Source organism: Furipterus horrens, unplaced genomic scaffold (genome assembly GCF_987537825.1).
Source record: "Furipterus horrens unplaced genomic scaffold, mFurHor1.1.pri manual_scaffold_17, whole genome shotgun sequence".
Taxonomy (NCBI): domain Eukaryota; kingdom Metazoa; phylum Chordata; class Mammalia; order Chiroptera; family Furipteridae; genus Furipterus; species Furipterus horrens.
In genome coordinates, this window is record NW_028327187.1 from 95,362,402 (window position 1) to 95,506,580 (window position 144,179).

Sequence of the window (144,179 nt, forward strand, 5' to 3'; positions counted from 1 at the left end):
GGGAGTGCTGGGTGGAGGGGGGCAAAGGAGGAAAAATCAGGACAACTGTTAATAGCATAATCAATAAAATATAATCTTTAAAGAAAATCCCAATGTTATTATTATAGAATTGCCGATTCTGTAAGTAAAATTATCAGGACAGGTCCTAGGCCTTGTATATCCTAGAAAGTCCAGGATTAATGTGGTGATTTCCAAACAGCAAAATGTTCAATAAAATATGGGGTACAAAAGAAAGAGTGAACACAGGATCTAATTTACTAAGATTTATTTCATATACATACATAAGTTAAGCAAACTCAAGCATATTATCATTTTATTTTATAAAACAAAAATAAAAGGTATAATAAATTGATATCTTTTTATTTGAACTCTATTTCTTAAACCCTAATATCTTAAAACTGATTTCTTCCACATTTCCAGTAAATGCCTATAGCAATGTAATGTTTTCTTATTCCAGGTGACAACATGAGATGGATGGCCACACAATTTGTTTTAGTAATAAAAACTTACTATGAAACCTCCTTAGAGCATTAAATGCATGGCCAATCTCATTCATAAACTCAGAAGTTTTGAAGCCAATTAAATCTATACTAAAAAACCAATAATTTGAATAATACATATATTACCAACTACAAGAACAGATTTTCAAGTTACACATATCAAAGAGGAACACAGGCATATATACTGTGTTCTTTTTCAGCACCATCGCTGACCTAAATTCTATGAACATGAACTGCCTCTTCAAATAATGCATGGACAAGCTATCCCTAACTTCCATAGGTGTGGGAGGAGCTGCCAGGCTTGGTCTTAGAACTGGCAAGGGCCATGGATATCCATAGCCACAGTGGCAATCCTCTCCCGTTCATCATTAACTGCATCCTCATACTGAGATGTGAAAAAGCTTGCATCAGTCCCATGAACCTTGGCCAGAAACTCTAGGACTTGCATCTTGGTGGTTTCAGCGTGGGCTCTCGGGCCCCACAGGAATTCAAATTGTGCAGGATCACTGTTGGCCACCTGCTGGTACTTCAGGTATTCCTCCTCCACAAAGTGTTTGGTGAGGAAACAGCTGGGATCACCAAAGACGGGGTGCTTCTTCCCAGAATATAACTCCAGCACACTCAGAAATTCCCAGACTTCCTCTTCAGTGGCACGGTTGTCCTTCATGAAGATTTCACCCAGGATAAGTATCAGGATGCCAGTCTTGGGCACGCCCATTTCACCGTGCGCCATCCCATCGTAGGTGAGGCCCAGTTTGATGAGAATTTCATAGCAGTGGTAAACAGGATCCACTTCCTTCACATCAAGACCAAAGATTAGCTCCAAGCGCATACAGGCTCCCAGGAAGATTTCAGTGAAGTTGTCTTCATACTCTTCGTTGACAATCCTCAACATTCCTTTCTTGGTTATTGGCTCTTTCATTTGATACTTGAGCAGCAGGAAATTCACCAACAAAGCCACCTTTGCATCTACAGCACCTATGGGCACATTCTTGGGGTCTGGAACTGCCTCTGAGGTGCTACCATCCTCCTCTTGGCTACTGGATCCCTCAGAAGATTTGCTTGATGCGGTGGCTGTGGAGACAGGTGAGGAGGAGCAGAAACTCTGAGGACTCTCAGGAGTACTGGGGATACCAGCATCAGGAGCCTCCTGCAAACTGCCAGGCGTTGGAGGGTAGGACAGACAGGCCTTTTCCAGAGCCTTGGATATCTGTGCAACCTCCAGGTCCTGGGCCTCACCGCTGGTCTGAAGGGGCTGATCAGGTGAGCACTGTGGATTCTGCTGACGGAAAACCATGATGACTCCCGTAGGCGGCAGTACTCAGGAGTGTGAACAGGAAGGCAATGGGGAATCACTTCCTGAGGAAAAGAAGAAAGCTGTGAGTGGCCTCAACTGCTAAGCTCAACTGTGGTGGCTCTAATTAAAGCCACCTCCAATGGACCTCTCCAGGCAGCAGTGCTACACCTGACCTCCTGGTTGCTGTGTCCCCCTAGGACAAGAAGGAGAAATGCTCAATCCTGAAGTTGCAGCCTGCCAAGCCAGGCTAGGAATTCTCAGGTTTGACAGTGAGCAGGTTAGGCAGGTGCAGCTGGGCTCTGTAGCCATTTGTGTTCTGAGGAGGGTGGTCCCTCCAGTTCTCATTCAGGTTCATTACCAAGGCATTCCATAGGGCCTGTGCCATCTTCCCCATGCTAAGAAAGGCTGTCCCCCTAAACCAAGTCACATCTCCTTTCAGTCTTTTCTAGACCAAAACTGCCATCTTCCTAGACCCGAGTGTATGAAGTGAGGTTCAGACCAGTAGACATCCACACAAACAAACAAATCAGAAACAGACTCATAGATACAGAGAACAGAGAGATGGTTGCCAGAGGAGAGCTAGGTTAGGGGACTGGGTGTAAAAGATGAATGGATTGAAAAATACAGATTGGTAGATACAAAACTGTCATGGGGATGTGAAGTATAGCATAGGAAAAATAGTAATAGTGTAATAACTATATATGGTGCCAGGTGGGTACTGGCAATATCAGGGGGATAACTTTGTAAAGTATATGATAGTCCAAGCACTATGAAGTACACCTGAAACTAATACAATACTGAATGTAAACTGTAATTGAAATAAATAAAATAAGTAAAAAACAAAGGATGCTGGAGGATTCAGAGTGAGAAGTGAGAGCAATGTGTCCATGGAAGCAGAGGTTATAATGATGCTGCCACAAGCCAGGGGATGCCAGGAGCCTTTGGAAGTTGGAAATGACAAGGAACAGATTTCTTCCTGGAGCCTCCAGAAGGAAGAAGCTCTGCAGAAATCTCAATTTGAGCCCATGAGACTCATTTAGGACTTGTGCTTTTGTGAGGCACTAAGTTTGTGTTAATTCATTACAGCAACAATAAGAAATTAATAACTGGTCATACTTTCTTACCATTGTTAAAATATACTTTCAAAAAACTAAAAAATCTTTACTGGTATACAGATATAAAAGTAAACACAAGCTAGAGATTTTTTAACTCATGAGAAAAACAGGCAGATGTTTTAACTGGTCAAAAAAAAGAAGTCAAATAGCACAAATGTATTCAAAATAAGTAATGTTCAAATGAAAGTTCAAATGGAGCCCAAACTTTATTTTTTCACTGAAAGAGTAAGGAAAGTCATTTCAGTTTCTACCAGATAGGACAGAATTTGCATGTCTGACACTTTCCATCCAGGGTGGCAGTGGTGAAAAATCTGCCAGAGGGCTCAGGACTGAGCTGTGTGTAGGGAGAGCTTGCTGGAGGATGTGGTCCTGCTGAAGCTGGTCCCAAGGGCTACCCTAACAGTAGCGAAGAATGTCACTGGAGAGTGCTGGTGGCCAGAGCTGGTCCACAGGAAGTGGCCCACTGAATGGCAAAGAAACTTCCTAGAGAATGATTACCTTGGGCCTCCTACATGCTGATCTGACAGTTGTACATTCGCCCAAATATAAGTAACAAAAATGAGCTAAAATGGTGAGGAAAATGCTTAAGCTTTGGAACGCTATGTATTGTTCTGCAACTTGCTTTTCTCACTTAGCAATATACTGTGGGCATATGTCACTGTCACTGGGTATAGATCTATCTCTTAGTAGCTGCAAGGTACTCCTCTGTACAGATACCTTATAATTTAATTTACCATTTGCTTACTGATTTCAAAGTTTTCACTACAATAAAAATATAGTGTCATATGTAAATTATGATTCAATAAGAGTTGCAACATGTATTCTTTTATTTAACAACAATGGATACACATAGAGGAAATTCGGGAAGGATAGGATATACATCAAAATATTTACTGTGGTTGTCTTTGAAGGTGGGGGGTTTTGGAGAATGTTCTCTTTCTACATTATTCATGACTGTATGTTTTAATTAGTTTCTTACAAGCATGTATTATTTTTTATAATCAGGAAATACAAACTGTGTTTTGATATTGAAAATAAGTATAATTTAATTAAAATTGTAAGCTTCAAAAAACAAAACAAAACCTACTTGCCACCACTGTCTGTTCCTGTGACTACTGAGGATGAATTAAGGGGATGTCACATTGACAATTCCTCCAGTGGGACAGCAGGACAGGGCTCTGTTGAAAATATTCTGTTCTAGAGTGGGTATTTCCATCAGTCTCCTTTGGGGTCCTTCCCATGACTAATTATAGGTACTAAGATTAGACATCACTTCCCCAGAACAACCATTTTTACCCATAGTTCAAGGAGCAGGCAGTGAAGGTGATATCTCTGCTTCACAGCTCTGCCCAGGGCCTCCCTCAGATGACAACAGAGCTCAGCAGGGTTATTTTGGCTCCTGGCTTATGGGACAGGTGTTTACTTAACCCTCACTCAAGGTCTTTACTTTGGGTACTGCTCAGACCTCAGTCCCCACCTTCTGACACATAAAGCCACCCCTGCCAGAAAAAGGTCCCTTTTCACTGAGACAGCTAAGAAAGACATGAGATGGTGTTGTCTTGGGATCATCACCTGGAAGCCTGGCATGGCCTGGGACTTCTCCTTTTGTCCTGAGTTTACCCATCACAATAAGGCCTCACTTCTCAGTGAACACCATGGGAGAATGACTGGTTGTCTCATCAGACTATGGTGGCTTGGGATCTGCCAAGGGTTCCCTGGGACCCTGAGACCACCCTTTATGTAGTGAGTTTGCCCTTCAGACATAACTCAATGACACCTGCCAGGGCGTAGGGCTCCTTCTGCTGAATAATCTATTCTGAACAAATTCTTCACCTCTGGGACTCAGAATAGCAAAGGAGGGGTGGCCTCTGGCTGCCATCCCTTCCCTGGACCATTCAGGGTTGACAGCAGGGAAAAGGCCTCTGTGGAGTGCCCTGTGCCATTGGTTGGTTAGTCCTACAGTCCTCGCATGCCTCTTCAAATTAATACAGGCTGGGCGTGTGCCCCGCTGCACTCTATTGCCTTAGGCCCCACCTTCCAATTGAGGCCCCATCTCTCTGAGACCCCAGAATAGAAGTGAGGAGACACCTCATACACAGGACTACCAGTGCTGAAAAATGTGGCTAGACACTGCACCACACCCTCTACCCCGGTTTTGGTGGAACCCTAAGTATTCCCCATGGTCGCCTCTGCCCCAACCCCAAATTGCGCAGGGCCTGAGACTCCTTGATTGATTGACATGACACCACCTACCTCAGCCTAAGGCCTCATGCTCCTCATACCCTGGAGGCTGAAATTAGTCAACGGTACTTCTAGGCACCCCTGCTAGGGGCCTCCCAAGGTTGAGGAAGAGGCCTAGTCTCAGGGAGGCTGCCATGTCCGGAGGTTCATCCCCTCTGTGTCCTCGCTCAAGGGCCTTTTCACGGCGACTGGTAGTCCAAGACTATTACCACCTCCACCAATCCCCAGCCTTTCACCGCCCCATGACAGCCGCACACATACCGCCCCGCCCCACCCCAACTTTGCGCCCGCAGACAGACCGTCCTCTCAGCTGCTTGATAAGGAGGAAATGTGGGGTAGGCCCTCTCAGAGCCCTGAAAGGGTCTTCCCAAGGAGGGGTTCAGGGCTCGTATCGCGCGGGGCTTCCCCTTTTCTCTGGTGGGTGCTGCCCTTAGTCCCTCTTTAAAGTCTCACCTTACACTTGGCAGCACTGGGCCCCTTCCGTCTGCCGTGGAGAAGAATATGTGCCTCGAATCGAAGCCCCCCCAGCCACCAGATTGAAGGAAGTCAGGGGGCGGGATATCCGGTTATCTCTGCCTGAGGCTTCTGGGTACAAACGCAGGGGTGGGGCCTTGCGCGCGCAGCTCCGTACTTTCTCCCCAGGTTCATAGCGGAGCAGGCGGTTGCTTTTCCGGCTCACAGTCTTCTGCGTGACATCTCTCGGTCCGTGGAATTCGTCCTGCCTGGGCCTTTTAGGGCTGAAACAGGTACTGGCCCATCTCTGACCACCCCACCCCACCCCCATTATTCTCTGGTTCTGCTTTCTTCTGTCCTCACTCGTGGGGCTTCTCTCTTTTGGTCGCCATTCTCATGACTAAGGCCTCCTAGGAAATGCCACATCCCAGCGAACTGTGGATGAGTTTCCTTATCACAAGCAAGCCTTGCAGAGCTTGGAGTAAGTCATGTCCCAGTCTTCATGTCAAAGGACAAAGTCGGAGCACAAGGTAGGCAGGGCCCAGGACAGCTGGTGGGCTGTTGAAGAAAAATCACGCGATGTATTCCTTCTCTTCAACAGTCAGGCTTAGTCTCATGTAAATTCTTTTCTAAAAACTTACTTTTTATAGGGAGGGACTGAGGTGAATATTTTGGAAGCTGCTGGGTTTTTGAGGTTATTCAACATTGCAATATGCAGAAATCATATACAGATGATGAATATTCTCTCTTTGTATGTCATCTCTTTGTTATCTCTTTTTGCTAGTTATTTTTTACATTGTTTTTATTATATTTTATCCATTACCATTTATCATTCTATTACCCTCTTCTACCTCCACCCTCCCGCCCCACAATCACTATACTGTTTCCGTGTCCGTGAGTTCTTTCTTTCTTTTTTCTTTTTGCTATATCCCTCCAACCCCACCCCACCAGAGCTGTCATCTTGCTGTATGAGTCTGTCTCTATTTTGCTTATTAGTGCAGTTTGTTCATTAGATTCCACATATAAGTGAAATCATATGATACTTGTCTCTCTCTGACTGACTTATTGTACTTACCATATTGTCTCCAGGTGCATCCATGCTGTCGCAAAGGGTAAAATTTTCTTCCTTTTTATGTGCAAGTGGTATTTCAATGTGTAAATGTACCATAGCTGTTTAGTTATTATACTTCTCTTTTATTTTGCTGTTCTTAACATCGGTCTGGCTATGTGTTCCTGTCCAGCTTTGAACAGTGGAGTGGGATTGGCTGAAATATTTTCTTTTGGTCTCCCCATCTATGAGGTCTATATCAAGGAGACTTAGCTTGTGAAGCATTGTGGGGTAATTTCATATCTTTTTGCCTGATTAGGAAAATCTTACCTAAGATGCTGATTAATTTTTGCCTGATTATAGTGTGCAACTGGTTTCTGTACCTGATCTGATCTGGGAGATTTTGGACTGGACTTTCACTTTCTAATCTTCAATTATAATTTTCTATTTCTAAGGGTCTGTCTTTGAGATTTATATTTTTCTAAAAATATAGCATTTCACTTGGGTATTCAAATTTAAAGTATGATATTTATAATCAATCATTTTCATTGACTTTCTAGGCATATACTATAATACACAAAACAATACAATGACACTCAGCAAAACAGTCATTAGTAGGCATAAGAAGAATCCTGGTCAGATCAGTATTTTTTGATCAATATATTTGCTCTTTGGCAAGATCACTTTAGAGGTAATATTTTATATTTCCATTAAGAGGTATATAATGTCTGTGTGTCACTCTTTTTGGCGATCTTGGCACTCTGATTATGATGACCATTATCAATCTCCACTGAGGGCTATAGAATGCTAATTCTCTCATTCTATCATATCTTTTCACTTTATTACCTGAAATTCTTCTATACGTGGATATCTTTTCTTGTCTTCCATTTGTTTATCCTGCAGTATTGTTGTAAACTATTTCTAATGTTCTCTTATAATAGTTAAATCTCTTATGCACCTATATATGTTTTAAAGTATATTTTATTGATTATGCTATTACAGTTGTCTCAATTTTTTTCCCTTTGCCCCCTCTTCTGCCCAGTACTCCCCTTCCCTCCAGCAATACCCACCCCCCTTAGTTCATGTCTATGGGTTGTGCATGTTAATTCTTTGGCTTCTTTTCCTTTACTATTCTTAACATTCCCCTGTCCATTTTGTACCTACCAATTATGCTTCTTAGTCCTTGTACCTTTTCCTCCATTCTCCCCCTCCCAGCTGATAACCCTCCATATGATCTCCATTTATGTGGTTCTGTTCCTGTTCTAGTTGTTTGCATAGTTTGTTTTTATTTTTAGGTTCAGTTATTGATAGTTGTGTATTTTTTGTCATTTTAATGTTCATAGTTTTGATCTTCTTTTTTTTCTTAAATAAGTCCCTTTAGCATTTTATATAATAAGGGCTTGGTGATGATGAATTCCTTTAGCTTACCTTGTCTGGGAAGCACTTCATCTGCCCTTCCATTCTAAATGACTGCTCTGCTGGATAGAGTAATCTTGGTTGTAGGTCCTTGCTTTTCATCACTTTGGATACTTTTTTTCCAGTCCCTTCTCACCTGCAAAGAGTCTTTTGAGAAATCAGTTGACAGTCTTATGGGAACTCCTTTGTAGGTAATTCTCTTCTTTTCTCTTGTTGCTTTTAATATTCTCTCTTTATTTTTACCCTTTGGCATTTTAATTATGTATCCTGGTGTGGTCCTCTTTGGGTCCAACTTATTTTGGACTCTCTGTGCTTATTGGACTTGTATGTCTATTTCTTTCACCAAATTAAGCAACTTTTCTTTCATTATTTTTTCAAATAAGTTTTCAGTTTCTTGCTCGTCCTCTTCTCCTTCTGGCACCCCTGTTATTCAGATGTTCGCACATTTGGAAATGTCCCAGAGTCTTCTTATTCTCTCATTTTTTTAAATTCTTGTTTCTTCATTATTTACTGGTTGACTGTTTATTTCTTCTTTACATTCCAAATCCTTGATTTGAACCCTGGCTTCGTTCCCTTCACTATTGGTTTCCTGTGGATTATTATTTATTTCACTTAGTATAGCCTTCATTTCTTCCCTTATGCGTATGCTATACTCAATGAGTTCTCTGAGCATTCTTATCACTAGTGTTTTGAACTCTCCATCTGATAGGTTGACTATCTCCATTTCCCTTAGTTCATTTTTCTGGAGTTTTGATCTGTTCTTCATTTGGGCCATATTTCTTTGTCTCTTCAATGTGGCAGCCTCCCCATGTTTGTTTCTGTGTATTAGGTAGAGCTGCTACTTTGGCTCCCTGTCTTGGGGCACTTGGTACATTGTAAGGGGTAAGCCTTAGTTATTTGCCAGGGCAACCCAGTTGACTTCTTTGTGGTGTTGTATGTGGGGGAGGGGTCAGAGAGGGAACAATGCTGCTTGCTCAGCACTCACCCCATTTCCAGTCACTTCACCCACTTCCCCTATGGGACTAACACCCCTCTAGCTGTTGCCCTCGTGATGGTTCCAACAATGAGTGAGTTTGCATGCATTCTAGGACTGTGGGGACCCTCTATACAGACTCCTCTGAGAGACAGGCAGTTTCTTCTGCTGTCCCAACCTGCACTGGTTTTCACAGCCAGAAGCTATGAGGCTTCATTTTCCCAGTGCTGGAACCTTAGGCTGCATGGTCTGGCCTGGGGCTGGGATCACTCCCCAGGTGTCTCTCCTGGCTTTTATCTGCAACATGTGAATGTGGGACCACCTGTTTTTCCTGCTGCCCCCACTGCCTTGGTGCTGCTGCCTCACTGCTCTCACACTGTGTCCTCTCCACTGCAGCTCCCCATCCCTGCCCCTCCTACCCATCTGTATGAATATTTCTTCTTTATATCCTTGGTTGTCAGACTTCCATATAGTTCAATTTTCTGGCAGTTTTGGTTGTTTTTTGTTTTGAGGTTAGTTGTGATCCTTCTTATGGGTGTGCAAGGAAGTGAAGCATGTCTGCCCATGCCTCCATCTTGCCCGGAAGTTACAGTTATATTTTATACAATATTATTTAACTAATATAATTTATTTTTTTCTTTTGTCATTGACAATACTTATAAATTATCAGTGATATAGATCTTACATAACAGAGAAACAGCATTAATAAGTCACAGCCCTGGCTGGTGTAGCTCAGTGGATTGAGTGCTAGCCAGTGAACTGAAAGGTTGCTGGGTCGATTCCATGTCTTGGCACATGCCTGGGTTGTGGGATGGGTCCCTAGTTGGGAGCCTGTGAGAGGCAACAAATTGATGTTTCTCTTCCTCTCTTTCTCCCTCCTTTCCCCTCTCTCTAAAAATAAATAAAATCTTTAGAAAAATCTTCACATATATTACTAATTAGAGAGCCAGGAGCATTAGTCATTAAAGCCATCAATCAATCTAGAGTGTAACAGGTGAAAGAGTCTGGGGATATCTATTATGTCAGTAATAGGACTTGGAAGCATACGATCAAGGAAGAAAAAGAAATGGCATATCTTTTCCTCCATGTCCTACAGATACTTTTCTTTCTTGTGCCTTCACTTTCAAAAAGTGGGAATTGAGGATTGTTGATGGATTGGGAGAATGCTATCTGAGCCAATGAGTTGTTCATTTTACTTCCCACTACATCATCCCCTATTGTGGCTGGGCACCTCCAAAGCTTATAACCTGGACTGTACTATTCCAAAGAGTCACTAGGAAATATTGTATTGATTGCAAATAAACTGAGAACCAAGAGGACATTATTGACTTAAGTGCATTTCCTACCTATTCTTCCACTTAGATATTCCTTCTGTGAGGGAGGAAATTGGAGGAGTGGGTTTCTCTCATTTTTTGACCAAGTTATAGTGTCCTGCATATCCTGCAGTTTAATTTAGAGTCCCTCCTATAGAGGCCCCTGATGAGAAGTTGGAGTATTTAACTGCAAAGGGACAGTTCTCTCTACTTGCTGAGAGGGCAAGAATCTGGAATCCTGAGCTGATTACACAGTGGGCAGGCAGTTTTTAGTGAATCTAGAGAGAGTACTTCATGCTCTAGAAAATAAATTATCACCAATCTTGGGAGGATGTGTTCTGGAGGTGTCTAAATGAGGGCCTTTCATGATCCAAATGGCACTTTGGGCACCTAGTTTGAAAGACATTAGGCTGACAATCATTGCTTACATGTCAAAGAGGACTCCACAAAATAAGTCCACAGGGTCATGAGCTGAGAGAGAACTTGAACAGGATCAGCACTATCTTGGTCATCTTGTCAGTCATGGATAATCACTAGTCCAGAGCAAGGTGCACACCTAACTCTGGCCCACATACACATACTTCATTCTAGCTGCCCTCACACTGGATAGTCAGGGAACAACTCCTGCTTATCGATTTCTGCTTGTCATGAGGTAATCATTTTAGGTTTCAAATATGAAATATAGGAATGAGTAAAAGGAACAAAAGAGTTAATTCCTGAGGAACTATACAAATGATTCTTATATTGCTGTGTAACAAATCACCAAAAACCTTACCAATTAAAAATAAACATGCAAATTTCTCATAGGTTTTTGTGTTTTAGGAGTCCAAGCAGAGCTCAACTGCATTCTCTGTTGCAGGGTCATCCCCACTGTAAATTAAGGTGTTTAAAGCTGTGTTAGAATCTGAGGGCTTGTCTGCAGAAAAATCCACCGCCAAGCTCAATCAGTTTTTTGGCAGAATTCACTTTTTATTGCCCATGGAACTGAGAGCTTAGTCCCTCCCCCCACCCGCCTTTTGCAAAATCAGTTTGAATGGTTCTTAAAAGTAAACTGCAATTTCCAGTTTTGTGGCCCTCTCCATTGGACGTTCTCAGCATAGCAGATTTCTACTTCAATGCCAACAGGAGAATGAAAGCAAGTCTTCTAGCAAAATGGAGTCATATGCAGTGTCTATAATCAAATGAATGATGCCCCATCTTTTTTGACACATAATATAAAATGTAATGTAATCATGGTGTGGCATATCATCAATTTTTCCCCATTGGTTGGTTCAAAACAAGTCACAGGCCTTTTTCACACTCAATAGGAAGATTATATATCAAAACATCAGGATCATGGTGTCTACTTAGATTCTGTCCACCACAAATTTTGTTCAAAACTCAGTGATTCAAGTCTCTTCTTCATTCAAAATACATTCACCTCCCAAGATCACTCAAAGTCTTGAATCCACTATACCAGCTATTTAAGATCTAAATCTCATCATTTGAATAAGACTCGTGTACAGTTGAGGCTTTTAGAGAGTATGTAGTGAAGTACACCAACTGGGGCACAATACTTCTCTATTTGTGGACCTCCAAAGTAAAACAAAAAAATTATTTGGACCAACACTCCCAAGATATAATATTGGGACAGGTATAGGACAATAATTATAGATATTGCTGTTTAATAACAGGAAAAATGAAAGGTACAAAACAGTCCCTGGACCACATTATTGTGAAATCTTATTGGGCAAATATTGTGAATTCCTGGATTACATTTCTAATGCTTTCAAAGAGTTTTCTGAAGGCCAGTCTCTGGTTTCTCAGTTCCTCTGTTGGAGTTATCATTGCTTTATCATGGAAAGTAGCATGTGTTTACAACTGAGTATGTCAAACAATTATTTTGCAACTTGTCATCAAATGCATTGAAAAGACCCAAAACACCTCCCTTACTTCTGTTAAATGTTCCTCTCTATTTTATCAATGATTCAAGAGTAACTATTAAGACCCATTTTGCATTCCAAGCTTTAGTCTCTCAACTATGAGAGTGATCTGGCCTCTGTTGAACACTCTATTGTAGAGAGCAGGACCAATAAAATGGCATTGGTCTGATCAAGATAGCATAAAATATATAAAACAAAGTGTAGTCACCCACATCATCCAAAATGGCTGTCAGTCAACCATGATACTTTGGTGCAAGAGGGAAACTACCTAAGAAGCTCTAGACACATTGGCAAGGAGACACACTTAATGTATCTGCCCATGTGCTCAGAGCAGACACATCTGGCAAGTAGACACACCTAAGATATCTGCACATGTGATCAGAATAGCCATGTTTGCAGAGCAGGGCCACCCATAGATAGGCTTCTGGGGAAATTCCACTCTTGATATGAGGGGTGTCAAGACATTTATCAAAAAGACCCAGCAGAGGGAATCATAGACTCTTGCTGGGTTATTAAAAAATTCTGATTTTATATCTTCTTCATTTTTCTTATTCTGACCTTTAGGTGAAGAGAGTCTAACAATCAAGTAAGAATTCAATAAATAATTCTAACTTTTTGAAAATTAATAATGGAATAACTGAAAACAAAAAAAAATCAGAATATAATGTTTGAGACCAAAGAAAACATCCAATTTCCACATTTGCTGTTTCTGCTGTTTGTATCATTTTTTAAAAAATTATGAGGCAATATTAGTTAATAACATTATATAAATTTCAGGTGTGTAACATTATAATTCAATATCTGCATACTCTATTGTGTGGCTCACTACCCTGAATCTAGTTTCTTTCTCTTACCATATATTTGACCCCTGTACTCAATTCACCCTCCCCCAACCCACTCTTTACTTTCTGATATGCAGTAATGCAATCTTATTTAGGGACCCTGGTAGCATAATATGAGTTTATGATATGCGCACTTGTGATGTCTCAGCCAAATTAGCTTCAAGATTCAAAATTTGCACAGAACAACTCTAGCCTAAAGACTTTTGAAATGCAGAAACCTTTACATGAATCCAAACTAGAAAAAATGAAGCAGATGATAACCCATTGCCATTTCCCTCAGTTTTCTTTTCCTAATGGTTAAAAGTTAGTTCAAACTCTTAAACATAGAAAAACAAACCCTGAAGTTTTATTTTAAAAAACTTTTTTAGATGTCTGCAATTGCATGGTATATCATGTATTTTCAAAACTTCATTCAATTAACACTTTGCAATGAACTGTTTTTTCATTTGAAAAGAGTGCCAATTAGATGAATCAAATAAAAGAAGAAGACACGTATGATTCAAGGATGAAAGGGGCAGGAAAAAAATCGCAACGTTTAGAGCAATATATTGAAAAGGTTGAAGGAGACTGGAATCAACAGCAGAAAGGATGTATTATTGATTCAAGTCCAGCTTCAGACAAATCTTTGGGGATTTGTTATAACTTCGAAGAAGATGCTCATGAAATCAAGCACCAGTACTCAATTGGTCCACAAAAAATCTGAGTTGACCCTGACTGGTGTGGCTCAGTAGATTGAACACTGGCATGTGGACCAAAAGGTCACCAGTTTGATTCCCAGTCAGGACACATGCCTCGGTTGCAGGCCAGGACTCCAGCCAGGTCCCCAGATGAGGACGCGAGAGAGGCAACCATGCACTGATGTCTCTCTCCCTCTCTTCCTCCCTCTCTTCCTCTCCCTCTAAAAAGAATAAGTAAATAAATATAAGAAAAAAAATTCTGAGTTGATTACTTGTTTGATTCCTTTTAAAAAATATTTTATTCATTTATTTTTAGAGAGGGGAAGACAGGAAGAAAGAGGAGAGAAACATCAATGTGTGAGAGAAATATCAGTAGGTTGTCTCTTGAATGCTCCCATCTGGGGACCTGGCCCACAACCCAGACATGTGCCCTGACAGAGAATTGAACAGGTAAACTTTCAGTTTGTGGGATGCCATCCAATCCACTGAGCCACACCAATCAGGGCTTGATTTTTTAAATTTTTTTGGTGAAGAATTTTACTTTCAACTTCTAAACTATTATTTTCTACAGCAATTAGATTCAGAACTGATCATCAGCATGCTGATCTAGCTCCCTGTGTAAAATAAATTTTCTTCTATATTTCCCCTTCCATATGAGGATTAGTATTTTGTTTTTATTTTCTTTTTACTTTTTGGACAGTAAAGAATATTTGATTCAGATCATGTATTAGTCAAATATCTGTTAGTCTCAGCAACAATTCTTCTAAAAGTAAATTAAACATTTTTGGAAAAGACAACGTGTCAGTCATCCATAGGCCTTGCACTGATTTCAAGACTCCTGTATTATATTTGATTCTACTGCCTCCAAGATGCCAAAATTTTTTGGACCTCTTTGGTGTTCTCCAAGATACAAAGTTCATTCCACTACTGAATTACTTCCCCATTAAGACAAAGTGAAAATGAATAACAGTAACCTCAAAATGCTATCTAAATTTTTCATGAGCATTAAGAGAGTTAAAATTACTAGGCAAACTATAGGTAGCTTTGAAATGTTATGAAGACAAGCAGAAGCCAAATATCTTGTGTTCAGGTCTCTACTCAACCTCTTACTACTTGCTTGATCTTGATTTCTCTGTGTCTCAGTTTCATGATCCATAAAATTAGGTTGAAAACAATACTTCCACTGTAGTATTGTGGTGAGAATGCATGGATAAAATTCATAGACTGGTGTGTGGCATACTCAGAAAATGAAAAACCAGAATTCTGGCCAAGATGGAAGCTTAGAATGACATGCTTCATCGCCCTCCACAACTAAGAAGGAATAAAACTACTGCAAAACCAGAAATAACCAGAAGTTCCAGAAAATTAAGCTACATGAAGTCCAACATATGAAGTTATAAAGAAGTGCTGCTTGTCCGGACAGGTAGGAGGGGCGAAGCCAGGGCAGAGAGGTCAAGCTGTGCTGGCGGTAGCACGTGCAGCGATGGCAGTGGGACGGCAGTGAGCACAGACACCCACATTTAAGGGGAAGCAAGAAGCTCCCGGGGAGCACCCCCAGCTGCAGTCCAGACCTGTCAGCTCATAATTCCAACTCTGGGGAAGGCAGACCCCCATTGCCTCAGACTGTGAGGGCCAGAGAGGGTGGGGACGGAGGAGGAGGCTCCCAGTTTCTCAGCAGAGAGTGAATGGCAGGAATCCATTTGCACCCCTGCCCTCACACAAAATGCTACAGTGTGGTAAGAAGGGTTGCCCAGTTGTGACGAGTGCACAGGGCTCCACCCCCTATAGCATAGGAGGTGTGACAGCCCCGCCCAGGAAGCAAAGGTAAACACAAAACTGTCAGGATCCACAGATCATGATAGAGATCCCAGTAATGCAGCTGAACAGTCAGCAAATATGCAATCTAAAGGCTCAGCAGATAGAAAATCTTTCTGAGGCACAGTTCAGAGCTTTGGTTATATGAATGCTTAAAGACCTAACAGCAGATCTTAAACAAGATGGGGAAGGAATGAAGGCTAGTCCTGCTGAAATGAACGAAAACACATACGAAACTAGTGGTGAGGGAAAGAAAACCAGGGATCAAATCAACAAATTGGAACATAGGGAAGGAACAAACAGTCAACCAATGCAGAAAGAAGAAACAAAAGTGAGGAAAATTAGGAGAAGCTCAGAAGCCTCTGGGACAGGTATAAGCGAATGGACATCCAAATTATAGGGTTGCCAGAAGGTGAAGAAGAAGAGCTAGAAATTGAAAAATTATGTGAAAAAATAATGAAGCAGAACTTCCCTAACTTGGGTAAGGAAGTAAACTTACAGGTCCAGGAAGCACAGAGAGTTCCAAAAAATATGACCCAGGGAGAACCACACCAAGATACATGCTAATCAAAATGTCAAAAATTAAGGATAAAGAGAGAATCTTAAAAGCAGCAAGAGAGAAGTAGAGAATTATGTACAAAGGGGTCCTGATTAGACTATCAGCTGATTTCTCAAAGGAGATCCGCAGGCAAGAAGAGACTGGCAAGAAATATTCAAAGTAATGGAAAGCAAAAACCTACAACCACGATTATTCTATCCAGCAAAGCTGTCATTCAGAATAGAAGGGCAGAGAAAGTGCTTCCAGGACAAAGTAAAACTGAAGGAGTTCATCAGATCCAAACCAGTGTTATATGAAATGTTAAAGGGACTTGTTTAGGGGAAAGAGGATCAAAACCATGAACATTAAAATGAAAACTGTATCACGACAATCAACAACAGAAGCCAGGGAATCAAAACAAAGGCATACTAAGTAGGCAATGAGAGTGGAAAAAGAATTTTAGGTATGGGGAACATTTTGGGGGGAGGTCAGCGGGGAGGGGGAAGGGGGGAACAGGAGGGAGATGGTACAGGAATTAAACATAGTAGGAAGGAATGGAGTAGACAGGAAGATGTTGAGAAGAACTATGTGCACAACCAATGGGCATGAACTAAGGAGGGGCGGACAAATTGAGGGAGGGGGGTCACTGGGTGGAGGAGAACAAAGGAAAGAGAAATTGGGACAACTGTAACAGCATAATCAATAAAGCATATTTAAAAAAAAATGAACAATTGTTGCTTTTAAAAATGATTATTCAAGCATACTGTACAGATGAAATGGAGTGAAAAATAACATTATGTGCAAAATCACACACTATAAATTTTTACATTTATGTTCATAAAAAGTAGAGTAATAAAAGTGAAGCCAGAAATTTAACATAAGTGCCAGCAAATTGGCATTGACATTATACCTATCTTTTAAATCTGGGTAGATTCTGCTTGATTCAAGTAATTTAGTTATTTAAATATTTATTGATTTTGAAGTTTAATTAATTTGACTTGTTCTAAGAATAAATTCATATGTTAGCATAGTGGAAGTTGGTTGAAACTTGATGAAAAACCTTTCTGAGTACAGTAGGAAGAAACTGAACAGATACCTCTAAGGTGAAGGGAGAAGATATGATCAGCTGTGCAAATGTGGAAAGAAGCAAAAGAGAGAAATCAATACTTTTTTTTGAGTCAGCATCTTTGTGTACTGGGTGTAGGCAGAGTTGATATTCATGTGACTAATGTCTTACCTTACACACATTTTTTTCATTCTCTGTGTGCCTGCTCATTAAGTATGGGTAGAGCAGCCCTTGATAAATGGTAATCAATGGTACTCACAGCACGTTAACTACATAGATTTACTGACTCTATAAAAGGATTAATATTTAAAGCTGTTTTAGAACCCTCAATATTAGGAATATACCATTTATTTGAAGGCTGTAGTGTATTGTCTATCCCATGGTACACATCAAAGCACTGGGAAGCTAAATTGTGGGCTGGATAAAGTCAGGTGAAATGAACTGATTCTATGCACAGATGTAAAACTTTTTAGTTGTGCAATGAAGTTTTACTTAGCCTCCTATTGTATACAGGGTGTGAATGTGATCATCTAAAATACCTTGAAACTGTATGATATTAGATTAAGGTACCAGGTTATCAGTAAGTGTACCATTTTTCAGCGGTGCACATTAATTTTACTATCAACCTTAGCATAAACATATTAGCAAATTAGAAAAAATTACATTCCATATACTCTTTCAACTTAGCAAATAATTTAAAAAAATTTTTAAAGTTCTCTCTCTCTGTCTTTCTCTCTGTGTCTTTATATTTCTATCCCACTGTCTGTCTGTCTGTCTTAACATATAGGGACCCATCTGCTTCATTGGAAAGAAGATAAATTACTGCATAAACTTGTATGTATTCTAGTTCTATCCCTTACTAACCACGTGGTTTAAGTATTTTTGCCTTTTTAGCTTCAAGTTCACCTCTATAACTATATATAAGAAGACTATGATGAAGATTAACTGAGGTAGTATATGACCATCAGTTGTCCAATTAAAAAATTATTTATTTTTCCCAAAATTTCACTGAAACTTACTGAAAATATATCTTCCATGGTTTCAATGAAAGAAATATAAATACCATGGTAAGAATTTAATAACACCAAACTACTGGATTAGTGAAATAAGATCTATTTAAGATGTTAAATGCAGGACATTTTTAATCTTTAAAAATATTTCATCAAAAATAGGTGTCTGGAGTACTACATAGCAGAAAGAAAGAAGGAACTCCTACCATTTGCAACAACATGGATGGAACTGGAGAGAATTATGCCTAGCAAAATAAGCCAGGCAATGAAAGAAAAATACCTTATGCTATCATTTATTACAGGACACTAATGAACAACACGAAAAAATGAGCAAAATTGACACAGGGGTATGTGAACAAGGTGTAGACTAACAATGGCAAGGGGGAAGGGGGGAGGGAGAGAAGGGGAAAAGAAGGGGAATGGTCTAGTCAAAGAACATGTATAAATGACCCACGGACATGGACAACTGGGTGGGGACTGACTGTAGGAGAAAGGGTGGGGAGGGAGCGGGGAAGCAATAGAAAAAAAATGTGGGACAAATGTAATAGAAAAACAATTTTTTTTCTTTTCCTCTTTAGTGGGAGGGAAAAAAGAGAAAATATAAAGAATGGAAATGCAATTCTTGTGAATACTAGAAGGACAAAGATTTTCCTTCACACTGTATATTTTTCTCCCTACCTGGTCCCTCCAGAAATTGGCACCCTGAAGAAGTAAGTAACGACATAAGGTTCTTTGCATGAAAATAATAAGACCAGTTGTTAATAGAGGTCTTGTCGACCAAGACTTTGACTGGAATGTCATGCCTAAAAGAGACATGCTTGGGCTCTGATTGTTACCAAAAGCCCTGAGGAACCAAGGGTGACCTTAGAAGGTAATAAAAGCCCACGAGATAAAAGGCCTGGTACCTTGGTTGGATGTGTGGTCCATAGCAATCTTTCCATGGAAGGAATGAAGGTTGCTTTCCTGAGAGATGGCTAAAAGGGACCTTAAAGCACAACAGAAAACCTGAAGGACATGGAAAAGACAGGTGTCTACAGATAAGGATGAATGGCAAATACATGGCTCAACTTCTGCGCCCTGAAGGGCAGACTGAAGGTCACCCTAAATGTTTCGTGTGTAAGTTCCAGCAAAGCGGACTTAAAGATCATAAGTGATCATTTGCTGCTCCTGTTGAGTTCATGCAAATGAACAGGATAAATTAAAAATGGACCTAATACAGTTCCTTTAATGACAAGGGGGGTAAGCTTAGGGAGAAAAATTGTGACCCAAGGAAAATCACAATGCCCATTGGTAGACTATAAAGTAATACAGCTAACCGTCATTAAAGTCTCTTTTCATTTGTACGATCTTTCCCCATGAGGGAAGGCCACCCTCCCCTCCACACCCCCACTCTTATTAGGGATTTCTGGACCCAAGGGTAGGTAGGACGATGACCATGTCCAGCTTGAAGCAGCTAGAGGAGCTTGAGACCTTCGCCCATTGTCCTTTATAAGATTATAAAGGGTCTTAATATCTGAGAGGGAGGGATAGTTATTTTTTATGAACCATGGGTATGGACTTGGGGGGGATTGCTGGGGGAGGGAGATGCTGAGTGGAGGGGAGTAAAGGGGAGAAAATTGGAACTATTGTAACAATATAATCAATAAAATACATTTAAAAAACAAAAAAAAAATAAAGTTTCTTTTCATTTGAAAGTTAAACTATGTGGTATTATCAAAGATGCTTAATTTACAGGCAAGAAGAATGTCAAGTGCCTTGCAACTGGATGTCTTCCCATTAAGACAGTCCTACAGATTTAGAGAATGGTTTGTGGTTTATATTACATGAATTAACATGTGTTTTCTGTTTTCAAAGGGCATAAGCCTAGGATCTCACTACCTGAGTGATTGTCTGTATGTACAGGCCACACTTAATCCTGTCTGTATCGCTGCCTCCTGAGACGGAACAGTTTGGCTGAACCAAGTGGCTGGGTTGGTGAAGAATGAGATGGTCTGTGGGCTTCACCTTAAAACAGGTTTTTCTTTTCTATTCCAATGGCTTGGACAGAAAAGACCCAGAGGTCTAAGAGGGGGGAAACCTAAAATATTTCCCTCAGCCCAAGCTAAATATAGTGGACAAAAGGGTTCTGGACAGATATGATTTGCCTTGCACACTTTCCTCCAAAGAAGCCCTTCTTTTTTCCCTAATTGGGGACATTGAAAAATTAATACCTGCCTTTTGTCCTCTAGTGGTTATGGATTGAATGATGCCTTCTAACCCTGTTGCCAAATCTGTTGCCCCCAGAATACAACAAGGATGCCAGCCAGTTAAATTAAGCACACCGTTGTCCAGGGACAGCCAACTGACCTGGAGTCTGCATGATCCTTCCCCATGTGGGAAGGCCACCCTCCCCCCAACACTCCCACTCTTATTAGGGAATTCTGGACCCGAGGGTAGGTAGGACGACGACCACGCCCAGCTTGAAGCAGCTAAAAGAACAGGAGACCATCACCCACTGTCCTCTATAAGATTATAAAGAGTCTAAAGTCTGAAGGGGGGGGATGTTACTTTTTTATTGTTATAAAAAGAAATCAATTAATGAATTCTAAAATAATAATAACATAGGAAAGGGAGAAACTGGAGAGATTGCATGCAAGACCCATGGACATGGACTGGGGAAGGGAGGGATTGCTGGGGAAGGGGGTGCTGGGAGGGGGGGGAGCAAAGGGGAAAAATGGAACTATTGTGACAATATAATCTATAAAATGTAATTTAAAAAAAACTAAGCAAACAACTAGAAAAAAAAGAGATGTCAAGAAATGATGACTGTCATTCTCAAAAACTCACCAAATCCGCAACAATTCATAAACAAACTCTCTTTGTGGGAAATCTATAAACTAATTAAAAGGCTCCTAAATCCCAGGTGAATGCAAAACCAGACTCAAAAGCCAGTGGTGAGTTTCAGGACACCCACTCACTGGAGTCCCTTTCTCTGGCTTATTACCATACAATCAGGAAGAGACTCCCAATCAGCTACGCCCAGGGGAGGAAAAGGCTTGGTTAACATGTATAGGGCTCCAACGTTTCATAGCAGGAACCCCAGAGGACTGGTTTCTGTCTTGCCCAGAGGCCACAGCAGGGCATGGAGGCCACAGCGGGGCATGGAGGCCACAGTGGGGCATCAAGGCCACTGCAGGGTACCACCCCATTTGCCCAGGTGTGACTGGCAGTGACACAGATCACAACATACCAGCAATGTCCCAACAGAGGGTTAAATTAAATCTCCAGAAACCAATCTTAAATAAACAGTTATATTATTTACCTGAGAAGGAATTCAGAATAACTGTCATAAAGATACTTACTGAGGTCAAGAAAAATATATGAACATATAGAAAATATAAAAATGTACCAAACAGAAATCACGGAGCTGAAGAACACATTAACTACTAAAAAATTCACTAGAGCGATTCAGTAGCAGACTATATCAAGCAGAAGAAAAGATTGGGGACATCAAAGATAGGTCATTGGAAATAATTCTGTCATTCATAGGGGCAAAAACAAAATGAAATAAAAAAGAGTGAAGAAAGATTAAGGGCCTTATGGGACTGAATCAAGCAGACCAATATATACATATGGAAGTCCCAGAGGGAGAAGAGAGAGAAAATGGACAAGAAAGCATACTTTTAAAAAATGGCTGAAAAGTCCTCAAGTTTGAGTAAATAAATGGACATCTAGATCCAAGAATCTCAAAAACACACCAAATAATATAAATCTAAAGAAATCCACATCATGATGCAGTATAATCAAATTTTCAAAAGCCAAAGACAAAATGGGAATTGTGAAAGTAGCAAAGAAAAAGAAACTTGTCACATATATGAGAACTCCCCTCATAAGATGATGAGCTGAATTTTCAAAAGAAACCTTGCAGGCCACCAGGGAGCGGGATCATATATTCAATGTGTTTGTAGAGAAAAAAAAAAAAACACTACCAAACAAGAATACTGTACCTGGCAAAAGTGTCCTTCAAAAATGAAAGTGAAATACGTTCTCATGCAAACAAAAGCTGTGGGTGTTCCATACCACTAGATCTGTCTTCAAGAAATGCTGAAGTGAATTCTTCAAGTTGAAGTGAAAGGACACTAAATGGCAACATGATAGCGTAAAAGAGTATGAAATTCACTGATAAAAGTATATAGACAAACACAGAATACCATATTACTATAATTTTAATGTGTAAATCACTTCTAGTATAAAAGTTAAAACACAAAAGTATTAAATGTCAGTATAACTAAAATATGTTGAAAGGTAAACATTACAGCCCTGGCCAATGTGGCCCAGTTGGTTGGAGCATCATCCCATAAACCAAAAAGTCGTGGGTTCAGTTCCCAGTCTGGGCCCGTGCCTAGGTTGCGGGTTCAGTCCCCAGTCAGTGTGTGTACAAGAGGCAACTGATCGATGTTTCTCTCTCCCATTGATATTTCTCTCTCTCCCCCTCCCTCCCCCTCTTTCTAAAATCAGTAAGCATGTCCTGGGATGAGTATTAAAAAAGATAAACACTATGAATAATTATAAACTGTGACAATGACATAAAGTGTCAATAGGGGAGAAGTTAAATGTAGAATTTTTATACATGATTGAACTTAAACTTAAGATTTTTCAGCTTAAATACACTGTTATAACTGTATGATCTGTTATGTGAGCCCCAAGGTGAAAATGCCTATAGAAGTTACAAAACAAACAAAAAATCAAAATACAACACAGCACAAAACCCAGAATGGTATCAAAGCGTATCAATACAAAAATGAACAAAACAGAAGACTAAACAGTAAGGCAGGAAAAGACAGACAGAAGAATTACAACACTAACAGAAAACAAGAAAATGGAAATAGTAAATCTTTTTTCTCTCTCAGCATTTATTTTATTCTTCTATTGCCATTTAACTCCCTTATGTAGTCCCCTCCCCCCTCAATCACCACACTGTTGTCAATGTCCATTAGTCCTTCTACCCCTCCACCACCTATGCTTACCCCCCCATAGTTGTCATTCTGCTCTCTATGCATCTGTTTCTATTTTGCTTGTTAGTTCAGATTGTTCATTAAATTTCACATATGAGTGAATTCATGTGGTATTTGTCTTTCTCTGACTCACTTGTTTCACTTAGCATAATGTTCTCCGGGTCTATCCAGACTTTTGTAAAGGGCAAACTTTTCTTCTTCTTTTTTTTTTTTTTTTTTTTTACAGCTGAGTAGTATTCCATTGTGTAAATGTCTCAGTTGTTTTATCCACTCATATATTGATGGACACTTGGGCTGTTTCCAAATATTGGTGATTGTAAATAACACTGCAATGAACATAGGGTTGCTTAAGTTTTTCCAGTTAGTGTTTTAGGTTTCTTCAGATAAATCCCAAAAGTGGGATCACTGGGTCAAAAGGCAAATCCATTTTAAATTTTTTGAGGTAGCTCCCTACTGCTTTTCACAGTGGTTGCACTAGACCACTTTCTTACACCACATACAAGAATAAATTCAAAATAGATCAAAGACTTAAATATTAGACCAGAGACCATAAAAATCCTATAAGAAAACATAGTAAAATCTTGGACATTACTTGTAGCAATATTTTTATTATATATCTCCTAAGGCAAGGGAAAAAATTAAAAATTGGGATTACATCAAACTAAAAAGCTTTTGCATAGCAAAAGAAACCACCAACAAAATAAAAATACAACCCATGGAATGGGAGAACATACTCACCAATACATCTGAAAAGGGCTTGATATCCCGAATTTATGAAGAACTTAGGAAACTCAACACCAGAAAAACAATCCAATTAAAAAATGGGCAAAGGACCTGAATAGACACTTCTCCAAAGAGGATGTACAGGTAGCTAATAGACATATGAAAAGATTCTCAATGTCACTAATCATCAGAGAAATAAAATTAAAACCACGATGAGATACCACCTAACACCTGTCAGAATGGCCATCATCAATAAATCAACAAACAATAAGTGCTGGTGAGGATGTGGAGAAAGGGGAACCCTTCTGCACTGTTGGTGGGAATGTAAATCTTTTCCTATGAATAAATTACTTTAAATGTAAATGAATTAAGTTCACAAATCAAAAGACAGAGAGGGGCTGAATGGATAAAAATGTAAGTCAACTATATGCTGTTTACAAGAAATTCACTTTAGATATAAGGACACACATAGCTGAAAGTGAAGGAATGGAAAAAATATTCCATGCAAATAGTAACCAAAGAGAGTAGAGTTGGTTATAATTGTATCAGACAATATAGACTTCAATTCAAAAATTGTCATGAGAGTTCCCTGGCCAATGTGACTCAGTTCATTGGAGCATCACCGGTAAACGGAAAGCTTGTGGGTTTGGTCCCAGTCAGGGCATGTGAGAGAGGCAACAGTCTCACATCCATGTTTCTCTCCATCTCTCTCCCTCCTTTCCTCTTTCCCTAAAATAAGCATGCCCTCAGGTGAGGATAAAAAAATTGTCACAAGAGACAAAGAGACAATATGTAATGATAAAAGGTTCAGGATGACATAACATTTACAAATATTTATGCAGACAATATCAGGGCACCTAAATATATAAAGCAAATATTGGCAGAACTGAAGAGAGGAATAGATAGCAACACAATAATAGTAGGATAATTCAATATCCCACTTTCAATAGTGGGTAGAATATGCATATATAAGATCAATAAGAAAACACATTTTGTCTACAAAGTTATGCAAGTCCAAGGTGATCTATAGATTCAATGCAATCCTTGTCAAAATTCCAGTGACATTGTTTTTACAGAAACAGAAAAAAAAAAGAAAAAAAAACAATTTTAAAATTCATATGGAACCACAGAAGACTAGGGATAACCAAACTGATTATGAGAATGAACAACAAAGCTGCAGGCATCACACTTCCTGATTCCAAAATATATTACAGAGCTACCATAATCAAAACATGGTACTGGCATAAAGGCAGATATAGAGACTAACTGAACAGAATACAGAGCTCAGAAAAAAATTCATGCATATAGAGTCAGCTCGTTTTGGACAAAGGTGTTAAGGGAAAGGATAGTCTCTTGAATAAATGGTCTGGAAAAAAACAATATTCATATGCAAAATAATGAAATTGGATCCTTATACTATACACAAAAATCAACTCAAATTAGATTGTAGACTTAGACATAAAACCTGAAATCATAAAACTCATAGACAAAAACATAGAAGCTTCATGGCATTGGTCTTGGCATTGACTTTGTGGAGATGACAGCAAAGGTACCAACAAAACAAAAAATAAACAAGTGGGATTATTATCAAATTAAAACCCTCTGTACAGCAAAGGAAACAACAAATGAAAAGACAGCTGATAGAATGAGAGAAAGTATCTGCAAACCATGTATCTGACAAGGAGTTAATCTCCAGAATATATATGGAACTCCTGTATCACAACATTAAAAAAACTCATAACAAAGTTAAAATTTTTTCATAATAAAAACCTGGAGGTAAACAAGTTATTTTTATGTCATATTTGCCTTGATAAGCAATCCATGTTTATTGGAAAAAAATGTTGGGTAATTTTTAGTATTTTTAAATTCTTATGTAAACACAAATACTATGCAATGAAAGCAAAAACTAGTTAAATATAACTATAACCATAACTATATATATTTTCTTTTATTATCATTGCCAGTAATGTCAATATCCCCATATTCTATAAAATAGAATAACATTTTTCCTCACATGTAACTTTATTTCCTAATACTGGAGTATACTGTATATATTAGGTGTTCAATGATGTTTGATTAATTTATTAAAAAATGAATGTATTAGAAAGTCATGTCTAGGAATGCTAAAATACAGTCCATATTCTTAATTATCTAGTATAAGGTGTCATCTGCTATATATTGCATTTGTTTTCCATTGGAACCCAGATTTGACTCTTCTAAAAGTAATAATATAAATGGTATGACAACATTGCCCTCTAATGATGAATTTCAGTTATAAATAAAGTTTGTCTACTGCACACTATTAAAGCTCAGGGTGGAGGCTGGCCCCGGCCCGTGAACTTCTGAGTGTCGGAAGTGTGCTACATGAACGGCAGGGTTTTCGCTGACACCAGGAGAGCGTGCCTCTGTGACTGGGGTTTGCTAGTGCACTCTGCCACATCACCCTGTAAAAGTAAAAAAAAAAATTAAAAAAATAAAAAAGTTTGTCTAAAAATATCATGGTCCATATAATTCAGGAAAATATAGTGTTGAGGTAGCTACATGTACAGTAAGTCCTAACTTAATATTGTTGATAGGTTCTTGGCTCGATGGCAAAGTGATATATAATGAAACGAATTTTACCATAGGTTAATTGATATAAACAAGAATTAAGTTCCTATGGCATCTCATCAACATTATAACAAAAGGATGCTGAATGAAATGAAGATATTCGAAGACCTACTATATGTAAATTTAACACAATTTTTATATTATAGAAATATATATACCAATTTTAGCAATATAATGTTTAGTGGTTTCTAATTTCATATTTTATAATAGTTGGGAACTAATATCATATCATGATATTATTTGTTGGTAACCAGACATTGACAAGAGTCAGATATTGAGAAAATACAAATAAATTAGGGTGTGGACTTGTTAAAATCATTAAATGAAAAATGGTAAAAGTTTTTAAGTGCCACATCTATTTAGTAGGACTTCAAAATTTACTGCAAGGACCTCCGATGAAAAGAATATATTGCAATTATCATTTTGATTTTTACACTAAAGTATGTGGTTTTGAATATTCACTGCAAATATTTGATATCTTACATTTGGAAGCATAGGTAGTCATGCTAAATCTTCAGAGCTTGTTTTCTTGAAGGTGGGGAGAAAAGCGAATAAGGTAGATTGACTGACTCTAGTCTCTGCCAAGGACCAAGGAATGAGAAAATGAGGCAGAGAAAAGAGGAGAGAGGGGCAGAACTCTCAGCACTACTTAGTAGGATGGAATGTGGGCAGGAACTCAAGAAAGGGTAGGGAAAACTAGTCTCTTTGGACCCTGGACTCAAGATAATGACTAGTCAAAATCAAATGACTTGGAAACTATTGCAGCAACTAATTACTAATATGGCCAGAAATAAAATACATCCGGTTTGTTTGAAGCTCAGCTATGATCATGACTAGCATATATATTTTCATTCATTTATATTTCATGTTTTATTGAAATATATTTGAAAGAAAAACTATATAACAAATACTTCAAATTATTGTTAAATTTTGTAAACTTGCAAACTTGTTAATAATTCAAATGATAATATTCTGGGGTGACCTAAATTCTTAAGTAATCAATATACTAGTAGCAGCAAGTTTATTGGCTTTTAAATGCATTTACTGGTAACCCTCTATTAACATCCAGGACAAAATTTCCAGGATTACTGTTAATTTCTCATAATTCTAAGATTCCAGGTGTAAGATTAACCAAGAGAATGATCTAGGTGGCATATTTAAGAGAAAAAGCAAATCTAAGGAACTTGCTTGCTCAATGATAATTCTTTAACCTTGATGACTTTTTTTATTTTAAAAATAAAAGTGATCATGTATGAACTAAAAACATTTTGTTCAATTCCTTAATCCTCGAGTCTACATTTTTGAGACCAATGTTATTCCATATTGGATATTGGCAAATATATCAGTTTTAAGAACAGTATTTACCCATATTTTTATAACTGTGAAATATAGCCAAAGAAGCTAACATAGCCCTGACTGGTGTGGCTCAGTGGGTTGGATGTCATCCTGTGAACCAAAAGGTTTCCCTTTGAATTCCAGATCAGGGCACCTGACTGGGTTGCAGGCTAGGTCCGTGGTTGGGGGAGTGCTGGAGGCAATCGATTGATGTTTCTCTTACACACTGATGTTTCACTCCCTTTCCCCTCTCTCTAAAAGTAAATAAAATGTTTTTTTAAAAAGAAGATTACACAGTCTAGAAATAGTAGTAAATGTAAAAAGTTTTCATCCATAACATCAACAGACCCAAATTAAAAATAAGTAAATGCCAAAAATATGTCTGGTATTTATATTCAAAGTAAAGAATAGTCAAAAGGATTCATAATTTTCAATGAGTTGTAACTTCCTATGCCTTTGATGTACAGCAGAAGCCAAAATGTCATCCTGTATTCTTTCCATAAGCTTGAAATATATAATATATGACAAATAATTTTTATCTGTGTATACTTTTACTTATCTTTCTCTTTACTTTCTCTTGCTCATAACCCACAGTGATCGAGATCAAAATATTGAGGTATCAAACCTGTAATAAAAATAAGGGAATTATTACCATGCGATTATTGTTAATTTTGCAATATTCCATCCTTCTGACAGAAGGATATTACTACTAAATGCTGAGCAGAATTCATTTTCTTATTTAAATTGTACAATTCAAATAAAAGGCCATTTTCTTGATTATTATACAAAATATAGGTATATAATGATTCACCTTATAATAAAGAGAACATTGTATCTCTCTGTTGCTATTCTGGATTAAATTTTTAATTATTCTCTCTAAATCATGGATTTGTTTATTATTAGGGGCCTCTATATTCTACTGAATATTTTAATGAAAATAACATAAATTTTATTAATTGTACTAAATAGACCACATTAAAATCATGATATATTTTGGGGGTGTGCATCTGCTTGTTATATTATACAGAAAGCCAGCTTCCTAAATTTTCTCACAAGTGATACAATAGAAAAATATTAATAAAGTATCATCCAGCTAGCTTTCTGTGATACTGTGGGGGAAAATATTCAAACCTCATTGAGAAGCAAATATGATGCAAAACTCTGTATTTAGTGATTTATGTTTCAATAATTTATTGTTTCATGTCCCAGCCTATTTGATTTTAGTAATTTAGCAGCTTGACTGTAGTGACTCCATTTTATTTTTTCACTCTTTCCTCAAGGCCCACAGGGATAATTCAGGGTGATTTCCTAATCTCAACACCTTAAGTTAATTACATCTATAAATTTCCTTTTCCACATAAGGTAAAATTTACATGTTCCAGGAATTTGACATGGACATATCATGTGGGTGGCCACTTTTCGTCCCTCTGCATCTTTCTAGTGTGATTACATGAACTTTGTAAGCAGAGATAAACTATTGTATTTTTCTCATCAGTATACATTAAATGCATAATCTTGGCTAATACAGTACTTACTGTCTACTCTGTTATCTTTATTGTAACAGGTATTTTACACATATACATACATGTCCACATGTACCTTCCCATTTTATAGATGACGAAACTGATGCTTCTAGATCTTAATTTATTTGTTCAAATATGCACACATAAAAGGTGACAGAGCCCTGACTGGTGTGATGCAGTTGGTTGGGCATCATTCCACAAAGCGTAAGGCCACCAGTTGGATTCCTAGTCAGGGCACATGCTTGGGTTGCAGGTTTGGTCCCCATTTGGGGCACATACAAAGGCAACTAATCTATGTTTCCTCTAACATGGATGTTTCTCTCCCTCTCTTCCTCCCTCCCTTCCCCTCTCTCAAATAAATAAACAAATAAATATGACAGAGCCGAGATACTAGCACAATTATGTTTTTGGAATGTCAAGCTCTCCAGGAGACCTGTACACATGTTGATTATAAATGATACTCTCCAGAGATGCGTGTCACTTGATATCATTTGCATTAAAATATGCATGCATATATTCATAATTGACCAGGGAAGCCATCAGATACCACCTCTGCCTTTCACTCTCCAAATCGCCAATATCTCCATGGGAGGAGCTTGCACGTGTACCCAGGCTCCTCTGCTTTTGTGACTTCTGCCCAAGGGTCGGAGCCCTAGATCACCTGGTTATAATAGCCCATGGGGCTTGCATTCATGAGTTCCACAGAACTGCAGCAAACAAAGAAACAGTTCTTAATCGATCAGCTCTCCTCCCAGGGCTTACTGGACAGAAATGCCAGCTCCCAGTGTTTCCCTAATAAAGACCTACTTGCATACACTAAAAACTGCTACCTGTGGGTCAAACTTCTAATTCAGCACACACCTAGAGGCTGATGGTGATACTTCCCAGAGACCAGGGAAGCCTATAGACACCTCTCTTGCCCTCTCCTTCTAACTCATTCCAGGTCACCAACATCTCTCTGGAAGGAGCTTTTATACCAATATGGTGCATCAGCACCTGTGGATGTTACTCCAAAGTGGGTCTGCAAAATCATTATGCTAAGTCCAATAAGCCAGTGACAGAAAATAGCAGAATAGACAGTCAATAAATGCTGCATGATTCAATTTATATGAGATGTCTAGAATAGTCAAATTTGTAGAAGAAAAGAATACCCATTGCCAGGGGAAATTAGAAGTGCATAAAGTTTTAGATTTACAAGATGAGTAAATTCTAGAAAGCCGCTATGCAATATTGTGCCTATAGTTGACAATAACGTATGATGCATGTAACCACAGAAACAACTCAAAATGATTCTATCCTTTTAACAAGATACTGAGTTGCTTTTCTGAGACAGAGACAATGGACCAGAAACCCCAAACTCATACAGCCGAAGCATGCACAGAGGAGAGAGCTTTGACCTCCAGCTGAACCTGGAACCAAAGTCTCACCACTTCGCATCCCATGGAACAAAAGGATCAAGACATGACTGGAACTTGAACACCCAAACTCTTTCCGATGTGAAGGGTTCATTGTTCAGGAAGATGTGGCGCTGAAGCCCCTTACCATAAACGGCCAACTTCCAGTGCTTCCAAATAAATACCTGCTTCCTCCAGCCCCTTAAAAACCTGTAGCCTTGTCCAGTGAGCAAGATGGATTTGAGGCACTGCTAAGTCTCCCATCTTCTCTGTTGGTGCCTTCTCCATCAATACACCTTTCCTTACTCCAAACTCTGACATTTTGAGTTTTGACTTTGAGGCACCAGGCACAGGGAACTGCACTTAAATTTTTGTTAAGAGGATAGATCTTATGCTACCACCACACATACACACACACAAATGAATATAAAAAGTACCTGCTCAGAGAAGATTGATCTAATTGATTAATAAAGAAAACTCATTGGTTCCCATTTCTTTAAGAAACGTGATTCAAGAAACAACAGCAACATTTTAAGCCATTTTTCCTTTTTAAAATGTTATTGATCCAAAAAGTAACAACTAACAGGCTGACCTTTTAACTAACACGTAAGTCTAGGGGAATGTGTGGAAATAGGTTTTAGGGTCCATCATGGAGAGTGATCCTGGAAAAGACTAAACTTTCCACTGGAACCCTAAACTAATTCACTCTGAGATTAAGGCATCAACTTCAAAGCATCTTAATTCCTGATTGGATTAACGTGATTTGGCCTGCTGGCTCACCTCTCTTAGCTGACTGCTCTATTGCTTTATTATTATTTTTTCTCCTGGCATGAAAAGAAACTATATTTCAAGGTCACAAGTTACTTCTGGGATTGTGGTTGACTGTCATATTTCAAAAGTCCCTCTCAGTAAATATTTCAACTCTAAACCTATATCAAGCAAAAACCAAAAACTAGAGGAGATACATGTATACAACTAGAGGAGACACATGTATTGTATCTGGTTTTCACAGTAATTTTGATATAAAAATGTACAAAATTATTAGAATTATATAGTTTAAAGTGCACTGTTGATAACTACACTGTAACACATCCAGGGATCACAGTGGTGTATTTTAAAACATTTTTTTTTGTTTTATGATTTATGAGATTACTTCACTGTCTCTTATTCTAGGATATTAGTGAACACATATGGCATTAAGACTTGTTAAATTTAAGGAAGTGAAACGTATTATCTGAACTGTACTAGTTAGACCAACCCTGGCTGGTTTGGCTCAGTGGATTGAGCATCGGCCTGCGAGCTAAGTGTCGCTGGTTCGATCCTCCAGTCAGGGCACATCAGAGAAGGAAAACTCTGATTCCAAAAAACCTCCGCTGCCTTGCGGCATACCTCTTCAGGGGAAAGGCTAAGGGAGTAAACCCCGACAGAAAATCCGGAGCCGGAGTCCCTAAGGCGGTTTGACGTTGTAGTCAACACCGGCAACTCCTGCAGCGCACCTGAAGCCAAGCTGTATTGACTCCGTCTTTCCCTTGGATCCTTCAGCTGCGAAGAGAGGGGGGGGTCTGCTGCATGGGCAACAGCAGACCCTCCATATCACCCTGCCCAGGCTCTGTAGCTTCAGCTTCACTGGAGAGGACACTCCAGCGTCATCGCAAGATGTCGATTCAACACGGGAGGAGACAGATACCATGTCACTCCCGAGTCGGACTGCACAGCCATTCTCGGCGGTGCAGATAGACTCTTAAGAAGCTACACCATCGTCTCTCGAGACGGACGGCTGCCGACGACGACGACTGACATAGAAAATGTAATTAAATGGTATCTGGTTTGTTAAATTGAGTGCATGCATATTTTCTTATTTATTTGTTTATTATTCCCAAAGGAAAATAGTTGTATTGAAATAGTTATCAAAATGATTTTTTAAAACCCAATATATTATACTGTAATACACATGCTTTAAAAAATATTTTTATTTATTTATTTTTTAGAGCGGGGGAAGGGAGGGAGAAAGAGAGGGAGAGAAACATCAATGTATGGTTGCCTCTTGCGCGCCCCCAAATGGAGACCTGGTCTGCAACCCTGACATGTGCTCTGACTGAGAATTGAACCAGCAACACTTTGGTTTGCAAGCTGGTGCTCAATCCACTGAACTATACCAGCCAAAGCCATGCTTTTTAAATTAATACATTAAATAACAAATGCAGGAGCAAGTCCCATAATTATTATAATTTTGAACAGTAAAGAATGTAAATAATATTCCAAGATATCTGCAATTACTACAATGAGTTCTGAAAATATCTTTGATTTTTTATTTTTGTTGCATGGTTATTGGGGCTGTACTACTCAGCTGTAAAAAAGAAGGAAATCTTACCATTTGTAGTCCCTCTCTGTATCACAATTCACTTATCGCAGCCTCACTGTATCACAGGACTTTTAACAATATTATATTTAATTATTTATCATGGATTTTTCACTATATTGCGGGATTTTGTGGTACTGTATACATATGTTGTTAAAGTTACATAGGTTTAAGAGTGTAGAATATGTTTAAGAACATAAGTAAGCCCTGGCTGCTGTGGCTCAGTGGGTTGAGCATCAGCCTGCAAGCCAAGTGTCGCTGGTTCAATTCCCACTCAGGGCACATGACTAGGTTGCACGTTGTCAAGTCCCCAGTTGGGGGCGCGAGTGAGAGGCAACCACACAGTGGTCTTTCTTTCCCTCTCTTTCTCCTTTCCCCTATCTCTAAAAATAAAACAAACAAATAAATAAATTATATTAAAAAAGAACATAAGTAGTGTTTATAAAAGTGTGGAAAAGTTAATAAGGGGGGTTGGAAAGGTTAATAAGGGACTGGGAACGGTTTATAAGTGTGTGGGAAGGTTTATAAAGCCTTAAAATATTTATAAATACTAAAATAAATGTAAGATTTCTACTTCGCAAATTTTCACCTATCACAGGGGTGTGTGTGTGTGTGTCTAGAATGTAATATCAGAGAAAAGTGAGGGAATACTGTACCTCCTGAAGGACTTATGACAGATTACTCATATGACCACACCACTAGATACCCATTATCCAGATCACAAAACTCCTGGAAGTTTATCCTCTCAGGCCAATCCAGAAGCTAAGATGCAAGGCTGATTCTTCTCATCAGTGTACTTCTTTACTGTAAGAATTGTTAGCTTTTCTTTCTTCTTTGGGACACTCTGGGTATTGCTTAGTTGTCTTTCCAGTTTGCAAAACCTAAAACTCTCGAGTCAATTTTTATTGTTTATTTCTAGTCAAAGCCTCCTTATTCATTTGCCCTCGGTCAACAGCCTTTAATAATATGAGAGAAAGGCAAAGGGATATCTGAGATAGAAGAGAAAACACAGAGAGACAATGTAGAGGCTCTGTGACCACGAGATAGAGATTGGAATGACAAAGACACAAGAAATGCCTGCAGCTAACAGAAGCTAAAAACAGCAAGGAACAAATTCTCCCCTAGAGCCTTTGGAGGGAGTGTGACCTTGCTGATACCTTGGTTTCAGATGGCTGGCCTCCAGAGCTATGAGACAATGAATTTTGTTGTTTTGAGCCACCCACTTTGTGGTAATTATGGCAGCTCTAGGGACTAATATAGGATGTGAGAGGTTACAAACCACTTGTGGACCTTGAAATACCAATAAATAATTTAGAAAGTAATTTTTTTCTTTTTTTTTTAGGAAAACAGACCTTTATTTACAATATTCCAACCTGGGAAGGGCAGTGAGCACTTCAGCTCAGAACCCTGTTCTCCCATGGGACTCAGCACTTCCGTTGCTCCCCAGAAGGCTGTAAGCCAAAAACATGCCCAGAAGTTCACCATCCGTTATCTGTCAGCTGTCTCCTACAATATCTGGGGTACGATGTCATCAGCCTCCATATAACAGTCCAGGAAAACATGTGCTGTGTTGTACTGGTTCTCTCTTTGCCCTTTGAAAGCCACATGGATCTCTTCTTCTACCTCCTTGCAAACTGCGTGGTTCTCCCTACTCTACCTCCACGTAAACTGTGTGGAACTCTTCTCTGGAAAGTAATTTTTAAATACATAGAAGTTGATTATTTTATTAAGTAATTGAATTACCCATATGCATATATCTATGTACACACACATATATGTGTGTGTCTTTTCACAAATATATTAAATGCTAAAAAAAGCACCTGTCATCATTTTTAATTTAAATTATTCTTTTTCTTCAAATGAATGCTATGTGGTTAGCAAAGAATTTAAGTAGAATTAATTTTTATTAAAGGTATTGAAAAATTCAATCCTCCTGATATGATATTTTTCATTTGCTTCTAATTTTTGTTCTTGGCAAGTAAAATGGAAAAAACGAAGGGGATCAAAAGATGAATTTAATATTCAATAAGGCTACTTTTAGGCAGGAATCATTTTAATTTTAACAAGGATCAGTTTTACATAGCATGTTACCATAACAAATGAAGAAGAGTGGTCATTTTGGTTATAAATCAGAAGTGGTAATAGAATGCAACTTAGAACAAGAAAATATTTTGACATTTGTCAAATCAACATTACAGAGGTTACAAAACAACTTTGATAATTAGGTGGTGAAATAAGAGATCATCACAAAAGCATATCTTCAAAATGGCCCTAACAGCTTGGTCCATGGCAGGTTCACAGGGCCCAGACCTCAGAAGATATGCTTATTACCCCTGCACATAAGTAAGAGGGTAAATGGTATGCTTTAAGAGAACAGGGACAACATTTAGGGAAATAAATGGTATCTGATGAGGAGAGACAGAAATCAAGGGTATACTCAAGTTTACCAGAGAAGGAAAACTCTGACTCCAAAAAACCTCCGCTGCCTTGCGGCATACCTCTTCAGGGGAAAGGCTAAGGGAGTAAACCCCGACAGAAAATCCGGAGCCGGAGTCCCTAAGGCGGTTTGACGTAGTCAACACCCGGCAACTCCTGCGGCGCACCTGAAGCCAAGCTGTATTGACTCCGTCTTTCCCTTGGACCCTTCAGCTGCGAAGAGAGGGGGGGTCTGCTGCATGAGCAACAGCAGACCCTCCATATCACCCTTCTCAGGCTCTGTAGCTTCAGCTTCACTGGAGAGGACACTCCAGCGTCATCGCAAGATGTCGATTCAGCACGGGAGGAGACAGATACCGTGTCACTCCCGAGTCGAACTGCACAGCCATTCTCGGCGGTGCAGATAGACTCTTAAGAAGCTACACCATCGTCTCTCGAGACGGACGACTGCCGACGACTCAAGTTTACAGTTTAACTTCAGCAGACACAATTTATTACAAATAATTTAAAATTGTAAAAACAGTGGAAAATGGCTGTCTACAACTGTTACAGGAGATATAAGAACCAAGGGCTTCCAGCCAAGATGGAGGTGTAAATACACAAACTGCGTCTCCTCACAACTAAGAAGAATTTACACCCACTTCAAAACTAAAAAAAAACAAACAGAGGGGAGAGGAAGATGGCCGCGGAGTAGGGACAGTGTTCTCAGCTCGCTCCTGTTAAGGAGACAATCCAGGAGGAACAAATGCGGAGAGGAGTGAGTGACTGAGTGAGTGTGGATATCTGATAACGTAAACGGGGAGGAGATCGTGGGAGCAGCGTGGAGGGGGGTGGAGGGGTTTATCACAAACTGCAGGCTGAGTCATTCCGAGACTCCGTGCATTTGCAGTATCAAGCCGGAGAGCTCACTAGCCGGGAGTGAATTCTTGTAGGGAGTTAGGGAGAGGATTTGGCCGAAAAAGCCAGAGGAGAGAGAACAGTGAACAACCAGGAATGGGAGAAACTGTGATCTGAATCTAGAGAGAAACATCCTCAGCTGCAACCTCCGACCGAAAGCTCGGCACTCCAGGCGCGCCCAGCACTTGCGCTAGGGCCCTACAGAACAAAGGAGCAGTTTTGGGGCAAGGAGAGCGGCAGCACAGAAAAGCTGCTGCGGAACTCCAGACGGGGGAGAACTGCATTCTTGAAATCAGTGTTTGCTCTTTAGTAGCGCTAGAATCCCACAGAACAAAAGGCCAGTCTGAGGCTAGGAGGGAAATAGGACGGGCAGGGTGTGTAAGTAGGGAAGAGAGCGGAGGCGGAGGTTCTGGAGGGGAGACGGTTTTAGGGCGGGGAGAAGGGGCCGCAGGGAAAGGCTGCTGTGGAGCTCCAGACTGGCAGAGAGCCCCGGGGTAGGAGAGCGCTGCGCTGACCGACCACACTGGAATACTACAGAACAAAGGGACAGTGCTGTGGCAGGAAGAAAGATAGAGCGCGCAGGCCTATAGACAGGGAAGCCAGCGGAAGCTGTAGCTCAGAATAGAGAAAGTTTTGGGGCAAGGAGAAGAGCACATGCAGGAAAGCCGCTGCAGAGCTCCAGACTAGGGGAGAGGCCTTGGGCAGGAAAGGGCCACTGGGCCCGGCACTTTGACCGACTGTGCCAGAGTCCTGCAGAACAAAAGGACGATCTTGAGACAGGGAGAGAGATAGGGTGCGCAGGCATATAGACAGGGAAGAGAGCAGAAGCTGTAGCCTGGGAATAGAGACAGGACTGGAGGCAGGGCAGGGATTGCTGGCAGGCACAGACTGGACCAACCGGGGAAAGGAGTATGTGGACAAGCCTGAGGAGGGCTGAGGCTGCCTCAGGAGGGGACAACTAAACGCAGCTCACAGCAGAGCGGTGGTAGGCCCACGAAAAAAAGACTAGCAATCCCAGAATCAAGCAGAACCCTCCCACAGCCAGCCAACCAACCAGAAAAGATTTGAAACTCATGGAATTTTGAATAGGAGCGGACTCAGGAAGGAAGCAAGGAAAAACCAAAAAACAAACAAACCAAAAATACTCAGAGACTGTGCATAAAAGTTGAATTGAGTTAAAATCCTCATTCTTTTATCTCTCACTTTCTCTCTAACTACCCCTACTGTCAGTCTCTTCTTATTCTCTCTCCTTTTCTCCCCTCCTCTTCCCTCCCTTCTTTCCCCTTAGCATGTCTCCCCTTCATCCTATTCTCAGTTAATTTTATAATTTTAAGTTCTCTCCCTTTCTCACCCTCTCCTTTCTCTGCGCTATGCACCTTCAACTTTATTAAATTTCTTTCTTTATTTTGTCCCCCTTCAGTCTACATTCGTTTTTTTTTCATCTCTTGTCCTTATTTTTCTTCTCTCCCTATACATATTCTCTCTCTCTCCCTATTCCACTTTATATTCTAATCTCTTAATATTCAAATTATAATTCTAATCTATCCCCCTCTCCCTTTACTCTCCCATTCTTACCCCTTCTCTTTTTCTACCCCATCCCTTCACTTCTTTCTCTACCTCTTGTATTTCTCTCCTTCATCCTATCTTTTGTCAACTCTTCAATTTCAATCCTCCCCTACCTAATATCTCCTTTTCCTCCTGATTTCCTTCCCTCCTCTGAGCTCTTTTCCTCCCAAACCTTCTTGCTTTCCTATCTCCTATTCCTCTCTCTCTATATTCACCTTTTCTCTCTATCTTGCAACTTTATATCATGTTTTAATCTCCTAATCTTTTTTATAATATATAATTTAAAAAAGAATTTTAATCCAGTCCCCTCTCTTCTACCTCCCCTTCTTCTTTCGTTCTCTCTCCTACCCTTCTCTTCTCTACTTTCTCTCTCTCTTTCCTCTCTCCCTTCCTGTCTTGCTATTTTCTACTCTGTATTTTTATTCTTAAAAAATTCTCTCTCAATCTATTTCCTACCTTCTAACCTCCCCAGCCCTCTCTTTCAATTTCTGGCTGTCTGTCTACCTGGATGTCTGTTGTGTCTACCCTACCTCCCACGCTAATCATATAGTATATACCGATTATATAATCCTAATACTATACACTTCCACTTTCTCACTCCACACTGTAACCCTCCCCTCCTTTTCATTCAGTGTAAGTGTTAATTGCTCTCTTACATAACCTTGATCCCAATTGCTAATATTCATACTCTACCAACTTCCAGCTCAAAAACTACCCTTCCTTCATTTAAAACAACTCCTTTCTGTTTCTCTTACGAAATAAGAATCCCAGTATCTCCACAAGTATATTAACACGGGCTCATTTGCAGCCTATAGTGGGATTGTATTTGGGGGAGACATTGGAGGGTGTGGGTTTCTTGCCTGGATTGTATAATTATGTTTTAGCAGCACCTTCACAAAAGAACTCAAGACAAGGTGGGCAGAGTGACTCTCAATCAACTAACCAGAGAAAAAGATCCACCAAAAAGTAGCTAAATACAACCAGACAGATTAAAGAAATATCATCAAGGACAACACAGACGGAAATCCAGGAGGGCGGAAGAGTAAGTGGAAGCTACACTAACCCCCTCCCAGGACCATCCAGTGCTGACTCAGCCCCAGTACAGCAGACAGACCATTCCCCTCCAAGTGGCGTCATACTAAGGGGAAATAAAAGCCCTGCCTACAGGAATTAAGTTGCCACACCCACGGTCTTTAAGACTGACGGCCAACCACAGATTGAGTATAGTAACAACTAAAGAAGAGAAACAAAGGCAGTAGATCACTGGAAGTCTCCAATAGGCTGCCTAGGGCCAGTCTGGTACATGATCTGACGCTACCAGAGGCAGATCCAGGAAGAACTGATCATTCTAAGAAGCACCAACAAACAAAAGAAATCACAAAAATGGGGAGACAGAGAAACAACCTCCATCAAAAGGAAAGGTAGAATCCCCAGAAAGAGTGCTAAATGAAATAGAGGGGAGCAAAATATCAGATACGGAATTTAAAACATGGATTATGGAGAAGCTAAATGAGATCAGCGGAAACTACAAAGAACTCCAGAAAAACTACACTGAACTCCAGAAGAACTATAAGGAACTTACTGAGAATTATACCAGCATCAAAAAGGACATGGAAGCTATCAATAAGAGCCAGGAGGAAATGAAGAATACGATCTCTGAATTGAAGAACACAGTAGAAGGAATTAAAAGCAGGCTAGAGGAAGCAGAAGATCGGATCAGCGAGCTGGAGGACAACGTAGACAAAAACTCCCAGACAATGCAACAAAATGAAAAAAGACTGAACAAGACTGAAGAGGTTCTAAGACAGCAGCAGGACAACATGAAACGTAACAATATCCATATCATTGGAATTCCAGAAGGAGAAGAAGAAGAGCAAGGGATAGAAAACCTCTTTGAAAAACTAATGACAGAAAACTTCCCTCACATGAAGAGAGAAAGAGTCACACAAATCCAGGAGGCACAGAGGGTCCCAATGAAGATGAACCTCAACAGGCCCACCTCAAGACACATCATAATTAAAATGGCAACATTCAAAGACAAAGAGAGAATCCTAAAAGCAGCAAGAGAGAAACAACTAATAACATACAAGGGAGCTCCAATAAGGCTATCCTCAGATTTCTCAGCAGAAACACTACAAGCCAGAAGGGAATGGCAAAAAATATTCCAAGCAATGAAAAACAAAGGCCTACAACCAAGAATACTCTACCCAGCAAGGCTCTCATTCAAAATGGAAGGCGAAATAAGGAGTTTCTCATACAAAGGAAGACTAAAAGAATACATCTCCACCAAACCAGCAATGCAAGAGATGCTAAAGGGTCTGCTCTAAGAAGATAAAGAAACAGAGAGAGACAGAGAAGAACACGAGTACAAAGGGGAAAAATGACAACGAATAAGTACTTATCAGTAATAACCTTAAACGTAAATGGATTAAACGCTCCAATTAAAAGACATAGGGTAGCTGAATGGATTAGAAAGAATGACCCACATATATGCTGTCTACAAGAGACACACCTTAGAACAAAAGATCTACATAGACTGAAAGTAAAGGGATGGAAAAAAGTATTTCAAGCAAATGGACATGAAAAAAAAGCCGGGGTAGCAATACTTATATCAGACAAAACAGATTTCACAGCAAAGTCCGTAAAAAGAGACAAAGAAAGGCATTTCATAATATTTAAGGGAAAAATCCATCAAGAAGATATAACCCTTATAAATATATATGCACCCAACTTAGGAGCACCCAAATATGTAAGGAAAATTTTGAGAGACTCCAAGAAAGATATAGACAGCAACACACTCATCGTAGGGGACTTTAACACCCCATTGTCAACAATGGACAGATCTTCAAAGCAAAGAAACACCAAAGATATTGAGGCACTGAATAACACTTTAGATCAAATGGACTTAGTCGATATATATATAGAAGTTTTCACCCCAAAGAAGCAAAATATACATATTTCTCAAGTGCACATGGAACATTTTCAAAGATAGACCACATGGTAGGACACAAAACAAGCCTCAATAAATTCAAGAAAATTGAAATTATATCAAGCATCTTCTCAGATCACAATGCCTTAAAATTGGAAATCAACCTCAAGGAAAAAACTCAAAAACATTCAAACTCATAGAGAATGAATAACATGCTATTAAATAATGAATGGGTTAACAATGACATCAAGGAAGAAATCAGAAAGTTCCTGGAAACCAATGATAATGAACACACAACAACCCAAAACCTATGGGATACAGCGAAAGCAGTCTTAAGAGGAAAGTTCATAGCAATACAAGCCTACCTAAAAAAGCTAGAAGAATCTCTAATAAAAAATTTAACCCTACAGCTACAAGAACTAGTGGAAGAACAACAAGTAAAACACAGATCAAGTAGAAGGAAGGAAATCATCAAGATCAGAGCAGAATTAAATGACATAGAGTCTAAAGTAACAATTCAAAAGATCAACAAAAGTAGGAGCTGGTTCTTTGAAAAGATAAACAAAATTGACAAGCCTTTAGCCAGGCTCATCAAGAAAAAAAGAGAAAGGACCCAAATAAATAAAATCAGAAACGAAAGAGGAGAAATCACAACTGATACAACAGAAATACAAAGAATTATAAGAAATTATTACGAACAACTGTATGGCAAGAAATTTGACAACCTAGAGGAAATGGACAGATTCCTGGAAAACTATAGTCTGCCCAAACTGAATCAAGAAGAAGCAGAAAGTCTGAATAGACCAATAACAGCTAGTGAAATTGAAGTAGTAATCAAAAAACTCCCAGCACACAAAAGCCCAGGACCGGATGGCTTCACAAGTAAATTCTACAAAACATTTAGGAAAGAACTAACTCCTATCCTCCTCAGACTATTCCAAAAGATACAAGAAGAGGGAAGACTCCCAAACTCGTTCTATGAAGCCAGTATAACCCTAATTCCAAAACCAGGTCAAGACACAACAAAGAAAGAAAACTACAGACCAATATCGCTGATGAACATAGATGCTAAAATCCTCAACAAAATATTGGCAAACCGGATCCAGCAACACATTAGAAAGATCATACACCACGATCAAGTAGGATTCATCCCAGGGATGCAAGGATGGTTTAATATTTGCAAATCAATAAACGTGATACACCACATAAACAAAATGAAAGACAAAAACCACATGATCATATCAATAGATGCAGAAAAAGCATTTGATAAAGTACAACACCCATTTATGATAAAAACTCTCAGCAAAATGGGAATGGAGGGAGCATACCTCAACATAATAAAGGCCATATATGAGAAACCTGAAGCCAACATCATACTCAATGGGCAAAAACTGAGAGCATTCCCCCTGAGATCAGGAACAAGACAAGGATGTCCGCTCTCTCCACTCCTATTCAACATAGTCTTGGAAGTTCTAGCCACAGCAATCAGACAAGAAAGAGAAATAAAAGGCATCCAAATTGGAAAAGAGGAAGTAAAACTGTCATTATTTGCAGATGACATGATAGTGTACATAGAAAATCCTTTAGACTCCACAAAAAAACTACTCAATCTAATAAGTGAATTCGGCAAAATAGCAGGATACAAAGTCAATATTAAGAAATCGAAGGCATTTTTATACACCAACAATAAAAACTCAGAGATAGAAACTGAAAGAAAAATCCCATTTACCATAGCAACAAGAAAAATAAAATACCTAGGAATAAACTTAACCAAAGAGGTAAAAGACCTGTACACAGAAAACTACATAACACTGAAGAAAGAAATTAAAGAAGATACAAATAAATGGAAGCATATACCATGCTCATGGATGGGAAGAATCAACATCATTAAAATGTCCATACTACCCAAAGCAATTTATAGATTCAATGCAATCCCTATTAAAATACCAGCAACATATTTCACAGACCTAGAACAAATACTTCAAAAATTTATATGGAACCAAAAAAGAGCCCGAATAGCCACAGCAATTTTGAGGCCGAACACAGTAGGAGGAATCACAATACCTGATATCAAACTATACTACAAGGCCACGGTAATCAAAACAGTCTGGTACTGGCATAAAAACAGACATATAGATCAATGGAACAGAATTGAGAGCCCAGAAATAAGCCCAGGTTCATATGGTCAACTAATATTTGACAAAGGGGGAAAGAACATCAAATGGAGTGAAAAGAGCCTCTTCAACAAATGGTGTTGGGAGAACTGGACAGGGACATGCAAAAAAATGAAACTAGACCACCAGCTCACACCATACACCAGAATAAACTCAAGATGGATCAAAGACTTCAATGTAAGCCGTGATACCATAGAAGTCCTAGAGGAAAAAATAGGCAGGAAAATTTCAGATATCCCACATAGCAACATTTTCACTGATATATCTCCTAAGGCAAGGGAAATAAAGGAAAGAATAAACAAATGGGACTACATCAAACTAAAAAGTTTCTGCTCAGCTAAAGAAAACATCAGCAAGATGCAAAGGAAACCAACCATATGGGAAAATATATTCGCCAATGACATCTCAGACAAGGGATTGATCTCCAAAATATATAAAGAACTCATACGACTCAACACCAAGAAGACAGACAACCCAATTAAAAAATGGGCAAAGGACCTGAACAAACACTTCTCCAAAGAAGACATACAGAGGGCCCATAGACATATGAAAGTATGCTCAACATCATTAGGCATCAGAGAGATGCAAATTAAAACCACAATGAGATACCATCTCACACCAGTCAGAATGGCCATCATCAACAAATCAACAAACAACTTGTGCTGGAGAGGATGCGGAGAAATGGAACCCTGGTGCATTGCTGGTGGGAATGCAGACTGGTGCAGCCACTGTGGAAAACAGTTTGGAATTTCCTAAAAAAAACTAAAAATGGAACTGCCTTTTGAACCAGCAATTCCATTGCTAGGATTATATCCAAAAAATCCCGAAACACCAATTCAAAAGAACCTATGCACTCCAATGTTCATAGCAGCACTATTTACAATAGCCAAGTGCTGGAAACAACCTAAGTGCCCATCTGTAGATGAGTGGATCAAAAAACTGTGGTACATTTACACAATGGAATTCTATGTAGCAGAAAGAAAGAAGGAACTTCTACCATTTGCAACAACATGGATGGAACTAGAGAAAATTATGCTTAGTGAAATAAGCCAGGCAACAAAAGAAAAATACCTTATGCTGTCACCTATTACAGGAAACTAATGAACAACACAAACAAATGAACAAAATTGAACCAGAGGTATGTAAACAAGAAGTAGACTAACAGTAACAAGGGGGGCGGGGGGTAGGAAAAGAAGGGTGTAAGGGGAAGGGTCAAGTAAGAAAATATATATATATATATGAATGACCCACAGACAGGGGCAACTGAATGGAGACTAAATGTGGGGGAAGGGAGGGACAGAGTGCAGGGAAGCAAGAGGAGTAAAAAAGTGAGACAACTGTAATGGAAAAACAAACAAAAAATTTTTTTAGTGGGGGAAAAATGAAAATATGAAGAATGGAAATGCCAGTTCAGTGAATATTAGGACAAAGATTTTCCTTCACGTTGTATATTTTTCTCCCTATTTGATCCCTCCAGAGTTTGGCATTCTAAACAAGTAAGTAATGACATTGGTTTCTTTGCATAGAACTAATAAGACCAGTTGTCAATAGAGGTTCCTTTTTTTTTTTTTCTTTTTTTTTTTTTTGACCAAGTCTTTGACTGGAATGTCAAGCCTAAAGGAAACATACTTGGGCACAGATTGTTACCAAAATGCCCTGAGGAACTGGGAATGACTTTCAAAGGTAATAAAAGCCCATGAGATAAAAGGCCTGGTACCATGGTTGGTTGTGCGGTCCACAGCAATCTTTCCAGGGAAGGAACGAAGGTTGTTTTCCTGAAAGATGGCTAGAAGGGACCTTAAGGCACAATGAAAAACCAGAAAGACTTGGAAAAAACAGGTGTGTACAGGCAAGGATGAATGCCAGATATGTGGCTCAGCTTCTGTGCCCTGAAGAACAGACTGAGGGTCACCCCAAATATTCCTTGGGTAAGTTCCAGCAAAGCAGAACTAAAGATCATAAGTGATCATTTGCTGCTCTTGTTATGTTTATGCAAACGAACAGGATAAATTAAAAATGGACTTAATGTAGTCCCTTTAAAGACAAGGAGGGTAACCTTAGGGAGAAAAATTATTATTCAAGGAAAATCACAATGATCAGTAGTAGAGTATAAAATAGGGCAACTAACCGTCTTAAAAGTTTCTTCTCATTTAAAATATGGTTTCACTTGAAAATTAAACCATGTCTGTGATATCATCAAAGATATTCAAGTTGCAGGCAAATAGAATTTCAAGTGCCTTGCAACTGGATGTCTTCCCAATAAGACAGTCTTACAGATTTAGAGACTTGTTTGTGGGTTATGTTACATAAATTAACACGTGTTTTCTGTTTTCAAAGGACATAAGCCTATGATCGCATTACCTGAGTGATTGTCTGTATGCATAAGCCTCACTTAATCCTCTCTGCAGCGCTGCCTCCTGAGACTCAACGGTTTGACTGAACTAAATGGCTGGGTTGGGGAAGAATGGGGTGGTCTGTGGGCCTCACTTTAAAATGGGTTTCTCTTTTCTATCCTAATGGCTTGGACAGAAAAGGCCCAGAGGTCTGAGGGGGAAAACCTAAACTATTTACCTCAGCCCAAACTAAGTATAATGGGCAAAATGGTTTTGGACAGGTGAGATGTGCCTAGCACACCTTCTTACAAAGAAGCCCTTTTTTTTTTTTTTCGTAATATGGAACATTGAAAAATTAATCCCTGCCTTTTGTCATCTAGTAGTTATGGATTGAGTGATGTCTTTTAACCCTTTTCGCTAAATCTGTTGCCCCCAGAACACAACAAGGACACCAGCCTGTTAAACCAAGCACGCCATTGACCAGAGACAGCCAACTGACCTGGAGTCTGCACAATCCTTCCCCATGTGGGAAGGCCACCCTCCCCTTCACACCCCCACTCTTATTAGGGTTTTCTGGACCCACGGGTAGGTAGGATGACGACCATGTCCAGCTTGAAGCAGCTAGAGGAGCACGAGACCTTCTCCCATTGTCCTTTACAAGATTACAAAGGGTCCTAATATTTGCGAGGGGGGGATAGTTAATTTTTACGAACCAGGGGTATGGACTTGGGGGGGATTGCTGGGGGAGGGGGGTGTTGGGTGGAGGGGAGCAAGGGGGAGAAAATTGGAACTGTTGTAACAATATAATCAATAAAAAACATTAAAAAAAAAACTGTATTTGCAAACCTGACAAAGCACTTTATAATCTTCATTTGAAAGCCATGCTTAAAGAAAGGACTTATTAAATCTGTATAAAATATAAAAACAAACAAACAAAAAAAAAAACAGAAAATCAAAACAACAGGGAAGTTCAGCAAAGAAATAAGAAAAATCAGCCAGAAAGGTAGGAGGGGCAGAGCCCGGATGGAGAGAAAGAGAAGCGAAGCAGCAGCTGCGGGGGCAGTGCCCAGTGGCAGCATGGCTAGAGGCAGAGTGGCTGCAGGAGCATGGCAGGCGGGGGGGTGAATAGCGGTAGCCGTAGCGAAAAACACAGTCACACAGTTTAAATCTGAGAAACAATCCCAGCCCCAAACCAGACTGCATAGTTTGCAGTTCCAGCTCTGGGGAATATAGAGCCACATTGCTTCTGACTGTGAAATCAAGTGGGGGCTAGGGCAGAGGAAGGAGCTACCAGTCTCAAAAAGAAGACAGCTTGCTTAGTACGAGAAGGGGGAGAAGTACCTGGAAAAGCGGCGGCAACCAGCACTGTTCTCTCTCAGATCCCTCCCCAACATACAGCACTAAAATGAGGGTGAAAGAGTTGCCAGCGCTAACGAATACCTAAGGCTCCGCCCCCTATGACATATGAGGTGCAACAGCCCCACCCAAGTTACAGAAGCAAACACAGGAAACTGTCATGATGAGAGAGAAGTACAGCCCAGAATGGGGGGGGCAGATCAAGGTCCCAGTGACACAGCTAAGCAACGAGCAGATAGCACGCCTAATGGATGAGGAGATAGCTTAACAGAGGCACAGTTTAAGGCATTGGTGATAAAGATGCTCATAGACATGACAGCAAAGGTTAAATAGGACAGGGAAAGAATCAAGGCTATTCTGGCTGAAATGAAGGAAAATCCATATGGAACAAGTGGTGAAGGAAAGGAAACCAGGATTCAAATCAACAAATTGGAACATAAGAAAGAAACAAACAGTCAACCAGTACAGAGGGCAGAAACGAGAATTTTAAAAAATTAGGAAAGGCTTAGAAACCTATGGGAAAGCTATATATGTGCCAACATCTGAATCATAGGGTTACCAGATGGTGAAGAGAGAAAGAAATTGAAAAATTATGTGAAAAAATAATGAAGGAAAACTTCCCTAATTTGGGGAGAGAAATGGACATATGGGTCCAGGAAGCACAGAGAGTTTCAAACAAACTAGACCCAGGAAGAACCACACCAAGACACACCATAATCAAAATGCCAAAGGTTAAGGATAAAGAGAGAATCTTAAAAGCAGCAAGAGAGAAGAGGAGAGTTATCTACAAAGGGGTATCTATAAGACTGTCAGCTGATTTCTCAAAAGAAACTTTGCAGGCTAGAAGGGACTGGCAGGAAATATTCAAAATGATGAAGAGCAAGGATTTGCTGCCCAAATGACTCTATCCAGCAAAGCTATCATTCAGAATGGAAGGGCAGAGAAAGTGCTTCCCAGACAAGGTAAAGCTGAAGGAGTTCATTATCACCAAGCCCTTATTGTATGAAATGTTAAAGAAACTTATTTAAGAAAAAGAAGATCAAAGCCCTGGCTGCTGTGGCTCAGTGGATTGAGCGTCAGCCTGCGAGCCAAGTGTTGCTGGTTCAATTCCCAGTCAGGGAACATGACTAGGTTGCACGTTAGGTCCTCAGTTGGGGGCACAAGTGAGAGGCAACCACACAGTGATGTTTCTCTCCCTCTCTTTCTCCTTTCCCTTCTCTCTAAAAATAAAAACAAATAAATAAATTATTTAAAAAAAAAAGAAAAAGATCAAAACTATGAACATTAAGGTGAAAACACTATCACAACTATCAACAACAGAAGCTAGAGAATGGAAACAAAGGCAAACTAAGCAGACAACCAGAGTGGGAACAGAATCATAGGTGTGGGGAGCGTGTGAAGGAAGGTCAGCTGGGAGGGAGAAAAGGGGAGAGGGAGGGAAATAGTGAAGGAATTAAGACGCATAATAGGAGGGTACAGAATGTACAGGGGGATGTTAAGAAAAACTTACATGCATGACCCATGGACATGGACTAAGGGGAGGGACTTCTGGAGGGAGGGGTGTTGCTGGGTGGAGGGGGGCAAAGAGAAAAGAAATTGGGACAACTATAACAGCATAATCAATAAAACATACAAAAAATAAAAAATATATAAAAAGATATAAAAACCAATGCTTCATGTGATAAATGGACATTTAAAAAACTACAGTAATACCCTGGCTGGTGTGGCTCAGTGGATTGAGTGTCAGCCTGCGAACCAAGTGTCACTGGTTCAATTCCCAGTCAGGGCACATGACTAGGTTGCATGTCAGATCTCCAGTTGGGGGCGTGAGTGAGAGGCAACCACACAGTGATGTTCCTCTCCTTTTCTCCTTTCTCCTCTCTCTAAAAATAAATAAACAAATAAATAAATAAATTATTTTTAAAAAACTATAGAAAATATTTAATACTTATAAAGAAGGAAGCATAAAAATGTAAACTATAAAATGCTGGGCAATGATTAATTTCCTAGACAACCTAGAATACTTTATAAAACTTGTATAAGAGTGGCCTCCAAGAAAGTTTCCAATGGTCAAAGAAATCAACAACTAAAGAAAAGGAATATGCCAGGATAAGAAACATCATTAACCATATATTGCCCTAGAAACTTGGCTTAGGGTTTAAGACAGAAAATTAAAATGATATATTTGGGCTTAGACATTGTTCTGTATAGTACTTAGATATTTATTAGATATGATCAGTGTCAGTTTAAGTGAATGTTACAGCTTTATCACAGGAGTAAATATGCTAATGATTTTCACAATGTTTTCAACACAGAGTGATTTATTGTACACCATGATCCAGTCCATACACATACATCATTGAAAGAGTTATCAAAACAATTCCCATTCTTACTACATGTGATTGTAGGGGTTCAAAATAGGCCTTCCCAAGATATACTATTTTGGCACGTGAATTATTTTGAGATGAAAGCAACTGAAACCATGCAGGTTCATGAAAACTTTTACCTAACCCTTGAAGAATTTAATCTAGGGGCCTTGCCCATAGTGATTTATCATCCAGATCAGCTGAAAGAAACTTGAAACTAGAGGAAGTTCCTTCCTCCCCCACATGAGGTTCTCTAATATTTTTACTCTCTCTTATTCTACTTTATTTTTTAAAAAGAATGCTAGTTTTAATCCACTTGTGGATTGATACCTGCATATTTTAAAATCTTGATCTAAAGAGAAACAAAATACTAGTATAAAGAATTGATTTAGGTCTTACTATCATTTGCAAGCTTTGAACACAAAGTAAAACAAAACCACTTTAAACCTACTGTTTTCTCTGTGAATTAAAACCTATCTAACACAAGCATGCCCTCATGTTTTAAAAGTATTATAACATTCTCTTGCTGGCATCTGTGGGCACTTACGACACAGCTCCTTCTTAGATTTTTGCCATATCCCTGGCAAATATCACTAACTGATCACTTTACTCTTATCAGTAAGTCTGGATACCCCTTCGACACCCTTCACAGAGCGGCCCTTCACATAGCCAATGTTAATTGATTAGAGCTGCCAGAATTGCAATGTCTTGGAAATCCCTGAAATATAATTCTCTGGAATCTCTAGGCAAGAAGAGACTCATTAGAAAGGAATTTTTCATTATAGTAGAAAGTTTAAGCTTCCAATGAGAGTGATGGGAGCAAGACGGTAAAAGAAGCTCCGAACTTTCTTTTACTCACAGAAACAACAACTTAACAATACTAATTGCCTTTGTGAGCAATCCAGAAACCAGTTAAGAGGTTCCTGTACCCCAGGTGAAAGTTAAACAGTACTCTCCACAGGTACTCTCCACAGAACAGTGCTGCATAATTGGGGGGGGGGATCCCAATGCCCACCATCTCACTGGGGAGGGAAAAAGGAGTGGAATATATATCCAACACTCCACATTTTGACTTTACAAGGGGCTGCCTAAGAGAGTACATTCAGTCTTGCCTCAATGTAAATGCTGACAGGAACATTAACAGGTTGGGGGCCGCTGAAAAAAGAGATCACCATAGCTTAGACTATTATTAGAGAGTCTGCAATACTAGAAACAGACACTAGCCAAAATAATCTTGAAAAAGTAGAGGATAGTTGGAGGCCTCACACTTCCTATTTTCAAAACATATCATGAAATAACAGTAATCAAAATGGTGTTCTAGTGGCATAAAGACAGACAAACAGAACAATGGAGGAGAATAGAAAAATAAGAAATAAACTCTTCTGTACATTATCAAATCATCTTCAACAGGGATGCCAAGACTACACAATGGGGAAGGGCAAACGGTGTTGGGAAAACTGACATCCACACGCAAACGAATGAAGATAGACCCTAAACATACACCATATACAAAAATCAACTCAAATTAAATTAAAGACCTAAAGACGTAAGAACCCAAACTGTTAAAGTTGTAGAAGAAAACAGGAAAAAACGTTCAAGGCATTGGATTTGGCCAAGACTTCTTGGATATGACACCAAAAGCATAGGCAACAAAAGTTAAAATATACAAATGAGACCACATTAAACTTAAAAACTTCTGTATATCAAAGGAAATAATCAACAAAATGAAAAGGCACCCTATGGAATGGGAGAAAATATTTTCAAATTATATATCTATTGATAAAGGGTTAATAATCAGAGTATATAAGTAACTCTGAAAACTCAACAACAAAAAATCAAATAACCCAATTAAAAAATAAATGACTTTAATAGACATTTCTCCAAACATTATATACAAATGGTCAAAAAGCATGTAAAGAGATATGCAGCATAAATAATTATATGAAAAATGCAAATCAAAACCACAATAAAATATCATTTCAAATCCATTAGGATGGCCTCTTAATAGAAGAGACAATAACAAGTATTGGCAAAGACAGAGAAACAGGAACACTTGTGTACTCTTCCTGGGAATGTGAAATGGTGTAGCTATTATGTAAAAAATTAAGAAAGTTCCTCAAAAAAATTAAAACTAGAATTACCATATGATCCAGCAATCTCACCTCTTGGCATATATTTTTTTAAAAATTGAAGGAGATATTTGCATACTGATATTCACTGCAGCATTACTCACAATAACCAGGAGGTGGCAGTCAAATGTGCATCAAGGGATGAACAGATAAAGATAATGTGGTATATACATAGAATGGAATATTATGCAGCTTTTAATAAAGATGAAGAACCTGTTACTTGTTACCGTGAAGACATTATGGTAAGTGAAATAAGCCAGTCACAAAAGGACATATACTCATATGAAGTGTCTAAAGTAGTCAGTCATAGACCTAGAAAATAGAGTGGTGGCTGCCAAAGGCTGGGCAGGGGGTGGGGGGAGAATTAGTGTTTAACGGGCAAAGAGTTTCAGTTTTATAAGATGAAAATTTCTAGAAATCAGCTGCACAGCGATGTGAATAATAACACTACTGAATGGTGCACTTGAAAATGGCGAAGATGGTTGTTATGAATTTGTCAAGTTAATACTTGTGTGTAGCACAAGATACTGGATGATGAGCCATGGTTCAAAAACACACCACATGGGGAGATCAAGGCAAGGGAGAGACCGAAAAAGAGAGAGAGAGATAGAGAGAGAGAGAGAGAGAGAGAGAGAGAGAGAGAGAGAACACCTGGTGAACATGCATTTAATACAGTTCACGGATAGTGTCCTTTGAGGTTTCCAGGTTATGGCTGAACCACTCAACTCAAACCAAAAGAGTGAGTTTTGCTAAGCTCCACTGGGGATTTACCCAAAGGGAGCATAACAGGAAGGCACTGGAAGATAGGAAAGACTGTTGATCACAAGGACTTTTGGGGAAGTCGGATAGGAAATGTACGCTTGTGACTCTACCAGCTAAGGCCTGCTGGAGCATGATGAGCCAGTGTCAGTTTAGGGTCCCTGCAGGCTGTATGACCAAACAAAATGGATGCTGAAGCAGCAATACCATAGAGCAGGTCAGCTAAACTTTCAGCAATAGTAAATACAATGTTATGTGTTTTTTACCACAATAAAATAAAGCTTTGAACTTTTAATTAACCATAATGGGTCTCTCTAAGGTTAAACAAATATCAAACAACTATAATATGATAAAAATAATTTCTAAATTTAGTAAGAATTTGAATACTATTCCCTTCCAAGTTTAAATACAGAAAAGTGTATAAATCATACTTTTAAACTATGTTATTACATAAATAACTTTTAAAATAAATATCCATCTGCCAAAATACTGTCACTTCAAAGCTAATTTAGGAAATATTATTTTTCTATCAAAAATTAATGCTAAAAATGTAGATCCATTTTAAAGTATATGTTATACTCAATAAGTAAATGAGAACATTTTGTTATTCATCATTTTGTGAGATAGCCAAAAATATATATAAGTTCATTCTTGAAACATCTCCCTTATGATAATTATATAATTCCAAAAATGCATAAAGCTCTTGAGCAAACAATGTGCAAAATGAAATTTACCAAAAAATCCATATGCAAAACAGTTTAACTTGTTGTGTATGGTATCCTGCCCCCATTTCATTTTATGATGATTCTTATATAGGAAATACAACAAGTATAAAACTGTTTGAATTTCTATGAATACTTTATATTAACATTTTTGAATATTTGGCTAGTGTCTGGTTGACCAATGGCACCTTCCTCCATTTTTTTTCTACATTCTTACCACTTTTATTCAATGTACTACTACTAGAAGACCTAGACAGAAATTAATCAAGAAAAAGAAATAAATGACATTTAAACTATAAAATAAAAAGTAAAACAGTCTCTGTTTGCAGATGACAAAACCTTATATGTAGAAAATCATAAAATTTCATCAAACAACTATTAGAACTAATAAACACATTCAATACACTTTCAGGACACAAAGTAAACAGAAAAATCAGTTGCATCTGTATACACTAAGATGTAACTATCTATAAAAGAAATAAAGAACAATCTCACATACAACAGCATCAAAAATGATAAAAACAATGAAGTCCTTAGAAATAAATAATACATATTGTTTTTTATCCTCCCTGGAGGAAATTTCTTTCTGTAGAATCTAATGTTATCTCCAGGTAAATTATGAATCTACAGTTTAAAATATTTCTATTTTTTTTCTGTTTTACAATTGATCCAATTATCTCTCCTTTTGGCCCCCTCCACCTAACCCACTCTCCACTTCCATAGTCCATCCCCACCCCATTGTCTATGTCCATGGGTCCTTCATAGTTCCTTGACTAAGTACTTCACCTTCGTTCAAGGAATCCCCTCGTCACCCCCCATCCTCTCACTGCTCTCAGTCTGTTCCATGATTCTATATCTCTGGCTCTATTTTGCAGATTAGTTTTTGTTCTTTAGATTTCTCTTATAAGTGACATTGTCTTTCACCAACTGGCTTATTTCAGTTAGCATGATAGTCTCCAATTCCATGCTTGCTGTGGCAAAAGGTAGGAGTTTCTTCTTTTTGCTGCATAGTACTCCATTATGTAAATGTGGCAGTTTTTAATCCATTCATCTACTGATGGGCATTTTGGCTGTTTCCAACTCTTGGTTATTGATGCCACGAATGTAGGGGTGCATAAGTTCTTTTGAACTGGTGTTTTGGAATTCTAAGGGTGCATTCCCAGCACTGGAATCGCTGCGGCAAATGGTAGTTCCCTTTTTAGTTTTTGGAGGAATTTCCATACTGTTTTCCACAGTGGCTGCCCCAGTCTTCATTTCCACCAACAGTGCACTAGGGTTCCCTTTCCTTCACATCCTCACTAGCACTTCTTGTTTGCTGATTTATTAATGATCGTCATTTTGGTAGATGTGAAGTGATATCTCCTTGTGGTTTTAATTTGCATCTCTATGATAGCTAGTGCTGTTGAGCATTTCTTTCATATGTCTATGGGTCCTCTGTATGTCCTCCTTGGAGAAGTGTCTATTTCATCCTTTGCCCATTTTTATAAAAAGTATATTTTATTGATTATGTTGTTATAGCAGTCCCAATTTTTTCCCCTTTGCTCCCCACTGCCCAGTACCCCCCTTCCCTCCAGCAATCGCACCCCCTTAGTTCATGTCCATGGGTCATGCTTATAAGTACTTTAGCTTCACCCTTTCCTATATTATTCTTAACTTCCCCCTGTCTATGTTGTACCAACCAGTTATGCCTCTTAGTCCCTGTACCATTTCCCCATTTCGCCCCATTCCCCCTCCCAGCTGATAACCCTCCAAATGATCCTCATACCTATGATTCTGTTCCAATTCTGGTTTGCTTAGTTGTATTTTGTTTTTATTCTTTAAATTCAGTTGTTGATAGTTGTGAGTTTTTTATCTTTTTTTTTTTTTTTTTTTTTTTTTTTACTGTGTGGTTGCCTTTCACCTGCGGCCTCAGCTGAGGACCTGATATGCAACCTAGTAATGTGCCCTGACTGGGAATCAAACCAGTGATATTTGGCTTGCAGGCCGACGCTCAATTCACTGAGCCACAGCAACCAGGAACTTTATCATTTTAATGTTCATAATTTTGATCTTTTTTTTCTTAAGTAAGTCTCTTTGACATTTCATATAATAATAATTTGGTGATGATGAGCTCCTTTAGCTTTATCTTGTCTGGGAAGCACTTATTTACCCTTTCTTCATTGTAGGTCCTTGCTTTTCATCGCCTTGAATACTTCTTGCCAGTCCTTCTTGCCTGCAAAGTTTCTTTTGAGAAGTCAGCTGAGAGTCTTATAGGCATCCCTTTGCAAGTAATTCTCTGCTTTCTCTTGCTGCTTTTAAGATTCTTTCTTTATCTTGAACCTTTGGCATTCTAATTATGATGTGTCTTGGTGTGGTCCTCTTTGGGACTAGCTTGTTTGGGACTCTCTGTGCTTCCCAGACTTGTATGTCTGTTTCCTTCACCAAATTTGGGAAGTTTTCCTTCATTATTTTCTCACATAGTTTTCAATTTCTTGCTCTTCCTCTTCTCCTTCTGGCACCTCTATGGTTTGGATGTTGGCATGTTTAAAGTTGTCTCAGAGGTTCCTAAGCCTCTCCTCATTTTTTTCAATTCTTGTTTCCTCATTCTGTACTGGTTGACTTTTTTTTTTTTTCTTATGTTCCAAATCATTGATTTGAACCCTGGTTTTCTTCCCTTCACCATTGGTTTTGTGTGGGTTTTCCTTTGTTTCATTTAGCATAGCTTTTGCTTCTTCCCCTATGCGTTTGCCATACTTAAGCATATCTGTCAAACCTGTAGGCATGTTTATCACCAGTGTTTTGAACTCTGCATCTGTTAGGTTGGCTATTTCCTTGTCGCTTAGTTCTCCCACTGGAACCTTGATCTGTTCCCCCTTTTGGGCCATACTTCTCTGTCTCTTCATCTTAACAGGCTCCTGTGTTTGTTTGCCTCTGTGTCTTAGGTAGAGCTGTCATTCCTGTTACATTTAAGGGGCAGAGCCTTAGATATTCTTCAGTATAGGGCGACCCATTTCACCAAGTTGTGGCACTGTGTGTGGGGGAGGGGTCTGAGAGGGAACAATGCCACTTGCGCAGCACTTGCCCTTCTCCCAGGCACTTCTCCCACTTTGTATGGGACTGGCATCTCTCTAGCTGTTGCCCTGGCTGTCATTCCCAGAATGGGCGGGTCTGTGGACATTCTAGGACTTTGGAGGCCCTTTAAAGAATTGGTCTCTGCTGAGAGACCAGCAGTTTCTTCCTCCACCCCAACCCCCACTGGTTTGCACAGTCAGAGGCAATGAGGCTTGATTTCCCTCGGCGGCTGGTACTGTGAGCTGCACAATCTGGTCCGGTGCTGGAAGCACTCCGCAGATGTCCCTCCCTTTAAAACGTGTGACTGTGCTTTCCGCCAGCCTGCCACTGCCACTGCTGCCACCACCACCACACTGGGTCCTCTCCGCTCTGGCTCTGCCCCTCCTACCTGTCTGGATGAGTATTTCTTCTTTATATCTTTGTCTATTGGACTTCCATGCAGCTCAATTTTCTAGAACTTCTGGTTGTCTCTAGTTTTGAGGTAGTTGTATTTCTTCTTAGTTGGGAAGGGAGATGCAGTGTGTGTGTCTAGGCCTCCATCTTGGCTGGAAGTTCCATTCCTCCATTTTGATGGGTGAGATTTTATTGTTAATTTATGTTTATAAATGTTTGACCAATTTTTTAAAAGTCAGATATAATAATAATGACTATATATGATGGCTCCAGAAAACATTATTTCATCATCTCTTGGAGTCTTTCAGGTTCAATGATAGAGAACATTCTTTTATAAAGTGTCCAACATTTTCTCTTGCTTGTACTTAAAGAATAGCTAAACCAACATAACATACTGTCCTGACATCCTCTGTAAAAGAATTTCTGCCTATTGAGAAAAATGTTTCCATTTCTCACAATGTTTTGTAAAATTACAATACCATGTATATTTAATCTTGTGGAATCTAAGTAGAGATTTTTTTTATTAATTAATTTGTTTGTTTGTTTATTTATTTATTTTTAGAGAGAGGGGAAAGGAGAAAGAAAGGGAGAGAAACATCACTGTGTGGTTGCCTCTCACTCACGCCCCCAACTGAGGACCTGACGTGCAACCTAGTCATGTGCCCTGAGTGGGAATCGAACTAGCGACACTTGGCTCACAGGCCAATGCTCAATCCACTGAGCCACAGCAGCCAGGGCTCTAAGTAGAGATTTTAAAATAAGAACTATATCCAAAAGATACTGAAACTTAGAAAATTAAAAATTTAAAGTAATCAGAAAAGATTAGGATATTATTTTAAAGTATGAACAATTCAATTAATAAATGGACAGAAGACCTGAAGAGACACCTCCCCCAAGAAAATATACAAATGGTGAACAGATATATGAAGAGATGTCCAACCTCACTAGCTGTTGAGGAAATGCAAATAAAAACTACCGTGACATACCACCTCACACCTGTTAGAATGGTATTATCAACAATACTAGTAATAACAAGTGTTGAGGAGGTTGTGGAGAAAAAGGAGCCCTCATTCATTGCTGGTGGGACTGTAGACTGGTACAGCCACTACGGAAGTCACTCTGGTGGTTCCTCAAAAAAAAAAAAAAGAACAGCGTTACCATATGACCCAACAATCCCTTTCTTGGGTACCTACCTGAAAAACTCAAAAACATTTATTTGCAAAGATATATGCACCCCTATGTTCATTGCAGCATTGTTCACGGTGGCCAACACATGGAGACAACTAAAGTGTCCTTCTATCGAGGACTGGGTAAAGAAGATGTGGTCCACATATACAATGGAACACTGCTCAGCCATAAGAAAAGACAAAATACTGTCATTTGTGACAACATGGATGGCCCTTGAGAATATTATGCTAAGTGAAATAAGTCAGTCTGAAAAGGTAAGAACCATATCATTTCATTCATATGTGAGATATAAAACTGAAACTCATAGACACAGACAGCAATGTGGTAGTAACCAGAGGGAAGGGGTTAGGGCGGTAAGAGGTAGAAGAGGTATAATATATGGTTATTGAAGATTGCTTGACTGTGGGTCGTGTGCAGACAATTCAATATACAGATCTAGCATGATAGAAAAATAGACTTGAAACTTGTATGATCCTATTAACCAATCTCACTCCAATACATTTAATAAAATAAATTTAAAAATCCATGAACAAATGGGTCTATTGAATTGAAAAATTTAGAACTTTTTAGAAGAAATTTTTGGACCACCTTAATATAATACCTGGCCAGTGAACTTCAGAGGATAAGGAATCATGGGAACAATGTTAGAGAAACAGGTAGAGGCTTATAAAATAATGACTATTTTAACAGTGAGTGAAGAGACAAATTAAAGATATAACTGATTTTCCTTTATTCATTCTTCTATGAAAATTCCTATCAAAGAGCATATAGTAAGGCTGAATAAACTATATTTCATAAGTCTTATTTTTAAAAGGAGAATTGTCTTTTGAAAATTTCTGCTTGCTTAATATTCACTTCAACTAATTAAACTGAGAGAAGGGATTTTTTTTTTTCACTCAAAAGTAACCAAGTCATTTCTGCACTAAAAATATTATGTCTACTATTTTGATGATGAAATTAAACAAAGCTACAATAAAATCTTATTAACCACTGATAATTTAACACTAACTTAGAGGTCACTGGAAAAGTCATTTCTAATAAAAAAGTAAAGGTTTAAAAAATACAGCTTAAGACCCAAAGAAAACTTAAACTATCGAAATGCTTTTATTTAAAAAAATGAATGTCCCAAACAATATTATATAACTTATAGCTCCATGAAGATTTTCCTTTCCTTTTGTAAACATTTATTTTCCTTAAAAATTCTAGTGTATATTTGAATAAATTTATATTATCCCTAAAAGAGTCTATAAATATTTTATAAATAAAGAAATCAAATGTGGTTTTATACTATTTTTTTCTCTAATAAACAGACAAAACAGAACTCATATTCAGAAATCCTGAATCACAGTAGTTGCACAGTCTGTGTAAACCACAGTTTCCTGATTTGAACACAATACCAACCTTTCAGGGATACTAAATTGTACAGATATTTAAAAAATATTAAATTTTATTATTCTCCCTCCAAATGATTGACAGGAATTGTACTCACTTTTATTGGCATTAGAACTAAACTCTCAAAAAACCATTATTCCTTCTCTAAATTATTATCCAGCAACTATCGTAGTCCCAAAGAAAAGTAGTTACAGGTTGAAGTTGGGGCAACAGGGGGAAAATTACTTTGATTTTTGCATGTGGGCATTGGTAGAAAAAATAGGAATTATTATTTTTTTAATTGCAGATAAAAATCAATACCAAATATGTGGTTTCTATTACTGTAGCTGTATGCTCTATTAAAACAAGAGGCCCAAAATGGAGTCACTTATGCTAAGCCCCACATTAATAAACTGAGAACTACAGTTTCTATACTTCCAGAAATGGAACCTTATATCAGTCAATCTGGAACCAATTGATTAGCACTGGTTAAGTAATATGCCTGATACACCCTTGCCATCCCCCAAAGGAGAGAAAGTGACCTTGCAATAATGAACACAATTTTTTGCCTGGTATATGAGGTCTGTCGAGAAGGTATCCAGCCATGTAATATAAAAAATAGAGACATTTATTGAACAAGACACAAGATACAAGAAACATTGTACATAAGACAATGACTCCTCAGTTCCCTTTAAAGTAGGCACCTTGGGACCTCACACAGTTCTCCCAATCATCGTCAGCTGCCCCGTCATATTTTCCTGAATCTCATCGATGGTCTGAAATCTTTTCCCTGAATCTAGAGTCAGAACAGCTTTTACAGAGCTATGATCCTAACATATACTAATAATGTGATCTTGATAAATTTATTTAACTCATCTGACAAATGTTGATATACTAAGCTTGGTTATTGTCCTTACCTTCAGGTGTACTGGCTCACTTCCATGCAGGAATCAGTGATCTTTTCTCGGAGGTAGTAATGTTATCTGGGGATCTCAATTTTTATAATAGAATGTCAATCCTACACCTGATGTAAAATCCTTTAATAACAAGACAGAAGCCCATATTAAGAAGTGAAATCTCAAATTCTCTGATATTCAGTTCCCATAAAAATTTATACAGTGATGTGAAACTTAGAAGACCTTATCTAAAGCCTTAGTTCTCAACTGTATATGTTTTATGAAAAAAATAGGGATTTTTATCATTCATTGGTAATAGCATGCATGCATTAAGACTGTTGATAATATCTATTGCTAGAGTGCTTAAACATAAAATCATGTTGTTACCAGGGAACTTTTTAACAAAATCCACAGCCTATAGTTCTATTTTAATCACATCTACTACCCAATGTTTTTGCTAACATGCCAAAATGTACCAAAGTAAGAAAGATTAGTAGGGGAACCAGAATATTGTTTTCTTTCTAGTAATGATAAACTTTCTCTTGATAACACAGAACTTGGTGACCTACGTTTTCTAATGACTATATAATTGATTATGCTTCTGTTTTGTTCTTCGACTGTTAAAAAGATCTCAAGAAAATTTGAAATTTACAACTGTTTACTTTAATGTTTGATGTATGTTCCATTAATTATTGCTGCAAAACAAACCACCCCGAAACTTAAGACTTAAACATTATTTTTCAATATTCTATGGGTTAATTTAGGATATCTCATGCAGCTTCAGTCAGAAGGAGGCTGGGCTGGAGCCATCTAAATGCTCAACTGGGCTGGATATCAAAGATGGCTTCTTACTGACATATGTGGCAACTTTTATGAAATGGCTAGCCCAACTTTGTGCAGGACAAGTCTGTCTGTTGGTTGGTCTGTCAGTCTGTCTGTCTCTTTCTCTTCCCCTACACTTGCCTCCTGCCCCTTCCCCTTGCAGCCTCTCCATGTGGCTTCCTCACAACATGTTGGTCATAGGGTAGCAGAACTTCTTACATGTCTGCTGGTTTCACATAGAGCAAATATCTCAAGGAGGAAAGTGGGGGTAGAACGAAGATTTTTTTTTCTGAATCAGCCTCATGACTTAGGCAGCATCACTTGTACTGCATTTTATTGGTGCAAAGCAACTCACTTATTCAGTGTTGATTTAAGGAAAAGGGACTGCAAAAGCATTTGAATACCAAGAGATATAATTTATTGTGGACCATCTTTAGAGACTGCTTACCACAATGTAATTAGTTTTTCCTTTTTCTTATAGTAGGCTTGTTTTTTTATTACATTCTTATGTGTATTTATTATGCTTTTGAGTTTTATGGAGAAGTCAAATAATAATAAAAGATAAATTAATGTTTGAATAAATGGAATATTAATATACATAATACAGGCTATGTTATGAGAATTGCTTGAGTTAATAAATGTATGAATAATTTGTAAATAAGATCATATTATAGTTTTGGTAAGTTTAAAAGTAGTTTGTCATGGATATTCTTGTTTTTGTTAAAATTCTAAGGATTTTTGCTTCAGACCAATGCTCTTAATGTCTGTCCAGGGATCTATGAGTACATAATGAGACAGAAAGAGGAACTTGGTGAATTGAACAGAGGCAAAAGGAATTATGTCCCAGTAAAATTTCTGGAAACTCTTTACATGGTTCTATGAAAATATAATCAGCTGAACCAATTATTAACATTTTATATTTCTGTTTCTATCTGTTTCATGGAAGTATCTCTTAATTAATACAACAGTACATGAATATGTATTTCATTTCTACACTTCAAATTTGATGAAGAGTGAGAGTGAACTGAATAATCTCCAAAATTTCTTTCATGACTGGTTCTAACAGTCTTCCCCATGATTTCATTCCACATTCTCACTACTTCTCTATGCGTAAAGTGTCATTAAAAAATTCGTACTGATATCACTTTCCATATATTTCTCCTTTTCCTTCCATCATCTATTTTTTGATACATTGTGTAGTAAGGATTTAACCTTGGTGTCATTTTGATCTTTGTCCTTAAAATTATTTCAGTTTTCCTGTTGCCAAAAAGCCTTCCTTTAACCAAAGGACCTCTTATTCTACTTGGTCTTAAACTATCCAGCTCTTGGCTATATTTGGCAATCCTGCATAAATTGTGCTCTCTTTGGCCTCTATATAACTAAATATGCCATTTAATCTACCCAGAATGTCATCCACCCTTTGCAGTGTCAAAATCATCTGCCTCACTCATTAAAAACCATCTCAAAACCTGTCATTCTAATTATACAATGATACCTCTTCATTTAGCCTTTTTACCAGTCTAAACACTTAAGCACTTAATGGGAACATCTCTAATTAGCTCTACAAATGTTTGTGACATATACATAATTTTCTTTGGTTCTTTCATTAAATCAAAGAAGTGACTAGGAAACCTGTCTTTTATTTCCCTTGAAACTTCACTGCCTCCAGCAAAAGAGCCATCATTTAGTAGATTTCCAACAAAATTGTTGTCCAGGAAAATCAACACTAGATCTTGGTAAACTATTGCTCTCCGTGCTTCAGTGTTTTTCAGTTTACAGAGAAGAATATTGTAAAAGTAATTTACCACTGGAAAAGTGTTTTTGAAATCCTTGAACTGAGAATACTTTTCAACAATTGCATGAAATACTGTTGCAATTGCTATGATTTCCGGATGCCACTCTGCTCCAAATCTGCCACCTAGGAACAAAAGATAATGCTACTTGAAGAAAATTGGTTAACAAAATGATGTACAAAGCCAAAGTGCCACCTACTCTACCCGACATCAAAGAGTGGACTTTGCTGTATTCTCCTGGTACTAAAAAAATATAATAATTTTAAGGAAATTTCAGCTAAGGAAAATCTCTTAAAAAGAAACAAAACAAAAACAAAAACAAAAACAAAAGGATTCTCTACCAAGAACAGCTTGGTTCCAGTCTGGAATGCCTATTTTCTTTTTTCTAGTTTCTCTGATAGAATTAGAAAGGTTCTACCAGATAGATTCTCAACTGGAAATCAGTTTAAATAAGTAGTAATTTAACACCATAAAAGTCTATAAAATTTTTTGAACTAATAGTTAAGAAAACATTCTACTAATCTAATGACATGACATAATTAAAAGAGATCATTTTAATATTAAATATTAACTCAAATTTGAACAAATGATACAATCAATACATTACAATAAAAAGCCTTTGAATCTTCAAAGACTTTAGGAATAATACTTTAGAAAGTTAGTGTGATGGTTTGATAATAAAATTAAAGTTGGGCAATTTTTAGAAAGACTACTGATTTCCATTATTTAAAGCAATTCTAATGTCCTATAATGCAAATTGTTTGAATAATACCTCTGAATTGCTCTTATTATCAAGTTGCTGTTTTTCCTTTCTGGAATGATCCATACCTTTCACTCTTCCCTAGAATAACCCCTTTCTTATGTTTCAGATCTAAGCCTAATTGCCACTTTCTCAAAACGGCATTTTCTTAACCCCCAAATATTACTGTTTTCTCCCTGATATTCTCTCCCACTGCATCTTTGTATATTCTTGCAAAATATTTATCACAGTTGTAACTGTATGTTTATTTTTTGTTTATATCCTTAATGATTGTCTCTGCCACTAAACCTTAACTTCCGTGAAAGTAAAGCATTCTACACCTAGCGTCTAGCATAGTGCCCAACTCTTTGTATGTGAACAATAAATACTTGTATGAATGAAAGAATAAAAAATGATAATGCCTCACCATGTTATTCAATATTACCAGAACCCTGATTCATTTCAATAACTAAAAATGTATAACTTAAATTTAGAAAGAGTTATTGGGTCCTTAAGGTACTCTCCAGTGAGTGGTACCAATTAGATGGACAGCCTGTTTTACCATCCCGTCTCATTTTTATAATTATGTATTTTATTTATTTATTTTTAGAGAGAGGGGAAGGGAAAGAGAGAAACAATAAGTTGTCTCTTGCATGTCCCCCACCTGGGGACCTGGCCCACAACCCAACCCTGATTGGGAATCGAACCCATGATCTTTCAGTTTGCAGGCCAGTGTTCAACCCACTGGGCCACACTGGCCAAAGCCCCTCTCATCCTTTTCAAGCCCATCATAAATTAGTTTATATAATTACATTTCAACTAGGGATTATTTATATAAGCCTTTAGGAGTTAGAGTTTATCATAAAAACTTTTCCTCTGAGACCAGATCATGTAATATGCTTACAATTTTCCACCCTCCTCCTAAGCACTCCCGCAAAATAGGAAATAAGAATATTAAGGTCCAACGAAGCTACTGCAGTAACTATCTAGTGGTTTTCACAGTGGTCAGTGGCCCATATAACAGTTGATATGTTGGCTCCAGAGTTAAGTAATCAGTGATATCCTGGAAAGCTCCAATATCACACATCCCAATTCTCTCTAGTATATACCACTCCAGTCTGATCTTTTAGTTCAGCCTGTTTATTTGCTTTTTTTCCTTTTCTCCTCTAATACGTGCCTCATCTTGCTGGAAGAAAACACAAGCAGGGGAAACAAACACATTTTCTAGTTTCCTACCCTGTCTCCTACTTTTCCTATTTATTCTTATAACATTCCTACTTAGAAGCCTGTGGCAATAAGACACTTGCAGATAATGGGTAGAATTTGCCTTATATAAATGCACACACTGACATTGAACATGTAGAAGATACAAGATAGTTCTTTAAAGGTACCAGGACTAGGTCAGAGGTTCTGGAGCCGTGAGGGTGGCGCTGTGTCAGACCTGTGCTGTGACTGCCCAGAGTCAGCTCCTGCACATGGTGGGTCCTCTTCTCTCAGCCCTCTCGAGGCGCAAGCACTGAGGGTGGCCCGGGAATGAGTTCTCAGTCCACAGAGTCTAGAATGTGCCCAGGTGGCTTAGCCCACGCTCTGGAGCCAAGCTGCAGCAGAAGTCAGAGCTCTGGTGGACAACGGGCTCCCTGAAAAGTGTGGAATCCTTTCCCTCTATGCTGAGACATTCTCCTCTCCCACAGATCGGACCTGCCATGGATAAAGTAGTCATTGGACGAATCTTTTATGGTGTGGAGAAGACTATTTGTATATACACTTTGGCGGCAAGCTTCAGTGTGTGTGTATAAAAGACCAGAAGTGGGTGGAGAGGAATACCAGTTAGGAACCACAGTCCGGCTGCTGTTATTGGATTTTGAACTTTCATCTAGGTTTCTGGGAGCTGCAACAGACATAACTAAACTAGAGGCTGATGCAGTTCTCTTCGGACTCCAGAAGAGTAAAGACACCAAATAAAAAGTGAGACATCGTGAGAAATGAAAGTAGCTTCACTTAGAGCATTCACTTCCTTTTTGAACAATCCAGATATTTATCAAAAACGCAATTAAAAATTGTGAATAAATAATTGAAAGAGGACATAATGGAAGCTATAATTATAGTTCTTATTTGTTAGAATTTTTTTTAGTTTTGTCTCCCTTCCCCCCTTTTTATACCCATTTTCCCTTCATTTGGGATAGTGTAAACTGTACTGAGAAATTATGTCATTGAATAAAATGTTTTGAGTGAAAAAAAAATCACCAGGATTTTGCCATATATATATGAATAATATCTCCTCTCTATATATATCTATATCTATATTTATATCTATATCTATCTATCTATATATATATACTTTTCCCCTATTTCTTATATTAATCATTAAGGGGATTCTGAGAGAGGGGAGATAATATTCATTATTATGTTATGTTGTGTAATTGGAATTAACCCCTGGCTGGTTTAGCTCAGTGGATTGAGCGTCGGCCTGCGAGCTAAGTGTCGCTGGTTCGATCTTCCAGTCAGGGCACATCAGAGAAGGAAAACTCTGACTCCAAAAAACCTCCACTGCCTTGCGGCATACCTCTTCAGGGGAAAGGCTAAGGGAGTAAACCCCGACAGAAAATCCGGAGCCGGAGTCCCAAAGGCGGTTCGACATTGTAGTCAACACCGGCAACTCCTGCGGCGCACCTGAAGCCAAGCTGTATTGACTCCGTCTTTCCCTTGGATCCTTCAGCTGCGAAGAGAGGGGGTGTCTGCTGCATGGGCAACAGCAGACCCTCCATATCACCCTGCCCAGGCTCTGTAGCTTCAGCTTCACAGGAGAGGACACTCCAGCGTCATCGCAAGATGTCGATTCAACACGGGAGGAGACAGATACCGTGTCACTCCCGAGTCGGACTGCACAGCCATTCTCGGCGGTGCAGATAAACTCTTAAGAAGCTACACCATCGTCTCTCGAGACGGACGGCTGCCGCCGCCGCCGCCGCCGACGTAATTGGAATTCCTTTCACTTAATACAGTTGGCAACCATCAAAAATATTTTCTATATTCCTACCAATAATTGCTTATCCATGAAGAGATTAGGAAATATAATTGAAATTTCAAAACATAATTTTACTAGACAGAGATCCCCATAATGATTAATATGAGAAATAATTTTAAAATATTTAATATATAAAGTAATGAATACTATCTATTCAAAATAAAAGAGTACAAAAACTAAGGTATTTATAATATTCAATTCCAAGGTACTTTCAATTAAGTTAATGAAACATATAGTTTGACATATGTAATGATTTCACTCAATTGTTTACAAATGCATGTTCTAATTTTCTCATAATTTTATCTTAAAATTAATTTAATCAGTGCATTTGCAAGATGAAATTCTAGTCTCTCTATATATACCATAGAGCTGCACTAATACAGTAGCCCCTGGCCACATATGGATATTTAAGTTGATTAAAATAAATAACATTTAAAATTCAGTTCTTCCATTGCACAAGTGACATTTCAGGTGCTCAATAGTCATATGTGGCTAGGGCAGCCACATTGGTGATATTGTATTCTATAGGAACATTTCCATCATTGCAAAAACTTCTTTTGGGAAGTACTACTATATACAGAGAACATACTCATGGTTGCCAGAGAGGAGTGAGATGCAGGGACTGAAGAGGATAAGAGATACAAACTTCCAGTTATAAAACAAACAAGTAAAAGGGATATAATATAAAATATTCGGAAAGTAGTCAATATTGTATTAACTCTGTATGAAACAGATGGTTGCTAGAATTATTGTGATAATCACATCATATGATATATAAACAGAGAAGGAAAACTCTGACTCCAAGAAACCTCCGCTGCCTTGCGGCATACCTCTTCAGGGGAAAGGCTAAGGGAGTAAACCCCGACAGAAAATCCAGAGCCGGAGTCCCTAAGGCGGTTTGATGTTGTAGTCAACACCGGCAACTCCTGCGGCGCACCTGAACCCAAGCTGTATTGACTCCGTCTTTCCCTTGGACCCTTCAGCTGCGAAGAGAGGGGGGTCTGCTGCATGGGCAACAGCAGACCCTCCATATCACCCTGCCCAGGCTCTGTAGCTTCAGCTTCACTGGAGAGGACACTCCAGCGTCATCGCAGGATGTCGGTTCAACACGGGAGGAGACAGATACCATGTCACTCCCGAGTCGGACTGCACAGCCATTCTCGGCGGCGCAGATAGTACCTTAGGAAGCTACACCATCGTCTCTCGAGACGGACGGCTGCCGACGACGATGATATATAAACATCAAATCACTAAGTTGTACATCTGTAACTAATATAATATTGTATATCAGCTATACTGTAACAAAAATGAATTTTAAAAAGTGATTTTATACAGTTAATTTAGTGATAACCAGGGCAAATGGACAATATGTTTTGATGCATGTTTGTTGGTATTATTAATGAGATAAGTTTTTTGTGATATGTTGCTATTTGGGTTATGCTCCCCATTCCAATGAGGGGTTCCCCTCGCACCACCACGCAATTCAATTCTGACACTATCTACCTGGAAATAGCATCAGATTCCATAGGTTAAGAGCTCAGTCCTACAAAACTGGCCCCCACACCCATTTCAGATGCCAGTTGCTATCCCAATTTGTGATGAGTATTTCTGACAGGATGGCTATAAGTCAGAGGTTTCCAAGATTCTCCTTGGATTTGGTTAATTTGTTAGAGTGGTTCACAAAACTCAGAGAAACATTTTATTACTAGACCACTGATTTATGACAAAAGGATAGAACTCAGGAACAGCCACATGGAGGAGATGCTTAGGGCAAAGTACGAGGAAAGGGGCACAGAGCTTCTAGGACTTCTCCGGCAAGCCACCTTCCTAAAATCTCCTGGAAGCTTTCTATATTCATTCCTTTTGACTTTTATGGACACTTTATTACATAGCAATAATTGATTAAAACATTGGCCATTAGTGATTGATTCAACCTCCAGCCCCTCTCCCCTATCTGAAAATCAGGGGGTGGAAGTGGAAGTTTCAACCCTCTAGTCAAGGTTGGTTCCCTTGGCAACCAGCTCCCATCCTTAGGTACTTTCCAATATTTACTTCATTAACACACAACTAGTTGTGCTGAAAAGGAACTTCTTATGAATTATATGACACCCATTTCAGCTTTATGTAGATGAAGCAATTTTAGGAACTGAATACAAGAGACTAAATATTGTAACAAAAGATGGTCTCATTGCTCTTATGGCCCAGAAAATTCCAAGGATTTGAGGAGTGATGAGCTAGAAACCATGATACAGACCAAATATTTATAAAAAATATATTTTGGTCATTTAGATCACAAGATAAATCACAAAATTGCAAATACAAGATACAGAATACACAAATTTCCATTAGTTGTAAAATATAATTTAATTTTACATATAAAATTTTATACAAACTGTTAATTAAGCATCAGGCTTTATTCTAAATAATCTGGGAGTCTTGACAAAATATAACCATTCTCTAAGTTCATTGATTCTGTCTTACCTACATAGAAAATTTAGGAAATTTAACTGTAATGTATCAAAAAAAGTTGTTATATCCATTTTTAGGACCTGTATTTTCATACCAAGGACAACGACATCTCAAGTAACCAGAACCTTAAAGTAACAGTAAATGTCAAACCTGGAAGTTTGCAAAAGTATTACCAAAGCATAACCGTCCACAGCTTTCAGTGAAAAGTAACATGGTCTTACCTTAATTTGGATGAGTTTACAGAATTGTAAGGATTAAACCATAGTGATAAAAGTACTAGTGGTGTACTTATGAATTAGTTATTTTAATTTTAAAAACAAAAACATACTTAAAGGGTAGAATATATATTCTAGAAACCTGAAATTAAAATAGCTGAAAAGATTCTATTGCCCATGCAGAAAGCTAGATGGCCAGTTTACAAAATGTCTCGTGAAATGTCTTTATCTTTGTGAATTAAGCATAGTATGATCTGTGTCTCTTGGCATTGTAGCATATAAATGTTTGGAATCACTACAGAAATATTTAAAATCATGAAGACTAAAGTTTCTAAGTCAACTCACAAGAGACTGATAATATTGCAAAAAAATTCTCCAGTGAAGGGCAATTTGCACTGAATGATCAGATCAGCACATTCCCTTTCTTTAGAGGGAAAACAAATTGTCTTGAGGTTGCTTGGCCAACACAGGATAGATTGCAAGGAAGGCTAGTGGCTTAATACAGACATTTAATGACATCAGGCTCTGATAGATGAACACACATCTTTAGTCCCATCAGTTGGGATTCTACTCACTGGCATGGGGGGTGGATGTTTTCCTATGCTTTGATGGACATTGTTAAAAAGAAAACCACAGGCCCAAAACGGCATCACTTGTGCTGAAGCCCATGGCACCAAATCTAAATTTAATACTTGATCTAGTTGCTGTTTTAACCTCTCCTAGAAACATAATCTTAATCAACCAATGAGATAATTTGTCATGCAGGCTCTCTCAATTTCCATCCTACCCCCACCCCAGCCTTAGAAAGAAGAGGCAATTTGAATAATAAAACCCTTGCCATTTCCTTCTCCCTAAGTAAGGTGTCTTGATGTAAAAATAATCCTTTTTTTTTGGTTTGTATTTTGGTCCCTTGCCCCAACCTTCTTCCTATAAAATTCTTCCATTTCACACATCCCCTTGGATCACCCTTCCAGTTTCTAGATGTGATGCTGCTCAATGCATTAGTTGCTTAATGAAGTCAATTAGATATTCAAATTTATTTGGTTGAATTTTTTTTTTTAACAACACACTATGATCCTCTGACTCTTCTCAGAGTTCTCTGCCTTTGGTATGGCATAGTCTTTCTTTATGCATGTGAATACTTTCTTTTACAGGCCCTGGCTGGTTTAGCTCAGTGGATTGAGCGTCGGCCTGCGAGCTAAGTGTCGCTGGTTCGATCTTCCAGTCAGGGCACATCAGAGAAGGAAAACTCTGACTCCAAAAAACCTCCACTGCCTTGCGGCATACCTCTTCAGGGGAAAGGCTAAGGGAGTAAACCCCGACAGAAAATCCGGAGCCGGAGTCCCTAAGGCGGTTTGACGTTGTAGTCAACACCGGCAACTCCTGCGGCGCACCTGAAGCCAAGCTGTATTGACTCCGTCTTTCCCTTGGACCCTTCAGCTGCGAAGAGATGGGGGGTCTGCTGCATGGGCAACAGCAGACCCTCCATATCACCCTGCCCAGGCTCTGTAGCTTCAGCGTCATCACAAGATGTCGATTCAACACGGGAGGAGACAGATACCGTGTCACTCCCGAGTCGGACTGCACAGCCATTCTCGGCGGTGCAGATAGTTAAGAAGCTACACCATCGTCTCTCGAGACGGACGGCTGCCGACGACTTTCTTTTACATCAGTTTTCACCTGAAAGACATTTTCTTCTTTTGCAGAACTCTTTTCTAGCTTTAATTTATTTTCTTATATGTTTATTTTATGCTACTGTTCAGAACAAGCAAATATTTAGTTGCTTATAAAAACTCCTCCATTTGTCCTTTGCATACACATATATTCAAATAAATACTACAGTTTAAAGTATAACAGAAGTATAAATGCTGCCCAAAAGAGAGCTGTATTCACAAAATCAATATCAAATAATAAAATAGACATATCTGAAAAATTTCCTTATTATCCAGAATTTAACCTGAAATCATCATGTAATATTTTATTAAATATATACATATGAAAGAACATTACTGATGTTTACTCTATCACCATTGTTACAGAACAGGGATGTCCAAGGGTCCCCAGAGCCTGCAGGCTGGGGGATGGGGGAAAAGAAGCAGCTTTTAAAATGCCTCTGCATGCTTGGGGCTAGTGGCTAGTGTCTTTGTTATGCAAATGAATTTAATACTTCCAAGGCCCAAGAAGATGGGAGGAGTCTTGGACCATGGGATGGTATGGAGAAAGCACACAGAGCCTGCGTGAGGTTCTGTGAATGATCAGAGCTGGGTACCGTGCCCACTGCATCACAGGACACAGTCAGGGATTTAAAAATAAGCGGCAGACATTTTAACTGGATACACCATGCAGTTTTGAGAACACACCTTGCGGCTTGGAGGAGGGGGAATACCTTTGTGGTTTTGGAAAAGAAGGAAATCCACACGGTTCTGGATTAAAAGCTGGTGGGCACCACAACACAGAACGGCCTCCTGAGTCAGAATTGAATGATTGGCAACTGCCTGTAAAGCTAAACTGTGTCTAGAAAGTAGGGAAATGGTATCTCTAACTTTTCTAAAACTAGCCTGGTTTGGTAAGGGGAGGCAGAAATATGTGTTTGTGGGTATTTTAAGGAACATAGGACTTAACGGCAGAAATCCACAAATAATCTAAATTATATAACTATTAAATAAACAATTCTTTTTCTTTTCACTAAACTCTGGTATTGAGAGATATAATTCTGGCGGCAGGCAATTGGGCCCCTAACAAAACAGCCTATGGGTTCTGTTTCAATCGGAGAGCCCAGGGGTTCTGTTACACCATCATAATTAATTAACATTTGTGAATATTTTACTTATGCATACATTTTAAAAACACCTATTTACTTTCACCAAAGAGCTTCTGTTTGAAGAGAAACATGTCATAATCAATGATAGAAGATGCTTATGGGACAGATAGATTAGAAGCGAGGAAAAACATTCACTTAAACTCTCTGGGATTCTGTTTCATTAGATGCAAAATGAAGAAGTGGAGTGTTACTATTTTTGTCACAACTTCTAACATTATGTTATAACCCCAATAAGAACTTGAGGCCATCACAAAACACAGGGTTAGAAAATCAAATCAAAGTCAAATCAATAAAGTGAGTGTTATTGTCCCATTAAATAATTCTGTCCTATCTTGGGAACATAAGGCTTCATAGTGTTACTGTAGGTAGTTAAATAATTATTAATAAGAAAGAGAGCAAAGGGAATTAGACATCAAGTTTAATAAACTGGGGAGCATAAGCCTGCTTGCTTAGCCAGGAAGCGACAACATTTACAGACTCATTCACACACTCCAGGGTATTGCTGCCAAAGAGACTTCTTCCCAGGAGCACAGGAAATCTCTCCAGGATCACTGCTCGCCCTCAGGTACTGGGTTGTTGAGGAGACACAAGGGGAGGTGCTTGACCATAGAAGTCTCTCAGTCTAACTAGGGGTAGACCCATCATAAACCCACAAAAACATGGAAAGTCGATTGGTTATTTTGAAAAAGCTCCTGGATATAATCCTAGAGAAACAAAGACCGACCCTTTCTCTCTCTCTCCTTCTTTCTTGCTTGGTGATCCACAGTTTCCCTGTTTATTCTTGCATCCCTCTCATCTGGAAATACATGCAGCCATATGGTTTTAGCAGCTACTGGGGCCTCCGGCAGACTGTGTGGACTAAGCTTTAATATGAAACAGAACTCTGGACACTGGCCTTTGTTTGGCCTTGCAAGAGACACAGTTGGACTTTTTCCATGGCGGGATGGACAGATATGAGACATTGAGAACCCAGGAGGGGCACTCTTTTGATTTTGCATCGAGCACCCAAATAAATCTTACCACCAGATCTCATCCTCCCCTGTGGGTCCCTGAAAATGCTTTTTCTTGTGACACCACAAAAACTCCACTTCCATCAGCAACAATAGCATTTTCTCTGTAAATCACAATGAGTAAATAATACCACTCCCCTGCAAGCTAGGTGTTCTGTTCAGTGTGTTAATCTTTTTTTTTTTTTTCAGAACTCTAACGAATCATTTATTAAGAAAGTAATGGTTTAAGAGGATAAATGGTATTCTAGTGGCCTTAATTTGTGCAATCAAATTTCTTTAATCTAGCCTAACTGTGGAGAAGTGTCGTTGAAGTTTAGAAAAACCATCAGAGAGCAAGAACATTTAAGGAATAAAGCATTTTTTTAAATTAAAAGAATGTATAGATAAACTATTTATTGAATAATAATAATATAGCTGGATAATTTACTTTAGAACAATCTAAATGCTTTGATAAGACCTTTGGGGAAATAAGAACACTGGCACATGAGGGGGAACAGAATACAGCCACCTCCAAAAAGTGCAACTTTTTCAGTGGACTATTTTGAGCTGAAGGCAGTTGAGACCCAGCAGACTCAGAAAAAGCTCTCCTTTCCTTTAACTGCCTAGAACAATTTAGACAGGTGGCTTGGCCCAGAAAGAGAGCTATTACCAGAGATAACATTTTAGATCAGAAAGACTTATCTACAAGGCAGGGCAAATATTTTTTACTAAACATCTGCTTTTCCCATCTTCCTGTGACTTGTCTCCCTGCCCTTTGATGCCCCAGACCCCTATCCCCTTCTCACTAGTTTAGGATGGTATAGAAGCCTCAGTTATCTGAATTGCCTGGCAGTCTCCTGTCTTTGTGGGACTCATGTAGGTATGTAATTAAATTTGTTTTTCTCCTGTTAATCTGTCTTATGTCAATTTAATTATTAGACCAGTCAACAAACATAGGAGGGAAGAAGGAAAGAAATTTCCACCCAACACATAAAAATCCACAGACATATTTTAGGTTAAAGAGAGTTAACCTGGAAAATAACTCCTTTTCACAATTTGACAGTTATCCTGGTTTACCTAGAAACAATGACAAAATTCTTCTCCCTCTGGCTGTACCAGTCCTAATTCTGGTGAAGAATTTGACTAAATTATGAATTGGCCTAATATTTACACATGCTATGCATGGGCAAATGACACTGAATCCACTGGCTTTTTCTTTCTTTGTTTTCATCTTTCAGATGAAGAGCACTTATATTCTCTTTGTTGTTACAAAAACCTTTCTTTGTCACAATATTTCCTCATTAAAGGGCTGTGATATAGACTTAAAAAGTCTTAAAAATCACACAAAGGTATCTAGAGGCAACTGGCACCTTAGTACTTAATTATTTGTGTAAAATCAGAAATGAGGACACCACTGAAAAGCATACTTTAAAATGGTCCTCTTCAGCCTTTCTTACTAATGACTGTTTATTATGGTATGTAGGCTGTCATGGTGACTGAATGAAATTGGATTTGAAAATTTTCAAGGTGCTATTAGCAGATAAGAGCACTAGTTTCTGACTTTAGAGCCAAGTTTCCTGAGTTTGAATCCAGGCTTAGCCATTTACCAATTATGTGACACTGAACAAAGCACTTAATCTTCCTACAACTCAGTTTCCTCATCTTTAAAATGAGGATAATGGTATTACCTCAAAAGGTTATGGCAAGAATCGAATCAGTTACTCTTTGTAAAACATTTAGCATAGTGTTTGGCATCTAGTTCATGCTACATAAGTGCATGTTAAATAAAACTTAAAAGTTGGTAAAATATATGAACATTTCCTTCTCTGACTATAACTTGAAATGGAGCCGAGCTTGATTTCATGATGCAAGAGGCTACCACAAGAACAATAAAACATCCTAAAATTCACTGTGTCTAATGTTCTTTGTCTTCTACTGGGCATCACAGAATGTTAAACGATGACGGCTGTAGAAGACCCAAAGTGGAGACTGAGGAAATGATTTCATTTTATTAAAAATGTATATCTTAGATTTGGTAATTTTTGCAGAGAAAATAAATAAGTTTCATTTCTCTCTTTAAAAGTTATTGCAAGGCATAAATTAATGGAGTTCAAGTTAATGAGATTTAGCTGAGATGTTTTAAACTAGCAAGATCTGACACATTAAGTTGAAATTATACATGAAATTAAAGCACACGGAACTCATTTGGGAAATGATTCATTCTTTTCTTGTGTTGCCAAGGTTCTATTTAGCACATCAAAGGAGACTTTGCCACTTATTAGCTGTGTGACTTTGGGAGAATCATTTAGATTATCTAAAGGCTTTTCGTCATCAGTAAAATAAAGTTGACAACGACTCTGTGACCTGTCCTCCAACTCTCACCCCATCCAACCTCCCTGACAGGGAAATTGGGAGAATAAGGCAGATTTGTGTACAGCAGAGCTATATAGATTAAACTGAATGTCTATCTTGGCTTGGGTTTCCCTGACAGTGGAGTGTGCAGCAAGTTTTTGGAAATAGGATATTTGTTTGGTAGACTACCCATGCAAAGATAAAGGAGAAAGCAGAGAGTGTCAGTAAGGAAATAGTTTTCCCTGTGGACAAATAGAGTCAACCTCCCAGTGAATCCTATGAGAAATTACATAAAATTCTCTGTGGAACTGGATTACCCCTAAGGACAGGAGGCTGGAGTATTTTACTACAGACTATCATCCTCCATTGGTTGATGTTTTTCCTTGAGGGCCCTAAAACTGATTAGATTTATCAGTAGGCAGGAGGTTGCCTTGTGGCAAAAACGCAGAGGCCATATGTCCTTAAATTGGCATTCTGGGAGAGTGCAAGGTACTGTGAACTGTAACAACAGGCGAGGTCAGAGGTGGGCAGCAGGGATGTGGCATGGGCAGTAACAGTATCCACTACAGTGTGTTTTACTATGTTATTGTGAGAAGAATTGAAATGGGGGTACTGTGTAGCGAGTAATAATTCATTGTGGTACATCAATGCCTTTTCGTTTCTGGGTGCCACGAGCATCTGTTCGTGATATAGTCTTTCCTATAAGTCAGCCGGGCAGCAGCTCAGCTAGCTGCCTGCTGAACAGCCTGGCACCAAGGGACAGACAAGAGTCACACACAGTAACTATGCTCCTCACTCAGCTTTTATTGAATGCAGGCTCACTCAAAGTAGAACATCAACATGCGTTAATACCCTACTCACACTTTAACAATTTAAGAAAAATATAACACACACAGAGCAATCAATGGGGGATAACAAAACCGAGTCCCAGTGTCTCAATCTGTGGGTCTGGAAGACAGCACAGTGGGCAGAGGAGCTGTCAGTGTCTTGCAAGAATCTCCGGAGCCAGGTGGACAGCAGCGCAGGAGAAGTCCTCAGTCCAGCAGAGCAGAACCTCCAGCGGCTGATGCCAAGGGAGATCAGCGTGGCCTGGAGCAGCACTCTGGTGTGTGGAGCTCAGCCATCTCAGCAGTGGTCTGGAGCCTGTCTCAGTTATATCTGGAAAGTGGTGTACTCCACCCTTCTGGGTCTTTTGATGAGTGTCTTGGCACCCCTGATGTCAAGTGTGAAATCTGCCCAGAGGCCTATGGGTGGTACATGGCTGTTCTGCTTGACACCCCTGATGGCAAGAGTGGAATTCTCCCAGGAGTCTATCTATGGGTGGTCCCACTCTGTAGACATGGCTGTTCTGATCACGTGGGCTGATATCTTAGGTGTTCCTCTTTGCCAGACATGTCTTTCTGCTCTGACATAGGTAATTTCCCTCTTCTTTTATTTTTTAAATTAGGGTTTACTTAGGGTTTTTTTTTTTTTAAGTAATTGTGTTTTCCAAGGATCTTATTTATTTATTTTTAGAGAGAGGGAGAGAAACATCAATGCGTGGTTGCCTCTCATGCGCCCCCAACTGGGGACCTGATGTGCAACCTAGTCATGTGCCCTGACTGGGAATCGAAACTGCGACACTTCGGTTCGCAGGCTGGGGCTCAATCCACTGAGCTACACCAGCCAGGGCGGTAGTTTCCCTCTTGAACAAAAATGTCATTGTTACAGAGTGAGGGTCCCCCAAAACCCCCAGAGCCTCCAGGTTGGGGAATGAGGAGAAGGGAACAGCTTTTAAAATGCCTTTGCATAACTAGTGTCCTAGTTATGCAAATGGCTTTAGTTCTTCAAGGCCCTGAGGAGATAGGAGGGGTTTTGACCATAGAATGGTGAGGAAAGAGCATACAGAGCCTGCGCAAGGTTCTAATTAATGGTCAGAACCGGTTACCACACCCACTGCATCACAGGACACAGGGATTTAAAAATAGGTGGCAGACATTTTGGGTAGGAGAATACAATGCGGCTTTGAAAGGGAAAGGAAAACTCCATGAGAGTTACAAGGAAGCTGGGAAACTCCATGTGGTTCCGAATTAAGAGCTGGAGGGCACAGCTACACAGGCAAAACCTCCCCAATCAGGCTCGAATGACTGGGAGCTGCTGGTAAAACTGAACTGTATCTGGGAAGTAGGAAAACTCTACCTCTGACTTTTCTAAAATTAGCCTGGTGTGGTAGGGGGAGGCAGAACTATGTGTTTGTGGGTGTTTAAAGAAAATAAGACTTAAGAGCAGAAATCCGCAAATAATCTAAATCTATATAACTTTTAAATAAATAATCCTTTTCCTTTTCACCAAATCCTGGTATTGAGAGTTATGCTTCTGGCGGTAGGCAACTGGGCCCCTCATAACTGAATAGCCTGTGGGTTCTGTTACATCATGACTGACTAATGGCCATCTTGGTTGACATGAGTGACTCCACTTTGTTTTATGTACTTTATGCTATCTTGATCAGACCAATGCCATTTTATTGGTCTTTCACTCCACACTGGATTGTGCTGCAACAAAATATGCGTACTCATTCTATTCTTCAGAGCAAGGCCAGCCTTCTCTCATCAGCTCTCTATGATCCTTTAATTCCCCTATTTTCCTTAGACTGATACTTCCACCCTCACATGTGGGAGGCAGAATTTAACAAATCTATGCCTGCTAGCAGAGCCCTGGCTGGTTTAGCTCAGTGGATTGAGCGTCGGCCTGCGAGCTAAGTGTCGCTGGTTCGATCTTCCAGTCAGGGCACATCAGAGAAGGAAAACTCTGACTCCAAAAAACCTCCGCTGCCTTGCGGCATACCTCTTCAGGGGAAAGGCTAAGGGAGTAAACCCCGACAGAAAATCCGGAGCCGGAGTCCCTAAGGCGGTTCGACGTTGTAGTCAACACCGGCAACTCCTGCGGCGCACCTGAACCCAAGCTGTATTGACTCCGTCTTTCCCTTGGATCCTTCAGCTGCGAAGAGAGGGGGGGTCTGCTGCATGGGCAACAGCTGGCCCTCCATATCACCCTGCCCAGGCTCTGCAGCTTCAGCGTCATCGCAAGATGTCGATTCAACATGGGAGGAGACAGATACCATGTCACTCCCGAGTCGGACTGCACAGCCATTCTCGGCAGTGCAGATAGACTCTTAAGAAGCTACACCATCGTCTCTCAAGACGGACGGCTGCCGACGATGCCTGCTAGCATCTACCTGGCCCTGGCCACCATTACTAAAACTGGCATTCTGCATTATGTATACTCGTATATCTGGCTTATCTGCTTTCATGATATTTATCACATTCCGCTATAGAAAAAAATTTTGAATTTCCCTTTCCTACCTAGAAAGCAATATTGATTGATTTTTAAATGCAAATTATTATATTTTCTACAACCTTCAGAATGTTTTAAAAGTCTGTGTGGTGGCTAATTTTAACTTTCAACTCTCTAGGGCCACCAAATTCCTAGATATTGGGTTAAACATTATTTCTGGGTGTGCCTATGAGGGGGTTTCTAGATGGGATTAACATTCGAATCAGTAGACTGAGAAAAATAGATTGTCCTCCCCAGTGTGGGTGGGCCTCATCCAATTCGTTAAAGGCCTGAATAAAGTAAAAGACTGAATAGGAAAGAATTCTTTCTCTTTGCCTGTTTCTGAGCTGGGACATTGATAGTCTTCTGCTTCAGGACTCAGACTTGAATTCAAATGGGAGCTTACACAATCAGCTCTGTAATCAAGTTAGCCAGTTCCTTTAAAACATAAACAGACTTACCTAAAAGTCAAATGTTAATTTTTTAAACAACAAACATCATATTTTAAAAGTACCTTCAATAAAAATACCATATGATATCACCTAATACAGGAAACTAAAGAACAACATAAGCAAATAAACTAAATAGGATAAGGAGCAGAATAACAGTCAATAGGGGGGAGGGGGAGGGAGAGAAGGGGTATAAGTGAGGGAAGGGTTTAGTCAAGGAACCTGTATAAATGACTCATGGACATGGACAACGGGGAGGGATATGATTGTGGGAGAAGGGGTGGGCTGGGTGGGGGGAGCAATGGGGGAAAAATGGTACAACTGTAATTGAAAAATCAAAAAAATAAAATTAAAAAAAATACGTACAATAATGATTAAACTCATATGTTTGCTGTATTTAGTAAATAATTTTCCTTTAAAAATTATCAAATATTTTATAAAGAGTCATTATCAAAATATAGCTAAATTTAGAGCATCTATCTTATTTTCAGCTATATTACCCTCCAAATGTTATGGAAAGTCACTATAAAGTTTAGATTTATTACTGTTATGTTATCATAAACTCTGATGATTTTAACAATTTTAAGCATATAAACCTAAGTGAAAAGATGAATTATAAAACCATTTAATTACTATTGTCATGAATGCTGTGGCAAGTAATATCCCCCCAGAGATATGTATGACCTAATTCCCCACACCTGTGCCTATATTCCTTTACATAGAAAAGGGTCTTCTCAGGTATGATTAAGTCAAGGATCTTGAGATGGAAATATTATCCTGGGTTATCTGACTGGGCCCAATGTGATCACAAGGGTCCTTATAAGAAGGAAGCAGAAGAGTCAGAGTTCGAGCAGGAGATATAATGTTGGAAATAGTCATTGGAATGATGTTGCCAGGCCAAGGAATACAGGCAGCCTCTAGAAACAGGGTAAGGCAAGAGACAGATTCTCTCCTTGGGCTTACTAAAGCAATTCAACCTTGTTGACACTTTGAGCTTAGCCCCATGAGACCCATTTTAACTTCTGACCTCCAAAATTGTTAGATAACAAATTTCTGTTGTTTTATGATAACTTGTTACAGCTGAAATATAAAACTAATGCAGTGAGATATAATTTAAACCTCCCATATTATAGTACCACTTTTTTATATTCCTAAAGATATCTTACTTAGCTTAATTCAGACCCTGTGAAAGTATGCACCATATAATTGTTATAATTCTAATTAGTAATCACATGGTTACAAGAAACAAGATTCACTCAAACTACTTAAAATAAGTAGGGAATTGATTTTACTCTATAAAAAGAGAATGTTACAGGGTCCAATATTTGGAAGTATAGCTGAATCTTACTGAAACTAGAAAATTACCAAGCATATAGTTTTTCACGCTCACTCTTTCACTCTCTGGCTCTTGTTCTTGCTCTCACTTCTTTATCATCTTCCCTCTTTCTCATTCACAGAGTGCCTTACCTTAATTTTTATTCTGCAAGCTTTTCCCAGCCTGAACACTGACTTCTACTGAAAATACTTAGGATTTGCTACCCCATATCTTTGATTTGTGTAGAGCTTTAAACTTCTGTAGTGTTGGGTCTAGTCTTGATACATTATTGCATGCCTGCTCTCTGAACATACAGCCTGAAATGTCCTTATTCCAAACTCCCCAGAGGGGTTGTCAAGTGTCTACTCTTCGTCCAATCAAGATCTAATCATCTCTCCCAAATACGACCACCTAGGCCTAAAGCAGAATTTTTTTTTAAAAAGAATGAAAGTTGAGCCAATGACAGAAATTAGACTTGCAGATATTTTATAAACAAATTTACATGGTGACTATATTTTTTTATATAAAATGTGTAATGTGTTACTTAGCTACAGCTAATCAATTGAATCTTAATTATGTAAATCAATACTAAGCTGTTGTGAGGAGCACCAAGCACTGACCTGCAAAGACAGTGGTACCATAAATCTTTTAGTATGGAAGCTAGACATCAAAACAGTAGAACAATTTTAATTGCTTATCATAGTACAAGCTGTCCTAATTAGATGAACTTGTCAAAATATCTTCTTCAGTGGTAGCTTGACCTAAAACTATTTTACAGGATAGGATTAAAAGAATTATTGGGTAGCCTACAAAAAGAAAATCATTGTTTTTGCCTATAAGGCAAGGACATCCATGTTCTGCAAAAACAAAAACGGCTCAATTATTTCTCCTTTTTAATGGAGTGCCTATCATGAGTCAGAGCCAAATATCAGAATCATTAAAAACAATCTCTTGTAAAATGCCCAACCTTTTTTCAAGATAGCTATTTTTGATCCTCGTTTAACAGAGAAGGGAAAAAAGGCTCAAAGGAAAAAGAAATTTCTTAGAATAAACTAAGTGAGAGGTAGAACCCAAGTTTGAACTAGATCTACCTGATCTGTGGGGAAAGGAAAATAATTTTCCTTCTCCCTTCTAAGTTCTTTCAGTTGGTCTAATAATCAAGTTGACATAAGGCACATTAAAATAAGAAAATGTAAAAATTTATTACACATGCGGGGGTTCCCTAAGGATATGCCACCCAAGGACACATTGTACAGCTAAGGCTTATATGCCATCTTGAGTTAAGGAGAAGGAGGGGTTGTGGTTGGGGACTTGAAAAGGCAGGAAGGCAATTCACATGGAGATGAAAAGCAGATGATTGGTAAACAAATGCTCTCTGGGCCATCTTTACCAATGGGACACAGGTAGGACTTTGATCAACAAGGGGCCTTGGGAGGTTCCTCCCTGTCTATCGCACCTAGCTGTCTGTCACAATAGCTTACTTCCTGGAGCAGGTCCTCTGTCTAAATTCTCTTAGGCAATTAGGAGGAATGTCAAAATTTCTTCCTGAGTCTTTTGTTTCTTAAAAATAACCAGCTTAATATAATCAAATAACAAAGAGGCATATTTTGAAGTGGCAATCACTGCTTTCCTTCAGATCCAAAGGTATTCGATCCCCTATATTAAATTACTTCTTGTTTGTCACTGTAATGATGAGAACATGATCGATTCTCCCTGTTGGTTATTTTAAAAAATCACTTATACACAGCTTCAAATGTACAAATTGTCATTCAATGCTGCTATAAACATATTACAAAATGGGTGAAAAGAAAAACTAAAACCAAGATCAATATTTTAATAAGCTTTACTAAAGTATGTTTACATTATTCAAGAGTCACTTTCTTGGATTAGAAGAAACTTAACTATGCTATCTTTCATCGCTTTCAGCCTAGTTCCATCCTGACCCCAGGAATGAAATGGCTACCATATGAAAAAGCACCATATGTACCTAAAAAATTGGTGGTTTGTTTAGGAGGCTTACCTGTGCAACAGATATTATAACAAAGGTAAAAGTGTTTTCACATTTGTGATCAGGTGCACTCAGGAAAATCCAGATTTTGTGAGGCTTGCTCCTTGTATGATTTGCATGGTCTTTTAAAGAGAACATAAAATTTAAAAATTCAATTGAATAACCAAAAAACAAAATTAAAAAAACAAAAAAAGAAAAGAAAAAAAATTAAAAAAAATTAAAAATTCAGTGTAAAATGACTATTGTAAGAAACAAGAAAACTGGTGGCTCCCAAACCAGTAGAAAATAATTAGCAGCAAAGGGCAAATGTAATCAGAGGGTCTCTGAGCCAGAGTTAACAATATTAGCACATGTACAAGTCAGGAAGGGGGCATTCCGCAGCTCAGCACAAATGCTTCTGAGGACAAAGGATATCTGAGATCAAGGTGGGGAGATAGTCATCCCCAAAGTCTAAGAAATGGGAAAATGTAGCCAGACAGCCCAGCAAACAAGATAGAGAAATTTCAAAGAAGAGCTGGAGACAGACCTATAACCAGATCACCCCGAGTTAAATATCACCCTCAGTTAATTTAGATAATCGTGTTAGATTGTAATTCCGGAGTATCCTGCATGGAAAAACGGAGAAGGAGAGGGAGAGGAAGAGGGGAAGTGGCGGGGGCTTTTCTTGCATTAGGATAAAAGCAGTCAGCTCCATCTTTTCTGCATGCACCTTGATTTGACTTTTAGGCTGCGCTCAGAGCTGCAGATCTGTGAATAAACAACTGCCTCAGTTATTGCTCAAGTCCTGGGTCCCGGTGTTTTATTGTGAGCATTTCTCACACTATTTACTGCAAATTGGAAAATAAATCACAACAAATTATAACTTTTGAAAGCTGGTATATACAAGCACCACAAAATCCAGAGAAAATAATATAACTTACTTAACTGCTTGAGCCATCTGTGAAAACATTTTATCCCTGATACTTCTTGTCTATGTCCTCTTTTAAAAAATATTTTTAAAAATTTATTTTTATTTCCTTTATTTAAAAAAATATTTTATTTATTTTTTAGCGAGAGGGGGAGGGAGGGAGAAAGAGAGGGAGAGAAACATCAATGGGCTGCCTCTCACACGAACTGGGACCTGGTCCACAACCCAGGCATGTACCCTGACTGGGAATCGAGCTGGAAACCTTTTGATTTGAGGGCCAGTGATCAACCCACTAAGACACAACAGCCACAACTATTTTTATTTCTTAATCCTAACCCAAAGATATGTTCATGATTTTTCTTTAAGAAAGAAAGGAAGGGAAAGAGAGAGAGAGATTAAAAAACATTGATGTGACAGAGAAACATGGATGGGTTGCCTCCCAAACATGCTCAGACCAAAGATCAAATCATTAACCTTTGGTGTATGACATGACGCTCCAAGCAACTGAGCCTCCTGGCCAGGGTTCTATGTACTTTTTAATTCCCTCTACACGTGGCAATGGTTTTGTAGTATCATTTTCTATACATAATCTATATGTGATGGTTAATTTTATGTGTCAACTTGACTGGACTAAGGACTGCCCATATAGCTGGTAAGACAGTCTTTCTGAATGTGTCAGTAGGATGTTTCTGGATGCGATTAGCATTTGAGTGAGTAGACCAAGCATTGGTGGACATCATCCAATCCACTGAGGACCTGAATTAGAACTAAAAGACAGAGAAAAGGTGAATTGCTCACTGCTTGCACTGGATGTTCATCTTTCCTGCCCCTAGACATCAGTGTTGTGTTGCTGCTTCTCAGGCCTTTTTGGAATGGGGCTTTCACCATTGGCTCCTCTGGTCTCAGGCCCCAAGTTCAGACTGGAGCTACATCACCACTGAGTCTCCATCTTGCAGATGGCAGATCGTGCGATTTCTCAGCCTCCATAATTGCATGAGCCAAGCCCTCATAATAAACTTTTTTTCTGTATATCTATATATATCATATTGGTTCTGTTCCTCTTGAGAACCCTGGAAACCAGTCATTCTACTAGCATGGCTAATTTGTCAAATATGTTTCAATTCAGTATCTTTCACGAGTATTAAAAGCAATGTTCTCATCTGCCTGGATCCACTGCACTGTGGTGGTGGCCTCCTAAACTTCCATGTAAAGCCTTCAGCTTTAAAGCTTTGAAATTGCTGAAGGATCTTCTAACCATACCAATTCCAATAGGCTATGTTTAATTTTGAAGGGTGCTTTAAGTTCAAACGTTTCTTTAAAAAATGCATGGTATTTGAATAAAATAGTTTATAATAAATCCCTATATCTGATAGTCTTATGTGAATGCCTTACATGAAAAGACTTGTCAAATTACATTTTCATTAGACTATTAAAAAACCACTCACAACATACACAAATTATTTTTGATTGGCCAAGCAGGATATGCACACACAAGCGCACACACACACAGAGTTTTATCTTCTCAAAATAAATGCAAAATATAGCCAGGCAGTTCAAAATTCAGATATAATGACTTTTAAAAAAATGTCAAGGATTAATTCATTGGCCAGTCTAGAGACTTCATTGTAAAGTAACCTGAATTTATATTTAATAGAGCATCTAGCGAGTTCCTTGCACGCCCAGGAAGAACTATGTCTCTGAAACATAATCAAGAGTTATAAATTAATGTTGTATCAATTAAATACAGGCCTCACGGTAAACTCTGGAGTTTCAGGAGTGGCTTTCTTCACCTAGCAGAGTAGATACAGTTGTCAAATGTATGCTTTTCTTCAAGTTTGTAAATCTTCTTTGACAGTGTTCTTGTTTTTACTGCACTTCTATTATTGCACTACCGAATACATCTTTTATATTTAGAAACAACTTTATTTTTTAAAGGTATTTTTCCTCCATTCAATACTGACCAGATACCTACTGCTATATGCCATATATTTGGAAGCCAATCAATGCTAGATCATCTTATGTAAAAACAGAAAATGCAATATATGTCATCACTCATTGATTTATTTAAATGCATACATTTATCTCTAGCTTATCATCTGAGTTTCAGTTGAGGCCATGATTATCTTGATTTGCAGGACAGGGGCAGAAAGAAAAGATCCAGTACTCTCGATCCCAGGAGGGTAACACTGTGAAAGTGGCAGGAGTTGTAGCAACCAACACCTGAAAGACCAGTGGCACTGATTGGTCTTTATGCTTCTATTTCTATGTGACTGACCACACTGGTGATGGGAACAAGACAGCAAAATAGAACTTTGACTTCAGCAAAACTTTTGACATTATGCTTCTTGGCTTTCTCAATGAGACAGACTAAGATAAGGTGGAAGACAAATGGAGTCCCAATGTCACCATACACCCTTACCATGTAACAGAGTTTCCAAAAAAAGGATGTATAACCAACCATCTGGCTCTAACTTTTAGGTATTTGCCTGTCAAGCTAAGAATATAATAGTAAGGAGAAAGAGAAGATAAAAAAAGCAAAAGTTCACATGAGATAATGCTTTATAATTTTCTGTGGTGCTATGGTCATTAGGTTTCTTTCAAAATTAAAGAGACAGTATGGCACAGAGAGGCAGAGCAAAGATTCTGGAGACAAACTGCATGGTTCAAATCTCAGCTCTGCCATTAATAAGTTACATGAATGTCAACAACTCACTTGAGCTCTTTTGTGCCTCAGTTCCCTGCTATGTAAAATAGTGAAAATAGTACATATATATTTACATTTACAAATATTTCTATATAAATATTTCATAATACAAAGGAGGACCCAAAAACTGGAATTATATTCTGGAGGGTGGGCCCCTTATAGTACCAGCTTCCCCTGCTTGGTGAGTGTTCTAAGAACCCATGTGTATCAGTGTACCATCTGGCATTGTGGTGAGGGGCTGCGTTTGGCTTCAGTGAATTTTTCTCGAAGACTTTCAATGCTTTTGCTTATTTCATGATGGGTGATTTACAAATGTGCCTGCCCACACGCTGAGTGTTCAGCAGTTTTTGACAAAAATGGCATGACCCCCATATTCCATCCTCCCTCTTCACCCCATCTCATCCTGAGTGACTTTGTTTCCCTGGATGAAAATAGTCATCAAAGGAAAATTTTTTGCTGATGTGGAAGAGGTGAAACAAAAAACAGCAGAAGCACTGAAAGGCATCAAAATCTATGAGTTCAAAACTGTTTTGAGCAGTGGAAAAAATGTTTCAATGGGTCTATTGCATCAAATGGAGAGTACTTGGAAGGTGACTGAAGTATAAACATGTAAGAATAAATACACAATTTTTAATAAATAAATTCTGTTTTCTGTGGGTCCCCCCTCATATACTCCTTCATCACAAGTGCATTTCATTTTTATTATGATAGTTCTATTTCAAAAATTATTGGTTTCCTTTGCCATCTTATATATTTTTATTTACATATTGTAAAAGCAGTATTCTAAGTATAGTTTTTAGACTGCCAAATGCATCAGTGTTACAAAATAAATCCAAAACTTCTACATTGCATACAGCAGGTTCTGGAAAGAGGCAATCGATAACACAGAAAAGTGATCCTGGATGTAGCCCTGTAAGTCTAGACACTAGTTATTAAAATTTTCTCTTTAATTACAGTCCTGATGTTCACAAGCTGGAGGGCGTCAAGCTCATTAATATGATATTCTCATAAGAAATTCAAAACTGTCATGCCAAGACAAACACCTTAGACATACGGTTTCTACATGGATTATTAAAGAGCAATCAGAATTATCAGAAAAATGATGGGCAGGTTATACCACATTATGCAAACTCTTAATTGGTACAAGTTAATTTTCATAATATTGCATTAGGAGTGAGTTGTTTCTATCTTATAAACACACATGCTTTATAGCCATTGCTAAACTAAGTTTATGAATCCTATTATGTTATTGCAATCAAAATAAATTTAAGGATTGCTGTTATTGAAGTCTAAGTTAAACACTTAAACTCAATCATCATCACTTAGTGTCAGTGTTGTGCAAAACAAACTTCTTCCTGAGAAAAAAATGGAAATGTACTTGCATGTTTCACTACTTCAAGTAAATAGGCTATAGTTTGTTACATATCAGTCCTGTAATGGACAGTAAAATGAGCTTTACAAATTACAATTTTCTTCTTCTTTTTTTTGTTTTGTTTTTCCCTGCCTTGACTCATGATTTTTATCCAATCCAGAGATGTCATTTTGTGGTCATCCGGGAAAAAAATCTTAACTTTTATCATGTATATAGCATGAATATCATTAACGTGATTTCTGCTATGGCCTTAAGAAAAATGGATTTTACACATAGTGGGTTTGCTTGCTTGTTTGGCTTCTTTTTCTCATTGAGATAATGCTATAGATGTATGAAATTAGATTACATATTTCATGTTGAGTCAACTTGCTTAATATTATTTCATTTTCTAAAATGTGTTGGCAAAAAAGGTAATTTTGATCTCAAAATTTAACTGGGGTTTTTATCCCTCTGATTTTTTCCCCCTCATTAAGGTATTACATTCCTTAGGGTTTGTCAGTACCATTACCATATGTGTCTTTTCTTTCTCCCTCATCTCCGCATATCTAATCATCATCAAATGTACCTGTGGCAGAACTGTCAGGCACCAACCAGGTATCATTTCCTCAGCTGTTGGGGTCCTGTAGAAGGACAGCTTTTGATTGTCAACATTCTCTCCGGGTCTTCTCAGCTGAAGAAAACTGCTTCACCCAAATAATGCCTCCTTCCAAAGCTTACCAACTTCCAATAGCTGACCAACTCAGGGCTATAACGACCTGCCCACTTGCCCCAACTCAGGATAATTATAAAGGGTCAGCTCAACAGCAATGTTCCTCATGATGTTGACTGAGGCCTCTGTTGGGACTACATCCCAAGTCAACACTTACCTTTCATCAATTCAATTCACAGCCTCTACTCCCAACACAAACACACTTGTTCATACTAGTAGAAGTTCCTAATAAACATCTTGCATGCTAAACTCTATTTTCAAGACTGCTTCCCATGGAAGGTAACCTGTGACAGAAACATTTTAACCTTTTATTCTTCTTGAAACTATCTCCCTGTTCCTTACTGAATCTAGTTCAGTGTACCATTAACTTTCATTTCAAATGGCCACTCTTTACTTTTATTCCACAACAAGTGGGCTTTAAAATAAATGATCCTCCCAGATGCATGGTTTAGATTGGCACTGTGGAAGGTACATAATTCAACTTCACCATGCTCTTAACAATTTTTCTTACTCATCCACACACCATGGTACCCTCTGGAGTATATACTCTTCCCAGCCCATATGTCCTCCATAATGGTTCCCATGTATAAATTCTAATGTCCTGCATTTCTCTGCCTGAATGTTTTCATTGTCATGGGAGCATACTTAGAATGTTTATTTCAAAAATGTCTGGAAGAAAATATCTCAACAGTGTCCTTCAAATAATGAGGCATGAGATATAGTGAATACATATCCAGCTTCCTCACCCCACAGTGTGACAATTCTGAGTGGCATTCTATATAGTCCCTAACAAGATCCCCAACTGAGGTACCCCAGGTTTCAAAAGTAGGCTGTTTATAATTGTACATTTTGTTGGTTTTTACTTTTTTACTTTTCAGTGTCTCACTTTCTCACTTCAGATCACCTTCAAAAAAAATTATTTTCATTCAAATCCTTATTTCAGAGTTTGCTCTATGGGGAACCCATAATTAGGTACTTAGGGTAATAACTGATAATATAGAACAGGGGCCAACAGGCCTCTGTGCCAAATCTACTCACCTATCTGTTTTTGTAAATAAAGTATTATTAGAACACAGCCACTCACATTCATTAAAGTAGTGTCTATAGCTGCTTTCACATCATAGCAGCAGAGTTCAGTTGAACAGTAACCAGATGGTCTACAAGCATAAAATAGTTACTATCTAGACCTTTACAGAAAAAAATTATTGTGACCTGTTCTAAATTACTGTCAAAGGCTCCTAATGAATTCCCAGATATAGCTGCCCTATGTCTCCTTGCTCATTTGTTTTATATATTACCTTTAATAAAAAATATAATAAGCTTATATATAAATATACTTAATAAAGCTTTCTTTTTCTAAAACTATCAACTAATACTTCTTGCCTCCTCCAAAATCTTCAATAGCTCCCACTGCAATAAAAAGTAAAACAAAACTCTGCCCACAAAGTCTGCCCACAGTTAGTATTTCTAACTGTATGTCACTCTGCAATCCTGACACATATGTGCGCATGTGTGTGTGTGCGTGCACACACACACACACACACACTCCAGACCCACTCTTCTATTCAGTATTTATAGAAAATGTGTTCTCTGTGTTTATGATAAGGTTGTTTCATCTGATGGAATGCACTCCTCCACCCATATTGGCTGATAAATCCAAGCTCATCCTTCAATGTCCAGATAAAACCCAGTATCTCCCAAGATGCTCTCCCAGACCAACACTGTTGTGATTTATTTTTTCCACCATGCTCCCCAACTCCGTGTTTAAATTTTCTATATATTAAAGTGTTATTTTGTATTAAGATGATTTATGGATATCTATTTCTGCCACCAGATTTGAATTCCTGGGAAGCAGTAATTATACCATATCCATCTTTGTATCCAGTAGTAATATTAAACATAATTAACAAATACAGATTAGAGTTCTTACCAAACCGAAGGATGCCTGAGCATGGTATTTAGACCCCTGGATGTACTATGTGTTAACTCCTCCGTTGTTACTAGAGTGTTGGGAGACACGGAGTGGAGGATGAGTGGGAGGTTGAGAGAGAGACTGTGGTATTGTAGCAAGTGTTACATTATAATAAAAGCAAAGATTATAATATTTTAACAAGTAGAGCATCATTGGTTGAATGTCAGCCTTGTTCACAGTTACTATGCTCATCAAGGTTTTCCTAATTATAGACCCTCAGTAAATAATTGTTCTATACTTAAGAACATAATAGAAAATGAGCACTTTTTAAAGAGACCACTCATACATATATACACACACACATAAACATGCACGCACAATTGCTGATGCAAACCTTTGTCCAGGATAAATAGGGAAAATTTCATATATGTATGAAAATTTTATATTTTAGTTATTCTTATATTATTTCAGACTAATTAACAGTTATTCAAAAATAATTACACTTACAGTGTTTAAAACATGTAGAAGACTTCCAACAGTAATATCAATAAATAATGGAATTAGCCTTTTCTTGACCAGGTCAATTTTTCCAAAACAAAATTATAACATTAATTCAACTCTAAGGGAAAACTCTGGAAGAGCTATTATGATCATGTTTTGCAAATATTTTTCAAAATAATGAGGCTTGAAAAACTTCTTATGTAACCAGTAACATTTACTCTGATCCATCCTCACTTTGCCTAACACTCTGGTTTGCCTTAACTTCCTTAAGTTCCTCCTACTATCTTTCATACAAATATGTTAAAAGAACACAATTTGCTTATTATAAATATGTCTTAAAATGTGCAGCTTCACAATTGCTGTTAATACCAATACAAAAAAAAAAGTTATACAAAGGAAAAACATATCAAAATAATTCTTTAATTTTCTATTTATTTCAGTAACTTTTGGGTCAAGAGCTTCTTTCAAGGTTGTCATGAGTGTTCCTAACTCAAAATGTTCCACAATTCACGGTGTTTCTTATGTTCTTCCCCATAACTAGCAGAACTCACTACTATATATATATATATCGGTATCGGTATCGGCAGCCGTCCGTCTCGAGAGACGATGGTGTAGCTTCTTAAGAGTCTATCTGCACCGCCGAGAATGGCTGTGCAGTCCGACTCGGGAGTGACACGGTATCTGTCTCCTCCCGTGTTGAATCGACATCTTGCGATGACGCTGGAGTGTCCTCTCCAGTGAAGCTGAAGCTACAGAGCCTGGGCAGGGTGATATGGAGGGTCTGCTGTTGCCCATGCAGCAGACCCCCCCTCTCTTGGCAACTGAAGGGTCCAAGGGAAAGACGAGTCAATACAGCTTGGCTTCAGGTGCGCCGCAGGAGTTGCTGGTGTTGACTACAACGTCGAACCGCCTTAGGGACTCCGGCTCCGGATTTTCTGTCGGGTTTACTCCCTTAGCCTTTCCCCTGAAGAGGTATGCCGCAAGGCAGCGGAGGTTTTTTGGAATCAGAGTTTTCCTTCTCTGATGTGCCCTGACTGGAAGATCGAACCAGCGACACTTAGCTCGCAGGCCGACGCTCAATCCACTGAGCCAAACCAGCCAGGGTATATATATATATATATATATATATATATATATATATATATATATATATATATATATAATAAGATACTGAGGTTCATCGTATTCTGTCTAAAAATAATCATACCAGCTCAGAGTGGCTGTTGTTCATTACAAATACAAAAGTTAAACTGTAGAGCTGTGTCATTTGATGATTTAACTTAAAATTGAAATAGGGACTTACTTCTTCAATTTATATCTTCTTGATTACATGCAAAAATGGTGAAAAACACTACTTCAGTGAAATATTTGGAATAAGCTGTAATGGAATTTTAATCGAATATGTAGAGCAACATTTTTATAAGTGATAGGAAGATTCCAGAAGATACTAGTGAGCATTGTTGAGGTGACATTTGACAGGAAGCACACTGGAAGCTGAGCAGTGAGACAGTGGACATTTCCATGGCAGAATGCTCTCTTACAGTGGCAATGAATGAATGATAGAGTCAAGCAGAGCACTAACTTTGTGGCTTTTTAGAATTTCCCTTCTGCTTGCTAATAGCATTTGGATTCAGTCTATTATCTTTGCACTGCCTTTTTTGCTCTGTTTCTCTACACCTTCTATGTTAGGTGTGGACCCTCCCATCAAATAACTTTTGGTTCTCCTATTCTTACTCAGTTCAGTTCTTCAGCCCTCACATATCTTCCTGTTCATCTCAACCACTGTGCCAAGTTAACTGTGTTCAAACTCACACATATCTTCCTCCTTAAACTTGAACTGCTATTTCTTCAAAGATTATGTCAGTCTACTCCTTCAGACTCAAAATAAGGGACACAAAGCATGGGTAGAACTTTGTAGATAATTTTAGACCACTATTCTTTCACCATCATGTATCACAGACTATAAAAGTTTATAACCTAAGCTAATCTCTCTCTGTATCATCTATTTACTTCTCTATCACTCTTTTTTTTGAAAAACATGAAATCCAATCCTAGAATCAAAGTTTTTTCTTACCTCTTGCCATCATCCTTGGAAATGTAAAGTGCTATAATAACAAAAAATATGCGATAATCACCTTGGTAATTACCATGGAACTCATTGTCAGTTATTCTAAAACTGACCTTGGACTTATGTATTTGATCTTCTTCAATGATGCCATAGAATTTATCAATCTTATGTTAACCTTACCTCTCCCATCCATTTTTTATAATACTTATAAAATGGTAAAGAAGTAAAAATATGGGTTAGCCCTAAAATTTTGTATGTTCTGCCTCTTTCACCCCTGCTTAGTTATACTTTCTTAAATCAATTTTATGTTATCTTAACATGGCAGCTTCAAAAGGGCTCTTCAGATTTTTCCTTGAGCCCTTTAATTCCTAATTCTCATCTCATCACATTGAGTAGATGATCTCATTTTCTATTCTCTGTGGTAATCACAAATATCCAAATATCCAATGTTTACGTAGCCCCAGCTCTGGACAATTGCTTTAAAGGGCAGAAATACCCTCCCCTCACCTTGCACACACACACACACACACACACACACACTTTCCCAGACTACACCTGATCTCACTCAGTAGGGATCTAGTGCATAATATTAGACTAAAATAATGTTAGATGAGTCATAAAGTATATGAATCAGAACTCTGATTATTTAGAAAGTTAATTAAATGCAAATCTCAAGTTTCTTATGGGTCATTTTATTTAAAAAAGAAATATATATTGCAATTATATTTCATTTCATGTGATTGTTAAGAAAAAACATTTATTTGGAGATATCAACGTTTAAGGATATATGTATTGAAAAAATGGAACTCTATTATAAAGGCCTCTGGTGATGTTCAAACATCTGCACAATTAGAATATCTGAAGTTGCCTAAAAAAGGGAATTCATGATCATGTTATAAAATATCAATATAGACCTGAAAATAAATTTAAGTTACTCGAGCAATTGAAAGCTAAATTTTAATTTAAATAGTTCCAGTGAAGCAATTCAGTTTTAGATAAAGGAAAGCCAGATTAACACTGAATATTGTGAGGAGAATCTGAGTAGAGAACTATAGAAAAATAAAACAACAAAATGATTCTTATAAAAGGATTAACATGTTCATTTAGTGTTGTTACTTGAGTAAAGTCATTGATGCAATCTTTCTGTCTTTAAAAAAAAAAAACAGGGTAGAGTTTGGGGTAACCATAGCTACCAAGAATGATTAGGGTATTCTAGAGAGAGACAGTGAGGAGAAACATTAAAATTATCTTCATAATCTCTACTCAAATCTCTAATTGATGCCAAATTCAGACATGCATAAGGTAGACTCACTGCAAACAACCAAAGGATAACAGCACTGATCTTAGATTTCAGAAAGTGACTGAGGAATAAAGTTTACAATATTAGTCCACCCAACTTGACCAAACCCTATAATAAAACAAAAAAAAATTAACATTCTCCAGAAGAATATATCACAATCCAGTCTAAGAAATGTAACGTTCATAACTTCCAGGATACAATTCAAAATTATATGTATTCCCCAACACACAATGAAATAAATTATACCTATTCTGAAAAGAAAATAAAATTAACAGACAATAACTTGACAACACATGTGTTGGAAATATTAGACCAAGGTTTTAAAGCAGCTATTATAACAGGTTTAAGAAGGTAGTATAAAATATGGTCAGAATGAATGAAATGGTAAGGAAATTCAGAAGTGAAATATGAAATAAAAATATAACCAAATCCAAATTCTAGAACTTAAAAATAAATATATGAAATTAAAATTTTACTGGGTGGGTTTAACAGAAGAATGGATATAAATGGTAGAGTCAGTTAAGTTGAAAATACAAAAATAGAACCTATGAAATCTGAAGAACAAAAGAAAAATATTTTTAAATAACTAAGTTCCTAACTTAATCAAGAGATTCAATGAAATCCCAGTCAAGATCCTAGAAAGTTATTTTGCAAATCTCAACAAACAAATCCTAAAATATATATGGAGAGGCAAATACCCAGAATAACCAACACAATTTTGAAGGAGGATAACAAAGATGGAGGACTAACACTACCTGACTTCAAGAATTACCAAAAGCTACAATAATTAAGACAGTGTGGTCTTGGCTCAAGAATACACAGACAAATCAGTGGAGCAGAATAGAGAGCCCAGAAATAGATTCTCATAAATATTATTTACTTATCGTTGGTAAAGGAGCAATGGTAATACTATGAAGCAAAGATAGTATATTCAATAAATTATGTTGGAACAACTGGACATTCGTGTGCAAAAAATGAATCTAAGCACAGACCTTATACTCTTCAAAAAAATGAATTTAAAATCCATCATACACCTAAAGGTAAAATGAAGAACTACAAATCTCCTAGAAGATGCCATAGGAAAAAACCTAGATAACTTTGAGTTTTGCAATGACATTTTAGATACAACACCAAAAGCATATCTGTGAAAAAAAATTGAGAAGCAAAACTTAATTAAAAGTAACTTCTACTTTGTGAAAGACAATGTCAAGAGAATGAAAGACAAGCCACAGACCGGGAGAAAATATTTGCAAAAGACACATCTAATAAATGTTACTCAAAATATACAAAGAACTCATAAAAGCTCAACAATAAGAAAACAAACAACCCAAATAAAAAATGAGCTAAAGACCTTAAGAGACACCTTGCCAAGGATGATATACAGATGCCAAATATGCATGTGAACACAACCTGGGGAAATCTGAATAAAGAAAAAAGTGGTTGCGTTGTGGTAAGAGAGTTCTGTGGCATTTTATATTGCTTGCCTACCATTTATTATTAGTTAAAGCAGTGGCAGCCATGAACTTGGCAGCCCCACCCTGTGTGCAGGTTGCATTGCCAGAAGGAGCTCCATGAATCTTGTTTGTAAATAATTCTTGTTATGTGCTCTGGCATGTATGATGGCACCCTCAAGAACCAGCTCAAGGTCTTCCATTTATTTCACCTGACTCAAAGCATTCTCAGGGATGACAGGCTTTTACTAAAAGGGTTTCAAGGCAAAAGTATCGATTACAGCTTCCTGGGGCAAGGGAGAAGAGATTAGACAAGCAACAGACATATCAAAAACTCAGGAAGAAAGAGGTTGAAAAGAGAGATTAGTAGAGCAATAAGGCCTTTGAAAGCTTTTGCATATGTCTGGGGATCAAGAAGGCCATGGACATGCCCAGGCCCAGAAACATGCACATAAAAGGCCTGAGAAGACCATAGCTTTCAATTCTGACTGAGCTTCAAGCTCCACTGAAGCAGGAAGTAGAGGCTAGTACAGGGTGGTAAATGGTCAGGCAAAAACTTGAAGGAATACCCAACACAAAGACATTCTGCAAAAATTGAAACAGTGTTTTTTCTTTCTCCTTTCCTTGGCTCCAGGCATTTACAGAAACTCTGTCAAAACACAAGCTGGCCACTAAGCTAATGTAAAACAGGCTTCAATGGCTTGCATGAAAAATAAAAACCTTTCAAAATAGCTTAGAAAAGCCACTGAAAATCAAAATCAACCATGCACAAAAATCACCAACAACAAACCCTGGAGAGGAAGTGGTGCCTAACTTCCGGAGTTGTCACATTATAATATCAAAATATGCAGATTTTTAAAAAATATATGAAGCATTTTAAAAAGTAAGAAAATATGGCCCATTTACAGGACAAAAAAATTAATAGACACTATCCCCAAGCAAGCACAGGCATTGGACTCACTAGAAAAAGAATTTAAAACAACTGCTTTAAATATGTTAAAAGAGCTAAAAGAAATCATGGACAAAACCTAACAGAAACCAGGAGAATAATATATCCCTACATAGAAAATAATTATAAAGAGCAATAATAAAATGGAATCCAATTTAGAAATTTTGGAGGTGAAAAGTATAGTCATGAAAGGAAACAATCACTAGAGGGGTTCAACAGGCAATCTGAACAAGTCGAAAATAATCAGCAAACCTTTAGGTAAATCTATCTAAATAACCCTGTCTGAGGGACAGAAAGGGAAAAAATGAAGAAAAATGAATACCTGTGGAACACCATTAAGCATATCAACATAGGCACAATGGTGGTCACAGAAGGAGAGAAGAGAGAGAAGGCCTAGAACTTCCATTACTATGTTGAATAGAAGTGGTGAAAGCTGGCATCCTTGTCTTCTTGATCCTAGAAGGAAAGTCTTCAGGCTTTCACCATTGAGTATGATGTTAGTCAACAATTTGTTTAAATTTTACAATCCCCTTTTTTAGGACTTTTATCCTTGTTTCTTTCACCCCCACTCACACCTTTACTATCTTCATGCCGACTACCTAAGTTCATGGATAACGTCTCACGCTTTGAGTTTCCTTGGATCTGATAACTTTTTCCAGTCCTTGATCTCAACCCCTAAGGCTCAAAATTATATATGTGTTTATTACATTGCTCTCAAATCAGCTAACCAGCTTGCTTTTCTCTGAAGCCATCAGTGCATTAATCCAAAGGAAATATGGACAGTTTAAGATCTACTGAAGCCTGGTGGAGAAACCAATTTGTACAAAGACATTTTGTCAATACTGATATCACACCATGTAAGCAGATACGTACTTCTGGCCAGCTGTAATGATGTTGGCTGGCACTTGCAATTTCTATTTAGCAATTTAGTAATATCTCTTTACCAGAGCATCAGCATCCTTGAGAAGCAGTTTTCATATTTTTTATTTAACATAAGAAAAATAGGCACATACTATTGGAATATTCTGTGTCAACAAAACCATTAATACCTGGAGAAAAAGTAACCTGTGAAACTGGGTCTGAGAGATGGTAAATAGATAGTTTCAAATTATATAACTAGTATTTGACTCTGTGATAAATCAAATACAGGATAGTGTCTTCTCATATATGTTTAGGTCATTTCTTTTTACTCTCGATGAATTACTAACAGTAGTGACAATAATAACCTTTAAGTAGCATTTATCATGTTCCAGACACTGGCTTAAGTGCATTCAATATATCAGTGAACAATCCCTGTCCCAAAATGAGAACACTAAAGTATAGAGCAGTTAAGTGACTTGTCTCAGGGATAATATGTGCTGGTGCTCGGGTTTGAATCTTTGCCTATTTATGCTTTACTTTATTGTTTACCAAGCAAAAAGAAACTTCTTGCTATTCATTTTTATGAAGTTAATATTCTCCTTGTTTGCTCTCTCATTACATTATAAACTTGACACAAATTGAAAATGAGAAAAAATTACATTACTAATATTTCACCTTTATTGGGTGAAATAGGCTCAACTATCTTTGGAATAAATTACTTTGTTCTCTTATAAGGTCAAGATTAATGATCTGCTGGGGACTTACAGCCAAGATGGAGGCCTAGACAGACACGCTGCATCTCCCTCCACAACTAAGAAGGAATACAACTACCTCAAAACTAGAGACAACCAGAAGTTCCAGAAAATCGAGCATCATGGAAGTCCAACAAAGATAGAAAGAAGAAATACTCATCCAGACAGCCCCTGAAAATGCACTGCAGTGACTGTGCCCTGGTGACAAGCTCGGGACATCTGCCGTGCAGCGGGCAAGGCCCCCAGATCAGCCAGACCAAGTGTGCCATCCGCATGAATGTGGCTACAGGCGTGATATGAGCAATTGCACCAGCCTGAAGGTCATCGCACATTCCAGCATCCAGAGGATTCTGCGCAACCACCACGATTTGCTCAACGTGAGCCAAGGAACCATGTTCATCTTCTGGGGCCCCAGCAGCTACACGCGCCGCGACGGCAAGGGCCAAGTGTACAACAACCTGCAGCTCCTGAGTCAGGTGCTGCCCCGGCTGAAGGCCTTCATGATCACGTGCCACAAGATGCTGCAGTTCAATGAGCTCTTCAAGCAAGAGACCGGCAAAGACAGGAAGATCTCCAACACTTGGCTCAGCACTGGCTGGTTCACAATGACAATTGCACTGGAGCTATGTGACAGGATCAATGTTTATGGCATGGTGCCCCCAGACTTCCGCAGGGATCCCAGTCACCCTTCCATCCCTTATCATTATTACAAACCTTTTGGACCAGATGAATGTACCATGTACCTCTCCCATGAGCAAGGATGGAAGGGTAGTCATCACCGCTTCATCACAGAGAAATGAGTCTTTAAGAACTCCGTGCGGACATTCAACATTCACTTTTTTCAACCAGAATGGAAACCTGAATCACTTGCTATAAATCGTCCTGAAAATAAACCTGTGTTCTGAGAAATGAGCATGCCAGACCGAAGTGCCAAGCACCCACTGCATCAGACACCAGGCCGTTGAACTTCCTGATACACCAGACATGCAAGAGGAGCAGAACTGGCAGGAAATTGCTTCACTTCTCAACAAGTACCACGAGAAGAGATGCCCACAAGATGTGGCTGCAAAGCAGTGTAGTTGGCTTACAGGAAAATCCCAGAATTAGTACATTATAATGAGTGTTCTCCCTTTCAGAAAAGGAGAACACATTTCAGTGATGCTGCCCCAGCTAAAGACATTTTGAATCTCTGTAAGTATTGCCTTCAAAACTGAAACACTAGCAACTCAACAGTATCTATTAGTTGTATTTATTTATAGAATTGCCACGTCAAAAGACACTTTTCTATCAAGTTGTATCCTGACATGACCTAGAACCCTTGTCATCTGCTGGACCCTGTGTGTGTAATTTATAAAAAACAGCCTGAAAGTGTGGACATGGTTTCTGAAGAGCACATCTCCACTGACTCTCATAAAGCAAATGCTCATATTTATTCATTGAGAGTTTTGTAGTGTACTCCAGGCCAGTATTTTTATAGATTCTTGTGTAGTAATTTATCCTTATCTTTACTTAGGTAATTTATCCTCACTCTTGAATCCCAAATGCTGGTGAGAAAGCCTAGAATAGGAGGGGTGGGTGAGTTCCTGTGCCCGCAAGCTCACTGTTAGCATGCAGTTGGAATTGGACTTGGAGATGTTGCCTTGCTTTTTCTGAACCCTTAGTCTTCAAGAATAGCTGTAACATTTTCCAAGGTGCAGAAATGCTCCAAATGAGAACATTAAAAACCAAATACTGTGTCATGAACACAAAAATATACTTAAGAAGAGAAACTTAAAGACAGATTTCTGTGTTAATAATTGATGTAGATCACTTCACTGAAGCCCTAGTTTCCTCTTCTGCAGAATGATGTCACTGTACTAGATGACCTCTTACGTTTCATTTCAAACTTAAAATTCTATGACCCTCTCATTGACCCACTTGAGGACTTTGAACTTGGTAATGGGGCTCCCACAATAGCAGGAGCTTTCTCTAGGGGGGCCTTCTATATTGTCCTACTACCTGTGTCCCTCTTGTGGTTAAAACATACTTCCTCCTTGACCCCAATTAACTAAAAATCTACTCCCTGCTTTTTGAGAGAGGGAGGGAGGGAGGGAGGGAGAGAGAGAGAGAGAGAGAGAGAGAGAGAGAGAGAGAGAGAGAGAGAGAGAACTTCCATGGTGATGATGGTGTCATCAGGCTGCAAGAGCAAAGGCCTGCACTTGTGTGAGTCTGTCAGGAGAAGAGAATGCAAGGAGATTCCCTATCATACCACTCATTTATCCTGTGAACTATTTAGATTCACTCACTGCAGATCTTATGTTATATGCACTATCATTCATCCCCTGGTATTAAGTAGTATGAAGGACTCATTTTATTCGGAACCAAGATTAGTTGGTATGAAAGATTTTTATTTAAACAAGTAATATTGTTCAAAAATATTCTTTTAAAAATATAGGAGTGTTTTATTTACCCATAGATTAGGAGACATTAGTTTTTCTAATGCCAAATTTGAAGGCAACAGCATATATCATTATGAAGACTGACGTTGTTTTACAGAACATGACCTGGCTTGTGATTAAAGAAGTTCTCTCACATTACCACTTTCCCCTTTCCTTAACTAGTACTAAGATTCTGTGCCTTTGCACTAACTGGTACTATTAATTGCACGGAGTATTGTTGTTGAAATGCAAACACAGTCTAGATATTTATAATGCAAAATGAAGTTGGTATGATCATGGTGTGGCCTGAGCTGTTAAAAAGCCAGTACAATTGAAATGTCTGTCCCAAACATACTGGAATGTGTTCTATAAATTTTCTCATAGTTTGTAGAGATAATTTTATTCCAGTAAATCTCTTCTGTAGCGTGAACTGAATATACAATACTTTATCAATGTATGAAAAGCATATAAATTTTAGATAATTGAATTATAGGCCACCCTCACCAACACTTGAAGAGATTATGTTGTTCAGATGTAAGTAGCTCCTTTAAATACTTTTTTTTATGGAAAATTGGAAAGACATACTTGAGAAATGCAAAGAGGTAGTTATATTGCTAATCTAATAATATCTTAAATGTCTGTGTTATCTTCAAGTTTTAGGATTTGTTTGTTTTTTAAAGATCTTATGATAGCTTCATTGTTTTTGTAACTCCACCCTCTTGAACACTCAAAAGAGTGGAAAGCAACCAAACTCTGAAATTTCTGGCTTCACTGGGAAATATTTTAAATATACATCTAGCTAGGACATGTGAGTTTATATATTTTTAAACATGGTATAAATAAATGTAAGAAATTATTTTAAAAAATTAATGACCTGCTAATTTGAAAATAATTATTCTCTTGCTTTTTGTCAAGCAAAATGTTATACCTGCTGGGGGATGTGTTATTTTAAGCATGTCATTTTTTGCACTTTAATTAATCTTAATTTTAAAAATGTACTTCTAACCAAAATTCATGAGTATATTTTCTTGTACTCAATTTCATCCAACTAGAGAAATAGAGGAAACACTGAACTCGAGTGCCATACTTAAATTCTGCCTCAATATGTGCATTTTGTTTTAAAGTGTAAGTTAATAGTGCTATGAAATTCACCATGCTATCATATTGCCCTGTGTTTAAAAATATACATCAAATTAAATTTAGTCAGATGAGTTCGAGAAAACGTGATTTTTGTACAAGAAGAAAAATGGCAAATAGTAAGTAGGTACCTTGAAAGGAATTTTTGAAAACTCCAAATGACATTTCCTTCCTCACCAAATATGATCTTTTCATGGTCACACCTTAGAGTTTCTTTGTATTCTTCTACCTAATTGCAGGATGTGTATAGCTCAGCTCACCATTTTCAATCCTTACTTCCTCTTTCCCCCAGAGAGACTAATTTCCTACCTTTACTGCTCTTGTATTCAGCTGCCATAATTACATAATTTAGTTTCTTGAAAATGGACGAATTTCAATACGTCTGATTTTTTTTTTTGAATGTCTCATGTACACAGCAAAATCTTGGCTATTTTTTTTTCTCACTTGTTCTTATTTTTCATTTTGTCATGTCTAGTGCCAAACACAGACTGGAGTACATATAAGGGCTCACCAACATTAATTGAATGAATGAATAAATAACTGAATGAATGAATGAATAACTAATTTTCAACATTTTAATGTGACTTTCAGAGATTTCTGTTGCCTGTTCTGATCTTCATTAGACAATTTTCTAATTGGACTGTGGACCCAAAGGATCCTTCAACACCTATAAGATAAACCCTTCCTACAATTTCCCAGTGACCTTGGCATTGACCTCTGCCCTCCAGCGCCCTATTTTACTTTCATTATAATATCTTAGGAGATTTTGCTTTTACCCACTCCAGACTCTTGTTTTCCCTCTTATATCTATGCACATAAATAATTTAAGACTCTGGTTTAATCCAACTGAGAGCAGGAAACAAAAATAATTTGATGATTTTTTTTTCATTAAAGTACGCTATTAAATTTTTAAAGGAGAAACTATGTTTTCAAATCTCACTTCTAGACCCCTCACGGGATGTCCAATCTCTGCAGAGTTGAGTATATGTATTCTGTTCTGTAAATACCTGTATATCTAAACTAATTTGTAATTTATATCCAGTATATATCCAGAGATACTCAAATGAAGTTATTTTCTCCTCTATAGTTTTTTTATATTTTGTGTTATGTAATTCCAGAATAAGCAAAGAAAATGTCAGACAACTTTTGGCAAGAAGCCAGTAAGTTTCCTCCATTCAGGTAACTTATTCACCATCTTGAAGCACTGAGAAACATGCATAATTCTTAAGCTTAGCTAAGCTGCTGAGGTGAAATATGTTAAATCTTGGATAATAGAGAATAATGCATATAAATTTTGTCTTAAAAAGTGCTTTGTTCACTTTCCAGTTTTGTTAAGTATATAATCTCTATCTGCACCTCTCAGGTTATTGAATGATAGTCCAGTTCTTTTAAACATGGAAGTTACCACAGGAAGCAGGGCATGTTTCTAAAAAGGATAAGAGGTGCAACAGCTGGACAGCAAAACCATAAAAGATTATTCTTGCTCTATTAGAGACTTCCGTGTTTTGCTGCTGTTCATCCATGGAACGTTTTGCTATTTCTTCAACGTTTTAAGCAGGCTAGGCCGACTTTCCTTTGCTTTACTTATCTATGCTGGTCCTTTACTTTGAAGCAATGACACATTTTTTTCTAAAGGTAACCGTTTTCATCATCTTAATGAAATCAGAGCATAGTTATAAAAATCTCCTCAATCCTAAGGTGGAATATAGTATAAAGACATAATACAATTTTCACTATTGTACTTTTCACTTATTGCCAATATGTAAGTAATCAATAGAGAATAAATGATTAAAAATGTCCTAAGGCCTAATTCCATGTAAGAAAATTCACCGAAAGCTAGGAAAAAGTCAAGCATATTAACCAGGTAAGTATGAGACTAACTGGTTCTAATTTTAATTTATTACTATGAGAAACATTTAACACAGCAAATGTTATACATCTGTATAACAACTTTGTTTTCAAATGCACTGCAATCTATATGTCAAGAGAATCAGTCAGTCCTGTAAGAATGTTAACTGCTTTAAATCCTTCATAAAATACAGGGTGTGTATCTGTTTATAATATGTTATATATATACTATATACATAATAATTTAATACTATACATATTATTTATACATTATATAGCACATATTTATTATATGCTATATGCTGCTATATTCATATGCCTTATTATAATTTTATATCATATATTGACACACATTGGCAATGGATCACAGTTGAAATCCATACTGTGTCTAACCAAAGCCTCAAGATTCTCAGCTGTCAAAAACTGTCAGATACTGCTATTTTTATTCCACCCTACTCAAGTGCAAATATAATTTAAGAATATAATTTTCTCTTGGCAAAAAAAAAGATTCTAGGCACATTTTATTATCTTTATTCATTGATTACTTTCATTCTGCAAGTATTATTTGGGCTGTAGCAATTTCATTAGAGCAAATCAGGAGAAAAAAGTTGTTTGATTAAAATGTGTTATTTTACTCTAGAAAAAAGCCTGATTTTTCTTGTTTATGAACAGATAGAAATGAAAACCTTTAGAAAAGAAAATTTAAATAAAATATTTATAATAAGAGACTTAAACAACTCAACAGTAATTATTATTAATGATATCACAGATAAAGAATTGCTAGCTATTTCATAGTCTACAAAATAGAAATGCATAAGTTCAAGTAAAAAGCTTCTGTCAAATGCTTTATGTTATACATTGTTCCCTTTCCCTTAAAAATATTCATTTCCTAATTATACTGCATCTGAATGTGAAAGCCAAGGACATTCTTAAGTGTACACTTTCCAACTCATGAAATGTTCATGAGCAAAAACCCTAAGGAATGCACAGTGCAGGCCCCTCTCCCTTACCAGCCCCAAAACAAATCAACCATAATGTAGAATTCATAGAAAATATGGTTCTATTTTCTGAACATGCAGTAATAAAATAATGTTTCTTTTATTAAACATCAAAAATAGTTTAATCAGTTCATATAATAAACATACACAAGAATATTATCATATATTATAAACAAGAAGCCACTTTTTCATTAAGAGATTCATCTGCCAGTAGCTTCATTTCCTTAGCTGTAAAATAGCAGAGGTAGAAACCATCTTGATTCTTAAAAACTTGGAAATTTACTGACCACATAGTGCCACCATACTATCATTATTTTTTAGGGACATGTTTTCTCAAAGTTCTTTTAATTTTGCACTGTAACAGATACTTTCTATGCCCTGCCATGTCCCCTTCACATATAAATCTTCTCTTTAGTTCTATAGCTTTATGAAAAATTGTGACTTTCTCCCCAAGGTCATTCTCTGGCCAGAGGAAGGAGCTTAGTCCTCACATGGATCAGATCAGAATTGGCAATTAAAGCCTGCAGGCGCAGTCCTCAACCAATAATAGATGGAAATTGGTAGAAAAATAACCCAGCTTCCTTGTCCTTTGGTTGGAATAACTGAGATGAATTCTTCCAGACGTCCCCAGTGGGATTAAGTCCCTATTGCCCACAGTGGTAACCTGCTCATTACCATCCCGTGAAATGGTCTAATCTGTTCACTGTCTTCCATTCCCCTACCTATGCTTCTTGAGATCACAACTTAAATAAACTATTTGTTCTCAATGCTTAGTTTCAATGTTTGCTTCTGGGCATATATAACCTAGGACATCCCTTAGAACAAATCAGGTGAGGTCCCTGTCCTAGGCCTCATGCTTGCCAGGTCCATAGTCTACTCTTCTTGTGTCTTTGCCATTTCCAAAGAGTAAGGAATCCAAGGAACCAATGGGAACGTGTTTACCTCAACCACATGCCAGGCACCTGTGATACAAGAATTCTCTACTAAATAACTTACCCCTACTTAACAGCACTTGTACAGGACTCTTCTCTTGGCCAGTCCTATTGGTAGCAGACAACTAGGCCCAAGAGCTAATCAATAGGTGTCTCTTAGGGGAAAAGTGTGAAGTGAGGTAACATATGTTATGCTGGCTAAGGCATTGGTATAATTCAACATGAGGTGCCCCACAATATAGTTAGACTGCGTAGTATCCTCCATGATTTTAATTGCTCTTTTTGTAGTTTTCACCTATGTCTTCCACGCTGAATTCTGGATAGTTTGCTCAAATTTTAAAAAATATATAATTTATTTATTTGTTTATTTATTTATTTTTAGAGAGAGGGGAAAGAAGAAAGAGAGGGAGAGAAACATCACTGTGTGGTTGCCTCTCACTTGCGCCCCCAACTGGGGACCTGACATGCAACCTAGTCATGTGCCCTGACTGGGAATTGAACCAGTGACAGGCCGACAATCCACTGAGCCACAGCAGCCAGGGCTCAAAATTTTCTTATGGTTCTCTATTTCCGTCCTCATCTATATCTGATATTTGCAACTTAATAATTGAATACTTAAAAAACCAGTCTGTGTTTTCATTTCATAGTTTTAATATTCTTTCAATTCTCCCTTTTTTTAATGTGTTGCTTTTCATTAGTATTTCAATTCATTTTAATGTTTTCATCCATTTAAAAAATGCTTATATTTTATCTCACATTTATGTACAATTTTTCTCATGTCATTAAGGCTCTACTCTTTCTGACTGTTGGATCTCTAATTTTTCCTTTTGATAGGCTGCTTCCTTACATGCTTTGTAACTTTGAAATTTCTGTTCATTTTTTGAGACTTTCTTCATCCCACTCTATGCAGCCTGGATTGTATGAGCACCTCTCTTGAACTATTTTATGTTTGTTTTTACCAGAAGTCCTAGGGGATACCACAGTCCGTACACTAATTTTTATGTACAGTGTTTGGTTTGGGATTCCTGATCCAATCAGCTAGAATACTATAAACCAAGAGCACAAGGGATGAACCAACTGCATGTTACCTCTTGGGAGATGCTTTTTCCCCACCTATTAGTCAGATAAAAACACAGAAAACAGTGTTTATAAATTGATTTTTGGACTTCATCTAATCACTTTTATTCAACAAATGTAGACTTATTTTAAAGTTCCAATTCTATGCAGAATTTTCAGTTACAACTTGCATTTTCACATGAAAATGAATGGCTCCGTGAGTACAAATCATCAGCCTAGACTCTGGAAGGTGACACCTGCCACCGTGTGCACACTTGGGACTAGACCCTTCAGCTGTACACTTGCACTTGGCAAGACTGACTCTTGCCATTAGACTTGTGAAAAAATTTTAATCTTAAATAGAACTGGATGTGAAATGGAAAATCCGACGCTTGTACCCTCAGAGAAACAGAACTGAAGAACTGTTGAACTGATTTCCGTAAGGGACTCATTTGTAGAAGACCCAGACTTAGGGATATCCTCCAAGCTTCTCTACCCATTCTCAAGCCAATGAACTTCTTGCTTGGACTTTGGACTGACTTGCTTTCCTTTGGGGTCCTCGCAGGCAAACATTAGTTCCCCAAACCCTCCATGGACTTGCCTGTAGCTTGCTCTTGCTTACGTTTTTCCAACTGCAATTCTTGAATAAATTCAATTTCTGATCATCTAAACTTACTTCAGTTTACCTCTTTATTTAGATTGACAGACTCTACTGCTCTGTGCATGCCTGTGATAAGATCCTGAACCACAGATGTAGAGGCCAATAGCTAAGGCCTCCAGTCTACAGATATGTTTATATCACATTTCAGTTGTTGAAGATACCTTAAAATGTTGTTTATATTCATCACTACTTTGAAAATATGATAATTATTAAACCCACCATTAAATCTTATTATGCACTGTGTTAATGAAGAAATACACATTTCAATATATTACAGTATTTTTCACTTTTTGACAATCTGTTGGAATGTTATTAGTTTCATCTATAATCCTGGCATCTTATTTGATGGATTTATAATACCTTATTCTGCAAAGGGGCATAGGCTTCATCAAACTGCCAGAGAGACTGATGGCATACAAAAAGTTAAGAAACTCTAATCTAGAGCAAGAGCTTCAAGACAGATTACTAATTGGGGTGTGATTTGCTCTAGTTTCTTTAGAGACTTGATTAATTTTCATTGTTAATTCAGTATGGTAAAATGACATATTTTTAAGTCATAGCTTTCCAGTATCTGCTTTTGGTGAACTTTTAGTAAAGGATTGGGACCCAAAAAAATATCTCTACCAGGGCCTTCTTTCACTTGGCAGAGTTCTCTAGGTCTAGTGACTCTGGAATACAAGCATGAACGATGAAGCCTCTAAGCTCATATAGTATACTTTCTGACATTAAAATGCAGACTTGCAAGAAGTAATTACAATGTCAGATGATAAACAATTCAGTGCTTTTTGAACATTTATCCATACTCACCCTGATCCCGTGGTGTATACGTACATGCACGTGGCTTGGGCTTCCCCTTTGCTGTGTCCCCATTGCTTCTGGCATCCTCTTCCCAGGCTCTCTTTCCTTGTAGGGAACTTCTCCCTTTTCTCTAGGCTCTGGCCATTAAGATGTTATTCATTTTTCAGAGCCCAATTTGTACATGATAAGTAAATGCCACAGAGTACATGGTATGCATGTACCAATTATGCTTCTTAATCCCTGTACCTTTTCCCTCATTCTCCCCCTTCCTACTCTCAGATGATAACCCTCCAAATGATCTCCATACTTAACGGTTCTGTTCCTGTTCTGGTTGTTTGCTTAGTTTCTTTCTCTTCTTTTTTTTTCTTCTTTTTTTAGTTTTAGTTGTTGATTGTTCTGAATTTGTTGTCATTTTAATGTTCATAGTTTTGATCTTCTTTTTCTTAAATAAGTCTCTTTAACGTTCCATATAACAAGGGTTGGTGATGATGAACTCTTTTAGTTTTACCTTGTCTGGGAAGTAATTTATCTGCCCTTCCGTTCTAAGTGATAGCTTTGCTGGAGAGAGTAATCTAGGTTGTAGGTCCTTGCTTTTCATCACATTGAATACTTCTTGCCTGCAAAATTTCTTTTGAGGAATCAGCTGATAGTCATATAGGCACCCCCTTTTATGTAACTCTTTGCTTTTGTCTTGTTGCTTTTAAAATTCTCTTTTTACCTTTAACTTTTGGCATTTTAATTATGATGTGTTTTGGCGTGGTCCTCTTTGGGTCTAGCTTGTTTGGGACTCTCTGTGCTTCCTGGACTTGTATATCTCTTTCCTTCACCAAATTAGGGAAGTTTTCTTTCATTATTCTTTCAAATACATTTTTAATTTCTTGTTCCTTCTCTCCTCCTTCTGGCATGTCTATGATTCGGATGTTGACATTTTTGGAAATGTCCCAGAGTCTTCTTCTCTCCTTATTATTATTATTATTATTATTATTATTATTATTATTATTTGAATTATTATTTATACTGTACTGGTTGACTAACCCTGGCTGGTTTGGCTCAGTGGATTGAGCGTCGGCCTGCGAGCTAAGTGTCGCTGGTTCGATCTTCCAGTCAGGGCACATCAGAGAAGGAAAACTCTGATTCCAAAAAACCTCCGCTGCCTTGCGGCATACCTCTTCAGGGGAAAGGCTAAGGGAGTAAACCCCGACAGAAAATCCGGAGCCGGAGTCCCTAAGGCGGTTTGACGTTGTAGTCAACACCAGCAACTCCTGCAGCGCACCTGAAGCCAAGCTGTATTGACTCCGTCTTTCCCTTGGATCCTTCAGCTGCGAAGAGAGGGGGGGTCTGCTGCATGGGCAACAGCAGACCCTCCATATCACCCTGCCCAGGCTCTGTAGCTTCAGCTTCACTGGAGAGGACACTCCAGCATCACCGCAAGATGTTGATTCAACACGGGAGGAGACAGATACCGTGTCACTCCCGAGTCGGACTGCACAGCCATTCTCGGGGGTGCAGATAGACTCTTAAGAAGCTACACCATCGTCTCTTGAGACGGACGGCTGCCGACGACGACGACATGGTATGCATGAAAAGGGGGCTTAGTAGTTCATAATTCTCCTATGTCTTCTCTTCCATGAAGTTCCCTATAATATCTAGATGACATTCTTCTCTTATCAATGCATAGAGTAATTTTTTTGTGTAACATAAAATCCTGGATGTGTCCTGCTTTGTACAACTGCAAACATTTGTGCAGTATTTTCTACTTGATAATGGTCTACTTGAGGACCAGATCTGACTTACACATCACAGTAATCTTCTGGTATTAAAAAGAGTGCTTGAGTTGCTGCCTCATATGTATCTGTTGAATAAGTACATAACTCAATATTACTGGTAAGTCAACAAATCATATCAGTGTAGAAAATTATTTTTGAAATCTCTTTTCTGAGCATAGCTATCCATCAATCAATTTTAAATTGTAGCCAAAACCAGTCTTTTATACTGAGTTTTGCCAGCCAATTCTTTTGGGCTTAATTAGAATAAGAATTTGTAAACTGTTCTTGCTTATTTTAATTCTTCATATTCTCGTGAAGTAAAATGTGTGATGAATATAAAGTCTACCTCCCATACCACTTAATTTTTTTTCATATTTATCTATTGCTTATACAGAACAGTTTGTGCAGAGAGACTTTTAAATAACAGTTTGTATTATATTTTAACAACAGCTGAAAGATAGTTTCAGTACCATACGGCTCATTTGAGAAGAGAAAATATTTCCTTTTGTGACATATCGTGTTGCAATAACAACCTCCAAAATTTGTGGATTGAAAATATCGTTTATTTCTTGCTCATAATACATGTCCATCAGAGATGGAGAAGATGCACTTAGAGACCCAAGCTGAGTGAGGCTCAATTTCTACATATGCTTCACAAATCACTGTGGCAGTGGAAGGGAATCTGAAAAATTACCCAATGGCTCTTAAATTTAGAAGTAACACACATGTTTTTGGCCAATAAATTATGTGTTCACACATAACTTCAGCATTGGTGAGGAAGTAAAATATTACCATGTGTCTAAAAAGAGAACATAAATATTTGCCAAAAAAAAAAAAGCACTAAAAGTAACCCTGTCATGGATTACTTGACATTCTTTTATTGGGAATTTTTTTTAACATTTTCTTGATAAGCCTAAAGACCAGAGAGGGATTTTTTTAATTGTGACAATGGAGTGTTACCTCATTTTATGTTGGATAAGAAAGTTAACCATAGAGGTACCGTGTAAGGATTTCCATTGTAGCTATGATTTAATATGTGCATTTTTATATTTTATTTGTGCCTGGAATTCTCTTCAAAGACAAATATGAAGGAGAGATATAAGAAAAATGGGATCTTGTAGCATTACTTTTATTTTATTAAGATATATTTAAAGATCAAAAGGCCTCATTAGGCCTATAAAACCAGACTGATGAAATATTAGATAACTTTGTACTGTTTGGGACAAAAATAATTTTTTAAAAAAATTATTTATTTATTTATTTGTTTATTTTATTTTTAGAGAGAAGGGAAAGGAGAAAGAGAGGGTGAGAAACATCACTGTGTGGTTGCCTCTCACTCGTGCCCCCAACTGGGGACCTGACGTGCAACCTAGTCATGTGCCCTGACTGGGAATCGAACCAGCGACACTTGGCCTGCAGGCTGACGCTTAATCCACTGAACCACAGCAGCCAGGGCTTGGGACAAAAATCTTGATTGTGTGCCCTTCTGCGGAGACTGCTGATTGTTTACCCCAATAACCATGTGCTCTTTCTTCCTGACAAAAACTTTAATTTTTTTGAATCATATAAGGAAGAGGGGGGGGTTTCTCAGTCTTCTTTCCACATATGTTTGGTCATTTGATTAAGATTTAGCCAATAAGCTACAATCAGAAGTGCTGTGTGGTATTTTTGGAAGAATTTCCAAAAGGGAGAGGGAACGCTTTCATCACTGCCTTTTCTCTTTTCCTGCTGCTTAGATGGTGGATATGACTGATGGATGGAGTGCTGGAAATATTCACTGAGCCTTGAGTAAATACATGGGGATGGTCCTACTAATTGATCTGGAGCCTGAAGGTGTCATAAAGCAAACAGGATATCAGAAAAAAAGAAGAAACACTAGCATTTCAGAAATATATCAGCCATTTCAGTGAATTTGTGACTATTCAGTCTCAGTTCATCATATGGATTTGGGACTCAGCAATCAGTTAATGCCAGTCTTGAAATGACAAACTAAGATTTGTCTAAACTGGCCAGTCCCTTTTCCTTGAGAAATTTTGTGGCTTTTGCATTTGTAAGTTTCACCCTTTGGCCTTTGATCTGGGAGACAGTCTGTACAGAGGTATATGAAGTAAATTTTCAATCATTTAAACTAATGGTTCTGAATTATTCTTTGGGGTTGATCTGCAGGAGACTGACTGCTCTATGTTGGGTCATGTTCTCCCTGACTTATGTTGGATCATGACTCCTTCACTCAGTGTCTTAGCAACTTTATGTTTCTCTTATCACAGGGAGAGTTGAGAAAACTGAGAAAGTTCAGTATTATAACTGTAAATGGAAGATACAATATGAGGAAGAATAATCAATACATTTAGATCATGGTAGACATACTTCTTAAGCTGTTCTTCATACTGAGGTGGTAATTATTTTAGATGAGTACTTCCAAGGTTTTCTTTCCTGCTAATATTAAATCATGAATATTTTGTATTTTTGGATTCTATTTTGATTTTGACTTGGCAAATATACCATAAAAAGAAAAATACCTTTACCTGTAACTTTAGTATCTGCGGTTTCAATAACTTTGGAATTTTGGCTCTAGTCAAACACACCCCAAAACATTATATAAAGAATAAAAAAGGCATGTTAAAAATCTCTGAGATAGAATTCTTATATTGCATCCCAATTTGTGAAAGTAGACTCAATTTTGCTGTTCATTAAACTGAGTCAGTTTTTTGTTACTTATGCTCCTAGATACCTACAGCATTGCTTTGAGGTTTGATTCTAGTTTAATAAGTGATACTACATGCATACATTATTCAAAATAAAAAGGGAAGATAATTCTTTGAGACAACTCAGGCAAAATCTACATCACAAAGCAACCATTTATTCAAGAAGATACAAGGGACTGGAAAATTAGATTTCTAAAATTGTTTACTAAAGTGTTTGGCAATAATATTTGATATCTACAAATAAATTAATATGAGGTATCTAAAGTATAGTATGGTATGGGATGCACATGGTATGCTTAATGAGGGCATTTGTTAAGCATAATATGTGCATTCAATTAAACAAATGCAGTGAGACCAAATAGTATCTTCTTTATCAACTTTTCTCACAGGACAACCAATAGAGAAATCAAACACCTCATAATATATACAATCTTTATAATTTGATTAACATATTGGCTTGGGTATAATTCACTTTCTGAAATTAAAAGACACTTATTTTAATCTTTGTTGGATTGGTCCAAGCATTGTAATGATTTCAGATGAAATCATTACATGGGAATAATAATATGGGAAATCCCATATTATCAAAATTGTTCCAGTTTTTACCTGTTGAGCCTTTTTTTTTTTTTTACATCTAAGAGGATCACACAGACAAGGATGAACAATGGTGTAGAATAAACTAACAGCATTAGTAGTAAAGGTCAATTTAATTAACAGAAATCTGCATTATTTTCTTTTAGAATGATATTTTTAATTGTCGTATCACTACATTGTATTCTTGTTCACCATCAGTAGTTTTCTATAGTTTAGAATTATAAAGCAATCTAAGTTTTAAAAACTCTGCTTCTATATTCAGAGTTTAAGGACTCTTTCTAAACTATAAACACTGACTTCACAAATTAGATAGAATAAGTTTAAATATTAATGCTGTCAGGTGCATTTTTAATCAAATTACCATGCACATGAACCTAGTAACAAATAAACAGATATATCTGAATAAAAGTGGGAATAATATAATAATTTTGAATAAATTAAAATCAACATGTAAATTTATAATAAATTGATTTGGTACAAATTATACTGTATTCTCTTTGATATTAAGTGTTTATGAAATACAAATATTTACCAGTGGTTCATGTGGTTAACTAATTTCCCTGGTTTGGTGAATTGTTATGGTAAAGACACAAATGTTGAGAATTGCACCAAAATGACACTGGAACAAAAATTATTTAGAATTCTACTGCACCGAAATCAACATGATCGCAAATAATTCTTCCCTTTTCTCTACCATTCATGAAAAATAATCATAATCAGAATAAATTAGTTTAAGCCACATGTCTTCTCATTTTGCCACTCAGAACATGTTAGAACTGAAAGCACAGATTCCCAGACCTTCTTGTGGAGAGTCTGAGTCAACTGGTGTTAAGTGGGGCCCAGAAATTTATTTTTTAAAATAAATATACTAAAATAGTCTTACCAGAGGAAGTTGAGAAAAAAATGTGATAGCCTAGGAAGGAGGTTTTTGGAAAACCCATAATCTACCTGACACAGAGTTCCAAAGACAAGCTGACCTCATGTTTTACTCTTACACAAAAGGCCTCCCTCTTCAGTGCCTCTGCCAGTCACTTGTCAGTGTTGCCTTGTCCACAACTGCCTGAAGAAAGATCTAAGGGTAAGTGGACAAGTTTGCTTTATCCAGTCAAGTTTTTCATTATCATTTCACTATTCTTCAAGCAAACATGGAAAGAAAAATGAATAAAAAAAGGAGGAAGAGAGAGAAGCAATAACATATACATATGATGTTATGCTATATATCTTCTGTTTTATCATCTGTATGTCAAATCATTTAAATATTTTATTATTCATATCAACAGTTGATATTGGGTATTATGCTTTAATAGCTGTACTAACAAACATTTAAAATAAGCAATATATGGCAACTTCTAAATGTAGAAAGTTGAATCAATAAAACAGGCCAGTAATAAGTAATCAAAGACTTTTTACACTTGTTAGCACACACATGTCCATGCACACCCATACATACACAACTGTAATATGTTTTTATATTCTTACATGTAAAAACTAACATCAGGTTGTCTCCTTTATTTTAACCTGATGTTTCTAATGCTTTCTTATTTGAATTCTAAGCTGTACCGATATTATATAATAAAAATGTTCAATATATAGATGAATCATAGCAAAATACAATATATGGATTACACAAGACAGATAACAGACTTTCAGATGTACCTCTTATTACTGCAAAGTTATAGTTAGGTAAATATATAGCAAAGTGCTCCTCTCCAGAGAGTAATTTAAATTTAAAACCAGGCACTGAATTCTCATTTAAATTTCATAAAATTATGAGGGGAAAAAGGCTCCAATACTTCTTTATATTTTTATAAATCTAAGGTGAATCATTGGGGCAATTCATTTAGGGGATAATGGATTGTGGCTACTATATTACACAGCCAAAAGGGTAAGATATTTCAACGTAAAAATCCAAAGGTTAAGCCAATATAATAATACACTGTCCATGTATTATCCTGAGATAAAATAGCATTCCAGATTTTATTCACAAGCAACTATCAAGGTCTAGATCTTCAGTGATTTAAAGACTGGAAGATACCAAAAGCTAAATATTAGACATATTTGTAATACCAAGGTCTCAACACAAAAATTCACGTGAGGATCTGCTTTCCAAAGCTAAGGAAAGTAGTTCATAGTATAAACATTACCTAAGGTATCATTTGATATTTTCATTCATAGTCCATCTTCTTCCTCAACACTTAAACTTGTAGGAATTTTAACAAATTCATTAAGAACAGAGAAGTTGTTTTTCCTATAAATAATATTCATAAATAATATTAAAGGATTTTATTGTTTTTGATCTTAAATCTTTTTTATTGTTGTCAATCTTAAGACAAGCTCCTGTACATGGAATGCACAGTATGAGTTGATCATGATGACCTAAGTAAAAGCTCATTTTCTGTATAAATCAATATTTCAGTTTTGATATTTAACAGATGAAAATAAAACTAGTAATCATAAGTTTGAAAATATTGAAAGAATGTTGAGTCTCCATGAACAGAAAGACACGATTTGTAAATCTGACTGAAATCGTTTTAGCTTTATACAGATCAAACATTTCAAGGAAAATTGATTTACCATCATCATTTATTCATTTTATTTGAGGATGCTTCTAAGTTTATAGGATTATAAGTACATATAATTTCTTTTCAAAACAGTTTATGTTGAAGAGATGAAGAAAATTATGTGTTTCTTTTAAAAGTGAAGAATTCTAGTTGCAGTAAATTTATACCAAGATAATAACTTAGTCCTCAGTAGTTTGGAAGGGATTTCGACATTCACAGTGATTTCTTTCCACCATGGAATTTTGAATTTTATAACTTCCCAACAAAAGAAGAAATAAATCTTAATATCTGATAATAACAGAAAAGGAGTATGTTAAATTAGAAACTGTAAATCTAATAAATATGCAAATATTTTCATTCTAAATATTACACTGATGTTAATTTATATAATTTACCCTCTTCCACAAGTAGTGTACTGCTATGGTGTGAATATGAAGAGTAATGTCTCTATAATCTTATGTATATTCTATAGGTCCAAACATTATTTCTAGTAAAAAGCTAAGTAAATCAAGAAAGCATGTTTTCAGTTAAATATGTTTTAATTGCATTTTTACTTTTTAATTAAATCTTGTGTTTAAATATTAGCTAGCATAATTTTTTATGCCTCTGAGACTTTATGTTGAAGTCAAAAACCAGTCCAATATAACTACAGCTCTGAGCCCATTGGCAGCCACAACCTTTTAATGTCATTGCAGTTAGGGAATTATCTTAGTAAATACTGATGAAGAAATTTTATTATATGTTTTATCTTTTCTGACAAAAATAGAAAGAAAGAAAATAAAATGCAAGAGAACATATCTCAATATTTGTAAGCCAAAAATGGGGAAGGAGATTTTCTTATTTCTCTAAGTGAGCCCTTTACTATTTGAGATAAGAATTTATTTTTTGTGGACAAGGGTTTGATATTCAAAAGATATAAAGAAGTTATATGACTCAACAACAGGAAGACAAACAATCTAATTAAAAAATGGGTGAAGGACCTACACAGACACTTCTCCAAGGAGGACATACAGAGGGTCTATAGGCATATGAAAGGATGCTCAACATCACTAGCCATCAGAAAGATGCAAATTAAAACCACAATGAGATATCACCCCACACCAGTCAGAATAGCCATCATCAACAAATCAACAAACAACATGTGCTGGCGAGGATGTGGAGGAACGGGAACCCTACTGCACTGTTGGTGGGAATGCAGACTTGGTGCAGCCACAGTTAAAAACAGCATGGAATTTCCTCAAAAAAACTAAAAATGGAACTTCCTTTTGATTCAACCATTCCACTGCTGGGATTATACTTGAAGAATCCTGAAACACCAATTCAAAAGAACCTATACACCCCTATGTTCATAGCAGCATTATTTACAATAGCTAAGTACTGGAAACAACTTAAGTGTCCATCTGTAGGTGAGTGAATTAAAAAACTGTGGTACATTTACACAATGGAATACTATGCAGCACAAAGAAAGAAGGAAGTCCTGCCATTTGTGACAACATGGATGGAACTAGAGAGAATTATGCTTAGTGAAATAAGCCAGGGAGCAAAAGACAAATACCATATGATCTCACCTAATACAAGAACCAAATGAGCAAAACAAACAAATGAGCATAATAGAACCAGAGGCATGGAAATGAGGAACAGACTGACAGTAACCAGAAGGGAGATGGGAGGGGGAAAGAAGGGGAAGGGTCTAGTCAAAGTATAAATGACACATGAACATGGACAACAGGGCAGGGACTGACTGTGGGAGCAGGGGTGGAGTGGGGCAGTGGAGAGCAAAGGAGGAAAAATGGGACAACTGTAATAGAATAAGAATAAAAAAAGAAATTAAACAAAAATGAATTTATTTTTTCCAATTTATAACTGAGTACTTACCAAGCATCAATCACATCCTCTTGCAGACTGCAGTTATTTTCTCAAGGTAATGACAGTTACAACTTAACGATCACCAGGACATACTTTTGAAGATCAATATGAATAAGTTTTCAACATAAGAATAAATTTTGTATCCTAAAAAATATGAATAAGAATACATAGAACAGCCCAAAGAAAAGGAATTAACGTGAATCAAATTAAAATGGTAAAATACTAACACAAAGTAAGATTATATCACCCCATAATGTGCTGAGAACAAAAGCATGGAGACAGATAAATCTAGTTGAAGATATCAGTGTAGGGGAAGAAAATTTTCCTCTGTCCTTCTAGGTTCTTTCCATTGGTCAAATAATTAAATCAACATGAGAGATTAACAAGAGAAAATAACAAATTTAATTACATGTGTATGTGCAGGAACCTCACATCACGAGAGAGTCAGAGATCCCACATATATGAGAGGTTGAGAGACAGAAAGGTAAAATGAGATTTATATAACATCCTGAGCTAAGGCATGAGGTAAGAAGCCTGGGCCTTCAGAGGAGAAGGGCAATTTGCAGGATGGTAAAAAGAGCATACATTTATTAATCAGAAGTTTACATTGCCCTATAGATAAGTTATAATAAGTTATCTTTGATGATAACTTTCATTATAGGCAAGCTCCCTAATTTAAATTCTATAAGAGGTAAAAAAAATTTCCTGAGCCTGCAGGGTCTTGATTGCCTTCAGCTCAAAATAATCCACATGCCAAAGTGACACATCTTGAGGAGGCCTGTTCAGAACCCCTTCACTGGGGAGGGGGAATTCCTCCTCTACGCTTCTTCAGTTCTTGAGTTCTTGCAGCTGGACTACTAATAAGATTGGTACAAGGTAGACTAACAGGAGAAAATCCCAAGTTTTATTATGTGTGCACAGGAGAATTAAGAGAATAATTCTCTGCGAAAGAAGTGGAGCAGGCCATTTACATTTCCGTTATGTAATAAATCAATAAATTTGTGGGGATTTGACAAAATAAAGGAGCATAGCTTGGGGATATGTAGTTCATAAGGATTTTAAGTAGAATGGAGGCTTAGGGAAGTAAATTAGTAAAATTAACAAGGCTGTGTTCATGTGGGCTTCTCAACTCTGGATTCTCTGTCTCTAGTGATAAAGCTGTCTCTTCTTTTTATAGCAGGGCAGGCACCTTTCACATGGAGTTTTATTTCTTGTATTTAGAGAGACAGAGGAGATTCAGAGAGTTCCTTCTGTTCCTATTGTTTCTCAAGTGGTTTTAATTCTAAATAACAATATGCCATTGTGGGACATTTTGGGGGCTACTTGCCCTGGGCCTCAACAAAGACTTTATGAAAACTAGTTGAAGGGGTAGATTTACATAAATATAAGCAATTTAAAATTGCATTCTAGAAAATACTTCTTAAGTGCTAATAAAGAACAAATATTTATAATTTGGGGGAAAAGAGTTCAATGTACCCTGATGAAATATAGACAAGATATAGACAAGATATTTTCCTTGCCATAGACGACACTTGCAAGCATTGACATAATTATACAGAAATGTTATCAGCACCAGACTCAGAAATTCCAGTTTCAATTCCTTCTGCAAATTGATAAATGTATAATTACACTTTTAGCAGTTGCAGCATATACAAAAACCTTTAGTGGAAATTAGGTAGCTCTAGTCAGGATAATTTTCATTTTTACTTCCCTTTCTATATCCTCCTTTGAAAAAATAATCCATCTTGTAGTGTAAATATATAAAGAAAAGCTGAACACATTCAGATAATTTGATTCCCCTTAGAGTGTCAATCCTTTCATGCATGAAAGGAATCTCAAGTAGCCTGGAAGTTTCGGACCTTCAAAAGTATGTAGCTCTCATTGTCTGCCTCCCCAAACTCCATTAATTTCCTGAATATGAAGGGACTATGATTAATTGTAAGTGTTTTTTATGACTAAGTGTAAAATATTTCTTTCACTCTTATAAATCATGGGCCTATGAGGAGCATACTTGCTAATTCATTTTTTTTAATAAACTAATCATATCAATAATTGCTGTTCATTTGGGCTCATGGAAGAAATACCGAAAACCCAACTTAGATGTTGAACTTACATGTATTTTGGTCCCAAAGGTACCCATCCCCATTTTAGCAGTGTCCTGTAGAGTACAATGAAAGGACAGTATCTTCTTGAGAGATATGTTAGTAACAATTTGTACATGCAGACAGAAAACACAAACATTGGTATTAGATTTGGGTCACAAATGTGACCCACTTTCAAGTAAAAATAAATAAATTTATAAGATAAACAAATTAATTAAAATATATAAAAAGAGTAAAAACATAGCACAGTAATCATTGCATTATTTTTTTAAATTACTGATTGTCAATAACACTGACATGAAGAAACAGCAAACAGGAGAATTTAAAGTAAATCAGAAGAACTTGCCATCCATGTTAAAAGATTAATTAGTTACCAAAAGATAAATGAATTGTATTCTTTGTACAACACTGACTTCACAGCTTCAAAGTCTATAATAACATTAGAGCTTAGAAAATACTAGACTGTAGGAAACAAGGTCATAGTGACTCCCAAACCAGTAGCAAAGTCATTGGTAACAAAGGGCAAATGTAATTAAAGGATCTCTGAGAAGGGAGTGGACAGCATTAGCATATTCACAAGTCACAATAGGGGCATTTAGATGAACGCATTAGATTGTAACTCTGGAGTATCCGGTCATGGAGAAACTGGGAAGAAGGAGAGGGGAGGGGAAACTACTTGCGTTAGGGTGGGGAAGCTAATCGCTCTCACTTTAGGGGGGCAATTTCAGGGTGGGGAAGCCAAGACTATAAAACCAGGTTCCTTTGTCTATTTGGCATGCACATTCTCCTGGCTCTGAGGGTGCGCCCGGCTCTGCAGACTCGTGAATAAAGGCCTCGCTTTACTGCTCAAGTCCTGTGTCCCGGTTTTTATTGTGAGCATTTCTCACATAAATGAATTGTATTCTTTGTACAACACTGACTTCACAGCTTCAAAGTCTATAATAACATTAGAGCTTAGAAAATACTAGACTCTAGAAACAACTAAAGTGACTGAGACACTATCCCAGTTTTACGGAATCATATAACACACGTGACAAGAGGGCAAACTACTAAGCAATGAAGAAAGTGTTAGGTAGGATAAACGGCAAACCAAGGCAGGGAGGAGGGAATACATGCCCCATCCACTGACTCAGCAGTCCTTGAAATTCTCTGTATCATTCCCACTATCTGGGAAGAAAAGCCTCTGAAACTGTGCTTTAATCCCAAGGCCTAAAAGGCCTGAAAAGGCCCACAGAACCTAAAGGAAGAAGCCCATTAACACCTTTGGGTATTCACACCCCGGTCCCAGAAAGCTAACACTACCTTTACCTGTGGATCAATATGTAACTTCTTCACCCTCCCCCCATCCCACCAACTATTGTATATAAGTCCTCGGCACAGGCTCAGGCTCTTGCCACCCCTGCACTTACCTCTCTTTCTCTTGCCCTTCTCCCCCACCTTGGCAAGACTCGTTGTTTTTCATGAGAACATATCACCAGTAAACCCTGCTTGCACACTAATGAATTTGCTATCTAATTCTCTACTGTGTCGGTAAGAAGAACTGAGTTTCTGGGATTTTTCTCCCATAACTGAAAGATGGCAAAAGATTTTCAACAGAAGCCTACTGGAGGAAGGTGCATTTAAGATGGGCCTTAAAGAATGGTAAGATTTTGAAGACTGTGTGTAGGGTAAGGAAATGGTGTATTCCATCAGAAAGGAAAGGCTGTATAGCACTATATAAAGATGTATAAAACTGTATAAGCTATATAAAGCACTTTAAGGCAAAGAAATAAGCAGGCATAATGCTTGCTTGAGAAAGGAAAGGAAGTCCAACTCGGATCATGCATAAAATAAGAGGGTAAGTAGTGGGTAAAAAGAAAAAAAGAGTGTTGGCCACATAGTGCAGGTTTTGGATGTTAGAGTGAGGGACTTGGTGTTTGAACAAGACCTGACCTAACAAGAGCAACAATTCAGGCAGATCAAACAAGTGGTTGGGGAAAAGACTTGTCCCATGCAAGATATATTATAATAAGGCATAAATAATAATTATATTTATAAACAAAAAAACTCAGAGATGGGAGCAGACAAAAATTTTAAATAAAATCGAAAACTGTGGAGGAAAAACAAACAGTAGAACCAAAATGTCGTCGGCAGCCGTCCGTCTCGAGAGACGATGGTGTAGCTTCTTAAGAGTCCATCTGCACCGCCGAGAATGGCTGTGCAGTCCAACTCGGGAGTGACATGGTATCTGTCTCCTCCCGTGTTGAATCGACATCTTGTGATGACGCTGAAGCTACAGAGCCTGGGCAGGGTAATATGGAGGGTCTGCTGTTGCCCATGCAGCAGACCCCCCCCTCTCTTCACAGCTGAAGGGTCCACGGGAAAGACGGAGTCAATACAGCTTGGCTTCAGGTGCGCCGCAGGAGTTGCCGGTGTTGACTACAACGTCAAACCGCCTTAGGGACTCCGGCTCCGGATTTTCTGTCGGGGTTTACTCCCTTAGCCTTTCCCCTGAAGAGGTATGCCGCAAGGCAGCGGAGGTTTTTTGGAGTCAGAGTTTTCCTTCTGTGCCCTGACTGGAAGATCGAACCAGCGACACTTAGCTCGCAGGCCGACGCTCAATCCACTGAGCTAAACCAGCCAGGGCAAAGAACCAAAATGTAAGTTGCAGCCAAAATAGTACAAGGATCTGAAAAAGGAAGAGTTCTTTCTTTCATTTTACTTAGTGCCTAGGATCTCTTAAAATAGGGTGGAGGTAGTGGAGGAGAATTATTCATAGCAATAGAATATTGGATTATGTGAGGCATCAAGCAAGCCATCATCTTTCTGCACTTGCATAAAATGAAGATCTGCTGTTTTGATGGCACATACTCAAGTTAGCAAGTGAAAACCATCTGACTCTGGGCTGGAAATGGAAATGGTAAAATGTTAGAGAAGACCTAAAGTGCCATGCAGTTGATATTTTGTAGCAGTTATTGAAGAATAACACCATCCTCTCTGATAATCCACTAGTTCCCACTTCTTCATAAACTGCTCTCCTTAGGAACACGGCACAGGTTTATTCTTTTGAACTTTTGTCAATAAGCAGTAAGGTTTGCAATGAAAGTGCCTTGGAAGGGGGGATTGTTGGCAAAAAATAGGGGAGCTGGATTGTCTCAGCAGGGTAGAAGGATGCTTGTGATTATGATCTAAGGAAAACTAAGAAATAGACCAGGAACCCAAAGTTTCTCATCGGTATTCTGTAACCTCACATTTCTTCGATAGGGACACTATTAGACAGCAGACATAGAAAAATGATTTTAGAGATGAACAAAATAAAAAACAAAATTAAAGACTTTAATTCTTGGGTTCATTTTTTTACCCTATGAAGGTAAATTTCAAAATGAAAAATATATTCCTGCTTGGTCCTGTGTGATGAGCTAACCTGTGGATGTGATTTAAAGAAGGCTGTCTAGGGGGATGGGAAATATGTTTATTGAGGAAAGAGGGGGAAACTGGTGGCAGAACATTCTGGCTCAAATCTGGGGATAATAAAATTCTTTTGAACCCCCTTTTTAGTATATATTACTTAAAATAGCTAACAATATAAAGCTTATTTCATAACTAATCTTTGAAAAATATATAATAGTATGGGTATGCAGTGATTTGATAAATTAAAACTGTTTATCTCAAATGAAAAATATATTTGATAATTCAGACAATAGTGAAAAGACAGATAAAACTTTTTAAATGAAAGAACATCCATAACAACATGTGTAACTTTCTTCATATTTCAAAAGAAATGACACTTTTCTCACTATGTTTTTTAAAATGTTAGGATAAATCGGGACTTTTAAAAACAAGATTCTTCTGTGAAATACTGTTCAAAACATAACAATTCCTCTATCTCTAAAGATCTTACAAAAAAAACTTCAATTTTTTTGATATTTGATTGTTTTTCTTCTGAAAAGTGTTTTGTTACTGGACTAGTGAAGACAGGGAATTAAACCAACAAATTGCCGGGTAGGGGGACCTCATAACAGAAAAAATGCTGCAGTAGAACCTGGTAAACTAGATGCAAGCTCTATTATTCAGTGTCATGACCTTGGATGGATGACATTGTCTTAGATTCCATAGGTCTCAATTTCTTCATCAGTGACTAGGAGAGGATCATGAGCTTCATGGTCGATTTAATATGCAATTTCATGATATCACCAGCTTTCACATCTGACCCTATCTATATAACTGACAGTATCCATTGATACATTGTAATCCTAAAGAGGACTCTATTGATTGCCTTCCTAATAAGCATTTCTCCTTTCTTCTTCACTAATAATCTCACTTTTTGTGGGTATACTATTCCTTTCACCAAATGCTGGTTTATCCATGGGCATGGTATACAATTCTGGATAATGAGATGCAAGGGGAACTCTTCTATGTAGCTACTGGGGAAAGTGTGCCTCCTGGAAAAATAGAAGCACAAGGAGAGATGACATTTACTTTCCACTAGGGATATCTTCGGGGGGGGGGTGGGTTATTGATGCACACACATAAAAAAAAAGTCAGCAAGCTGGAATAGCTGAGCAAAAATGCATCCCTTATAATTTTGATGGGGAATTAAATAGGTATTCACATAAGTTTCTGCCACCTGATTTCAGGTAGTACAAATACTGAATTTTCTTATTTTTAAAACACTTGTACTCATGTAATTTGTGGCTAAAAAATCTTAAGTGACAAAAGTAAAAAATTGTTAAAGACAAAATAAGAGTATCTATTCACTTTTAAGTCCTTCCAGTGCTTAGTATATACTGTGTAGTAAAAGCTACATAAATGTTTATTTTTGATAGCCTTCTTTCTGCATGTGTTTCATAAATGCACATCTTCTAAGGTGAGTCAAATATTGCCATTATTTTAACACTCTTAAGGAAAGCCTGAACCAGCAATGAACAAGTGGAATTGTAAATTAAAAATACAATACCATTTACAGTACCACACACACAAAAATGAAATACTTAGGTACAAATCTAACAAAATGAATACAAGTTCTGTATGTGAAAAACTAAAAAAACTCTGCTGAAAGGTATCAAAGAGCTAAATAAGCGGAGAGAAATTCCATGTTAATGATAAAGTTAGCATTGTCAAGATGTCAGTTCTTCCCAAATTAATCTGTAGAGTCGTTAGAATTCCAAACCAAATCCTAGCTAGTTATTTTGTGTATATTAAAAAAGTGATTCTAAAGTTTATGTGGAGAGGCAAAATATCCAGAATAGCCAACACAATATTGAAGAAGAGCAAAGTCAGAGCACTAACATTACCTGACTTCAAGAAGCTACAGTAATCAAGACAATATGGTACTGATATTAGAATAGACAATCAGATCAATGGAACAGAATAGAGAACTGAGAAATAGGCTCACATAAATGTAATCAATTGACCTTCAACATAGAAGTGTAGACAGTACAGTGGAGGAAAGATAGTGTTTTCAACAAATGGTTCTGAAAAAACTGGACATCCACATGCAAAGTTAATCTAGACACATACTTTATATCTTTCACAAAATTAACTCAAAATAGATGCATGTAAATCATAAAACTATAAAATTCTTAGAAGATAAGAGAAAACCTAAATGAACTTAGATATGGAAATGAAATGTAGATACAACAGCAAAGGCATGATTCATGAAAGAAATAACGATAAGCTGGACCTTATTAAAATAAAAAAAACATACTTTGTAAAAAACACTGTGAAGAGATTAGGAGATAAGCTACAGGCTTGGAGAAAATATTTGCAAAAGACATATCTGATAGATATCTGTTATTCAAAACATACAAAGAACTCTTATAACACGATAATAAGAAAACCCCACTAAAAATGGACCAAAGATGTGAGCCACCTCACCCCAAATGATATGTAAATAGCAAAGAAGTGTATGAAAAATGTTTCATACCATATAACATTAGAGAAATGTAAATTAAAACAACTGTGAGATTCCATTACACAACTATCAGTGTTGCTGGAAATTGCCAGTTGCGAGAAACTCAAGTGGCACTCAGAGAGGTGGAGAACAAACTTTTATTCACGCATGGGGGCCCAGAGGAGTAGTCTCCAAAGGTCTGAGCCCCAAGCTGCACATCTTGCAGGCCCTTCTATGGCATTTTCCCAGCAAGCATGGGAATCAATGCTCATTGGCAGATTGTTCGTGGGCAAACTCTTTATTGGCAGATTGTTCACAGGCAAACTGTTCAAAAAGTTTTTCTGATACAAATACAAGCACAGTTACAGAAATGGAACATGGCGATTGTTTTTTCTATCATTCCCCCCTTTGATGCTGTTACTTCTCTATGAGGCATCACTTACTAATGGGTGATATCCCCTCAGGGCTAAGCTTTTGGTGGTTGTTCTTCTAGTGACTGTGTGTTGTATAAATTTCATAAGGGTATTAACCAGGCAAGATCCAATCCAGGGGCAAGTAGAAAGGTAGTGACAAAGGGTCCCTCTAGCGGTAGGAGTCAGTATGACCATTGTCCTAGGCCTCAATAGCCCCCTTTCTCTAGTTCTTCTCTTCTCTGCCCTCCTTGCAAACCGCATGGATTGCCTCTCGTCTTCCTAAAATGGTTGCTGCCTTATTTTTAAATCCCTGACCACCGCATGTGATGCAGTGGGCGTGGTAATCAGTTCTGACCACTCACAGAACCTTGCACAGGCTCTGTATGCTCTTTCTGCACCATTCCATGGTCAAAACCCCTCCCATCTCCTTGGGGCCTTGGAAGAACCAAATCCACTTGCATAACTAAGACACTAGTTACCAGCCAGTTATGCAAAGGTGTCTTTTTAAAAAATTAATTAATTAATCAATTTTTTTGTTTATTTATTTATTTTTAGAGAGAAGGGAAAGGAGAAAGAGAGGGAGAGAAACATCACTGTGTGGTTGCCTCTCACTTGAGCCCCCAACTGGGGACCTGATGTCCAACCTAGTCATGTGCCCTGACTGGGAATCGAACCAGCGACACTGGGTTCGCAGGCTGACGCTCAACCCATTGAGCCACAGTAGCCAGGGCCTGCAAAGGTGTCTTAAAAGTTGTTTCCTTCTCCCCATCCCCCAACCCGTAGACTCTGGGGATTTTTGGGGATCCTCACTCTGTAACAATTCCCCCCTCTCAGACATTAAGACCCTTTATAATCTTATAAAGGAGAATGGATGAAGGTCTTGTGCTCCTCTAGCTTCTTCAAGCTGTACATTGTCGTTGTCCTACCGACCCTTGGGTCTAGAAATCCCTAATAAAGCGGAAGTGTTGTGGAGGAGTGTGACTTTGCCATATGGGGAAGGATCTTGCAGGGTCCGAGTTAGCTGGCTGTCCTCAGGCGGCAGCATGCTCCGTTTCCAAGGGCTGGCACTGTTGGACAAGCTGGCATTCTTGTTGTATTCTGGGGGCAACAGATTTGGCAACAGGGTTAAAAGGCATCATTAAAACCATAACCACTAGATGATAAGAGGCAAGGATTAATTTTCCAATATTCCACATAGGAAAAAGTAGTTTCTTTGGAGGAAGGTGTGCATGGCATGTCACACCTGTCCAAAGCCCTTTTGCCCACTATACTTAGTTTGGGCTGAGGGGAATATTTTTATATTCCCCCCTCTCAGAACTCTGGGTCCTTTTTGTCCAAGCTATTAGGATAGGAAAGAGAAACCAGTTTTAAAGTGAAGCCCACAGACAACCCATACTTCACCAACCCAACCACTTAGTTCAGCCAAACCATTGAGTCGCAGAAGGCAGCAATGAAGATGGGCTTATTAAGTGAGGCCTATATGTACAGATAATCACTTGAGTAATGAGATCATAGGCTTATGCCCTATGAAAACAGAAAGAAGAATACACGTGTTAATTCACACAACACAACCCACAAACCAGTCTCTAAATCTACGAGACTGTCTTATTGGGAAGACGTTCATTTGCAAGGCCTTTGCTGGCATGACATATAACAGCAGTAATTTGACAGTCTTCTTGCCTATAAATTAAGCATCTTTGATGATGTCACAGACCTGGTTTAACTTTCAAATGAAAACAAACTTTAAATGAAAATAAACTTTAAAGACAGTTAGCTGCACTAGGTTATAGTCTACCGCTGAGCATTGTGATTTTCCTTGAATCCTGATTTTTCTCAAGATTACCCTTTTTGTCATTAAAGGGACTGCAGTAAATCCATTTTTAATTTAGCCTGTTCATTTGCATAAAAAAAAGAGCAGCAATTGATCACATATGATCTTTAAGTCTGCTTTGCTGGAACCTACACAATGAACCTTCACCTTGACCTTCAGTCTGCCCTTTAGGGCAAAGAAGCTGAGTCACATACCTATCATTCAGCCTTGCCTGTAAGCACCTGCTTTTCCAAGTCCTTCAGGTTTTCCATTGTGCCGTAAGGTTCCTCCTAGCCATCTTTCAGGAAAGCAACCTTCGTTCCTTCCCTGGAAAGATTGCCGTGGACCACACAACCATCCAAAGTATCAGGCTTTTTTTCTCATGGGTTTTTATTACCTTCCAAAGTCAATCCCCGTTCCTCAGGCCTTTTCGGTAAAAACCAGAGCCCAGCCATGTCTCCTTTAGGCATGACATTACAAAGTCTTGATTAACAAAACATCTATTAACAACTGGTCTTATTAGTTTTATGCAAAGAAACCTAATGTCATTACTTCTTTAGAATGCCAAATACTGGAGGTATCAGGTAGGGAGAAAAATATACAGCATGGAGGAAGATCCTTGTCTTTTAAAATTGCATTTTCATGCATTATACATTTCATTATTAAAACCATACGATTTTTTTAGAACTTACCCAAACTCCTAACAAACCTTCAATATGCCTTTCACAAGCCTTCTTCATTTCCATTCCTTATACTTTCTTTGGTTCACCTTTCTACATGTGAAATTTTAACTTTTGTGGGGGGGAAACCTTAATTTTCCTTTTAGCGGATAAACAGAGGAATAATTTAAAATACAGAAAGCTAGACACTCCCTCACCAGTATGTCCACTGGCCTTCTAGAGAGACGTGCCTTTTTAGTTTCAGTTCCTTTACAGAGACGTGCTCAGTTGTTCAGGCTGAAACACTCATCAGCACTGAATGACCCTTCCTGGGTCCTGAGTGGCAAAGGCATTCTTCTGACCAGTTTACAGACCACCTACCCTGGATCTTATTGGCCAAAAACAGATACAGAGAATTCTGGAACAGAACAGAACAGAGGAACCTTTTTTGCCTACCAGTTCACTGACTGCCCTCTTAGCAGAGGCCTGCCCTCTCATCAGTTTACAGATGACCTTTCTTAGGTCTCATTGGCCAAAACCAATACAGCAGTACAGTAACCATTAAGTCAGACCATAAGCAGTTGAGGTTTCTGCTTCTCAGGTTTAAAAACTTTCACAACCTTTCCATATATTTACCCATTCAGATTTAACCATAATACACTTCCCATCCTGGTTCTTTTCTATACTGTTGAAGGACTATGCTCAAACTCAGTATTTGGCAGATAAAGGTTCCCTAGATTTGCAGAGATATGCTGCAGTTTTCTGAAGCTTAGACCTTGCAAACACCGTCATGCAGCAATGACCTGAATGTCTAGACATACATATACCATTCTGCAAACAAAGAACATCACCCGAAGAACATGCCTAGCTCCCCATTTTGCCCACTTCAAATATGGCGGCACCCATAGGTACCACCCACAAGATGGCGGGGGACCCACGTGACTCATCCACCATGGTGGAGCACTCACGTGGTTTACCCGAAATGTCAGTGCACCCACGCGGCTCAGTGTCCAATCCGCAACCTGCATGCGGGTTCGGTTCAAAGAGCCTAGGGGTTCCCTCCTTTCCTGACCCTGTTTTCTTACACCATTGTGGCATTCCTGGAAACGGGCACCTTGAGGTGGGCTGCAGGGAGCTTCCCTGATACTGGGAAGTCCCCACAGCCATGCTCCAAGGGTCAGCCTGCCCCATGTGTCTGGGACCTGGCTACAGGTTCCATTTCTCCCTTTTGGGCTCTCCAAAACTGTTACAGAGAGAAAGGGGGTTCTTTCACATGTTGCCTTAGTGTAAAACCCAACAACTAGTGTTCAGGAAAACAGATCTTTATTTACAATATTCCAACCTGGGGAGGGCAGTGAGCACTTCAGCTTAGAACCCTGCTCTCCCACGGGACCCAGCACGTCCCTTGCTCCCCAGAAGGCTAGAAGCCAAAAACATGCCCAGAAGTTCCCCATCCCTATCTGTCAGCTGTTCCCTTCAGGATCTGCGGTACGATGTCATCAGCCTCCATATAACAGTCCAGGAAAGCATGTGCCATGTTGCACTGGATCGCACATGGGTCTCTTTGGCGCCCAAGGTCTGCTGGTTAACTTAGCCTTTCCCTTATTTTGAGCGCAGGTCCGTAACCATGAGGGCATTTCCTGGGCTAGCTCCTGCCACCAATCTATGTAGGAATATTGATCAGGGTGTCCGGGACTCCCGGTAACTACTTGGTGGACAGTGCTGGCAATCCACAGGTTTGGTGTCCTTGCTGAGGGCCATCTGACTCCGAAGGTTGGCCACTCAGCCTCACAGAGGGTCTCAAGAGTTTCCAGACTCATAGGAACCCCATAATCTGCCCTAAACTTACTGAAATTCTCGATCATACATCCTAACACTGTGTGGACAGACCGTTCTCCTCCCATCTCCTGAACGGTGCCACAATACAAATAAGGGAAGGGTGCCTCTGAATAAAGAGACCTCTCAGATGCCCGCCTGGCCTCTCCTCTGTTGAGGAGTTAGGCTTGTCTGGACTCAGGCCGCCCGTGTAGATTTCAGGTTGGCCGTTCGGTCACATGATGTAGCCGAGGACTCGCAGGGTAGGGCCCACTCAGACTCTGTAGTCAAAACCGTGGAGCCACAAATCGGAGCCTGGAGGCAAGCTTTCAGTGTCCCACAGTCACACACACACATGCACTCAGAGGTTAAACAGTCCACCCTTCTTTAGGGTGTAGCCTTACCTGGAGCCCAACTAGGGGCTCGAGAGGTGATCACTCTCCCCTTCTCTCTGGAGTTGGGCCTGTCTCAGGCGGGTCCCCGGGGACTTACCAGTCAGTGACTTCACTGGCAGGCAGCTCGGTCCACCTCTCCTCTGAGTCAGGCTTGGACTGCGGACGCGGCCCCCAGGGAGGGCTCGTCTGAGAGGGGTCCTGTTGATCGAATGAGTGGTGCTGCCTTGGTGGGTCAGAGGTCTCTGCGGGTCATGGCCACTGCCCCAAACCGGTTGTGCAAGGGACCAGCGCGGTTGGGTTTCCCGGCCAAAGCACCAAATGTTTTGGGAAATTACCGGTGGCAAGAAACTCAAGCGGCACTCGGAGAGGCAGAAGAACAAACTTTTATTCACACGTGGGCCTAGAGTAGTAGTCTCCAGAGGTCTGATCCCTGAGCTACACATCTCATGGGCTTTTATGGCATTTTTCCAGCAAGCATGGGAATTAATGCTCATTGTCAGATAGTTTTGGGGCAAACTGTTCAAAAAGACTTTCTGATGCAAATAGAAGCACAGTTATAGAAACGGAACATGGAGATGATACCTTTTCTGTTGTAAATTTACACGCACAGTTACAGAGACAGAGAACATGGTGATTGTTTTCCCTATCATGAGAATGGCCAAAATCCCAAACACTGACAACACTAAATGCTGGCAAGGATGGGGAATGACAGAAAACCTCATATGTTGCTGGTAGGAGTGCAAAATGTTATAACCATTTTGGAAAACATTTTGGCAGTTTATCACAAAACTAAATATACTCTTATACAATCAAGTAATCATGCTCCTTGGTATTTACCCAAGTGAGCTGAAAACTTATATTGATATAAAAACATGCACATAGATGTTTATAACAACTTTAATCATAATTGCCCAAACTGCAAAGCAACTAAGCTATCCTTCAGTAGGTGACTAAATAAATGAACTGTGGTACATCCAGACAATGGAATATTAGTCAGTGGTAAAAAGAACTGAACTCTGAAGCCATGAAAAGACATGGAGGAACCTTACATGCATATTACTAAGTAAAAGAAGGCAATCTGAAAAGGACTCTGGGTAATAATAATGTGTCATCAATTGTAATTAATGTACTAGTGTGTAGTACAGGATGCTGATAGTGGGGGAGACTATGAATGTGTAGGGGCAGAGGTTTCATGGGAACTGTGTACTTTCCGCTCAGCTTTGCTGTGAATCTAAAACTTCTCTGAGAAATAAAGTCTACTTCAAAGGGAAAAATGACAGGAAAATGAGAATATATAAAAAATATGTATTTCTACAGGCAATATTCTATAACAGGACATATCATTGGCACAGCAACTCATCCAGCTGCCCTTCCATTTGCCAAAGAAGACATAAAAAGGAGAAGTTAAATATTAATAAAAAAGTACACTGCTGCATTGCACAGTATATTACTGTGGTGCACTGTTAAGCATCAGTAATAATTACCAGTGGAAGCATCAATTTAAGATTGACATTTTAAAATCTAACTCTCTCTACCATATAATGTGGTTGATAAATTGGGCTGATAAAATGTTAGGGCATTAGAACTGACTGGCAGAATCTTGATTATTATTCACTATGTTAACTGCTTATTTATCCATTCATCAAATCTTAGATATTTGTACATTTTTACCCAAAATGCACTCAAATTTGTTCATTTAAATTTCTGGCTATACAATATAAGAAATATACCTCAAGTCAACATACATATGGAAATTTTATTTAAAAAACCAAAGGAGTGAATCATATATATGGTATCTGCAATCAATTTTATATTCCTCAAAGAAATGCCTTACTATATCACTGCATTAAACCAAAGTAAAAAAAAAAAAAAGAATTAAAAATACAGTAAGTATATAAAGTAGACTGGATGTGAAAACTCTAATCGAATTATGACTCAGAACTCCAAATACACTGAAATTAGTATTACTATAAAGATCTCGACAGATGTAGTTAAAAATAAAAGTGAGAAAACTGAATTTTTATTTTTGTTACTGAATTATAAAATGATTTTTAAAAATCTATATGTATACAACTCTCTTCCTTAAATTCACAGTTTTGATTATGTTAATGAAATGGTCAGACTTCAGTCATGTGTTTTAACATGATTATTTGATTATTCTTATTGTTTTTGAAATCTGGCATATTAATGATGTTGGGTTTTTGAACCTGACAAGCCCCACATTTAGAGATAGCAAATGGTGACAACCATTTTTTTTAAGAACCAAGCACCTTCCTATCACTTCAGTGTCATGATGACCTCATTAAGAATCCTAATTTATCTTACCATACTGGTTAGCACCTGACAACAAATGTTTTTCAGTGCCTACTGCCTACTCTGTGCCAGGCACTGTGTGAAGCTTTAGAATCATAGATAATCTTATCCTTGAGTTGCATATAGACCAGTGAGGAAGAACAGTATGGGGGAGGAAGAAACCTTCCTCTACCCTTCTAGGTTCTTCCAGCTGGTCTGATAATTACATCGATGTAAGACAGATTAACAAGAGAAAAATAACCAAATTTAGTTACATACATACATCCAGGAACTGCACATACATGACAGTCAGAAATCCCAGATACATGGGAGGTTTAGGTACAGAGAGGCATGTATGACATTCTGAGATAAGGCACCTTGGGTCTTCACAGGGCAGGAATGTCATTCACACGATAAGAAGAGCAGATGTTCAGTAATTAGAAGTTTGCCCTGCCCTGTAGATAGTTCACAAAAAGTTATTTCTGGCCATAAATCTTATTATCAGCAAGTCCTGTAACTTAAATCCTTTAAGGGGTAGGTAAAAATTTCTTGTGAGCACTGAAGGTCTCAGTTGCTTTCAGTTCAAAATAATTCACATGCCAAAGTGGCATGTTTTGGGGAGGTCTGTTCTGAAAACCTTCAGTAGATAAGCAGTTAGACTAATTGTGAGTACACTCTAAATGGCTGCATAGAAATGAGAACGGAGCCAAGTCATACCTGAATTTACCTTAATCTTATCTACATACGTTAGTTACCTATAGCTGTATAACAATTAACACACATTTTGCAGCTTAAAACAATATGCACTTATTATCTTACAATTTTCTTAGGTCAGGAGTCCAGATAAGACTTGAGTGGGTGCCTTGGGGTTCACACTTTTTCAATCAAAGCATCAACCAGACTTAATATATATATATATAGAATAATTTATCAATGAGAAGTAATACAGAATATTAAATATGCAAAATTAGTTCAATTTTACATGTAAAATTGCAGATATAATGATGTTGTCTAGTAATAGTAATTTTTTGCTTCTCATTTGATTTAACTGAATTCTTCTATATACAAATTTGTGAAGAAAATCAACTACATTGTGATCAGCAGTTTAATCAAATGTTTCTGAATCTCCTTGTATTAACTCATAATATAGCCTTAGAAAAATGCTAATTTTAATTTATAAGAGTGTAGTAATGAAGTCAATTTTATTCTTTGAATTAGATAATTTGAATATTAGTATTTTACTCCTCACTTTTATATCAGTTAATCAAAATATAATTGTACTTAATTTTATCTAAATTTATTAAAATATGATATTTATTGCATACACTCTTTCTTGCTAGAGAAAATATTATTAAAAAACAGCAATCATGAAATTAATGTGTATTGTTGTCAAGTAAGAAATACTGCTCTTAATCAATTGACTTACAAATAATTACATGGAAATGAGTTTATTAATTTAAACATTTAATTATATTGGTAAATATATTGAAAAATGCAAGTGTGCACTTACATATGTAATCAAATCAACACTTAAGCCCACCTAGTTGTTCTCGTGCTGATTAAATGCGGTAAAATAACTTCTTTGTATATTAAGAACCACATGTTAAAACCCGTAATTAAGCCTCTAATTGATGGCTTTACATATGTACAACAGAAACATTTTTGTTAACATGGCTATCAAGGAAAGGCTATTTGTTTCATTTTAGATATCCTGTTTGAACTTCCAAATAAAAATTAAATGATTTATGTAAAAGCTTTTCGCATGTAGAAGCAGTTCTACAAAACTCTCACTGAAACTCATAGAAACTCAAATATTAGGGAAAACCTACAGAAGCCCTGAAACTTAATTTTGATGAAGTCCAGTTAATCTACTATTTTTTTTTTGCCTGTGCTTTTTGTGTTATACTTAAGAAGCATGAAATTTACTCTTAATTTCTTTCTAAGGATTTTATAATTTTACCTCTTAATTTAGTCTTTGATCCATTTTGATTTAATTTCTGTATATGATGGGAAGTAAGGGTTCAACTTTATACGTTTGTATGTTGATATCCAATTATCCTAACATCATTTGTTGAAGGGAATAGTTTTTCCACATTGAAAAGTCTTGGCACACTTGTCAAAAATGAGTTTACCATTAATATATGAATTTATTTCTTTATTCTTATTTCTCTTTCATTGGTCTATATGTCTATCCTTATGCGATTACCACACTGTTTTGATTACTGTAGATTTATAATGAATCTGAAATTGAGAAGTATGAGTCTCAACAATTTTGTTCTTTTTCCTACTTTTGTTTTGCTTACTCAAGGTCCCTTGAAATTTCTTATGAATTTTAGGATCAGCTTTTCCATTTTAACATAAAAGCATATTGGGATTTTGATAGAGATTGCACTGAATCTATGGATTGTTTTGAGTATTATTGCCATTTTAAGAATATTAAGTATTCCAGTCCATGAACACAAAACAGCTTTCTTTTATTTAGATCTCATTTAATTTTTTTCAGCAATGTTTGCAGTTTCCAGTGTAAAAATCTTGTATCTTCTTGGTTAAATTTATTTCTAAAAATTTTATTCTTTTTGATGTTGTTGTAAATTAAATTGTTTTCTTTTCTATTGTTCATTGTTAATGTATAGAATACAACTGATAATTGAGTACTGATCATGTATCCTGTAACTTTGCTCAATTCATTTATTAACACTAAAGTTGCTGAGTATTATTTGAGGTTGGTTTCTCCTTTTCTTCATAATTTTAATGATAAACCACAATCTATTTGCTCTTTGATTTTAATCCAGTTAATTACTACTGTGCCTTTTTTTTTTTTTTTGTAGCTGCAATCTTCCCCACTGAATTATCTGGGTAACACAGAGAAGATGAAATCTCATCTGTCCTTGAAACACCTGGAAACAACTATTGATTTCATGGGGACTGCTGGAATTTCGGGGGAGATTACATAACAACTGAAGTTTTAAGGAAAGTAGTAAATATTCACAAAATTACACATGATACAAACTATGAATCCCTTCCCCATTGCTAGGCTGTTTTCCTAGATGCCCTCCTTTCCCTTTTACCATAAATTATCATCCTGCAGGAAGCAAGTGCATGCTTTTTAAAGAAAAAAATGTGGGGAGAAAATCCTTCAGTGAGAACTTTGTATCCAATCGGTAGGAATTCATTATTGGTGATCTCTCCTGAGTTCCTTATCAATGGTATTATTATTGAGACTGTAATAGTCCACATGCTTTGCAGGTAGTCATATTAGAGCACCAGGAGACACCACTTCAAATGCTTTATACCAGATGAAGAAAAAGGGCATGATTCCTGCACTTAAAATAGTCAAAATCAAGTGAAGAAAGCAAAATTGAGTAGGGCTGCCCCATAGAGCAGGTACCTTGTCTAGGTGGTTGAGAGAAGCTTGCTGAGAATACATCTCATTCGTAAGAATGAGAAAAATGAATCGCTTGCTTCAGTGAGTGCAACCATGTGCTGGGACATCCTTAACCTCTACAAAATACCCCATTGTAAGGTATAATAATTGTTAGTGACATTGTTTTCTAGAACATGGTCACTGATTTATGTAATACAGTCAGACAGAAAAACAATTTCTAGACTAGAGAAAAGAATGCTTTTCTATATGATGGTAGAGATGGATACTTGATTAACAGAGGAATTTGATCAAGAAGATGAGTCAATATTTGTCACTAAAATAATGAGATGGCAGGGGACAGATATGCTTGAGAAAAGAGTGTAAAAAGACATGCTAAGCATGAATTTTATGGATATTTGAGTGGCCAATTCTGAGAATGGTTTGTAAGAAATGACAACAAACTGGTTCATGGATGAAACAATATAACATTGAGGAGGCCAGTAAATTTTAAGCTGAGTAACTTAAGGTTTGTTTTATTGAAAGCAGGAATTCAATGGAAGGTATTAATTATAGCAAAATCTGATTTTAATCTTTTAGAAAGAGTATCTGGAGAGTACATTAATATCTGAGTACTAGAAATATCAGGAGGAACACTATGTAAAGTATATGATTATCTAACCACTATGCTGTACACCTGAAACTAATACAAAGTAATAGTAAATGTAAACTGTAACTGAAAAAAATTTTAAACATTAAAAAAGAAAGAAAGAGTCCCTAGAGAGTTAGAGATAGAAACCAGATAATAAGCTCTGGCAATTTATCCTTACTGCTCTTTTGTGTACTTTCTGTGGTCCTGGCAAGGGATACCCAAGGTCCAATATTTGATTACTAGCAGTAGAAAGAGAAAGAACAATGTAAGAGGCAATAGTGAAAACAAAGGTGACTATTACAGTTGAGGGAAGGGATAAGAAGAAAGGAAAGGGGGGTCATGAAAGAACTGTTAAGATGAATTTGGTTGTAACAATCAATCTTGATGGTTTGGGTGATGTCACATTTGAAAGAAAGCAAATATTAATTTACTCACAGAGCAAACTAGTGGTAAATTTTTTAATAGAAACTTTTTCCAGGGAATACAGTAATGGTGGGAGGGAAAGTGTTAATTTCATTGCCACAGTGACCTCTAGAGTCTAGTGTCATACAGCACATGCTATAATTTTATGAAGCAATCCATTTGGATGTTTGTTATTCCATTTAAGTATTTATTACCTTCTCAAAATGTCTGTTGAATAATCTCTAGCCACTAAGATTGTGTTAAAATGACCGAATTTAAAATATATATATTATATTGATTGTTGTTACCGCAGTTCCCATTTTTCCCCCTTTGCTCCCCTCTGCCCAGTATTGCCCTTCCCTCCAGCAATCCCACCTCCCCCCTTAGTTCATGTCCATGGGTTGTGTGTATAAGTTCTTTTGCTTCACCCTTTCCTATATTATTCTTAACTTCTCCCTGTCTATTTTGTACCAATCAATTATGCTTCTTAATCCCTGCACCATTTCCCCATTTCTCCCCCTTCCCTCTCCCAGCTGATAATCCTCCAAATGACCCTCATACCTATGATTCTGTTCTTATTCTGGTTTTCTTAGTTGGATTTTGTTTTTATTTTTTAGATTGAGTTGTTGATAGTTGTGAGTTTGTTGTCATGTTAGTGTTCATAGTTTTGATCTTCTTATTCTTAAGTAAGTCCCTTTGACATTTCATATAATAATGGCTTGGTGATGAATAACTCTTTTAGTTTGACCTTGTCTGGGAAGCACTTCATTTGCCCTTCCATTCCAAATGATAGCTTTGCTGAATAGAGTAATCTTGGTCGTAAGTTGCTTTTCATCACATTTAATACTGCTTGCCAGTCCCTTCTTGCCTGCAAAGTGTCTTCTGAGAAATCAGCTGATAGTCTTATAGACACCTCTTTGTAGGCAACTGTCCATTTCTCTCTTTCTGCTTTTAGGATTCTCTCTTTATCTTTTACCTTTGGCATTTTAACCATGATGTGTCTTGGTGTGGTCCCTTCTAGGTCCAGCTCACCTGGGACTCTGCTTCCTGGACTTGTATGTCTATTTCCTTCACCAAATTTGGGAAGTTTCCCTCCATTATTTTTCACATAAGTTTTCAATTTCTTGCTCTTTCTCTTCTCCTTCTGGCACCCCCATGATTCAGATGTTGGCACGTTTAAAGTTGTCCCAGAGGTTCCCAAGCCTCTGTTCCTTTTTTTCAATTCTTGCTTCCTCATTCTGTACTGGTTGACTGTATTTTTCTTCCTTATGTTCCAAATCATTGATCTGAACCCCATTTTCTTCCCTTCACCATTGGTTTTATGTGGATTTTCCTTTGTTTCACTTAGCACAGCCTTCACTTCTCTTATGTGTTTGACATACTCAAGCATATCTGTCAAGCCTGTGAGCATTTTTATCAGCAGTGTTTTGAACTCTATGTCTGTTAGGTTGGCTATCTCCTCGTTGCTTAGTTCTCCCCCTGGAACCTTGATCCATTCCCTCTTTGGGGCCATACTTCTCTGTCTCCTCATCTTGACAGGCTCATGTGTTTGTTTGCCTCTGTGTATTATAGGTAGAGCTGTCACTCCTGTTATGTTGTAAGGGGCGGAGTCTTAGGGATTTGTCAGGACAGGGCAACCTGTTTCACCACGTTGTGGTGCTGTATGTGGGGGAGGGGTCTGAGAGGGAACAATGTCACTTGCCCAGCAGTTGCCCCTTTTCCAGGCACTTCTCCCATTTCTGTATGGGACTGGCTGCCCTCTAGCTGTTGCCCTGGCCATCGTTCCCAGAGTGGGTTGGTCTGCATACATTCTAGGACTGTGGGGCCCTTTAAACAAGCAGACTCTGCTGAGAGATTGGCATTTTTTGCCTCTGCCACAACCCTCACTGGTTTGCAGTCAGAAGAAATGAGGCTTTATTGTCCCCAGCGCTGGGACCATGAGTTGTGCAGTCTGGTGAGGAGCTGGGAATGCTCACCAGGTGTCCCTCCTGACTTTTTAAAAGGTGTGACTGTGCTTTCTTCTGGCTTGCCACTGATGCCACTGCTGCTACCACCACACCGCATCCTCTCTTCCCCGGCTCCGCCCCTCCTACCTGTCTGGATGAGTATTTCTTCTTTATATCTTTGTTTGTTGGACTTCCATGCAGCTCAATTTTCTGGAACTTCTGGTTGTTTCTAGTTTTGAGGTAGTTGTATTCCTTCTTAGTTGTGGAGGGGAACGCAGTGTGTCTGTCTACACCTCCATCTTGGCCGGAAGTCTCTTTTTTCTTTTTTAAATTGTTTTTCTTTTACAGTTGTCTCATTTTTCCCCCCATTACTCTCCCCTGCCCCACCCACCCCTTCTCCCACAGTCAATCCCCACCCTGTTGTCCATGTCCATGGGTCATTTATACTAGTTCCTTGACTAGACCCTTCCCCTTCTTTCCCCTTTTTCTTCCATCTCCCCTCCCCTCTGTTCACTGTCATTCCGTTCCTTGTTTCCATGACTCTGGTTCTATTTTTCTTACATTTAAATCTTTGCTGCATCTTGAGTTTATTCTGGCGTAGAGTGTGAGTTGGTGGTCTAGCTTCATTTGTTTGCATGTCCCTGTCCATTTCTCCCAGCACCATTTGTTGAAGAGGCTCTTTTCACTCCATTTTATGCTCCTTCCCCCTTTGTCAAGTATTAATTGACCATAAGAGACCTGGGTTTATTCCTGGGCTCTCTATTCTGTTCTCTTGATCTATATGTCTGTTCTTATGCCGGTACCAAACTGTTTTGATTACAGCGACTGAATTTTTTTAATACAAGCATACAAGTCTTTTTGACTCTTCCACCCTCTTTGAGTCTTCCAGCACATCTCTCTGATGTAATTATTATTAATTATTCAATTAAAAATTAATTTTTCAAAATAACAGAAATTATTTTGCCTTGGTCAGATTATAGTATAATTTTTTTAAAGTCAGGTAATCATCTTGAATATTTAATGGTCTCTTTCTACGATATGGAATTTAACATTTTCTAATTTCAGTTTAGCTCTCATTTGCCTAACTAGTCTTCAAAATCATACGATTTGCCCACACAGTTCAAGCCAATAAGAATAAGTAGAATTTAAGATCTCTAAGGCAATGTGGATATTATCTTTTTAGGTCATTATCTTTAAGACTGAGGTTATTTATATCTAGAGGGCATCTTTGACATATCCAAGATTACCCAGTTAATTAGTAACAAAGCTGGAATTAGACATTTCCTGCCAATACAGTTTTGTGTCCTTCTTTTCTGGGTCATTAATAGTTTTGTTTTGTTTTTCAAGTTGCATATAACTTTACTCCTTCAGGAATGAAATGATCAGGATACACAAAAGAAACAAAATATTTTCTGTGTTTTCTAGTTTCTCCCAGGAAATTGTAATTACAATTAATCATGTATACCAAAAATATGGAATGAAGAGCCAGAAGAAACAGGTGATCATAAGGACAGCTCACAGTGCATAGTGTCTATTATGTTTTAGAGAATTTTATGTCTCATCACAACCTCTAGACTTGGAAATTAAGGAACTTCAATTTTTTTCAGCTTTCCTGAGATATAATAGATATTTATAATTGTGTATATTTAAGGTGTACAATGTGATGATTTGACATATACATATATTGTGAAATGATTACCACATTGTGGTTAGCTACCGCATTTCACATAGTTAAAATTTGTGTATATATTAAGAACATTTAAGATCTATTCTTGCCCTGGCTGGTGTGGCTCAGTGGATTGAGAGCTGGCCTGCAAACCAAAAGGGTGCTGGTTCAATTCCCAGTCAGGGCACATGCCTGGGTTGCAGGTCACGTCCCCAGTTGGGGGTGCGCAAGAGGCAACCACACATTGATGTTTCTTCCCCTCTCTTTCTCCCTCATTTCCCCTCTCTCTAAAAACAAATAAATAAAATCTTATAAATATATATATATGTATATATATATATATATATATATATATACTAATGAAAAGAAAAAAAGATCTACTCTCCTAGCAACTTTCAAATATATACCACAGCATTTTTAACTACAGTCATCAGGTTGTACATTACATTCCCAGAACTTATTCATGTTATAACTACAATAGTCCTTTATTGCATTTGCATTCTTTCCTTGGTCTGATTTTATTTCAAGAAAAGTGGAGAAAAATAATATCATTAGACTATAGACTATAACCTCCTGAATAATTTTTCTGACATAAACAGAATAAGAATTATTTTTGTGTTCTTTTTAAAAATAGCTTATTTTTTATTGTATTTTTCCCATTATTATTTCTCCTCTTTAGATCCTCTTCCACCTCCACCCACCGTCCTCCCTCCTGCAATCACCATTCTGTTGTCCATTTTGTAAGAAGAGAACATGTTCAGAATGAATGGGTTAGATAAAGCAATTTTTAGGGAAATTATAATACATCATTTGTATAAGATGTGGAAATTGATGGAATTGAATAGAGAGTAACTTTTTGATATCTTAATAAAATTTGGTGAATCAGTGGCTGGCATACTATTTGTAATTTATATTTAAAAAAGACGTTTTGACACAAAACAATTTGCTCCTTTTAAATTGACTCTCATGGATTGATACTCATTTGCATGGGGCAGACAAACTGCAGTTCAGATCTCATTCAGCCACACACAGAAACACTGAAAATTATGACAATGTTATAATCATTGAGTCTAATTGCTCATAAATACTATATTTTTGGAGAAAACAACTGAATTTTAAATTAAAATGCGGGTGCCAAGACAATTCAAATAAACCTAAAAGAATGATTTCTTGTTTTCTGAAGTCTCTGATTTGTTGAGCAGATGCATTTGTCCACTACTCTAATTACTATTGAAAAATTTCCATTATTAGTATTGATCACTTAGCTATACTTATACTTAAAAAATGTCTTGTTCCCTGCAAAATATCTGGCTCCTTAGGAAATACAATATATGCAAATTATATAAAAACATTATTTATTTCCTGTAGTAACTGAACTGAAGATAACTGTGTATGTTAATTAATGAAATTCTAGGAAACTTTATCCTGTGGAAGCACACCAGCAAATGAACTATATTATAAACAAACACCAATTCAGGAAGAAGGTAATGAAGCTAGGAATAATGTGACCTTGCAAACATAAATTATTTCTACATTATTTCCTATTTAATTTTTATTTCCCACCATTTCAGTTACCTAAGATATTTATATACTTTTGAAATATCTGTTCACATCATCTATTACAAAATAGATTGCTTACTTAAAGATATCTCTGGAATAATCTCCCAAGCATGCATTTAATATTGTTTTAAGATTGTAGAGCACTTAGAGAAGTTACAGTCCCTCTTCAAAGCTAGATTTGAGAATCTAAAAAACAAAATAAATGAGCAAACAAAACAAAGCAGAAACAAACTCAAGTACAGAGAACAGACTGATGGTTGCTAGATGGAAGGGTACGGAGATGGGTGAAAAGGCAAAGGGACTGAGAAGTTCAGATTGGCAGTTACAGAATAGTCACAGGGATGTGAACTACATAACTATGTATGGTGCCAGGTGGGTACTAGACATATCTAGTTGATCACTTCATAAATTATGTAAATGTCTAATCACTATGTTGTACATCTGAAATAATATATTGTTTGTCAACTATAATTCAAAAATAATTTTTTTAAAAGGACAAATAAGTAGGGTTTGATACACTTTGGTTTCCTAGTAGACTATCTATACCTGTCACATGCCCATTCAGTTGCAAGATTCTCCACCGTGGGCCCAAACCCAAATTTTCAGCCTTTGTTTTCATTATTTCTCTCAAGTCTGGGTCCTTCTAGACCAGTAGTTCTCAACCTGTGGGTCGCGACCCCTTTGGGGGTCGAACAACCCTTTCACAGGGGTTGCCTAAGACCATCGGAAAACACATATATAACTACATATTGTTTTTGTGATTAACACTATGCTTAAATTATGTTCAATTTGTAACAATGAAAATACAGCCTGCAGCCCTGGCTGCTGTGGCTCAGTGGATTGAGCATCGGCCTGTGAACAAGTGTCGCTGTTTCGATTCCGAGTCAGGGCACATGACTAGGGTGCATGTCAGGTTCCCAGTTGGGGGCGCGAGTGAGAGGCAACCACACAGTGATGTTTCTCTCTCTCTCTTTCTCCTTTCCCCTCTCTCTAAAAATAAAAATAAATAAATAAGCAAACAAATAAATGATTTAATAAAAAAATACATCCTGCATATCAGATATTTACATTACAATTCATAACAGCAAAATTACAGTTATGAAGTAGCAATAAAAATAATTTTATGGTTGGGGGTCACCACAACATGAGGAACTGTATTAAAGGGTCGCGGCATTAGAAAGGTTGAGAACCACTGTTCTAGACCGTTTGTGTCAGAATCTGCATTTCACAAGGTACCCAGGTGCTCATTAAAGTTTGGGAAGCCTGTTCTCCAAGAATACCCCACTCCATTTAAATAGATGTCTCAAGTGCTTGGTCAGTGCCAAGCAAAGCGTTAGGGTTCTAATGTGTGTTACCTCATGTAATCCTCACCATATCTTTATTATCATTCTCCTGTTTAAGATACAGGGGTTTAAAATTATTTTATGATAAAAAGTATAAAATATATATAATTATAGAGATAAAACTGACAATAAACCTCTCCCACCCCTGTTTCTTTATCCAGTTTCAACAGTGAATGGCCAAACATTTTTCATGATTATTTTCAAGGGTTTATTAGGGCATTCCTAGCAAAAAAAAAAAAAAATTTGGTCTTGGGGCATGAAGTCTAAACCTCCAGCAGCATAGCTAGGTAGAAAACACAACATGTCCATTGCCCCCAAGTTTTGCAAGTGCTTTTATATATCAAGTGGGGGTGGGGGGGAAAAGATGTTAGCCTTTCTGAAAGGATTTACATTAGCTATAGACAAAGTGATGGTCTAGTTCTGGTATAAGGGCAGCAGAGTCCACAAGGAAGAAGTGCATGCCCCTGTGGATTAGCTGTGGGCAACAGATTGGGAAGTTATGTGTAAATAAGTAGAGGCTCCTAGTTCTGTAGTGCCTGGCTGTTCTCTTTTGGATAATTGCAGAAATAGCCACCTAGAAATTAATCCTAAATCCCAACCGATATACAGGAATGTGAGCAGTGTTTTGTCAGAGCTGATCCACAGCTATTAACAGGCTAACTGTTCTGTCACTTTCTTTCACTCTCCAGATGCTGTAACTTTAATTTAGAACATCTCAGAAGTGTTTTTTTTCTTGTCAGAAGGTATTATTTCACTTTTCATAGGAGGAAAGTGCAATCCAGAAACTAAGTAAATTTGCCTGAATCTAAGTAGCTAGTCAATGGCAATCCCAGAATAGAAACCCAGCCTGTCCACCTCCACTGATTCTTTTCTATGTCATGTTCCTGCCCTTACATTGTCCCGTTTTATTTCTTCACTCTCATTTTACTCACTAAACTCTTGCCTTCTTATTCATTCTAAGAAAATTTTCATACCCACACCTGTCCATTCGGAAAGCCCACAATTTAAACTCTAGATCTTTGGGGAG

General features: G+C 37.9%; 1 protein-coding gene, 1 non-coding gene and 2 pseudogenes across 2 annotated transcripts; 3 read left to right on the forward strand and 1 right to left on the reverse strand.

Annotated features, from left to right (window-relative positions):
* Positions 1–390: 390 nt before the first annotated feature.
* Positions 391–1,855, reverse strand: LOC149991636 (melanoma-associated antigen B16-like). Its single transcript, XM_090264648.1, has one exon. It carries the CDS (start codon positions 1,795–1,797, stop codon positions 808–810), a length of 990 nt encoding a protein of 329 aa, XP_090120774.1. The 5' UTR covers positions 1,798–1,855; the 3' UTR covers positions 391–807.
* A 4,239-nt stretch (positions 1,856–6,094) lies between these two features.
* On the forward strand, positions 6,095–65,046 carry LOC149991637 (small ribosomal subunit protein bS1m pseudogene; annotated as a pseudogene).
* Positions 26,235–26,385, forward strand: LOC149991638 (small nucleolar RNA SNORA62/SNORA6 family). The gene has a single exon (XR_016508769.1). It is a non-coding gene; the product is annotated as a small nucleolar RNA SNORA62/SNORA6 family (small nucleolar RNA).
* A 32,650-nt stretch (positions 65,047–97,696) lies between the features above and the next one.
* On the forward strand, positions 97,697–98,430 carry LOC149991639 (alpha-N-acetylgalactosaminide alpha-2,6-sialyltransferase 5 pseudogene; annotated as a pseudogene).
* The last annotated feature ends 45,749 nt before the right edge of the window (positions 98,431–144,179 follow it).

Bases quoted from the DNA above. Each gene is read 5' to 3' on its own strand.
- LOC149991636 (XM_090264648.1), bottom strand. From the start codon at position 1,797: ATGGTTTTCCGTCAGCAGAATCCACAGTGCTCACCTGATCAGCCCCTT.